Source organism: Neolamprologus brichardi, chromosome 3 (genome assembly GCF_056152115.1).
Source record: "Neolamprologus brichardi isolate AB-2024 chromosome 3, ASM5615211v1, whole genome shotgun sequence".
NCBI classification, from domain to species: domain Eukaryota; kingdom Metazoa; phylum Chordata; class Actinopteri; order Cichliformes; family Cichlidae; genus Neolamprologus; species Neolamprologus brichardi.
Genome location: NC_142106.1, coordinates 11,373,450 through 11,517,628, shown reverse-complemented (window position 1 = coordinate 11,517,628; position 144,179 = coordinate 11,373,450). Strand labels below are relative to the sequence as shown.

The window sequence follows — 144,179 nt, the reverse complement described above, 5'->3', positions numbered from 1 at the left end:
GGGTTTTCATTTGTTTGGTTGCTATGGTGATGTGTAATGGGAGTCACGTGGGTGCTAGCGGCGACATTAAGAGGGCGTTGTCAGTCTGTCATTCACTGGTTTTGATTTTGACAGAGAGGAGGGCTGGGTAGCCGTAGTTTTTGTTGACCGCTGCACAACATGTTTCGTCTTGTTACATTAGAGCCTGTGACGTTGTAAGAGTCCAAATCTTGAGATGACATTACTCTGTAAACACTTTAATAAACAAGCAAACAATTCCACCTCTCGCATTATTGCTAAAGTTGACAGCGCGTCAGGCAAATAGGCGGGCTCCATCCCCGGGCTCTAGCGACTGTGGAAGTCGCTACAATGAGTGAACCGTCAGCTCGTTCAAACACACGTTAAAGTCCGTTTGGCTCAACACCACCGAACAAAGGCAGCAATATAACATAATTAACATTAACAGTGCAGTGAATCTTGCTTGTGCCGTGATATTCAGGACTGCAAACCGAGCAGCATCACTGACTTTCAGCCTGTTGTGTTTGTGGATATATGACTGACTTTAATTATCCACAAAATCATCACATTCTCTGTAAGATTAAGGTCGACTATCTAACGGCGTATAAAGTAAAGACTTTAAAACAAAGTAAACGCTGAAAGTACAAACATCGCTAATGTCACATAACTTTGCCGGCATGTGGCCAACAGTAATGTTTTAATGTTCCTCGTTATTAAACATTTGCACATAAATAAGTGACATAATATTCAGAACTTACTTTTGGAAGTTTACTCTTTGGCCGCTCTGCTTCCACTTCGTTGAAGTGTCTCCCAGTCCCAGTGCACTTGTTAGCATGTTTTGGTCAACTGGTCCGTCCGGTTATTGTCTCCCCAGAAACATTTCCGTTGTGTTTTTTCCTATTTCCGTTGTGTTGTGTGTGCTTTTGCAGCGCTTTTCTTTTTGCAGCGCTTTTCTTTTTGCAAGTGTTTTTCTTTTTGCAGCGCTTTTTGTTTTTGCAAGTGTTTTTCTTTTTGCAAGTGTTTTTCTTTTTGCAGCGCTTTTTGTTTTTGCAAGTGTTTTTCTTTTTGCAGCGCTTTTTGTTTTTGCAAGTCTTTTTCTTTTTGCAGCGCTTTTTGTTTTTGCAAGTGTTTTTCTTTTTGCACGTGTTTTTTGTTTTTGCAAGTGTTTTTCTTTTTGCAGCGCTTTTGGCCTCTCAGGGCCGTTCATGTTAATCAATTTTAATCCATCTGAACCAGGATTAAAGCTTCACTTTACTGGTTATAGATGAATTTCATGTGGAGTTAGTGTGAACCATCATATTTACTGTTGGCTGGTTTAATCTGTGAAAACACATCATATTCAATGTGTTTTATCATCTGAAGAACCAAAAGATGTCAGACTTTATCTGTACAATAAAAAAGAAGGAAATCACCACAATCATGAAGAGCAAATGTACTCAGTTACTCTCCTCTACTCTGATTATAGTCATGTGATTTACCTGAATTGCTGCAGCAGCTGCAGGTGGTGGACAAAGTTCTCCAGATCAGCTGTGGTTTTATGGAGGCTACAGCTAAATGCTGCCTCCTCCAAATGTACAATATACATCTTTATACAGTGATGTCATTTTGAAGTCCTTTGGCTGATGATGGTGTTTAGTATGTAGCTGATGATTGATGATGAGAGAGGTTATGTTTGTGTTGTTCTGTGGAGATCATTCAAGAACTGAACCTGTTAAACACTCATGCTGTGTCCCATTTCAGGGTCTGCACGCTTGAAGTACGCATTTCAAGTGTGATTACGTCACCGCCACGCGACGACGGCTGTCCCAATTCGAAGTGTACTTCAAATGCATACTCCAAATGCGCCGTCGATTTCCCCAAATATCAAGCGTGGTCCGGTGCACGCTTCGTGGTCCCATATATCCCACAATTCATAGCGCGGCGGTGGGTGTGGATAATTTTGCCGCAAAATACGGCAGAAGGGAGCGGCCAAGAGTGAACTGTCAAAAGTAAGTACTGGATATGACGTCACTTATTCATGTGCGAATGTTTAATAATGAAGAACATTAAAACATTGCTGTTGGCCACATGTCGGCAAAGTTGTGTGACATTAGTGATGTTTGTACTTTTAGCGTTAACTTGGTTTTAAAGCATATATACGTATATATATATATATATATCATAATAATAATCTGACAATAATATAATATTGGCCATATTATATTTACATTACCACAGTGAGATGATTTTAGTCTAATGAACAACATGAGCTAATTGTTATTTACTAGCTAATCTTAAATGACTGTTCGGTACAGAAATGAAGCCCAACAATCATGTTTTACAGTCCTGTGGCCTCAGCCTCAGATACTCAACTAATCAAAGTGATGTCATGACAAAACATTTTTTCTCCTTCATTTCTGTCAAACAAAGCTGTATGTAACGTTTCTCGCGGTTAGTATCATGGTTGCTAGGCAACCTGAACAGCGCAACATGGATCATTTTAGTTCAGCTGGGTGTCTTTCTTTTTGTTATATTTCTTTAAGAGTTCAAAATATGTTAATTACATAAATAAAATGTAATTTTCTCTGTAGCACTTCATGGATTTCATTAGCAACACACCTTAGTTGCTCTGTGGATTCTTTTAAAAAGCAGTTAAAAACTTTTCTGTTCAAACAAGCCTTTTGTTGATCTACGTATTTTATATTCTTTACATTATTTACATTTGATCTTTTACATTGTGTATAATGTCTATTGATTGTATTGTTTATTTTAATATTTGTGTACAGCGCTTTGTGACTGCCTGTCTGTGAAAAGTGCTTAATAAATAAACTTTACTTACTTAATTTAGTTGTTCACACAAAGCATAAAGGTAAAAAAAAAACAAAAAACACTATATACAGTGTTATCTTCATTTTAGATTTCAAAAAGTATTTGCGGCTCCCAGTGTTTTCTTTTGCGTGGAAACCGGGTCCACGTGGCTCTTTGGGTGTTAAAGGTTGCAGACCCCTGGGCTAGACCGTCCCATTTCACAAGCCTCTCACTTCCGCACTTCTCGTACTTATAGTACGCGCCGTACGTAGTACGCGTACTTCAAGCGTGCAGACCCTGAATTGGGACTGTCGCTCGGTACGGATCGGGTAGTGACAGGGACACAGCATCAGACCTGCTTTAGATTTCACCGCTTTAGTTATGACGCACTTATTCATGGTCATCGTACAGCGCAGTGTAACATACGTCACTTTAATGCGACTTCCTTAAGAGACATCGAAAGTGTGGCGTTTGAACGAGTGGCTGAAAAACAAATGTTTCAGCTTTATTTAAACCTCAAAGTTAACCTCATGTAGGCAGTTTTAAAACTCTAGTTTTGTTATTAACTGAAAATATTCACAGTCACCGATAGTTAGAACAAACTAAGAGTCAGATCAGCAGAAACAAAAACACGGAAATGTTTCCTGTGACTGCGTCGCTCTGCTCGACTTTGCTGATTGTCGGTGTCGTCGTGTTTGTCTCTGCAGGTGAGGTTTATAAACCAAACAGTGTTTCCCTCTGAGATGAAGAGGAATAAACATCAGTCTGGTTTACAAGTTACTTCCCAAACAATCAGTTTCATATTGAATCTGTTTGTGTGACGGCATCACGAGGTCTGGTGGTGTCTGTGGATTTACCCGCTTGGTCAGCAGTGTTGTTTCCAGCACAGAGACAAAGAAGTGTAATGTGTGTGTCAGTGTGATGTGTTGTAGTTTCAGGAGTTAGTATGCAGCTACAAAGCTTTTTGTTCAGTGTATACAAACAGCTGTAGCTCCATAAAGGCAGCAGAGACTCACAGTGTCTTATAATGAGAGGCTGCTTTCTCTCACACATTATGGTCACTTATTATCAGCACATTTCACACTATAAGTGTTTATATAACACAGCTACTGCCCCTGATAATGAGCCCTTTATTTATTGTAGATGATGTTAAAATCAGCACTGCTTTAACCACCAAAGATGAGAAGTAACTCTAAACCTGTCAAAATATAAGATTTCTGGATTTTTTCCAACAGTTTTATCAAACTCTCAGTAGTAAGGAGACGATAAAGTTCTGAGACAATTAATTTTAAGTTTTCAACTGGAACAATCTTTGGTGTCAGCAGAAGTGGATTAATGTCAGATGTGTTGTGCAGTGGTACTTTATGCATTAGCTGCATTTCCCCCCTTTGTTTTCATCCTCTCAGAAATAGCGCCAAGAAATGGTACTGATTGTCAAACCTGTTTGTGTGAGCTGTCTGAGCTTCACTCTGATTGGCTGCTGTAGAAGTGAACAGTTGCACTTTAACCTTCAACCTCTTTGCTCTGTTTTTTTTTTTTTCTTCGCCTCTGTCAGTGCGCACCAGGGCAGCTGTGGCTACAATGTAGCCATCACCAGTTTGTGAATGTGAATGGGTGGATGACTGAATCTGGAATGCACTTTGGGGTCCTTAGGGACGAAGTAAAGCGAAATATACAATATACAAATAAAGGCCATTTACCATTTTCTTTCAGACCAGAAAACCATCAGAGCTGAGTCTGGGCAGGACGTCACTCTGACATGTCGAGCTCCAAACAACAAGATCATCATCGTTTTAGAGTGGAGCAGAGCTGACCTGGGAGATGAATATGTGCTTTTTTATCGGAATGAGCAGTTGGATCCAGCCAACCAGCATCCATCTTTTAAGAACCGGGTGGATCTGCAGGACAGACAGATGAAGGATGGAGATGTGTCTTTGATTCTGAAGAATGTGACGATTAATGACACTGGAAGATACGAGTGTCGTGTTGAGACAGTGACAAAACGCAGGAAGAGAGCCAGTTTAGATACTAAGCCCATCAGCATCATCAGTCTAAGTGTTGTTCCTCCAGGTGAGTGAGTAGAGTTGAGTGTGTGTGTGATCAGAGGTGAAGCTGCTTCCTGGTTGTTGATGTTTGTTTCTAAAGATGTTGTTGATGAGACTTTGTAGAAAGCAGCTGGTCTGAGTGATGTGATCAGAGTGCAGTAGATAATGTCTGACAGCAGTTTGAAGAGGAAATGGATTCTGTTCTGTTCTTCACTCATCACCTACCTGACAGCTGACACCTCACACCTGTTTCTCACCTGCAGGTCAGACAGGAGGAGACACAGAGGATGGAGGGAAGGAGGATGGATCTGTTGGACTGATTGTTGGTCTGTCCGTTTCTGCTGTGCTTCTTGTTGCTGCTGTTGTTGGTTTTTGGATCTACAGAAAACATAAACCGCAGAGTCAGGATCCATACTAGCCTCCTGAGTAATTGCAGCACACTTGAAATGTCTTTGAGTGTTTTTGATGATGATGATGTTTGGTAAGAGAAGCATCACTACGGTAAAATGCAAAATGGAGTTCAACTGCCCAATATGCAAATTAAAAAAAAATACAAGCATGTTGAGAACCAGGAGCTGCTGATCTGTCGGCCTGAGACTGGCAGAGATTTATTAAAACAGACATATTCTTTAATATCACTGAGACTGAACTTCTAGCTTTGTTTTTAATTCAGTAGGTCAATAACATAAGATGCTATATATCATATGTTTAAAGTGTTAAAGCCTACACCGTTTTAGTAAGTTTGTGAATATATTTGGCTTATAGCATTTTGTAAATTTGTAAATAATAATAATACTTAGCAGTAATAGTAGTAGAAAAGTGCCGCACAGCATCTCCACCACTGGTTTTATATTTTGGTAAGAAATTTGGAGTTCTGATCTACAGAAAACATAACAAAAACAACCGAGTCAGGTTTCATTCATATTAAATGGAGCATATATATATATATATATATATATATATATATATATAGATATAGATATAGATAGATAGATAGATAACAGTGAAGCAAATAATTAGGAGAAAGTAAAACTGACAACGATTAAAAAAATAACACAGATATTCTTGCAGGATGTCATCATGTAGAGTCTAAACCCACAGATTTGAAACATTCGTTTTATTCTCTAGGTTAATAAGATAAGATGCTGCCTATTAGATTAAGTTTAAGATTTTACGCCTACAACATTTTTACATGTAATTTATTTTCACCTTTGAGCAGGTTTTTGTAAAACTATAAATAATAATTTTTAGTTTTTAGCAGTAGTAAGATTACGCTGTGCAACATAGTAAACCAAGTTTTATTTCTTTATATTTTGCTATGAAAAGTGGAAGTAGGTGCAGCTATATACTGAAACAAGCATAATGTAAATACAGCAGATAAGATGAAACCAGAGTTTGTACAGTTCTAATAAGTTTGTATTTCGTATGACTGCCTTTATTCTTCAGCACAGCCTGAACTCGCTCAGGCAGCTTTCCTGTATTTGTTTGAGTAGTCTTCAGGAATAGTTCTCCAGGATATTCAAAGCTTTTCTTTGGATGTTTCTGCCTTTTGTTCCGTTCTCTGTCAAAATGATCCCACACTGCTTAACTAATGTTGAGCTCTGGGAGGCCGATCCATGACTGATTCAGTTACTGCATTTGCAGTGTGTTTGAGATCATTGTTATGCTGAGTAATGAATTTGTTTCCAGTCAGATTCATTCTAGATGTTGTATTGCATCGTGGATCAAATTATAATCTAATGTTTATTCAATCATTATTCCATCAGTTTTAACAACATAGCTACTACACTACTGGCTGAAATGCAGCTCCAAACCTTGACAGACTCTCCATCCTGTTTTACAATTGAAGAGATGAATATTTAAACCAAAACTTTCAAATGTGGATTGTGATGAGACTTCAACGCCCAGTAAATGAATCAGCTGAAGGTCCAGATGCATCTCTTGTCTTCTGTCAGGTATTTGCTGGGTTTGGGGCGATCGTGGCTCAAGAGTTGGGAGTTTGCCTTGTAATGGGAAGGTTGCCGGTTTGAGCCCCGGCTCGGACAGTCTCGGTCGTTGTGTCCTGTCAGGTCTTTGCTGGATTTGTTTCTGGTTCTTAAGTACGTGGCTTTCAGAAACAGGCTGCCTCTTCTTTTGTCCGCCTGTTGTCCAGTTTCCTCAATAATTTTAAGGACACACTTCACATCGTGCTGAGATCTGCCAAGTTTTTAGCTAACAGCTTTTTGGGAATCCGTTTGCTGGTGCAAATATATTACTTTATGCCTATAAAACTGTTTTTTTGGTAACAAACTGTGGGGTTTTTTTGACTGGCTACTAATAACAAAGTGCCTAAGTTGTCTGTTATGTTCAGACACAATACTGGTTCAGCTGTGAAGTTGCATGAACGATTGTCACCGTTAAATGTCTTGCCAAACAAGAAAAAAAAAATCTCTCTGAAATGGTTCAGGTAGAAGAACTGGACTGCAGGAAATAAGTGAAAGTTATTTGTAACAGCAAACTAATCCTTGTATAGAAATCAGCTGTTACAGAGTAATTACAGACACAGAACACAAACAATATGAAGCTCTGTGGATTATAGACGATAGATAATCTGTTAAATAATGTTCAGGATCAATTTTCTATCTATTAATTAGATTGCACTGTAATTAAGTGATTAGGAAACTGGGTTATAAAACCAAAGACAGAAATATTTTCCAAGCAGCTGCAGAGTCAGATGTTGCCTCTCTTATCTCTGAAGCGTTAACTTTTGAGTCTGTTTGTTACTTTAAATATTCCAAAACTTGTTTACATATTGTTTATTTATTTCACTTTTGCCTTTTTTGTTTCTTTATTCCTAATAAAGTTTATCAAACATTGGTACGAAATCTTTTAGTCTTCATTGATTGTTTGCGTTGTACTATTGGGCTGTTGAACTTGTGGATGCAGATTCTATTTGAGCTGAAAGCAGACCAGTAAAACAATAAAATCACTGTTTTCCCTGGAAGAACAAACATTACAAAGAATAACATTCAAATAATCCTGATTAACTGCAGGAGATTGGGAGATGACTAAGTTTTGAGTCTGTGCCTGCAGTTAGGTCCCAACCCTGGAGTTGATTTGGGGTGTGGTGTTTGCATTTGGAAGATGTTGCTGTGAACAGACAACATGCAGTCAAAGGAGCTTTCAGTGCACGTAAAACAAGCTGCAAAAAACAGAACCCCCCCCCCCCAACAATCCTGGTAACTGCTACAATATTAGGAGGGGCATAATCTACAGTTTGATACATCCTAAGAAAGAAAGAGAGCACTGGTGAGCACAGAAAATTAAAATTAAAATTAAATAAACAAGTGATGTTCCTGCTCCAATGCTTTACTCTAGGATATCCTCTGTGATTTCAACACAACATAAATGTTTTAACTGGGGAAACAAAAACAAATCAGAAAGTAAACATGGATTTTCAGTCTTAGGTTTGACCTTTGACCCTTTAAAAGTCAAACAGTGAAAATCCATCACATTACCATAGCTTCTTCTGACATTGCAGCCTCTGATACACTGTCCATACTGCTTCACCTCAACTAAATTTATAAGGCCTGGAGCTCATCAGATTCAGTTGCTCTGCCCGTTTATTACATATACCAACAGAAGCATTATAAGTGTTAGTTGGCCAGGAAGTTGACAGTTTTAGCTGCTTAAACAATTTAAAAGATTAAAAAGAACATCAAAAAGATATAAAAGCATCATTGATGATCTTCTTGTATCCATGTTAGTGTTTAAAGTCCAACATCTCCCTCTAGTGGCCATATATAAACATGTGTGAGGATGGTGTTAATGTAAAATGTGAATCATAGTGTTCCAGTCAGTCATCAGTGTGTCTCTGCACAGCTGTAATTAAAATGTGTTCAGAGGGCCTCAGTGTCTGAATGGTTCCAGTTCAGCTCCATAACAGCAGCGTCCCTGGTTTGATTCCTGTGTTTCAGCTCATATCTGCCTCTCTCACTGAGGGGGACGTAACTACATGGACATGGATTTGTTCATCAACCAAACTACAGATCACTGAGAGCAGAGGAGATTAGAATTTTCTTTGTTTTGTTTGTTTGTTTGTTTTTTTTACTTTGTTTTCATTTGGTTAACCAATGAATGTTTTATTTTAAAGTATTTTGGGAAAACAGACAAAAAGTTGCAACTCATATTTTATGAAAAAGCTTCGATGATGATGTCTCTTTAGTAATTAGAAAAAGTCAGTCCCCCACCTCTGTCTTTGAACCAATAGAAAGCTGGTGCTCAGAGGAAGAGGGCGGGCTTTACTTGGTGTCAGTGAGAGAAATGAAAAAAAGCTCAAATGAGTGAGAAGGACGATGAAGGAAACATCTGTGCTGTGTCTGCTCTGTAAGTAGAATCTCTGTGTTTGTTTGAATTCTTGTACTTTGACTGTCTGCTCTCCTGATAACTGATGATGGAGGAGAAGACATGAAAAACAAATCAGGCTGAATTCAAGTTCAAAACACCACGAGGACCAACTGCAGGTCTGAACTGACTCTTTATCTTTGCTCAGGAGTCGAGGAAACACGGCAGGCAGTGAAAAGCTGAACAGATTTCATCACAGTAGATGTCTTTGTGAGAGTTTTCATACAATTATGTTATTTTCTTCAATGCTTTGTAGCCACACAGAGAAGAGCAGCTACCTGAAGGCAACAATAGTCGTTTATCTTACATTTACTTCCTTACTATATATAACTCTGGATACTGTAGCTCCTGTGAAAAAGAAAGCCTCAAATTTAGGAGTACTTGACTCCCTCATATAAATCTCAAATGTGCAATTTAAAACAGATAATGTGTGCACTGGAGAGGAAGTGGTGTCTCACTAATTTGGAAGATCATCATTTAGCCTGCAAAAGTAGTTTGCTGCTTTATTTATAAACAAACAAACAAACAAGTCATCAATAAAGTTAAAACATCTTACTGCACATCTTGGTTATAGAAAGATTTGAAGAAAATAAGAACAACCCTAAGTTTTATGACTGTAGTCAGGCTGACAAAAAGTCAGCGCTCTCTTGAGCAACCATTTCTTTCATGGAGTTGTTCAGAAATAAAAGTACTATAGCTACTTTCAACACCACTGATATCTATTTAGACTATTTTTTTCTCCAAGTGATATTTTTGAGGTCAGTAATTTCAGTAACTACATCCTCCAAACCATCAATGCGTCTTTTGGAGCCCATTCCTACAAGACTGCTCAAGACTACATCTGACACCAAGAAGGTCTATAAGCTGACATTGATGGCCACAGTTGGTGTGTGGATTGTGTTATGTTTTAATTAAAATTTAGTGTTGTGTACCCAGTTTTTTACAAGGAGAATGAAGAGCTGTTATCATATGCCAGTAAAACTATTACTCCAGAAATCTTTGGATGAAATCTTTGTGAAATGTTGCTAAGAAAGAATGTAACCATTAACAAAAAAAAAAGTAATAATACAGAGGACTCATAAAGGCACAGTTGTTGGTGCTGTTTGTGTGGAGTTGTTTGTTATGTTCAGCTCAAATCAACCTGAGTGTCATTTCTCTTTAGTTCTGATCTCACTGCTGAGCTGCACAACAAACCAAGGTCAGTAACCTTCTTCTGTCACAGTTTAAACCTGAGAAATGCTCACTGATATGACCTGATTGGGTTCATAGTTCACAATGGATCTCACATATAAACTGATGAAATGAAGGATTCATTAGAGAATTATAACAGTTTTGACAAAAGTATAACAAATCCAATATCTTTTTTTTCTTTTTTCTTTTTCAACCCTCACAGCTCGTCTGACTGTGAGTCCCAGCAGCTCTCAGTTCTTTAAAGGAGACTTTGTGTCTCTGAGCTGTGAGGAGGACGACAGCTCTGCTGGATGGACTCTGAGGAGAAACACAAGCAAACAACAGAGGACTCAGTGTGGAACAGATGGGTTTGGACAACCAGCTGGTTCTTCCTGCAACATGAGCTACAGCACCACTTGGGACAGTGGAGTTTACTGGTGTGAGTCCAGAGAGGGTCCCATCAGTAACATGGTTAACCTGACAGTCACTGGTAAGCTGAGTGTGTGGAGTTAGTGTTGATGAAGCTGTGTGTAAATGGATGAAATGCTGTAGTTTGTCTCTGTGTTGAGGTGGATCAGTGATCCTGCAGAGTCCTGTCCTCCCTGTGATGGAGGGAGATGACGTCACTCTGCTCTGTAAAACAAAGACCACTCCCTCCAACCTCCCAGCTGCTTTCTATAAAGATGGCTCCCTCATCAGGAAGCAGCCTACAGGTCACATGACCATCCAGCATGTTTCCAGGTCTGATGAAGGCCTCTACAAGTGTGACATCAGCGGTCATGGAGAGTCTCCATCCAGCTGGATCACTGTCACAGGTGACACACTCACCTGTCTGTGTTTCTGCAGGCTTCAACATTCACAATGTGACGACAACTTAATGACTGTGTTTGCTTTATTTTAGTGAGAAACACCACCACACCTCCACCTACATCCACACCTCCACCTGGTTCCTATCTTCTTCCTGCATTGTCATGTGTTGGATCAGTCTTTGTGGTTCTACTGGTGTTACTGGTTCTGCTGGTGAGACGATGTGTTCACAGGAAACCTGAAGGTGAGAGTTAGAAAACTGCATTTCAGATGTGTGGTTATGATAATCTACATATGTTACCATTTATACATTTATATTTATATACACTCATATTTATTTTTATATATGTTTTTTCTCCATTACAATTTATCCGTACTCACATTTCTACAAATTACACATGTAGGGGAGGCCGGGGATAGTTGTAACTAGAGATGGACCGATCCGATATTACGTATCTGTATCGGTCCGATAATGATCTAAATTACTGGATCGGATATCGGAGAGAAATAAAAAATGTAATTCGATCCATTAAATATCCAAAATGACATCTGGATTTTACATGTGTGGTCTGGTTTTAGGGAAGGATCTAGGCAGTTATTAAATTTGTTTTGTATTTACACTTCAAGTCTCTGCAAGTAACTTTGTTTCACATTACAAATTTAGAATTTCTTTCACTGTTTATTTTGATTAAAGGTTCAAATAGAGAATTTGTATTTTGCTGTTAGATTTGGATCATTTGAAAGAGGTAAAGCTGCAGGAGATAACATCATAGAAGACATCATATACAGCAATGTTAAGATGTCACAACAACAACAGCAACAGATAAACAAAGCATAGGCAATATTGTGTTTGTTTGTTTGTTTGTTTAGATGAACTGATTAAACTGTGTCTTCATAAAATTAAATACTAGCATGCAAACAAAATTTTAAAAAGTAGAATCCACTTGAAGTCCTGAAATGGAGATTTTGTACATGCAGCAAAGTTATGTCTCCCTGTATTATAGAAAGCAACTTCAAAATAACTTAATGTAACACATTTCTGCTGAGTGGTTCAACCTGCTTGTGTTAGAGTGTGGTGAACAAGGACCGAAAATGCAAACACAGAAAGTCAAGGGGAGTTAAGCAAAAGGCGAGCCTTTTATTGAACTGATGAGCTGGCAAAACGGAAATGGGAAAGTCAAAAGAACAAAGTAATTAAAACTCAATGTGCCTAGGAGACACTGGGAGATGTAAAAGAATGACCATAACAGTGTGATATGGCAACAACAAGCAGGAAGAGAGCAAAATAAATAGAAGGCAGGGAAATCAGGACACAGAGGAAACACCTGGGAACAAATTGAGACACAGGTGGACACAGGTGAATCTAACGGCACACATGAGACAAAAGATTAGCAAATAAAACTGGAAACTGATACTAAAACCTATGAACTGGACACAAACCAATGGTAAACAAACATGGACTTGGAGAGAGTGGATAGAAAAGGGAACTACAGTCAACTACCTGTGAACAGCTGAAATCCATGAATACTTGAGACCCTAAATTATCTTATAACTGCCTATTTAAATACTTTAAAAACCTTCTTATCATGCTTAAGCTCTTTGGCAGAAGCCTTTAGGAGGCATCTGACAGCATGATAAAAAAGACACACAAAAATTAAGAATGAGACAGGTACAGGTGCAGTGAAACACTCAAACAGCAGGGGTCTATGTGATGAACTGCAGAGATGCAGGATCCCACAAAACATCTAGGGGTACAGCCAATCAAGGGCAATAAATAACATGAAAATAATTATTAAATTATTTAAGGGATGAGAAATTTATGACGCATGTGAGAGGTGGTCAGAGGTGTAAAAATGTGTGCTATTGTGAACAAGAAACATATATTTTATTTTATTTTTACTTTTTTATTTTTATCTAATTTTTTTATTGGGCAAAGAAAAGTTTGTGTATTGACTGTTGTTCTGTGTGGTGGATTGTGTACTTGTGGTCTGTGGTTAACTGAAGCTAACAGCTCTTCAGTCCAGCATCCTGTGTGAGATTTAAAAAAAAGTTGAACAAAAAGGTGTCACGTCACCTTAGATGGTGTGATATTTAGGTGTTGAATTTAAAAACAGAACAAGAAATTATTAATAATTGAATATAGTTAAATTACTTAAATTGTTAATATTTTTCGTTTTTATGGCCTCACATGATGACCACATACATCCATTCTATCGATGAGCAGTGAGGTTGTAAACGTAATTTTGACTTTTAATTTGTGTTGCTTGAAAGCTTTTTTCTGCCTGCACTGATATCCTGTGTGTGTTTTACTGTGTAGAGACTGATCCAACTAATTTGTCTACTCAGCAGTGAGAACTGAAGACGTCAGTTATGGACAAATCATCATCAACGACAAGAGAAACAGATCAAAGCCGAGAGGTAAGCTGCTCTTCTTTGTCTCCATCACGATTCTCTTCTTGGACAGAAGTTGAGGCTTTAAGTTAAGCTGTAGGCTAACACGAAAATGCTAATGCAGTAATGGCCAGTAGCTCTAATAAACAAACAAACAAACAAAAAAATCACAGAAGGTTAAAAATGTGTGAACTAGCATGGAAGCAATCCTGTTGGACTTGGAGGTCTATAGGTTTAAAAATGATAAATGATAGAACCCTAACCCCAACCCTAATGAATTAGCCATCCAGCTAAATCAATGAATTAACAGTTACTTCATAGAATTTAAAGCATCCTGTGATGACAAACTAAAATGTAAACAATGTATTTTCGGTATACACACCTTCCACACCCTGATGAATGGGGAATAAGAACACTTCATTCACATGGAAAAGTTCAATTTTCCATTGCCAGGATTCATTCATGGACAGGAAAGCCAGTTTTCACATGTAAACAAGTCATTCAAAAGGCCAAAAGTTATGCCATAAGTCAACATGTGAGCAAAATGCCCAGATGTGTCTGCTGTCTTTCTTAGGCACAAGCATAAGTTGTTAGCAGGGTGAACATTGTTAGAATTAAATTAATTAAATGTCTGAGGAAAGAGACTGAAGAGACCAAATGTCCTTTAACAAGTTCTGCATGTTTAACCACAGCAGTTACTTCCTGTTGTTGATTGTAACGTAATGCTGAAGGGACTTCTCACCATTGTGAGTTCTGGTTTGGCCATGGGAGTGTTCATGCTGTGAGAACTTGTTTGTTTGGTGCTCTGTGGTGAAGTGTGTCAGACTGCACTGAGATGAAGGTGCAATCTCTGTGGTTGTGCACCTTCGTCTTCACTCAAACAGCTACAAGTTAATTCTAGTTTCTCAGCAGAGGTGTAAAGAAGAAAAAACCTGTGAAAACCTGCTGCTAGTTGCAGAAGATCTAACTTAATCTCTTCTTAATTAAAATAAAAAATATTGTCAGAACTAAACTATAATTTGTGTGTGTTTTTCCTTCAGAGCGTGATCCAGCTGTAATCTACTCAGCAGTGAGAACTGAAGAAATAAGTTATGGGCAAATAGCTGTTACACCAAAGAGGAAAAGAGGTACAGCTGCTCTTCATGTTCAACTTTGGGCAGAGACAAGTGTTTCTGGTCCGCATGCTAAGCTAAGCTAACCACATCATTTCTCAAGCTTAGGACATCAAACACTTTTATCGTCATCAAAATGTTATTGTCATCTCTGCTATACACAGTACAGTATATAGAGAGAAGAGACAACGAGGTTCCAGTTACATTCAGTGCAAAAGATCAAACAACAACAACAAAAAAAAAAACAGCTAGAGCAAGAACAAGAATAAATATATAGACTGGGGTAAGGGGAGTATATACACTTAGAGGTAAAGGGTCAATAACATTCTTAATATTTATTTGATTCTCTGTTAAATTTGTAATTTTGCTGTAATTTTTGTTTTCATTTTAATGGAGAAAGACAGAATATTAACCAAATAAATAAATAAAAGACACATTAATTAAAGTTATAAATTGATATCATTGAGGGAATAAGTATTAGACCCCAATTAAAACTTGATTTAGTACTAAAGGGGTGGCCAAATCCAGGCCTCTAGGGCCGGTGTCCTGCAGGTTTTAGATATCATTACCAGGCCTCTGGAGAACTTCAAGAAATGTTGAGGAGGTAATTTAGCCAGGCAGCATGGTGGCACAGTGGTTAGCACTGTTGCCGCACAGCAAAAAGGTCCTGAGTTCAATTCCAGCTTCAAGTCAGGGTCTTTCTGTGTGGAGTTTGCATGTTCTCCCCGTGTTTGCGTGGGTTCTCCCCGGGTACTCCGGCTTCCTCCCACCGTCCAAAGACATGCAGCTTGTGGGGATAGGTTAATTGGAAAATCCAAATTGAATATGTGAGTGCGAATGGTTGTCTGTGTCTCTATGCAAGCCCTGCAACAGACTGGCAACCTGTCCAGTGTGTACCCCGCCTCTCGCCCTATGACAGCTATGACAGGGATAGGCTCCAGCACCCCCCACGACCGTGGAAAGGATAATCGGAAGCAGATGGATGGTTGGTAATTTAGCCAATTAAATCAGCTGTGTTGGATCAAGGACACCTCTAAAACCTGCAGGCACAGGCCCTGTAGGCCTGGAGCCACGACTGTAGTACTTGGTGGAGAAGTCCTTGTTGGCAAGGACAATACTAAGACATTTCTTTTAGTTGGTCACCACATTTCAAGAGGGATTTTGGCCCATTCATCTTTACTGAAACTCTCTAAATCCTTTAGGTTTCTTGGCTTCACCTCAAACCTCAACAGATATTTTGTAGGACTGAGGTCAGGAGACTGGCTTAGCTTTAATGTGCCTCTTTGTTTCCCTTGTTGAATGTTTTGGGTCATTGGCATACTACAAGACCCATCCATGACCCATTATCAATGTTCTGATGGAGAAAAAGAGGTTCTCTTCCAAGTTTTTTCTGTACATGGTACCATCCATCCTTAATGAGGTGAAGTTGTCCTGTACACTTAGCAGAAACACAGGCAAAAATCCCAATGCTACCACCTCCATATTTAACTGTCGGATGGTGTTCTTTGGACATACTCAACATTTTTCTTCCTCCAAACAGTGGATCGAGTTAACGCTGAGTTGAGCTTCCAAATTAATTTAGGTTTCATCTGACTGCAGCACTTTCTCCCAAGCCTTCTTTGAATCATGTCAGTGTTCGCTGGTAAACTTAAGACAGCCTGTACATAGGACTTTTTGAACAGGGGAACCTTGTGGGTGCTGAAAATGTCGACAAATTATGACATAGCATGTTATCAATGTTGTTCTTGGTGACTGTGGTACCAGCTGCCTTCAGATCATTAACAAGCTACTCCTGTGTGGGCTGATCCACCATCTTTTCTCATGATCATATTTACCCCATGAAGCAAGATTGTGCATGGACCTCCAAACAGAGGGCGATTGATGTTCCTTATATTTAACTTCTTCTTCTTCTTCTCTGGAAATAAGCAGAAGTGTTTTATGTTAAATGTGGAGATTGTGTATCTATTATCCTGTCCTGTTGAGTGGAAGCAGACGGTTTCCTATTCAGTTGTGACATAAATTATAGCCAAACAAACCAATAGCAATGGTTCTCAATCCATATACTTCCTTCAGAGCATTGGCTGTAGCAAGCCCCATGCACTATGCAATACTAACTACTGCATTTCCACATTATGACAATTTAACACACACTAACTGGCTGCAATAAATCTGCTGATGTTGCTGTGTCTGGATGTTCTTTTAAATCTGTCTGCAGCTTTTGTCTCAGTAGAAGCTTTTTTTGGTCACCATAGATACTGTCTCATCATATGAAGCTCACAGTACCTGTGGTGTACCACAAAGTTCAATTTTAAAACAGTTTTTTTTCTGTTTACAATTTACTGGGTCAAAATTTACACACCCACGCCTCATTTCACTGCACTACTGCTCACCTTTACTCTCTGAAACCTCACTGTTCTCTCACCCAGTGAACATGTCACATAGACACAGAGAGAGAGAGAGAAAGTGCTGCTTATTTGCCAGCAGAGGAAAACATTCTTACTAATTAGTAAAATGTTATGTTATTTAGTTTTGTCACGTGTAGATCTTCTCCCAGTGGTCAGTCGAAGAGGTGAGGTATACCTTTGAAAGATATCCAGTCTATCACAGGCTGTTTTTTCTGAGTATGAAATGTGGCTAAATCTTGCAGCAAAATCACACGACAGCAACTAAATATGTATCCAGCAAACAAATCCTAGTTTATGAAATCTCCACCCAGTAATGAACAGAATCAATATTATACAGTTCCTGGTTTTATGTTTTTTCTGTAAGAACCTAGAAAAATATTTGACTTTTAGTGTCACTGAATATAGTTGATGCAAATGTTTCAGCTCTGTGGGTTCCAGGTTTGACATTTTGCATATTTTAAGATGCAGCTACAGCGTGGGCGATACAGAAGCTGTGTAAGTTGTGTCTGAGCTGGTTCCCAGTAAAGTCTGAACTGTGTGACGCAGAGAGGTGGAGCTTAAAGCCCTGATTGAACTACAAAGCTTGTAATGATGTCTCCTGTTGTTTGAACTGTGTGTGTTTGTGTTCAGACTTTAAACCAGAGCCAGACGGCATCTACTCTTTACTGAAGTAGTCCACCAGTCCAACCACTGACGTCCAGCTGCTGGTCTCTAACTGGTCCCTCCAGCACCTCAGACCAGACGACATCCACATGTTCAAAATATTTTTTAACATATTTTTGTTCTCACTTATTTAGTCTCATATTATTTTAAAAAATGCTATGGCAAGTCTTCTGACTGACGCGCAAGCGAGAGCACATATCCCCTATACTCGCCTCACTACACTGGCTGCCAGTAAGTTTCTGAATTGATTTTAAGATCTTGACGCTGGTTTTTAAAACATTGCATGCACTAGCCCCTATATATCTTTCTGATCTTCTAAACTGAGATACTGAGATAAACTGAGATCTTTGAGGTTTGCGCACCAAATGCTTCTAGTTGTCCCTAGGTCTACTAGGTCTACTTTAAAACACAGAGGAGATCGGGCTTTTGCTGTGACTGCTCCGAAACTGTGGAATAAACTGCTTTTACATATCAGGACTTCTCCAACACTGGATACTTTTAAAACTCATCTAAAGACCCATTTTTACTCCTTGGCTTTTAAGTCGGTATGAGTCTGTCATTATTTTATTCTTATTATTTTCTTATTCTTGATTTTACTTTCCTTTTAAATTTTATCTGATTATTCTTTTGTACAGGTGTTTTTTTTTTAAAGTGCTATATAAATAAAATTGATTTGAAAAATAAATAAATCAAAAACACATATCTTACTGACTTTTTCTGCCATGGTTATGCCAGATTAATAAAGTTTTGTTTTCATTTCTTTTCCTCGTGTGGTTCTGTTGGTTTCACTTAGGTGCAGATGGAAAACCTGACTTCTTCTGGTTTGGTTAACCGAAGCATGCCTCATTTTACTGCAGAAAACAAAGGATAAGCATCAAACCACAACAGAAGCAAAATTCAGTGAATATAAATGGCACAGAAATGTTTTTGTGCTGAGTGTGTGAAGTTTAAGCTCACCTAGAATCAGACCAGTAACATTCATGTAAAGTTGTTATATTTTATTTATTATCCTTTCATTCAATGCGTCAAATCCAGTAGTTCGAAATGAAAACAGAGCTGAAGAGTTTCAGTCTCTGATAAACTACAAACGCATGAACATGACATATCTTGTGAACCAGTACAGATCCCACCTTTTGGGTTAAGCTGCTTTCAAGCTTGAAACGACAATGTTACACATGTTGAATCTGCTACTGGTAAAACTGGGTGTTGCAGCCCAGCAGCTGCTTTATAAATGACACCAGTTTACCTTCTAAAAAGACTCTAGTTAAACATCAAACCAACACGGGGTAGAATTTAGGGTGCATTTTACTCACATGTTGTCTTCAGAAACTAGAAGTTAGAAGACGTTCATTTGAGTGTCACAAATGGACATCATGGCTTGGAGGATTTTTCTTTTTCACTGTTCTTAGAAACAGCCAGTCTCCACCATTAGCCACACTAAACATGATCTATTTTTTTATAATAACTCTGGTTTTACGTGGCCTTTCAATGCAATTTACAATCTGAGCAATATATTCAGTTTTAGAAGTTATGTTGAATGTTAACTGTAGCTAGAATCAAAGTGTTAACTCATTTTAATAATCAACATTGTGATATGCAAAAGGTGCTCTTGGGGAGGTAAAAAGAGATTATTTAAGGTGGCCCATATTTAAAGTCAAACATCTGTTTTTCTTTCCACACCACACAGTTAAATTAATTAATTAATTAATTGATAAATGGAATGAATTTTTCCGAAATGTAACACTGATGAAGCGCCAATGAATTAATACAGGCTAGGTATTGAGTGAAATTTTATGGTTATTGTTAATCAGAAGATTTAGGAATGCTACTGGAGCTGATGGGCAGTAATTAATAAATACACACAACACAAAATGTTTTTGCAGGTACCAAGTATTTAACCAAACCCCAAAGAAAAATAACAAGAAAAGAAAGGGAAAACTTAAATAATCACTCCTGCTGCAGCTATTCAATTAACCAAAAACCCAGTGGGGGTGCACAAAACAACTAAGCAAATTCTTCTGGCTTATACCAAGCAATGTAGAAAACAGTTCCAATTCAATTCAATTCAATTCAATTTTATTTATATAGCGCCAAATCACAACAAATGTCGCCTCAAGGCGCTTCATAGATACAGAGAAAAGCCCAACAATCATATGACCCCCTATGAGCAAGCACTTTGGCGACAGTGGGAAGGAAAAACTCCCTTTTAACAGGAAGAAACCTCCAGCAGAACCAGGCTCAGGGAGGGGCGGCCATCTGCTGTGACCGGTTGGGGTGAGAGAAGGAAGACAGGATAAAGACATGCTGTGGAAGAGAGACAGAGATTAATAACAGATACGATTCAATACAGAGAGGTCTGTTAATACATAGTGAGTGAGAAAGGTGACTGGAAAGGAAAAACTCAATGCATCATGGGAATCCCCCGGCAGCCTACATCTATTGCAGCATAACTAAGGGAGGATTCAGGGTCACCTGGTCCAGCCCTAACTATATGCTTTAGCAAAAAGGAAAGTTTTAAGCCTAATCTTAAAAGTAGAGATAGTATCTGTCTCCCGAATCCAAACTGGAAGCTGGTTCCACAGAAGAGGGGCCTGAAAACTGAAGGCTCTCCCTCCCATTCTACTTTTAAATACTCTAGGAACAACAAGTAGGCCTGCAGGGCGAGAGCGAAGTGCTCTAATAGGGTGATATGGTACTACAAGGTCATTAAGATAAGATGGGGCCTGATTATTTAAGACCTTGTATGTGAGGAGCAGGATTTTGAATTCAATTCTGGATTTAACAGGAAGCCAATGAAGGGAAGCCAAAACAGGAGAAATATGCTCTCTCTTTCTAGTCCCTGTCAGTACTCTTGCTGCAGCATTTTGGATTAACTGAAGGCTTTTCAGTGAGTTTTTTGGACATCCTGATAATAATGAATTGCAGTAGTCCAGCCTGGAAGTAATAAATGCATGAACTAGTTTTTCAGCGTCACTCTGAGACAGGATATTTCTAATTTTAGAGATGTTGCGCAAATGGAAGAACGCAGTCTTACATATTTGTTTAATATGTGCGTTGAAGGACATATCCTGGTCAAAAATGACTCCAAGGTTCCTCACAGTGTTACTGGAGGCCAAGGTAATGCCATCCAGAGTAAGAATCTGGTTAGATACCAAATTTCTAAGCTTTTCAGCGCCGAGTACAATGACCTCAGTTTTATCTGAGTTGAGAAGCAGAAAGTTAGTGGCCATCCAAGTTTTTATGTCTTTAAGACATTCCTGCAGTTTAACTAATTGGTGTGTGTTATCTGGCTTCATGGACAGATAGAGCTGGGTGTCATCTGCATAGCAGTGAAAATGTATGCTATGTCTTCTAATGATGCTGCCTAGGGGAAGCATGTATAATGTAAACAGAATTGGTCCTAGCACTGAACCCTGTGGAACTCCATAATTAACCTCAGTGTGTGAAGAGGACTCTCCATTTACATGCACAAATTGGAGTCTATTAGATAGATATGATACAAACCACTGCAGTGCAATACCTGTAATACCTACAGCATGTTCTAATCGCTCTAATAGAATATTATGGTCAACAGTATCGAATGCTGCACTAAGGTCAAGAAGGACAAGCACAGAGATGAGTCCACTGTCAGAGGCCATAAGAAGATCATTTGTAACCTTCACTAAAGCTGTTTCTGTGCTGTGATGAGCTCTGAAACCTGACTGAAACTCTTCAAATAAACCATTCCTCTGCAGATGATCTGTTAGCTGTTTGACAACTACTCTTTCAAGGATTTTTGATATGAAAGGAAGGTTGGAGATTGGCCTATAATTAGCTAAGACTGCTGGGTCTAGAGATGGCTTTTTGAGTAAAGGTTTAACTGCAGCCACCTTGAAGGCCTGTGGTACATAGCCGATTATTAGAGATAGGTTGATCATATATAAGATCGAAGAATTAATCAATGGCAGAACTTCTTTGAGCAGTTTTGTAGGAATGGGGTCTAAAAGACACGTTGATGGTTTGGAGGAAGTAATTATTGACGTTAACTCAGAAAGATCGATTGGAAAAAAAGAGTCTAACTTAACATCAATGGAACTACAAGTAGCTGTAGATAATATTACATCTGTGGGATGATTATTGGTAATTTTTTCTCTAATGATAAAAATTTTATTTGTGAAGAAGTTCATGAAGTCATCACTAGTTAACGTTAAAGGGATGGTTGGCTCAAAAGAGCTCTGGCTTTTTGTCAGCCTGGCTACAGTGCTGAAGAGAAACCTGGGGTTGTTCTTATTTTCTTCAGTCAGTGACGAATAGTAAGCAGTTCTGGCTTTGCGGAGGGCTTTCTTATAAAGCAACAAACTATTTCTCCAGGCTAAATGATGATCCTCTAAATTTGTGACACGCCATTTCCTCTCCAGATTACGAGTCGTCTGCTTGAGGGTACGTGTTTGAGAATTATACCACGGGGTCATGTACTTCTGATTAGAGACCTTAGTTTTCACTGGAGCTACAGTATCCAGAGTCGTACGTAGTGAGGAGGTGAAATTATTAACAAGATAATCGACCTCTGTTGGGGTAGCGTTCAGATAGCTGCTCTGCTCTGTGTTGGTACAGGGCATTGACGATGATAACAGTGGCTGGATTATATTCTTAAACTTAGTTACAGCGCTTTCAGAAAGACATCTACTTTGATAAAGTCCACTCTCCACTGCTGCGTAATCAATTATTGTAAATGTAAATGTTATCAAGAAATGATCAGACAGGAGAGGGTTTTCAGGAAACACTGTTAAATGTTCAGTTTCTATGCCATATGTTAAAACCAGATCTAGAGTGTGATTAAAGTGGTGGGTGGGTTCTTTTACATTTTGAGAGAAACCAATTGAGTCTAACAACAGATTGAATGCCATGTTGAGGCTGTCATTTTTAGCATCTACATGGATGTTAAAATCACCCACAATAATTATTTTATCTGAGCTCAGAACTAAATCAGATATAAAGTCTGAGAAATCAGACAGAAACTCTGTGTAAGGCCCAGGTGGACGATAGATGATAACAAGTAAGACTGGTTTCTGAGTTACACAGCTGGGGTGGACAATGTTAAGCATCAGGCTTTCAAATGAATTAAAAGTCTGTCTTGGTCTTTCATTAATTAATAGTTCCCCATAAACAACACATGTTATCAAAAACACTGAAGTCCATGAGTTTTATCTGAATGTCCATGAGAGATGTCCAAGCGCTATTGTCCATAAACGGGGGAATGGTGTGTATGAGTGTGGAAATCAGTGTATTTGGAAAATGGGGACAGAGCGTCGTCTTTGATAGCTTCCTACCCAACCAGTGGAAGCTTCAATTGCAGAATGAGTCCTGCTCCTAGCCGCTCATTGAAGTTCAGTTCAGATTTTACTCTGGGTTACAAACATTTCACAGTTTTTAGCCAAAAAGTGTAATTCTGTGGAGCTGATACAAAACCAGTCTGCTGACTAATGGTTCACAAAGTATATCAGCTATGTATATGACAGAAAGCACGCGGCCCATTTTGGAGATGTGTGTGCTTTTCGCCAGCAGGTTTGAAAAGTCATGTAGAGATTCACACGGCAGTTAAGATGAGCTGTGCATGTTTTTAAAAGCTGCTGAACATCACTAAAACAAATTGATATTGAATAATTGGTCATAATATCAGGAATTTTTTTTTTCATTTTTCTCTCAGCTTTCAATTGTTATTTAAATTGTGTTTTGTGTTTCAATGTCAAGATTTTTCCCCACTTAGTTTACATGAGAATCCACTGAAATTCCCGAGTTTCACCTCATAGTGGCAGTAGCATTTCACTATGCCTGTGTCCTTTAATGATAGCATTTTAGAAACAACATGTGTTTGAGAAGTTTAAATCTCAACAACAATGTGAATAAAAGATCTGTGTGAATGATATTTGCAGTTAAATGTACTCTGGTTATTGATGTTTACATGTCTGATTACGAACAGTCATGCACAACCCCTACCATCCAGGAGGGGGTGCTGGAACATCCTCACTTCTTTCTGTCTTTCACTACAAGTGTGTGAAAATCCACTGAATCCCACAAGCATGATGTGTGGTCATCAAAGAGTCAGTTTGCTTTATTGTTTACTGACTGTTTGATGACCATAAACACGATATGATAGCTCACTTCCAACACAAAGAAGGGAAGTGAACATGTAATGGTTCCTCTTATTCAATCTAAGAGGAACATCTCTGTCTGCTGCTGATTCATCATGTGTGTCTTTCACATCAGGTTTATGTCTCTGATTGGATCTTAGTGGACAAACACAGGGAGAGAAGCAAACATTCACATTCAATGAAGCTGGAGGTATGAAATCTATTTCTTTGTTTTTCTAAAAAAAAATAATGAACTTAAAGATGAAGGTAGCTGCTAATGAATCTTCTGTAGGTTAGTTAATCATTTATTTTCCATATTTAGTTTGTACAGAACATGATATTTATACATTTTTAAAATATAAATTAATGAAAGCATAAAAGTACTTTTCAGTTTTACTTATAAACTTTACTTGAGTAAATGTACTTAGTCACCTGTGAGACTGACTTTTCATTGTTTTTCATTAAACACAAGCTGGTAAGCAGCGTATGGTGCATCTCAGTGGGACATTAAATAATGATAATACATAAACCATGTTTAGGAGCAAATAATTGAATAAAGTTTTATAATAAGATGTTTCAAACTGTTTGGATTGATGAGACAGGCTGAGCTGACCACAGCTATGTTAGCTCTAATAGGAAGCTTTGATATGAAATCACTTCACAGTCAAACATTTCATGAACACAAAACAAGGAGAAACATCAGGTTTGTTTTTAGTGTTAATAAATGTACTTTACTGTACACACAGGTCATATCATTGATTCACAGGGTCAATCTGTACCAATGACAAATACTGAACCAGTTTGACTAGGATGTTGACACACACACACACACACACACACACACACACACACACACACACACACACACACACACACACACACACACAAACACACACAAACACACACAACTCTTTCCACGAACACAGATCTGCTGAGGATCCAGTGATTAATTAAATCATTAAATTAATGATTTTAAAACCATTTCAAAGCACTTCATGACAGTCACGTCTCCACAACCACAAAAATGATTTTACATGACTTTTAAAACGTTTCTAAGCAAACTGATCATATTTTCAGAAACAGAAAATATGCTTCTGTGGTTTCCTTCTTTTACTTTTCAACAAATTTATAGCTTTATTAAAAATCAACTGATTCTGAAGAGATCAGGAGGGACTTTGTTCAGATGAAGTAAAGGTAAGTAAGTAAAACTTTATTTATATAGCACCTTTCAAGATAAAAATCACAAAGTGCTTCACAGAAGCTAAAACCTAAAAATAAAAATCAACCAAAAGCAAGTTTAAAAAGATGAGTTTTTAGCTGTTTTTTAAAAGCGACCACTGAGTCCACAGATCTCAGGCTCAAAGGGAGACAGTTCCACAATCTGGGGGCCATAGTTCCAAAAGCTTTGTCGCCTTTTGTTTTCCGCCTCGTGTGTTGGACAACCAGCAAGCCCTGGTCACATGACCTCAGGGACCTGCTGGGAATGTATGCATGTAAAAGTTCACTTATATATGTTGGTAAGGTAAAAACACAATCAGGTGTGATGGTTTTATTGCTGCTTTGAGTAGGTGATCAACTTTACTCATGATGTCAGCTTTTCAACTTTTAGCTAAAGGCAGGTTTTAAAATAATATCTCACATCAGGTTTATTTAAATATAGTTTGTGTAGTTTTAGCTGCAAATTCAAGTTCTTGTTTTATTCGTGACCAAACATGTTACAGAGGAAATCAAAACCTTTTACTTTTATTCATTAGACTGAGCTGATCTAAATCCATAAACACAGTGTTGCGAGTTTGTCTCTGCACATCTACCTGTTTAATTGAAACATGTTCTCTTCCTGTTACTTTGTATATGTGGCAACATTTCCTCACTTATGTTTACTTAGAGGTGGAGATGTTGGTGTCACACAGGTGATGGGTGTGTTGTGTAAAACAGGATGACACACACGGATGTACGGGTTAGTTTGATCTGTGGCTGTTTGCTAAGGAGGTCACTTTAACCACAGACTTTGAGCTTTCAACTTGCTGTATTTTATATTTTTATATTTTTATTTTTTGGTTTGTTTTTATTAACTTCCCCTTTTTTAAAAATCTCTCTATGGATAATTTTATTTTTTTCATCCTGATGATCAGAAGAGTGTTTGAGGGTTTCAGAGATCTCTCAGAACAACAGTAAGTGTTTAAAATGACGTCGCTCAGTCTTTCAAATATTCTGACAGGTTGAATAAACTCTGTGAGCTTCAGTGGATTTACAGATTGTTCATGTTAATCCATCTGAACCAGGATTAAAGCTTCACTTTACTTCTGCCTGACTCGGGAGCTGCAGCCAGTCTCCTCTGAGGCCTTCCCTAAACTCCAGCCTCAGTTCATGTTCAGTCCATCTGTCATTATCTACTAGAAATGCTGTCAAACCTTAAATGAGGACGTGGTCCAGCTAATAAATAAGTGATTATACAAACAAATCAGCTGATTTTGAAGGTTCAGGTGGGAGGAGCTCAGAGACTTTCTGTAGAGCAGATCTGTGTGAGTGTGTTTTAAGAAGCTTTTGTTTAGAGATTCATCTCTATTCATTACTATTTTAGTTTCTGTGTCTTGAGTACCAGATCAGCCTGATTTATCCTTAAATTTGAGGTATAGTTTGGAATAAAACCTTAGATCAGGTTTATTTATATAAAGTACTTGAAGTATTAACTGCAGATTGTTCTTGCTGTATTTGTGTCCAAACAATTTGTATAGGAAGTCATGACCTTTTACTTTTATTCGTTAGACTGAGCTTATCTAAATTCATAAACAGAGTGGAGTGGGAAGTTGTCTCTGCACATTTACCTGTGTAATTGAAAAAGCTTCCATTGTTTGTTACTTCCTTGCTACCATCCTTGCTCCTCTCGTGGGGAACACCCCACACCACATCAAGAACTCCACCGACTTTACTGACAAGGTCCAGAAACTTACCCTGGATCCAGATGAAACCATGGTGTCCTTTGATGTAGTCTCTCTCTTCACTTGCATACCCACCACGGAGGCAGTGGAGACTGTCAGAAAACGACTACAAGAAGACAACTCCTTGGAGGACAGGACCAACTTCACACCCGATCAGATCTGCACACTGTTAGACCTCTGCCTCACCACTACATATTTCAAATACAACAAAGGCTATTACAGACAAAAACATGGCTGTGCCATGGGCTCCCCCCTGTCACCTATTGTAGCCAACCTTTACATGGAGGAAGTGGAAAGCAAGGCTCTTGGCTCTTTCAAAGGAAGAGTACCCAGCCACTGGTACAGATATGTAGACGACACCTGGGTCAAAATCATGACACAAGAAGTGGAATCCTTCACTGCGCACATCAACGCTGTGGATAAAAACATCAAGTTCACCAGGGAAGACACAAAGGACGACTGTTTGCCTTTCCTGGACTGCGCTGTGCACATTGAAGAGAATGGCAACCTCAACATCGAAGTTTACCGAAAGCCCACACACACGGACCAGTACCTCCTGTTTGACTCCCATCACCCTCTGGAACACAAACTTGGAGTAATTAGGACCCTACACCACCGGGCAGAACATGTTCCCTCTAAGCCTGAAGGGAAAAAGAAGGAACACACACATGTAAAGGAAGCACTCAAAACGTGCGGCTATCCTAATTGGGCATTTATAAAGTCAGCAAAGAGGCACAGAAAAGAAGATCAGACACCAGCGAGGGAGGATAAGAAGGACAGGCGCAACAACATTGTCATCCCCTATGTAGCCGGTGTATCAGAGAAACTCAGAGTTTTCTCCAAGCACGACATCCCGGTGCATTTCAGACCCAGCAACACACTCAGACAAAAACTGGTTCACCCGAAAGACAAAACACCAAAACACAGACTTAACAATGTGGTGTATGCTGTACAGTGCAGCGAGGAATGCCCAGACCTCTACATTGGAGAGACCAAACAGCCACTTCACAAGCGCATGGCACAACATAGAAGAGCCACCTCCACAGGACAAGACTCAGCAGTTCATCTGCATCTTAAGGATAAAGGTCACTCTTTCGAGGATGCCAATGTTCACATTTTGGACAGAGAGGACAGATGGTTTGAAAGAGGAGTGAAAGAAGCCATCTATGTCCACTGTGAGCGACCATCTTTGAACAGAGGCGGTGGTTTACGACACCAACTGTCTGCCATCTATAATCCAGTTTTGAGATCCCTCCCCAGACGCCTTAACGCCCACTCACATCGTGGGCCATCTGACCTCAGGAAATCACATGATAAGGTGGGGCCAGGTTTCACAATGAACTCACCCGAAACTCTGGCTGATTGGGACCCACACCCAGTTTCACACTTTGGCTCAGGCGATTAGAGGATCATCAGGGGGTCCTTTTGTCCCTCTGTGGGGGGACACTCCCACCAGGTTTATATCTGGGACTCTCCACCATTTGACCTTAGAACTGAAGAAGCTTCTCGGATGAAGGTGAAACATCTTCAAGTAACTTAAAGAAGTCCAGACGCTTTTCTTTGCAAGCTCCTTTGACTACGATGACCTGGATGACTGAGAACCTTCACAGACTTTATCTGACACAATATAAAGAAGAAAAAAGAGGAAGTGTACTCAGTTACTCTCCTCTACTCTGATTACAGTCATGTGATTTACAGGAAGTGCTGCATCAGCTGCAGGTGGTGGACAAAGTTCTCTGTGGTTTTATGGAGGCTCCAGCTAAATGCTGCCTCCTCGTCATTTTGAAGTCCTTTAGCTGATGATGGTCTTTAGTATGTAGCTGATGATTGATGATGAGATGTTTGTGTTGTTCTGTGGAGATCATTCAAGAACTGAACCTGTTAAACACTCAGACCTGCTTTAGATTTCACCGCTTTGGTTATGACACACTTATTCATGGTCGTCCTACAGCGCAGCGTAATAGACGTCACTCAAATGCGACTTCCTTAAGAGAGATCGAAAGTGTCGCGTTTGAACGAGTGGCTGAAAAACAAATGTTTCAGCTTTATTTAAACCTCAAAGTTAACCTCATGTAGGCAGTTTTAAAACTCTAGTTTTGTTATTAACTGAAAATATCAACAGACTCAGACTTTTACAACAATCTAAGAGTCAGATCAGCAGAAACAAGAACACGGAAATGTCTGCTGTAACTGCGTCGCTCTTCTCGACTTTGCTGTTTGTCGGCGTCTTCGTGTTTGTCTCTGCAGGTGAGGTTTATAAACCAAACGGTGTTTCCCTCTGAGATAAAGAGGAAGAAACATCAGTCTGGTTTACAAGTTACTTCCCAAACAATTAGTTTTCATTTGTCTGCGTGTGTGACGGTTCACTCTTTACGCTTGGTCAGCGGTGTTGTTTCCAGCACAGAGACAAAGAAGTGTAATGTGTGTGTCAGTGTGATGTGTTGTAGTTTCAGGAGTCAGTATGCAGCTACAAAGCTTTTTGTTCAGTGTAAACAAACAGCTGTAGCTCCATAAAGGCAGCATGCAGAGACTCACAGTGTCTTATAATGAGAGGCTGCTTTCTCTCACACATTATGTTCACTTATTATCAGCACATTTCACTGTATAAATGTTTTAAGAAGACATATCATTCTATTCATAACAAGCTCATTATTTACTGTAGATAATGTTTCAGACAGCATTGCTTTAAACCTCTGAAGTCTTTTAAAATGTTTTCCACAAACTCCTATTTTCTCCTGTTTTCACTGAGCTCATGTGCTGAAGCCTCAGTGTCTCCTCTTTATCCTCCCAGTGGTAACAGGTCACACTCACTGATCCAGTTACTGCCATCAGATGTAGCGTATAAACACTTTAAATTAGTAACTTAGTTACATTACTAGTTACTTCTATCAAAAGTAACTCAGCTACTTCAAGTTACTCGTTACTTTCAAAGTAACTTTGGTTTTACTCAGAATTCTCTTGTTAATGTGTTGCTTCCATAACTTTGCCAGTCTTCTAGCTTGCTTACTTGCCACAAGTGCACTGTGCCACCTACCAATAGAAAGGAAAAGATAATCTGCATATTTCCACAAGAGAAATAGTACTGACTTTTGATTATACTCAGAACTCGGAAATTCTGCCTTCTGAATAGGAAGATGTAGGTAACACCAGACTGCAGATGAGCTGCATACAGGGCTGGACTGGGACAAAAAATCGGCCCGGTCGTTTTGACTAGAGACTGGCCCACCATTATAGGAAAAATCATAAAGCCTTTGAATGAAAACAAACGCTGTTGTGACAGTGATGTACACTGTTTTGATGGTATATATGCATCAATCTATCAATTGTTTGTTGTAAGATTCAGATAATTATTTTTTAAAAGCTAGACATTTTAAATGAGAATAAGAAAGAAAAGTATTTCTTTGTGCCCCCCTCTCCCTGTTAATGCCCTACCTGGCCCCCTGGCAACACTTTGCTAGACCCGCACCTGCACAGTTACCAGCTGTCAGCTATGTAAAAAAAAAAGGATCCTGGGGTTATCTGTCTCTCAGAAACAGTTCATAACTTCCCTTCAACTCATTCATGTCACCTAAAAGGTAAACCTGTTTCTCCATCACCTGTTCAGCTCTGATGATTCAGTAAGGACGTCTCCTGGTTTCATCTTCATGTTTCCCTCTCACCACATATCCAAACCGACATCATGACCAGCAGCTTTTACCGCTGTGGCTCCAGCAAACATCAGCTGATACTAGAAATTAATATTAAATAAATTCTAACAACAGCTGATCAAGCTTAAATGTGCTGCTGTTGTTTAATGCGACATCCGCACTCGGGTCTCTCTTCCTTCTGCCTCATCTTTCTCTCATCCACCTGCTGCCTCCACCACTTGCTATTGTTAATGAATCTGTGGAAGCTCCGCGATAGCCACCACACGAATAACGACTCTATCTAAATCCCAGTAACGACTAACGCGTTCCTGATTTTGGCATAATAACTAGTTACTGTGCTCGTTACCACAATAATAACGTAGTTACTGTAACGCGTTACTTAATAACGCGTTAGTCCCAACACTGCATATAAACAATGCAGTTTAGTAAAAAACAAGCATCATGAATATTGATTAACTAAAATAAGCCAGTAACCAAGAAGATAACAATATACAAATGTTGCTGCAGATAAAGTAATGACTTTCTTACTGGTTTCTTGGAGTAATTTCTGATCAGGATACATGCTACAATGTGCATATTAAAAAATTATGTAGGACTGTTTTCTTCTTTTTACACAACATCTCTAAAATTAGAAATATCCTGTCTCAGAGTGATGCTGAAAAACTAGTTCATGCATTTATTACTTCTAGGTTGGAAATGCTGTAATGCAGCAAGAGTACTGTCAGGGACTAGAACCCTGAGCCTGGTTCTACTGGAGGTTTCTTCCTGTTAAAAGGAAGTTTTCCCATTTTCCCACTGTCGCCAAAGTGTTTGCTCGTAGGGGCTCATATGATTGTTGGGTTTTTCTCTGTATGTATTATTGTAGGGTCTACGTTACAATATAAAGCGCCTTGAGGTGACTGTTGTTGTGATTTGGCTCTATATAAAAAAAATTGAATTGAATTGAATTTACAACAGGCCATGCACTAATCCAGGTACTGCCATCAGTTGTAGCATATAAACAATGCAGTTTAGAAACCACAAGTAAAGAAACGTTAATTAATTAAGTAAATGATTAGTGAGACAGCAAGAAATGCTGCTGCAACAGGTCACACTCACAACACAGCACCAAAATAAGGAATGGTAGGGGAGACCGGGGATAGTTGTAACATTTTTCACATTTCTGTCTGTAAATTAGAGCTCTTTTAAGGTAGTGGATTCAAAATGTAATGCAAAGTATTTACATGTCTCGGCTATTAAATAGTGCAGCTATTTTCTCTGCAGCACAATTAACCATTGCATGGTATGGTCTCAAACACAAAGAGTGAAATGTTACAATTAACCCCATAGTCTGGGTTAGTTGTAACATATCTTGGGGTGAAATGTAACACAATGAAATAAGGGTACTAACAAAACATTAACATGTAATCTTTGTTTATTCAACACATGAATGCACTTAGAGCCATTTATGTAGCTGTGTGTGTGTGTGACAGAATGCAGAAATCTAGCTTTTGAACATATTCCAACCCCCCAAAAAAGACAAATTATGGAATTTTCTGCAACTGAATATTTCATTAATTTTGGTTGGTCTTCCTTGAGTTTGGCCTCATTGGCTCAGTGGGCATTATAACCTACAGCTCTTACTTTTTATCATGGCTTACCTTGGTGTGGTTTGCAAAGTGCTTCAGAAAGATGAGGAAATCTGTTTCTTGCACCCATCCTGATTTATTTCCACTACCAGTACTTCCTACTGGTCCATCTCTGACACAGTGGTCTGCATAATGTATGTGTGGGAACACAAACAGTGGAGGAATTGTGTTGCCAATGGCATTAACCGCATATACCAAAGCGACCAGTGAACCTCTCTCTGCATATGTCGTTGCCCCAACTTGTTTAATATAAGTTAAAGTAATAGTGTGGTAAGTTGTAACATCTGCATTATTGTTACAACTAACCCAGACTGTTGCTGTTACAACTGACCCAGACTCCTATAGCCATGAACTAGCTAACATTACAGCCAACGGCTAAAACATTAGCACTAAAGACCTACACAGAATATATCCCCATAGACATACAAATAACATAATTTAAGTTTGATGAGTTTAACTGCAAAGCAGATAATGCTATTAGAAAATGAAATAAAGTAAAAAAAAAAAAAAAAACTAACTTTATACAAATTACTTTTTTTTATGTTAAATTGTCTGTGTTTGACAAAATGTGCTGATTTTTCACATGTGATAGCAGAAATGAATTGGGCATGCACAGGATGAATCACATCATTTGAAACTTAGCCCTGATTGGAGAAATTGGAAGTGTTACAACTGACCCCTACCTGAATAAATTCAGATTGTCAAACCTGTGTGTACGTGACAGCTTAGTGCTTTTAGTCTTGTTTACATCCTCACTCTGATTGGCTGCTGAAAAAGTGAACAGTTTTACTTTGACCTTTAACCTCTCTGCTCTGTGCTGTTTCCTCTTTCAGACCAGAAAATCATCACAGCTTATTCTCGACATGACGTCACTCTGACATGTCGAGCTCCAAACAACAACATCATAGTTGCAGAGTGGAGCAGAGCTGACCTGAAATCAGAATATGTCCTTTTGTACCGGGATGATCAGTTTGTTCCAGATGAGCAGCATCCATCTTTTAAGAACCGGGTGGATCTGCAGGACAGACAGATGAAGGATGGAGACGTGTCTTTGATTCTGAAGAATGTGACGATTAATGACACTGGAACATACGAGTGTCGTGTCGTCCAGAGAGGAAACAACCGTGGGAAAAGAGCTGTGTTGAAGAACAACCCTATCAGCATCATCACACTGAGAGTCGTTCCTCCAGGTGAGTGAGTAGAGTTGAGTGTGTGTGTGATCAGAGGTGAAGCTGCTTCCTGGTTGTTGATGTTTGTTTCTAAAGATGTTGTTGATGAGACTTTGTAGAAAGCAGCTGGTCTGAGTGATGTGATCAGAGTGCAGTAGATAATGTCTGACAGCAGTTTGAAGAGGAAATGGATTCTGTTCTGTTCTTCACTCATCACCTACCTGACAGCTGACACCTCACACCTGTTTCTCACCTGCAGGTCAGACAGGAGGAGACACAGAGGATAGAGGGAAGGAGGCAGGAGAGAAGGAGGATGGAGGGAAGGAGGATGAATCATTTGGACTGAAAGTTGGTCTGCCAGTTTCTGCTCTGCTTCTTGTCGCTGCTGTTGTTGGATTTCTGATCTACAATAAACATAAACAACAACAGATTCAGGTTTCTTACCAGCCTCCTGTTGAACTGCAGCATGTTTCAAATTAGTTTTTCCACATAAACTCTGAGTCTCCTGCTCCTGTTCAGACTCTCAGTGTTGTCAGTGAACATTCAGGTACAGACAGATGATCTGATCATCCAGCAGACAGACATCAAACACACCCAGCGTTGTTTTATTGTAAATTTCTCTGATTATTTCAAACCTGTTCAGACTGTGTTAGTGTGTCTCTGTGCTGTCTGTCAGAGACTCTGTGAACTACAGTGTTTTTTCATCTTCACAGTTTTTATGGGATTTGACAGGGAGAAAAACAGTCGCTGTTGCTTTTTTTTCAACTTGTGAATTCACTGTATTGAATGGATTAGGATTTCTGATTTCGGAGTATAATTTCAGTCTCAGGTTTTATTTTCTTTAAAAATGTTCTTTATATTTTTTTGCCTTTGACTTGAAAAACATCCACAGGGTTTTAAACAAGAGTAAGCCAATTTCGAAATGTTTAAAACAATGGTTTTTGTACGTCATCACAATTGTTTGTGACCTACGGGTCAGTGAGGAGGATCTGTTGGACCATTGGTATAATAGAAAAAAATGTTTGGCTGTCCAAATTGCAAAGACAAAAAACAGGAGAAGGGGCAGATGTTCTGTAACCCTGAGAATAGCAAATGTTTTTTTAATATGTTGGTGTGAAAAATAAATTGAGCATTGAAACCAAACTGATTTTCTGAGATTTACTGGACAAAAACTTTGCAAAATGATCTGTGCAGCATGAACAGTCTTCGTACCAACATTATATCCAATGTATGGATATAATCTTTGTAGTGGTTGGGAGTTCTCATCATTATGTAGGCGCCATAATAATGAAGACACATGAAGTGTGTCATGATCAACACTGAAGCTTGAAGCTTACAGCTTGTTTTTTCCATCTTACACAACAAAGTTTCAATCACATAGCAATAGTACAGAGAGGTTAGATGAGTTGAAACATAAATGTACTGCTGCACATGAAATTTAATATTCTACTTTTAGGGGGTTCAGGTCTATCAACCAATCACTCGATTAATCAATCAAATCTTTATTTTGAAAATATAAATAACAGATTTAATAAACAAACACAAAATCGTTGAAAGTCACCCAATTCACATGGAAAAAACTAAAATGTATGACCGTTTCCTGTTATGAAACAAGTGGAAGGAAGCAAAAGCTTATAATTCCTACTTCTATGTACTTCCACTTGTCTCTTCTATGTCATCTGAAAGATAAGTAATGAGGAAGAACTGCAGGCTGGAACTGATATGCTAGAGAAAATAATATATCCTCTGTATGTGATGTGAAAACAGCAACGTTACTGTCATGTTATCAGGGTTAGATTATAATATCTGACATGTTTTACCTTAAAAAGAATTAGGCCACCTTGGTTTATTTTAATACTGAACCAAAGACTAGAGAGAATAAAGATTACACACATGTTCACATGATATTTTTTTAAATAAACTGTGGTAGGATCAATAGTGACCTGCTTGTATCCGTTTAGTATTTAAAGTCACACATCTCCCTCTGTGGTCTTATATAAACATCCAGTCAGTCATCAATGTGTCTCCGGACAGCTATACGTTCAATGTTCCAGTTTGACCTCATGGTGGCAGTGTTTTCTGACTGAAATGTGGCCCACAGAAGAATATAGTATTTTTAAAACCAGAGAAGACAATAAAATGTGTTGGGATATTAAAAGGAATTTGTGTAAAGCAATACAGTATTAGTTTCTTCCCCATCTCCTGATTTTATTTTCTTTGTTAGAGGTATATGTGTGTGAATGTAGCACTTACAAACAGAAAAAAGATGGCGCCAGTATTTGCGGCAAGCCGTCTCCTCGAGTTTTGTCTACTGTCTGCTATCCTATTTTCTCTGTGTTATCCTGACGCCTTTGCGCTTCTTACCTATGATCGTCAAACTCTTCTGAATCTCCAGCCATTGACTCACCAAACGCCTGGTTTCAAGTGGCAATCAGGGAACTTTTTCTCAACTTCGACGGATATCTCTGATCATTTACGCCGCTTCCCAGCTACCCTTCCACCTAGGATACGTCATATGCGACGGGGTAAACGGAGCGGTATTCGTGTTCGCCTCAAGGCTTACTTAAACTCACTTGATGCGACCAGCTACCACGTATTTGTAAACACTCTATCTTCTTCTCATGCTCTCTGGGGCCGCTTCTGCTATAGATTGCCCTGCCATCGCTGGATAAGTCCTGTTGAACACTACGCTCACCTAGACTCCCCGACCGAGTGCCCACCGGTTTTGAGCTGGGTGCGGCTTTCCAGAGGTGGTGTGAACTACAGCAATCTTCGCCTGCTGAGATCTGTTCCAACTAACAACAACCCGACTACACTTCGGATGGCTTTGCTAAATGTTAGATCACTGGCAAACAAGACTTTTATTTTAAACGACCTTTTCGTCTCAACTGGGCTGGATTTTCTTTATCTGACGGAAACCTGGCTTCGTCCTGAGGAATCTTCTGCTTTTTCAGAACTTCTTCCCCCAGATTGTGCCTTTGCTAGCTCTCCTAGGATCTCTGGCAAAGGTGGAGGATTGGCTCCGATTTTTAAACACAAATTTCGATGCCGGGAACTACCACCCGTCTCTTTCACCAGCTTCGAGGTGCAGCTACTCGAACTGAACAGTGCTCCCCAAATTCTTTGTGCTGTGGTGTATCGACCCCCGAAATCTGTTAAGGATTTTATTTTTCAGTTTTCTGAACTACTAGGGAGCCTGTTTTTACGCTACGATCGTGTTTTAATTGTTGGTGATTTTAATATACATGTCTGTTGTGAGGCAAGCACACTAACAAAGGATTTCCTTGCCCTTGTTGACACTTTTAATCTTACGCAATGGGTAAGTGAACCAACGCATTTAAAAGGTCATTCGCTTGATCTAGTTTTGTCCTACGGTCTGGATATTTGTATAACGGATATCAAGGACTCTGGGATCTCTGATCATTCTGTGGTTATGTTTAATGTTATGCTACGACATATGGAGCTTAACTGCCAGGGTCCATTATGCCAGATGCGCTCGATTAATTCTGAAACCATTACCAACTTCTCTACTCTTTTCGCCAACTCTGCGCTCCCCGACTCCGTCTGTCTTGTGGATTTATCGACTGACGAGCTTACCAACCTTTTTAATTCCACATGTTCTTCTATTCTGGACACTGTGGCTCCACATAACTAAGCGTACTAAGTCGTCATGCCAACCCTGGCTGAATGAAACTACCCGTGCTCTCAGGCGCGAATGCCGTCGTGCTGAGAGGAAGTATAAAAAGGATAAGCTCGTAGTGTCAGCGGAAATCTTCCATAATTGTCTGTCAAAATATCAGAAGACCGTCAAAGCTGCTAAATCTGCCTACTTATCAGGTCTTGTTTCGACCAATTGTCACAAGCCCCACGCTCTTTTTAAGATTTTTAACTCTGTGATTAATCCTCGTGCTACAGCACACAAGGAAGTTTCTCCGGCTCTTTGTGAAAGTTTTTTAAGGTATTTTATTGAAAAAATCACTATTTTAAGAGCCCCGTTTTTATCGGTAGTTCCACATCAAGTTTCAGTTTCTAAATGCTCTGCTGTCTTTCAGCAGTTTGAGCCTGTGACTCTTTCTGATGTAAAGGAAATAATTGACCACTTAACAATCTCCAATTCCCCACATGATATTCTCCCTGCCCGTATTTTTAAGGAAGCGTTGAATACTATTGGGTCTTGTATTTTATTAATTTTGAATGCATCATTGTCTTCGGGCTGTGTACCGTCTGCCTTCAAGCATGCTGTTGTTCAACCCATTATTAAGAAGACTAATCTCAACCCCAGTGTTCTTTCAAATTATAGACCAATTTCTAAGCTTCCCTTTATGTCAAAGATCTTGGAAAAAGTGGTCTGTAAACAACTTCAGACCTTCCTAGATTCCAATGGTATTTCTGAAAAATTCCAGTCGGGCTTCAAGCCTCGACATAGTACTGAGACAGCTTTGCTAAGAGTTTTTAATAATCTCCTTTTAACCACCGACTCAGGTTGCTCTGTGGTTCTAGTCTTACTGGATCTGACTTCTGCGTTTGACACAGTAGATCATAACATTTTATTATCAAGGTTAGAGCAAGTAGTTGGCCTTAAGGGCACAGCCTTATCATGGTTTAAATCTTATCTTTCAGAGAGGTCGCTCTCTATCACTATGGGGCAATATTCCTCCTCCTCGGCTCCTTTTCTCTGTGGTGTGCCCCAGGGGTCTGTTTTGGGCCCTATGCTATTCTCTCTGTACATGTTGCCCTTGGGATCTATTTTCCAAAGATATAATATTTCTTTCCATTGTTATGCCGATGACATTCAAATTTATTTCCCTTTGAGTTTGAATGTCACAGATCCATTGCATACATTGTTTAATTGTCTTCATGATGTGAGAACCTGGCTATCTCAAAACTCTCTAATATTGAATGACAGTAAAACTGAAGTTATTGTCTTTGACAGCCATATTCCATTGAACCAACTAACTGTTACCCTTGGCCCACTTGCTAGCTACCTTTCCAACGTTGTAAGAGACCTTGGGGTACTCCTGGATAGCTCTTTCAAATTAGAGAAACAAGTATCTACTGTGGTTAAATCCGGTTTCTATCAGCTACGTCAAATTTCTAAAGTTAAGCCTTTCCTCTCCCCCAAGGACCTTGAAAAGCTTATTCATGCATTCATTACCTCTAGACTGGACTATTGTAACTCCCTCTATTTAGGCCTCCCCCACTCCTCTCTTCACCGGTTGCAATTAGTACAGAACGCTGCTGCACGTGTTTTATCGGGTGCCGGGTGACTCCAGTTTTAACCAAGTTACACTGGCTCCCTGTGAAATTTCGCATTGATTTTAAAATTATTTTATTCACTTATAAAATCTTAAATAACACAGCCCCTAGCTATTTAACAGATCTTCTTCATTTGTATAACCCTGTAAAAGCACTAAGATCTTCTAACCAGATGCTCTTAATGCAACCTAAGTCTAGGTTGAAAACCAGAGGCAACCGTGCCTTTGCTATTGCAGCTCCTAGATTGTGGAACAACTTCCCTATTGTCATTCGCTCTTCTGAAACTGTTCAGTCTTTTAAATCTCGTTTAAAGACCCATCTTTTTACTGTGGCTTTGATGTAAGATAGTTTGATTATCATTTGGTTGGTTTCTATGTTTGTCTCATCTTGCGTTGTATTTGTCTTATTTTATTTTATTTTATTTTTTATTTATTTATTCTTTTTTTTTTTAATTTGTGAAGCACTTTGATCAAAACTGTTGTTTTTAAATGTGCTATATAAATAAATTTTGATTGATTGATTGACAGAAAGAAAACGCCTCATTTTGGTGGTTTGTGTTTTCTGCCTGCAGGTTGAAAGAAAGTCATGTAAAGAATTTGACAGCATTTAAGATGAGCAGCAGCGTGTTTCAAAAAACTGCTCAACGTCACTAAAACAAGCTGTCTGAGGTTGATTAACTTGTCTTAACAAAGTCACATTTGTGCTGCTACAGAAAATTGTTTTGTGTTTCTTTTTTTTCCCCTCAGCTTTCAATGTTTATTTTAATCTGCTCTGTTTGTTTGTTTTTCAATGTCAGGATTTCTTTCCACTTAGTTTGCTTAGTTTGCACTTTCCCAGTTTTCACTTTACAGTGGCAGTAGCATTTTACTACGCCTGTGTCCTTTAATGATAGCAACTTAGAAGCAACACATATTTGAGTATTAAAGTAGATTTAGAGGTTAAAAACTCAACACCAACATCAATAAAAATATTTGCTGTCAAATGTACATATTATAGGTGTGTTCGTGTATGATTACGAACAGTCATGCACAACCTCTACCATCCAGGAGGGGGTGCTGGAACACCCCCATAGTCACTTCTTTCTACAGTCTTCACTACAAGTGTGAGAAAATCCACTGAATCCCACAAGCATGACGTGTGGTCATCAGTTTGATGACCATAAACATGATATGATAGCTCATGTCCAACACAAAGAAGGGAAGTGAACATGTAATGGTTCCTCTTATTCAATCTAAGAGGAACATCTCTGTCTGCTGCTGATTCATCATGTGTGTCTTTCACATCAGGTTTATGTCTCTGATTGGATCTTAGTGGACAAACACAGGGAGAGAAGCAAACATTCACATTCAATGAAGCTGGAGGTATGAAATCTATTTCTTTGTTTTTCTATAAAAGTAATGGACTTAAAGATGAAGGTAGCTGCTAATGAATTTTCTGTAGGTTAGTTAATCATTTATTTTCCATATTTAGTTTGTACAGAACATGATATTTATACATTTTTAAAAATATAAATTAATGAAAGCATAAAAGTACTTTTCAGTTTTACTTATAACCTTTACTCCTACTTAGTTACCTGTGAGACTGACTTTTCATTGCTTTTCATTAAACACAAGCTGGTAAGCAGCGTATGGTGCATCTCAGTGGTACATTAAATAATGATAATACATAAACCATGTTTAGGAGCAAGTAATTGAATAAAGTTTTATAATAAGATGTTTCAAACTGTTTTGATTGATGAGACAGGCTGAGCTGACCACAGCTATGTTATTGATTGATTGATTGGTAATTTATTTCAACATGTGAACAATATACAAGTACATTTAGAAAAGAAAATAAGAAAGAAAAAATACATACAAATACAAATATATAAAATATATATATATATATATATATATATAAAATACATACAAAAAAAACGTTCTGATTAATTTACATGTTGAAAGGGAGTGGGAAGAATGTTAGCTCTAATAAGAAGCTTTGATATGAAATCACTTCACAGTCAAACATGAACACCAAACAAGGAGACAAACGTCAGGTTTGTTTTTAGTGTTAATAAATGTACTTTACTGTACACACAGGTCATATCATTGATTCACAGGGTCAGTCTGTACCAATGACAAATACACACTACTGAACCAGTTTGACCAGGATGCTGACACTGACACAAACACACACAACCCTTTCCACTGCTGAGGATCCAGTGATTAATTAAATCATTAAATGAATGATTTTAAAACCATTTCAAAGCACTTCATGACAGTCACGTCTCCACAACCACAAAAACAATTTTACATGACTTTTAAAACGTTTCTGAGCAAACTGATCATATTTTCAGTATTTGGTAACAGAAAAATGTGTTTCTGTGGTTTCCTTCTTTTACTTTTCAACAAATTTGTAGCTTTATTAAGATTTTTACACAAAAATAAACTCATTCTGAAGAGATCAGGAGGGACTTTGTTCAGATGAAGGTAAAAACACAATCAAGTGTGATGGTTTTATTGCTGCTTTGAGTAGGTGATCAACTTTATTCATAATGTCTGCTTTTCAACTTTTAGTTAAAGGCAGGTTTTAAAATAATATCTTACATCAGGTTTAAATATATATAGTTTGTGTAGTTTTACCTGTAAATTCAAGTTCTTGTTTTATTCGTGACCAAACATGTTACAGAGGAAATCAAAACCTTTTACTTTTATTCATTAGACTGAGCTGATCTAAATCCATAAACACAGTGTTGCGAGTTTGTCTCTGCACATCTACCTGTTTAATTGAAACATGTTCTCTTCCTGTTACTTTGTATATGTGGCAACATTTCCTCACATATGTTTACTTAGAGGTGGAGATGTTGGTGTCACACAGGTGATGTGTGTGTTGTGTAAAACAGGATGACACACACGGATGTACAGGTTAGTTTGATCTGTGGCTGTTTGCTAAGGAGGTCACTTTAACCACAGACTTTGAGCTTTCAACTTGCTGTATTTCATGTTTTTATATTTTTATTTTTTTGTTTGTTTTTATTAACTTCCCCTTTTTTAAAAATCTCTCTATGGATAATTTTATTTTTTTCATCCTGATGATCAGAAGAGTGTTCGAGGGTTTCAGGTATCCTTCAGAACAACAGTAAGTGATTAAAATGACGTCCCTCAGTCTTTCAAATATTCTGACAGGTTGAATAAACTCTGTGAGCTTCAGTGGATTTACAGATTGTTCATGTTAATCCATCTGAACCAGGATTAAAGCTTCACTTTACTTCTGCCTGACTCGGGAGCTGCAGCCAGTCTCCTCTGAGGCCTTCCCTAAACTCCAGCCTCAGTTCATGTTCAGTCCATCTGTCATTATCTACTAGAAATGCTGTCAAACCTTAAATGAGGATGTGGTCCAGCTAGCAAATAAATGATTATACAGAAAAATCAGCTGATTTTGAAGAGTTCAGGTGGGAGGAGCTCAGAGATTTTCTGTAGAGCAGCTCTGTGTGAGTGTGTTTTAAGAAGCTTTTGTTTAGAGATTAATTTCTATTCATTACTATTTTAGTTTCTGTGTCATGAGTACCAGATCAGCCTGATTTATCCTTTAGTTTGAGGTATAATTTGGAATAATACCTTACATCAGGTTTATAATAATGGATTGCATTTATATAGCGCTTCACAATTCCACTATTCATTAACTCTCACATTCACACACTGGTGGAGACAAGCTACAGTTGTACCCACAGCTGGGTTTATTTATATAAAGTATTTGAAGTATTAACTGCAAATTGTTCTTGCTGTATTTGTGTCCAAACAATTTGTATAGGAAGTCATGACCTTTTACTTTTATTCGTTAGACTGAGCTGATCTAAATTCATAAACAGAGTGGAGTGGGAAGTTGTCTCTGCACATCTACCTGTGTAATTGAAAAAGCTTCCATTGTTTGTTACTTCTCTGTTTCTTTCTTTCTCTAACTGCTGCTGAAGATCAGAGGATTAATTAAATGATTAAATTAATCACCACGACCACAAAATTGTCTCTTTTCTTTTCTTTTTTTAAAGAAATGCATGGATTGATTACATTTTTGTACAAAAAGTTAGATGATTAGGAATGATGATGAGGAAGTCAGGTGGGAGAATGTCAGTGATTAATGACTCTGACAGAAACGTTGTACAGATGAAGGTAAAACAGTATCAAATATAAACACTGTGTGTTTTAAGAAGCTTTTGTTGGAGATTAATTTATAAAGCATTTCTTGTTTTGTAGCTGAGTATACAATCAGCTTGATTTTTGACTTCTGCTTTCTATCTTTTCATTTAAGGAATCATCTGAAATTATATGTCGTAACATTTGTTTATATTTAGTTTGAGTAATATTAACAATAATTTGTCCTCATTTGTTTTGCACCTAATCACCTTTTAGAGGAAATCACAACCTTTTACTTTTATTGATTAGACTGAGCTGATCTAATATCATAAACTGAGTGGAGTGGGAAGTTGTCTCTGCACATTGATTTATTGCAACACTTCACTTCTTTATTACTTCTCTGTTTCTTTGTATATGTAGCTGTTTGTCACATGTGTGTACTTAGATTTGGAGAAGATAGGAATGTGGTTGCTAAGGTGTTGCTATGTGCACTGATGTCACACAGGTGAAGGGTGTGTTGTACCAAACAGGATGACACACGGATGTGTGGGTTAGTTTGATCTGTGGCTCTGTGGTACAGAGGTCACTTTATACACAGACTTTAAACTGGCTACATTTTATTGTTTGATTTCTTAACTTTTTATTTAAGCTTTTTTTTATTAAGTGGAATAATTCTTCAATATGTCCATTTTTACATACTGAAAAAGATGACACTGAACTCAGATGTCATGGCTGTGGCAGCAGTTGTGTGGTGTAGTGAAAATGAGGACCCAAAAGGCTGGCACTGGCTGTGATACGAGTGAGCTTTATTACAGACGGTGTACGCAACAAAAGCCAGGGCAAAACCTAAACTGGAAGCAACTAATGATGAGAGAGGTTATGTTTGTGTTGTTCTGCGGAGATCATTCAAGAACTGAACCTGTTAAACACTCAGATCTGCTTTAGATTTCGCCGCTTTAGTTATGACGCACTTATTCATGGTCGTCCTACAGCGCAGCGTAACATACGTCACTTTAATGCGACTTCCTTAAGATATCGAAAGTGTGGCGTTTGAACCTGTGGCTGAAAAACAAATGTTTCAGCTTTATTTAAACCTCAAAGTTAACCTTATGTAGGCAGTTTTAAAACTTTAGTTGTGTTATTCACTGAAAATATCAACAAACTCAGACTTTTAGAACAAACTAAGAGTCAGATCAGCAGAAACAAAAACACGGAAATGTCTGCTCTATCTGCGTCGCTCTGCTCGACTTTGCTGTTTGTCGGTGTCTTCGTGTTTGTCTCTGCAGGTGAGGTTTATAAACCAAACGGTGTTTCCCTCTGAGATGAAGAGGAATAAACATCAGTCTGGTTTACAAGTTACTTCCCAAACAATTAGTTTCATATTGAATCTGTTTGCGTGAAGGCATCACGAGGTCTGGTGGTGTCTGTGGATTTACCCGCTTGGTCAGCGGTGTTGTTTCCAGCACAGAGACAAAGAAGTGTAATGTGTTGTAGTTTCAGGAGTTAGTATAGAGCCAGGGGCATGCCACCTCTGTAGATCAGCCCCTGAGTTTTAAATAGTTGTATAAAAAATCAGAATCCTTGTCTACATTTTAAGGCATATTAAACATTGTAAAAGCTGCATGTGTAAAGAAATGGTTTAGATTTTGCCACCCTAAGAACATTTCGTTACATCCAGCCCTGTATGCAGCTACCAAGCTTTTTGTTCAGTGTATACAAACAGCTGTAGCTCCATAAAGGCAGCATGCAGAGACTCACAGTGTCTTATAATGAGAGGCTGCTTTCTCTCACACTTTATGGTCACTTATTATCAGCACATTTCACACTATAAGTGTTTATATAACACAGCTACTGCCCCTGATAATGAGCTCTTTATTTATTGTAAATGATGTTAAAACCAGCACTGCTTTAACCATCAAAGATGAGAAGTAACTCTAAACCTGTCAAAATATAAGATTTCTGGATTTTTTCCGACAGTTTTATCAAACTCTCAGTAGTAAGGAGACGATAAAGTTCTGAGACATTTAATTTTATGTTTTCAACTGGAACAATCTTTGGTGTCATCAGAAGTGGATTAATGTCAGATGTGTTGTGCAGTTGTACTTTATGCATTAGCTGCATTTCCCCCCTTTGTCTTCATCCTCTCAGAAATAGCGCAGCGCTATGAAATGGTACTGATTGTCAAACCTGTTTGTGTGAGCTGTCTGAGCTTCACTCTGATTGGCTGCTGTAGAAGTGAACAGTTGCACTTTAACCTTCAACCTCTTTGCTCTGTTTTTTTTTTTCTTCGCCTCTGTCAGTACGCACCAGGGCAGCTGTGGCTACAATGTAACCAGTTTGTGAATGTGAATGGGTGGATGACTGAATCTGGAACGCACTTTGGGGTCCTTAGGGACGAAGTAAAGCACTATGCAATGTTCTTATGTTTCAGGTACATGGGCCAGACGTGGCCGTCAAAAAGGCCAGGTGGGTCTGGTACCAGGTAGTTTCTTGAGCACTTTACCACACATTTACCATTTTCTTTCAGACCAGAAAACCATCAGAGCTGAGTCTGGGCAGGACGTCACTCTGACATGTCGAGCTCCAAACAACAACATCATCATTGTTTTAGAGTGGAGCAGAGCTGACCTGGGAGATGAATATGTGCTTTTTTATCGGAATGAGCAGTTGGATCCAGCCAACCAGCATCCATCTTTTAAGAACCGGGTGGATCTGCAGGACAGACAGATGAAGGATGGAGACGTGTCTTTGATTCTGAAGAATGTGACGATAAATGACACTGGAACATACGAGTGTCGTGTTGAGACAGTGACAAAACGCAGGAAGAGAGCCAGTTTAGATACTAATCCCATCAGTATCATCAGCCTGAGAGTTGTTGATCCTCCAGGTGAGTGAGTAGAGTTGAGTGTGTGTGTGATCAGAGGTGAAGCTGCTTCCTGGTTGTTGATGTTTGTTTCTAAAGATGTTGTTGATGAGACTTTGTAGAAAGCAGCTGGTCTGAGTGATGTGATCAGAGTGCAGTAGATAATGTCTGACAGCAGTTTGAAGAGGAAATGGATTCTGTTCTGTTCTTCACTCATCACCTACCTGACAGCTGACACCTCACACCTGTTTCTCACCTGCAGGTCAGACAGGAGGACACACAGAGGATGGAGGGAAGGAGGCAGGATCTGTTGGACTGATAGTCGGTCTGATAGTTTCTGCTGTGCTTCTTGTTGCTGCTGTTGTTGGATTTTTTATCTACAGAAAACAAAAAACAGCAGAATCAGGATTCATACTAGCCTCCTGAGTAATTGCAGCACACTTGAAATGTCTTTGAGTGTTTTCAGTGATGATGATGTTTGGTAAGAGAAGCATCACTACGGTAAAATGCAAAATGGAGTTCAACTGCCCAATATCCAAATTAAAAAAAGAAATACAAGCAGGTTGAGAACCAGGAGCTGCTGATCTGTCGGCCTGAGACTGGCAGAGATTTATTAAAACAGACATAATCTTTAATATCACTGAGACTGAACTTCTAGCTTTGTTTTTAACTCAGTAGGTCAATAACATAAGATGCTATATATCATATGTTTAAAGTGTTAAAGCCTACACCGTTTTAGTAAGTGTAAAAATATATTTGGCTTATGGAATTTTGTAAATTTGTAAATAATAATAATACTTAGCAGTAATAGTAGTAGAAAAGTGCCGCACAGCATCTCCACCACTGGTTTTATATTTTGCTAAGAAATTTGGAGTTCTGATCAACAGAAAACATAACAAAAACAACCGAGTCAGGTTTCATTCATATTAAATGGAGCATATATATATATATATATATAAATATAAAACAGTGAAGCAAATAATTAGGAGAAAGTAAAACCGCCCAAAGACAAAAGGGATTGAGCAGCTGATCTTTCAGCCTGAGACTGGCAACGATTAAAACAATAACACACATATTCTTTAAAATCTGTAGGTTTAGACTCTACATGATGACGTCCTGCAAGGATAAACATTCATTTTATTCTCTAGGTTAATAAGATAAGATGCTGCCTATTAGATTAAGTTTAAGATTTTACACCTACAACATTTTTACATGTAATTTATTTTCACCTTTTGAGCAGGTTTTTGTAAAACTATAAATAATAATAATAATTGTTAGTTTTTTAGCAGTACTAAGATTACGCTGTGCAACATCTTAAACCAAGTTTTATTTCTTTATATTTTGCTATGAAAAGTGGAAGTAGGTGCAGTGATATACTGAAACAAGCACACATGTAAATACAGCAGATAAGGTGAAACCAGAGTTTGTACAGTTCTAATAAGCTGAAAGTTTGTATTTCGTATGACTGCCTTTATTCTTCAGCACAGCCTGAACTCGCTCAGGCAGCTTTCCTGTATTTGTTTGAGTAGTCTTCAGGAATAGTTCTCCAGGATATTCAAAGCTTTTCTTTGGATGTTTCTGCCTTTTGTTCCGTTCTCTGTCAAAATGATCCCACACTGCTTAAATAATGTTGAGCTCTGGGAGGCCGATCCATGGCTGATTCAGTTACTGCATTTGCAGTGTGTTTGAGATCATTGTTATGCTGAGTAATGAATTTGTTTCCAGTCAGATTCATTCTAGATGCTGTATTGCATCGTGGATCAAATAATCTAATGTTTATTTAATCATTATTCCATCAGTTTTAACAACACCGCTACTACTCCAACACTACCAACACTACTGGCTGAAATGCAGCTTCAAACCTTGACAGACTCCATCCTGTTTTACAATTGAAGAGATGAATATTTAAACCAAAACTTTCAAATGTGGATTGTGATGAGACTTCAGCGCCCAGTAAATGAATCAGCTGAAGGTCCAGATGCATCTCAGGTCTTCTGTCAGGTCTTTGCTGGGTTTGGGGCGATGGGGCGATCATGGCTCAAGAGTTGGGAGTTCGCCTTGTAATGGGAAGGTTGCCGGTTTGAGCCCCGGCTCGGACAGTCTCGGTCATTGTGTCCTGTCAGGTCTTTGCTGGAATTGTTTCTGGTTCTTAAGTACGTGGCTTTCAGAAACAGGCTGCCTCTTCTTTTGTCCTCCTGTTGTCCAGTTTCCTCAATAATTTTAAGGACACACTTCACATCATGCTGAGATCTGCCAAGTTTTTAGCTAACAGCTTTTTGGGAATCCGTTTGCTGGTGCAAATATATTACTTTATGCCTATAAAACTGTTATTTTTGGTAACAAACTGTGGGTTTTTTTTGACTGGCTACTAATAACAAAGTGCCTAAGTTGTCTGTTATGTTCAGTACTGGTTCAGCTGTGAAGTTGCATGAACGATTGTCACCGTTAAATGTCTTGCCAAACAAGAAAAAAAAATCTCTCTGAAATGGTTCAGGTAGAAGAACTGGACTGCAGGAAATAAGTGAAAGCTGGACTGCAGGAAATAAGTGAAAGTTATTTGTGACAAGCAAACTAATCCTCGTATAGAAATCAGCTGTTACAGAGTAATTACAGACACAGAACACAAACAATATGAAGCTCTGTGGATTATAGACGATAGATAATCTGTTAAATAATGTTCAGGATCAATTTGCTAATTAAGTGATTAGGAAACTGGGTTATAAAACCAAAGACAGAAATATTTTCCAAGTAGCTGCAGAGTCGAGTGCCTCTCTTATCTCTGAAGCGTTAACTTTTGAGTCTGTTTGTTACTTTAAATATTCCAAAACTTGTTTACATATTGTTTATTTATTTTACTTTTGCCTTTTTTGTTTGTTTTTATCTAATAAAGTTTATCAAACATTGGTACGAAATCTTTTAGTCTTCATTGATTGTTCGTGTTGTTCTATTGGCCTGTTAAACTTGTGGATGCAGATTCTATTTGAGCTGAAAGCAGACCAGTAAAACAATAAAATCACTGTTTTCCCTGGAAGAACAAACATTACAAAGAATAACATTCAAAGAATCCTGGTTAACTGCAGGAGATTGATAGATGACTAAGTTTTGAGTATGTGCCTGCAGTTAGGTCCCAACCCTGGAGTTGATTTGGGATTTGCATTTGGAAGATGTTGCTGTGAACAGACAACATGCAGTCAAAGGAGCTCACTGTGCAGGTGAAACAAGCTAAAAAATACAGAAAAAAAAAAACCAACAATCCTGGTAACTGCTACAATATTAGGGGGGGCATAATCTACAGTTTGATACATCCTAAGAAAGAAAGAGAGCACTGGTGAGCTTAGCAACACAAAAAGAGCTGGATATCTGGAAAATCTGGAAATCTGCTTTGAAGTTTCTGTGAATAAATTCACAGAAAATTAAAATTAAATAAACAAGTGATGTTCCTGCTCCAATGCTTTACTCTAGGATATCCTCTGTGATTTCAACACAACATGAATGTTTTAACTGGGGAAACAAAAACAAATCAGAAAGTGAACATGGATTTTCAGTCTTAGGTTTGACCTTTGACCTTTTAAAAGTCAAACAGTGAAAATCCATCACATTACCTTAGCTTCTTCTGACATTGCAGCCTCTGATACACTGTCCATACTGCTTCACCTCAACTAAATTTCTAAGGCCTGGAACTCATCAGATTCAGTTGCTCTGCCCGTTTATTACATATTCACAGGAAGTGTCGCATTTTGTATACATACCGTTATAAAATTATTGTTATTAATAGGATTATTGCATTCAAAAAATACCAACAAAAGCATTGTAAGTGTTAGTTGGCCAGGAAGTTGACAGTTTTAGCTGCTTAAACAATTTAAAAGATTAAAAAGAACATCAAAAAGATATAAAAGTATCATTGATGATCTGCTTGTATCCATGTTAGTGTTTAAAGTCCAACATCTCCCTCTAGTGGCCATATATAAACATGTGTGAGGATGGTGTTAATGTAAAATGTGAATCATAGTGTTCCAGTCAGTCATCAGTGTGTCTCTACACAGCTGTAATTAAAATGTGTTCAGAGGGCCTCAGTGTCTGAATGGTTCCAGTTCAGCTCCATAACAGCAGCGTCCCTGGTTTGATTCCTGTTTCAGCTCATATCTGCCTCTCTCACTGAGGGGGACGTAACTACATGGAAATGGATTTGTTCATCAACCAAACTACAGATCACTGAGAGCAGAGGACATTTGAACTTTCTTTGTTTTGTTTTGTTTGTTTGTTTTTTTTTACTTTGTTTTCATGTGGTTAACCAATCAATGTTTTATTTAAAAGTATTTTGGGAAAACAGACAAAAAGTTGCAACTCATATTTTATGAAAAAGCTTAGATGATGATGTCTCTTTAGTAATTAGAAAAAGTGAGTCCCCCACCTCTGTGTTTGAACCAATAGAAAGCTGGTGCTCAGAGGAAGAGGGCGGGCTTTACTTGGTGTCAGTGAGAGAAATGAAAAAAGCTCAAATGAGTGAGAAGGACGATGAAGGAAACATCTGTGCTGTGTCTGCTCTGTAAGTAGAATCTCTGTGTTTGTTTGAATTCTTGTACTTTGACTGTCTGCTCTCCTGATAACTGATGATGGAGGAGAAGACATGAAAAACAAATCAGGCTGAATTCAAGTTCAAAACACCACGAGGACCAACTGCAGGTCTGAACTGACTCTTTATCTTTGCTCAGGAGTCGAGGAAACACAACAGGCAGTGAAAAGCTGAACAGGTTTCATCACAGTAGATGTCTTTGTGAGAGTTTTCATACAATTATGTTATTTTCTTCAATGCTTTGTAGCCACACAGAGAAGAGCAGCTACCTGAAGGCAACAATAGTCGTTTATCTTACATTTACTTCCTTACTATATATAACTCTGGATACTGTAGCTCCTGTGAAAAAGAAAGCCTCAAATTTAGAAGTACTTGACTCCCTCATATAAATCTCAAATGTGCAATTTAAAACAGATAATGTGTGCACTGGAGAGGAAGTGGTGTCTCACTAATTTGGAAGATCATCATTTAGCCTGCAAAAGTAGTTTGCTGCGTTATTTACAAACAAACAAACAAGTCATCAATAAAGTTAAAACATCTTACTGCACATCTTGGTTATAGAAAGATTTGAAGAAAATAAGAACAACCCTAAGTTTTATGACTGTAGTCAGGCTGACAAAAAGTCAGCGCTCTCTTGAGCAACCATTTCTTTCATGGAGTTGTTCAGAAATAAAAGTACTATAGCTACTTTCAACACCACTGATATCTATTTAGACTATTTTTCTCCAAGTGATATTTTTGAGGTCAGTAATTTCAGCAATTACATCCTCCAAACCATCAATGCGTCTTTTGGAGCCCATTCCTACAAGACTGCTCAAGACTACATCTGACACCAAGAAGGTCTATAAGCTGACATTGATTGCCACAGTTGGTGTGTGGATTGTGTTATGTTTTAATTAAAATTTTGTCTTGTGTACCCAGTTTTTTTATGAGGAGAATAAAGAGTTGTTATCTTATGCCAGTAAAACTATTACTCCAGAAATCTTTGGATGTGGTGTGAAATGTTGCTAAGAAAGAATGTAACCATTAACAAAAAAAAAGTAATAATACAGAGGACTCATAAAGGCACAGTTGTTGGTGCTGTTTGTGTGGAGTTGTTCTTTATGTTCACCTCAAATCAACCTGAGTGTCATTTCTCTTTAGTTCTGATCTCACTGCTGAGCTGCACAACAAACCAAGGTCAGTAACCTTCTTCTGTCACAGTTTAAACTGAGAAATGCTCACTGATATGACCTGATTGGGTTCATGTTTCAAAATGGATCTCACATATAAACTGATGAAATGAAGGATTCATTAGAGAATTATAACAGTTTTGACAAAAGTATAACAAATCCAATATCTTTTTTTTCTTTTTTCTTTTTTAACCCTCACAGCTCGTCTGACTGTGAGTCCCAGCAGCTCTCAGTTCTTTAAAGAAGACTTTGTGTCTCTGAGCTGTGAGGAGGACGACAGCTCTGCTGGATGGACTCTGAGGAGAAACACAAGCAAACAACAGAGGACTCAGTGTGGAACAGATGGGTTTGGACAACCAGCTGGTTCTTCCTGCAACATGAGCTACAGCACCACTTGGGACAGTGGAGTTTACTGGTGTGAGTCCAGAGAGGGTCCCATCAGTAACATGGTTAACCTGACAGTCACTGGTAAGCTGAGTGTGTGGAGTTAGTGTTGATGAAGCTGTGTGTAAATGGATGAAATGCTGTAGTTTGTCTCTGTGTTGAGGTGGATCAGTGATCCTGCAGAGTCCTGTCCTCCCTGTGATGGAGGGAGATGACGTCACTCTGCTCTGTAAAACAAAGACCACTCCCTCCAACCTCCCAGCTGCTTTCTATAAAGATGGCTCCCTCATCAGGAAGCAGCCTACAGGTCACATGACCATCCAGCATGTTTCCAGGTCTGATGAAGGCCTCTACAAGTGTGACATCAGCGGTCATGGAGAGTCTCCATCCAGCTGGATCACTGTCACAGGTGACACACTCACCTGTCTGTGTTTCTGCAGCTTTCAACATTCACAATGTGACGACAACTTCATGACTGTGTTTGCTTTATTTTAGGGGAACACACCACCACATCTCCACCTACATCCACACCTCCTCATACATCCACACCTCCACCTACATCTACCTCCGCTCCTGTTCTCTCTGTGTTGTCATCTGTTGGATCAGTCTGTGTTGTGGTTCTACTGGTGTTACTGGTTCTGCTGGTGAGACGATGTGTTCACAGGAAACCTGAAGGTGAGACTCAGACTTCCTGATCTTTCGAATCATGTTTGATTTTTATTTAGTTGACTCAAGTTCAAATTCATTATAATCACAGTAACACATTTCTTAAATATAATCTCTGTTTTAGTCACTAAATTTATATTTCCGTTCAGCAGATCAAGAAGAAGCTGGAGACGATGACATCACAGTACGCAATGTCATCAAAATATCAAATCACTCACAACAGCCAGTCACACGAAGAACAGGTAGATTTTTTTTCTTTATGGTGGGATCATCACTGCTGAATATGTGGTTTGTTTAATCTTCTGATGAACATGTGACATATTTCACCTCTATGTTGCAGAAGTATCACTTACATATGCAACAGTTATGATTGCTTCATATATGAAATGTATATTTGGTTCAAATGTGACACAACTGCAGTTTTCCTTTAGGCCCAATTTGACTTTACCTGATGGTGTCGGCTCAGACTCGTGTGTGTTGTGACTTTCTGGCCCACAAAACATTATCAGTGTTGTAAGTGAGCTGTAGGTGTTCAAAGCAGCTCTGACTGGACACACATGTGTTTGCCGTCTGAGTTTTAATAAACATTAGTTTATAGTTTATTGTCAATATGAAATGTACAAAGAGATCAATGTAGAAACAGACTGAAGGGACAAGATATCCTTTATTACAACAAATTGCATTTCAGATGCGTGTGGTTTTCCTTCAGGACATAATCTTGGCAGTTATTAAATTTGTTTTGTATTTATACTGAAAGTAACTCCTGTTTGTTACAGGGGTTACTTTACTAATGTAGAATTTCTTTGATTAACGGTTCAATTACGGAATTTGTCCGGACTTATTTTGCCGTTAAATTTTGATCATTTCAGCTCAACAAGAAAAAGCTCGAGAAGAATGCATCGCAGATGACATCACGTACAGTTATGTTAAAATATCCAAACAGACAACCAAACATAACAGAGGTATTTTTTTTCCTCTTTTTGATGAATTGTTTGAAATATATTTTTATTAAATGAGAACACTAACATGGAGATAAAATCCTAGAATTTTACCCATGAAAACTGGAACATAAACTACTCGGATCAACAGCAGCAATATTGCTGGTCAGGTGATTGCATTACAAAATATTAAAAAGCTCCAACTGTACAATTACGGTTCAGATTTCTAGTTCAATGACTCCAATTAGTTGAGGTGAAGCACAACAGACAGCTAAGAGCTATAGCTCTAATGATGCAGACTTTCAGCTTTAATAAAATTTTAACAGCCGTAGTTTTAAACCTCCATACCCTGTTCAGTTGTTATGAAAAAGTAAATCTAAAAAAACATAAACCAAAACAGTTTTTGTCACAATCCGTGAACATTTTTATTTCAATTTTATTTTATTTACCGAAATTACAACAATAGTCGCCTAAATTTGCTTTATATTGTAAGGTAGACCCCACAATGATACATACAGAGAAAAACCCAACAATCATATGAGCGTGGGAAGGAAAAACTCCCTTTTAACAGGAAGAAACCAAAAGACATGCCGTGGAAGAGAGCCAGAGATTAATAACACGTATGATTCAGTGTAGAGAGGTCTAACTTCTGTTTCTTACAACTATTTCTGTTGTAAAGTTGGACATTTTAACACATCTATGGAGACATTCTCACTGTTACCGCCATCCTCAACTGGACATTTGTTGAACTGCAGTTTTGGCATTTCGTCTTTATTCTACTGGAATTGAGGGCGTGATATGATGTAATTTGACTCTGCTGTAGTATAGTATATAGTATAGTCCTATTTTAAAGCAAATTCCCCAACTGAAGATTTTAGACATGCCGTTTTTATGTCTTATTGAAAATAAAGGTTTGTCTCTGTATTTGTATAGACAGGAGCTTCAAAACACACCCTATATTAAACTGATGAGGTAGCAAAACACAAAGCCAAATGGGAAAGTCCAAAAAGAAAATAACTAAAGCTCACTGGCATTAGGGCACGTAGAACAGGAGCTTAAACATGGACAGAAACAGTACAGCAGTAACAGAATGATCGTAACAGTGTGATATGGCAACGACAAGAGGGAAGAGAGCACTATAAATACACAAAAAAGAGAAGCGAAACTGAAGACAACACATACAAGATAAAGGTTTGCAAATAAAACAGGAAACTGAGCCTAAGATGCAAAAAAATGACTCAAACCTACACACTAGACACAGAACAACAGTAAACAAACACGGACACAAGATTAACTAACACCATTTAATTAGCTAAGAACTAGAAACACAGATAACAAAAAACTCAGAGACACTAGGAAATATTAAATTATACTCCAAAGATTAAATACTAAAATAGTTAAAGAACATAATTTCCTTCACAAAGCCAAAAATAAATATTGAACCCACAAAAATTCTAAACCCAAGGTTAATGACCCGTGGACCCCAAGAGCTTGTAAGAAGACTTTGGTCAAACTTCACAATGCAGCAACATTTTTGGAATGTGTTTAAGGATACGATGTTCTCTGATCTGAACCTCTCCAAGAGTTTCACTTGGTGTTTGTTTGCTGCTGATTGTTTCTGACTGTGATTAACAATGATTCATATAAGGGATGAGAACTTTATGAAGCATGTGAGAGATGGTCAGAGGTAGAATAATGTGTATAGTTGCAATAAGAAAACAAACATCTTACTGATTTGAAATTTGGAATTACTTTTTTACAATTATATTAAAATTAACATTCAATTTTTTAAATTTTATTTATTTTCTTTGTCTAAATCTAAACGGTTGTTGTGTGTGCTAGATTGTGTACTTGTGGTCTGTGGTTGACTGAAGCTAACAGCTCTGCAATCATCCAGCATCCTGTATAAGATGAAAAAGAAGGTTTAACAAAAAGGGTGCAGGTGTTGCATCGCTTTAGATGGTGTTAGATTTAGTTGTTGAATTTAAAAACAGAATAAGAAATGATTAACAATTGGATTAATTTAAATTACTCAAATTGTTGTAAAAGTAATTTGGACTTTTAACTTTTGTTGTTTGAATAGAAAAAGTAAATTTTTTGTAGTGAAGATTTCTACAGTATTTGTATTTGTATTTAAATGATCAGCTCTCAGCTGTTCTGCACTGATGTCCTCTGTGTTTTTTATTGTGCAGAGTCTGATCCAGCTGCAGTTTATTCAACTGTGAAAATTGAAGATGTCAGTTATGGACAAATGATCATCAAAGAGAAGAAAAACAGATCAAAGACAAGAGGTACAGCTGCTCTTCTTTGTCTCCATCATGGTTGTCTTCTGTGGACAGGAACTGAAGCTTTGAGTTAATCTATATGCTAACATAAGAACGCTAATGCACTGATGGTCAGTAGGTCTGTTAATTATATCCAAGATGTTAAGTAGCAAGCTAATATTTACTAATTGGCAAACAGCAGATGGAAATATTGAGTCCTATAATGGTTTTTTTGGTTTGGTTAGTCACCAGGAGTTTAGAAATTACAATTAGCCAGCTAATCATTTTACGCACCCAAGATAATAAATTGTTCCCACAAGGTAACAAATCACCCTGGCAGTCTGTCCAGGATGTATCCTCTTGCTTTATGACAGTTGTTATAAGTTCAAAAAATACCTTTGAGAAAACAACAAAGTCCATTGTTGTTACCATCAGTGTGAGAGGCAGCTTAAAATAAATCAGCGATATTTAGAAAATATGTGTCTGGGCAGCTGACGTGATTCATCGTTGTGCAAAATAAAATTTCCAATTCCATCTTTAACCATGGAAGGTTAACAATTTGTGAACTAACTTCAAAGCAATCCTGCTGAACTTGGAGGTCTATAAGTTAAAACGCAACAAAATGCATTAGACATCCAACTGAAAGAATGAACCAGTGGGAAGGAAAAACTCCCTTTTAACAGGAAGAAACCTCCAGCAGAACCAGGCTCAGGGAGGGGCGGCCATCTGCTGCGACCGGTTGGGGTCAGAAAAGGAAGACAGGATAAAAGACATGCTGTGGAAGAGAGACAGAGATTAATAACAGATATGATTCAATGGAGAGAGGTCTATTAATACATAGTGAGCGAGAAAGGTGACTGGAAAGGAAAAACACAATGCATCATGGGAATCCCCCGGCAGCCTACGTCTATTGCAGCATAACTAAGGGAGGATTCAGGGTCACCTGGTCCAGCCCTAACTATATGCTTTAGCAAAAAGGAAAGTTTTAAGCCTAATCTTAAAAGTAGAGATAGTGTCTGTCTCCCGAATCCAAACTGGATTGTGAATTGTGGGTTTATATATGAAACAGTTTTCTTAGTGCCACAATTGGCCTTAACTTAATAGCCTATGCTCAGGTCCACCTTAAATAGATCAGATTTGAGGTAGGTTGTAATGATTGGCAGTGCTGTAACTGAACATTTTTTTGATGCATGCTCAATCATCCAGGTAAGTAAATCCCAAAAAGGTTGATTCTGTTCATCTGGACATAACGTTTTGTGGGAGAAACGTTTTGTCACTCATCCAAGTGAATTCTTTAGTCATGATCAAGGAACTGACCTCCCAGCCCAATGTTCATTCAGTGGGCTAGGTTACATTATTGTACAAATGTACTGTTTATGAGTCACTTGGATAAGTGACAAAACGTTTCTCCAATCGAAAACGCTATGTCCAGATGAACAGAATCAACCTTTTAGGCATAACTGAACATGTGAGTAAAATGCCCAGATGTGCTTGCTGTCTTGTTTAGGCACAAACATAACTTGTTAGCATCGTGAACGTGTTGTTAGAATAAAATGTCTGAAGAAACAGACTGAAGAGACCAAATGTCCTTTAAAGCAATGAAGCAAGTTCTGCATGTTTAACCACAGCACCTACTTCCTGTTGATGATTCTAGCCTGAAGCTGAAGGGACTTTTCACCACAGTGAGTTCTGGTTTGTCCAATGGCAGTGTTGATGCTGTGAGAACTTGTTTGTTTGGTGCTCTGTGGTGAAGTGTGTCAGACTGCACTGAGATGAAGGTGCAATCTCTGTGGTTGTGCATCTTGTTTTTCACACAAACACCTACAAGTTCAATGCAATTAATTCTTGTTTCTCAGCATAGGTGTAAAGAAGAAAAAAACTGTGAAAACCTGAAGCTAGTTGCAGAAGATCTAACTTAATCCCTGCATGATCAAACTATATAAAAATACTATTGTACCTTAAATATAATTTTTGTTTATTTGTGTGGGGTTTTTTTCCTGCAGAGACTGACACAGCTGTAGTCTATTCGGCAGTGAGAACTGAAGACATCAATTATGGACAAATAGCTGTTACACAAAAAAGGAAAAGAGGTACTCTTTATATTCTGGTGTACATGCCAAGCTAAGCTAAGCTAACCAAATCATTTCTCAAGCTCAGGATATCAAACAGTTTTATCATCATTTGAGAAATAAAAATGTTTTTACTATTCATTTAAAGTATAAAACAGAATGTACAGTGGGGAAAATATTTATTTGATTCTCTGTTAAATTTGTAAGTTTGCGCACTTACAACTAAATAAAGTCTATGTTTTTTATGTTTTCATTGTAACGGAGAGAGACATAATATTGTCCCGAATTCTAAATATTGAGGATAAGAACAAACCAACACTGGCCCAGAAGAGTTCAGTCAAACAATGATTTTATTGAAGATGTACACTGCAACACATCAGCGTAGATCTTCGCCCAAAAGTACACTTCAGAATGCTTTTAATATATCAGGGTTCCCCTTCATGCGTCAGACAAGAATATGACATCAGTTACAGTAAATGATCAACTTAAAAGCTAAAAACACACAGAGAAGTTCCTCTTTCTATCACATTCTTCCATACATGGCAACCAAAAATAATAAAAGAATAGACAAATTAATATTATTAAAGTTATAAATGGATTTGCATGTCATTGAAGGAAATAAGTATTAGATCCCAATCAAAACGTGATTCAGCACTTGGTGGAGAAATCCTTGTTGGGAAGGGCAATTACTTGTTATAAGTCACCAGGTTTGCACACATCTCAGGAGGGACTTTGACCCACTCATCTTTACTGAAACCCTCTAAATCCTTTAGTTTTCTTGGCTTCACCTCAAAACATCAGCTCCCTCCTCAGATTTTTAATAGAACTGAGCTAGGCCACTCCATGAGCTTAACGTGCTTCTTCTTTAGCAATGCCTTTTTTGCCTTTCTTGTTTGTTTTGGGTAACTGAAACGCTGGAAAACCGATGCTGACCGATCTTCAGTGTTCTGGCTGAAGATCGGTCAGGCATAGAGATTCTCTTCCTAGGTTCTCTTCGCTTCCAAGATGTTGCTCTAGAGGGTAGCATCCATTGACGTTGTTCTGTATCCTTAGCAGGAACACAGGCCCAAATCGTAATGCTACCACCTCCATGGTGTTCTTTGGATCATACTCTCTTCCTACAAACACAGCAACTTGAGTTAATGCCAGAAAGTTGATTTTGGTTTCTTCTTCTTTGAAAAATTTCAGTGTTCACTGGTAAACTTAAGAGAGCCTAAACATTGGCCTTTTTGAGCAGGGGAACCATGTGAATAGTGAAAGAGTTAAATACATCCTGGTGTAATGTGTTACCAGTGTTGTTCTGAATGGGGTGAATGGGGTGGCTGTAGCTCAGGTGGCAGGTCAGCCACTAATCAGAAGGTCGTGGTTCAATCCCAGGCTGCCTCCTGGCTGCATGCCAAATATCCTTGGGCAAGATACTAACCCCATGTTTGCCTACTGGTGTTGGTCAGAGGGCCCGGTGGCGCCAATGTCCGGCAGCCTCGCCTCTGTCAGTGCGCCCCAGGGCAGCTGTGGCTACAATGTAGCTTGTCATCACCAGTGTGTGAATGGGTGGATGACTGAATGTAGTGTGAAGCGCTTTGGGGTCCTTAGGGACGAGAAAAGCGCTATACAAATGCAGGCCATTTACCAGTTTACCATTCTTGGTGACTGTGGTCCTAACTGCCTTCAGATCATTAACAAGCTACTCCTGTGTGGTTTTGGGCTGATCCACTGTCTTTCTCATGACCATCTTTACCCTGGGAAGCAAGAAAAACATGGGACTCCAAACAGAACGTGATTGATGGTCATTACGTTTAACTTTGAGTCTTGCAAAGCTGCTCTGGAAATAAGCATAATAAGAAGAGTTTGGAGATTGTGTATCTATTATCCTGTCCTGTAGAGTGAAAGACAGACAGTTTCCCATTCAATCATACCATAAATTACAGCCAAACTTAAAGCCAATAGCAGTGTATCTCAATCCATATATTTCCTTTGGAGCATTAGCTGTAGCAAGCCACATACACTATGTACTTACTAACTACTGCATTTCCATATTATGACAGTTTAACACACACTGCCTACAATAAATGCATGTGCATGTTCTTTTAAATCTATCTGCAGCTTTTGATCCAGTAGATTTTTTTTTTTTTCTCATCTGTAGCTCACAGTAGCTGAGGTTAAATTTTAGGTCCTAGTTTTTTTTCAGTTTGAAATTTACTGGGTCAGAATTTACACACCCACGCCTCACTTCCCTGCTACACAACCACTGTGCACTACTGCTCACCTTTACTCTCTGAAACCTCACTGCTCTCTCACCCAGTGAACATCCCACGTAGACAGAGAGTGAATGCTGTTTCTGTGCCGGCAGAGCAAAACAACTAATCGGTCCAATGTTTTCCTGAAATATTTTGCTAGACCCATCAATCTACCCATTTTCTTAGCTGCTTATCTAAATTAGTCACGTGGGGAGCTGGAGCTTACCCAAAATGGGTTGTATCCTCATGAGGTATACCCTGGAGAGGTATCCAGTCTATCACACACTGTCTTTGTATGAAATGTGGCTAAATCTTGCAGCAAAGCCACAATTCACAGATAAGGCAACAACTAAATATGTACCCAAGTTTATCAAAACAACATCCAGTAGTGAACAGAAACAATATTTCATGCTTCCTGTTTTTATGGATTGCTGTTTGTCTGAAAAATATTCTGTGAGAAGCTGGAAGCAGCAAAAGATTTGACTTTTAACGTCACTGAATGTATTGTGAGAGTGTGAATTTCAGAAAGTAGCTACAGCGTGGGCGGTACAGAAGCTCTGTGATTTGTGTCTGAGGTGGTTCTCAGTAAAATTTGAACTGTGTGACGCAGAGAGGTGGAGATTAAAGTTTTGGTTGAACTACAAAGCTTGTAATCATATTTCATGATGTTTGAACTGTGTGTGTTTGTGTTCAGACTTTAAACGTGAGCCAGACGTCGTCTACTCTTTACTGAAGTAGTCCACCAGTCCAACCACTGACGTCCAGCTGCTGGTCTCTAACTGGTCCCCCCAGCACCTCAGACCAGACGACATCCACATGTTCAAAATATTTTTATATGTTTGACATCTTTTTCTTGTTAATTTAGACACATATGATTTAAAAATCCATTCTTAAATTTCAACTTGAGTTTAAGTGTATTTTCATGCAAATCATGTTTTATGTTCTCAGTAACTTTTCTGTTGTATATATTATTTATGTTTTTCTGCCCTTTGCTGACATGGTTATGTCAGATTAATAAACTTTTGTTCACATTTGTTTTCCTCGTGTGGTTCTGTGGGTTTCACCAAGTTGCAGATGGAAAATTTGACTTCTTCCGGTTTGGTTGTGGCTAACCAATCCTCGCCCCATTTCACTGCAGAAAACAAAGAATAAGCATCAAACCACAACAGAAGCAACATTCAGTGTATATAAAGTGCACGGAAACGTTCAAGTGAAGTGCTGAGTGTCTATAGCGTGAACTAACCCAGAAACCAAACAGTAGCTGTGATGAAATAAAAAATGGATTCACATCAACTAATTATTTAATTGTAAGAGAAATAAGAAAATTAACCACTATAATCTTTTTTACATTTTTAAATTATTATAACCTCAAAATTTGGTATTTGTGTGTTAACCTGGTCTATGACAGATGTTTTACAGCTGTTTGTTTGAGGATTGTAAAGCTGTTTATGTCAGCAGTGTTATATTTTATTTATTCATAATTGAATACTAATACTACTATTCAATTCAATAATAGTATACTATACGAATACTACTATTGAACGCATTTTAAATGTGCTGCCACCTACTGGTAAAACTGAGTGTTACAGCAGACCAGCTGCTTTAGAAATTACACCAGTTTAAACTCTAAATAAAAAACAAAACACCTGGTTCACCATCAAACCAACAGGGATTAGAATTTGGTGCAGTTTACTCACATTTTGTCTTTAGAAACTAGAAGTTATAAGATGTCCATTTGGGTGTGACACATGGACATCTTAGCAGGGAGCGTCTCATAGGAAGAACTTGGAACTTTGCAGGAACCAGAGTGTCTGAAATGAAAGAAAAAAAAAAAAAAAGTAAAGGTAATTAAAGTTTAGACAGGAGGGATAAGGAGAGAATAATAGCTCAACTTTTTTTTAAATAGGAGTAGAGTCAGTGAGGTCAGACATTCCTGTGGATTCCAGCATAAAGTAAAAGTATAAAAAAGGGGACCTATTTTTACTTTTGATTTTTAATCTCCGGGCCTCCTCCCCGTGTGACATGCCTGAAACACCTCACCCAGGAGGCGCCCAGAGGCATCCTTGTCAGATGCATGAACCACCTCAGCTGGCTCCTTTCGATGTGGAGGAGCAACGGCTATACTCTGAGCCCCTCCCGAATGGCCAAACTTCTCACCCTATCTCTAAGGGAGAGGCCAGCCACCCTTCGGAGGAAACCCATTTCTGTCGCTTGTATCCGCGATCTCGTTCTTTCGGTCATTACCCACAGCTCGTGACCATAGGTGAGGGTAGGGACGTAGATCGACCGGTAAATTGGCTAAAAGCAAAGCCAGAAAAAGATTCAAAAAATATTAGAAAAATACCTCACAAAGTTCTGCATAATTTCACATTCATTTTTTCATTTGTCTCTGTAATCATGCACAGCCTCTATGATGCAGCAGGGGGCGTTGCAGCACCTTCAGTGTCACTGCTTCGCTACAAGCGCGCTAAAATCCCCCAAATCCAACACTCCCCCTGTTTTCTGTCCTGTTACTAATTTCAGATTGTTTACCAACTGTTTGATGACATCAGCTTTTCGGCTGTCTTAAAAGTCATGTTCCTGTTTTTGTCTCTGTTTATTGCCTATTTCTCTGAATGAAACAAGTGGCAACACAAACATAGCACTGGTATGATGTGAGTATAGATAATCACTGATTTGGCTATTAGTGTTCAGTATCCATTGATGAGCTTTAATTGGTTGACACATTGTTTTACATTCACGAGTACACAATGTTTTCTTAATTCAGTCATTTATTTTTCAGTGTTGTTGTGTTTGTTTGTTTTTTTTTTGTTTTACTTTGTTTTGTTTTTTCCAATATCTGCTTTGTTTTCTGATATGTAGAACCGATCGTGGTGTTAGGGGTTTAACCACACATGATTGTTTCACTCTCAGGCCTAACCTTCATGTGTGTATGTTCAGAGTATTTCCTGGTGGGTATTAAATTTGGTCATCTCAGAATTAAATCTTTGCTCTTTGCTGTTAATGTTGTGCTGGTATCTTCACTGAGTGATGGCCTCAAATATTTGGTTAACGGAGTGCTTTGAACACTGGGATCACAACTGAAACTTGGAGGCCATGTTGTTTTCTTTTTTTCTTCAGATTTTTTGACAGCCAGAATTTACTGTATTTGGATGAGAGGGACATTCCAAGGTATCAGCTAACACTAGCTAGTTAACCTCAACCAGGAAGTAGCGCTGAATACATCACAGTCATCTTTAAATGAGGATAATCTTTATCTACAATTAAATAAAACAGTCACTTTGTTAGGAACTCCTCTTGCTCACTGTATTATTCCATTCATCCATCCGTCAATTTTCTTCTTCTTACCAGGACTGGGCTGCAGGGACAGCAGCCAAAGCAGAAATGCCCAGACCTCCCTCTTACCGAACACAAAGGCGTTCCCAGACTAGCTGAGAGATATTACCTCTCTAGTGTGTCCTGTGTCTGCCCCGGGGCCTCCTCCCGGTGGGCCATGACCAAATACCCAGGAGGCAACTCGTCAGACACTCAAACAACCTCAACTGGCACACTTCAATGTGGAGGACTAGCGGCCCTACTGGGATACTTACATTCCTCCACTTGGGGCAGGAACTCGTCCCTGACCCTGTCTGGGCACGCCACTCTTTTCCGTATGAGGACCATGGCCTTATCCCCCCCAGTCCCACGTTCTTTTCATGTATTGCTGCTTTTGCTGCAATTTTGACTTTTGCGAATTAACCTTTTTGTGATATGTTGTTAATATAAGGAGAAAATGATCACCTCTTCACTGGGGTGAAGAATTCGGCCACTGTGGCATGAAGGTACAAGAATAAATCAATTTACACATCATATTCCCTCATGCTGTAGAGAACCTGTGATGTCGGGACGATATTCCTCTTGTGTTCTGCTGGGAATACAAGCTACCACTGCCTTCTGCGTGGTCAGCTTCCCAAACTGTTTAGCTATGGACTGTTGTGCTGTCGCCCTCACAGTGGTTCAAAACACCACGAGGACCAACTGCAGCTCTGAACTGACTCTTTATCTTTGCTCAGGAGTCGAGGAAACACAGCAGGCAGTGAAAAGATCAAATCATTCACTCATTATATCAACACAGCTGGACAAATGAATTTACTGTGGTATTTGAATGCAGTAGATATTTTCCATATAATCACAGTGTAGTCAGTGCAAATTAAAAAATATATATATATATATAACACTAGAATGTGAGCTATGACAAACACAAAACTCAAAATACCGTGTCAACGACACAGGAACCACAGTACTGTGTAGATTTCCTCGACATTCAAAAGACATGTTTGTTTAACTGGTAATTCTAAAATGGGTGTGAATGATATTCTTCACTGGACTGATGACCTGCACACCCTGTGACAGCTGTAATCGATCAATGTCAGCTTTTTAGGTTTACACATTTTTCAAGCTTTTATACAAAATTTATTGAAACATGTTGCTGGCATCTAACTGAAAATATGCAAAGTATGAAAGAGTGATGATAAATGGTTAACATATCTTCCACAAGCTATATTTATGATTACACACTGAGCAGATACATCAGAAAGAGACGAGTTTGTGTGTTTGTCAGTTGTTTGTGTGGAGTTGTTCTTTATGTTCACCTCAAATCAACCTGAGTGTCATTTCTCTTTAGTTCTGATCTCACTGCTGAGCTGCACAACAAACCAAGGTCAGTAACCTTCTTCTGTCACAGTTTAAACTGATAAATGCTCACTGATATGACCTGATTGGGTTCATGTTGCACAATGTAAAGTCTAACAGATCATCAGTTTTTCATTTTAACCCTCACAGCTCGTCTGACTGTGAGTCCCAGCAGCTCTCAGTTCTTTGAATGAGAGTTTGTGTCTCTGAGCTGTGAGGAGGACGACAGCTCTGCTGGATGGACTCTGAGGAGAAACACAAGCAAACAACAGAGGACTCAGTGTGGAGATGGGTGGGGAAACCAGCTGGTTCTTCCTGTACCATCACTTTGATGATACCTCATGACACTGGAGTTTACTGGTGTGAGTCCAGAGAGGGTCCCATCAGTAACATGGTTAACCTGACAGTCACTGGTAAGCTGAGTGTGTGGAGTTAGTGTTGATGAAGCTGTGTGTAAATGGATGAAATGCTGTAGTTTGTCTCTGTGTTGAGGTGGATCAGTGATCCTGCAGAGTCCTGTCCTCCCTGTGATGGAGGGAGATGACGTCACTCTGCTCTGTAAAACAAAGACCACTCCCTCCAACCTCCCAGCTGCTTTCTATAAAGATGGTGTCTTCATTAGCTGTGAGTCTACAGGTCACATGACCATCCAGCATGTTTCCAGGTCTGATGAAGGCCTCTACAAGTGTGACATCAGCGGTCATGGAGAGTCTCCATCCAGCTGGATCACTGTCACAGGTGACACACTCACCTGTCTGTGTTTCTGCAGCTTTCAACATTCACAATGTGACGACAACTTAATGACTGTGTTTGCTTTATTTTAGTGAGAAACACCACCACACCTCCACCTACATCACCACCTCCACCTATATCCACACCTCCACCTGGTTCCTATCTTCTTCCTGCATTGTCATGTGTTGGATCAGTCTGTGTTGTGGTTCTACTGGTGTTACTGGTTCTGCTGGTGAGACGATGTGTTCACAGGAAACCTGAAGGTGAGAGTTAGAGAACTGCATTTCAGATGTGTGGTTATGATAATCTACATATGTTACCATTTATACATTTATATTTATATACACTCATATTTATTTTTATATATGTTTTTTCTCCATTACAATTTATCCATACTCACATTTCTACAAATTACACATGTAGGGGAGGCCGGGGATAGTTGTAACTAGAGATGGACCGATCCGATATTACGTATCTGTATCGGTCCGATAATGATCTAAATTACTGGATCGGATATCGGAGAGAAATAAAAAATGTAATTCGATCCATTAAATATCCAAAATGACATCTGGATTTTACATGTGTGGTTTGGTTTTAGGGAAGGATCTAGGCAGTTATTAAATTTGTTTTGTATTTACACTTCAAGACTCTGCAAGTAACTTTGTTTCACATTACAAATTTAGAATTTCTTTCACTGTTTATTTTGATTAAAGGTTCAAATAGAGAATTTGTATTTTGCTGTTAGATTTGGATCATTTGAAAGAGGTAAAGCTGCAGGAGATAACCATCATATACAGCAATGTTAAGATGTCACAACAACAACAACAGATAAACAAAGCTAGGCAATATTGTGTTTATGTTTTTTTTTTGTTTAGATGAACTGATTAAACTGTGTCTTTATAAAATTAAATACTAGCATGCAAACAAAATTTAAAAAAGTAGAATCCACTTGAAGTCCTGAAATGGAGATTTTGTACATGCAGCAAAGTTATGTCTCCCTGTATTATAGAAAGCAACTTCAAAATAACTTAATGTAACACATTTCTGCTGAGTGGTTCAACCTGCTTGTGTTAGAGTGTGGTGAACAAGGACCGAAAATGCAAACACAGAAAGTCAAGGGGAGTTGAGCAAAAGGCGAGCCTTTTATTGAACTGATGAGTTGGCAAAACGGAAATGGGAAAGTCAAAAGAACAAAGTAATTAAAACTCAATGTGCCTAGGAGACACTGGGAGATGTAAAAGAATGACCATAACAGTGTGATATGGCAACAACAAGCAGGAAGAGAGCAAAATAAATAGAAGGCAGGGAAATCAGGACACAGAGGAAACACCTGGGAACAAATTGAGACACAGGTGAATCTAACGGCACACATGAGACAAAAGATTAGCAAATAAAACTGGAAACTGATACTAAAACCTATGAACTGGACACAAACCAATGGTAAACAAACATGGACTTGGAGAGAGTGGACAGAAAAGGGAACTACAGTCAACTACCTGTGAACAGCTGAAATCCATGAATACTTGAGACCCTAAATTATCTTATAACTGCCTATTTAAATACTTTAAAAACCTTCTTATCATGCTTAAGCTCTTTGGCAGAAGCATTTAGGAGGCATCTGACAGCATGATAAAAAAGACACAAAAATTAAGAATGAGACAGGTACACGTGCAGTGAAACACTCAAACAGCAGGGGTCTATGTGATGAACTGCAGAGATGCAGGATCCCACAAAACATCTAGGGGGTACAGCCAATCAAGGGCAATAAATAACATGAAAATAATTATTAAATTATGTAAGGCATGAGAAATTTATGACGCATGTGAGAGGTGGTCAGAGGTGGAAAAATGTGTGCTATTGTGAACAAGAAACATATATTTTATTTTATTTTTACTTTTTTATTTTTATCTAATTTTTTTATTGGGCAAAGAAAAGTTTGTGTATTGACTGTTGTTCTGTGTGGTGGATTGTGTACTTGTGGTCTGTGGTTAACTGAAGCTAACAGCTCTTCAGTCCAGCATCCTGTGTGAGATTTAAAAAAAAGTTGAACAAAAAGGTGTCACGTCACCTTAGATGGTGTGATATTTAGGTGTTGAATTTAAAAACAGAACAAGAAATTATTAATAATTGAATATAGTTAAATTACTTAAATTGTTAATATTTTTCGTTTTTATGGCCTCACATGATGACCACATACATCCATTCTATCGATGAGCAGTGAGGTTGTAAACAGAATTTTGACTTTTAATTTGTGTTGCTTGGAAGCATTTTTCTGCCTGCACTGATGTCCTGTGTGTGTTTTACTGTGTAGAGACTGATCCAACTAATTTGTCTACTCAGCAGTGAGAACTGAAGACGTCAGTTATGGACAAATCATCATCAACGACAAGAGAAACAGATCAAAGCCGAGAGGTAAGCTGCTCTTCTTTGTCTCCATCACGATTCTCTTCTTGGACAGAAGTTGAGGCTTTAAGTTAAGCTGTAGGCTAACACGAAAATGCTAATGCAGTAATGGCCAGTAGCTCTAATAAACAAACAAACAAACAAAAAAATCACAGAAGGTTAAAAATGTATGAACTAGCATGGAAGCAATCCTGTTGGACTTGGAGGTCTATAGGTTTAAAAATGATAAATGATAAAACCCCAACCCTAATGAATTAGCCATCCAGCTAAATGAATGAATTAACAGTTACTTCATAGAATTTAAAGCATCCTGTGATGACAAACTAAAATGTAAACAATGTATTTTCGGTATACACACCTTCCACACCCTGATGAATGGGGAATAAGAACACTTCGTTCACATGGAAAAGTTAAATTTTCCATTGCCAGGATTCATTCATGGACAGGAAAGCCAGTTTTCACATGTAAACAAGTCATTCAGTATTTGTGTCTTGTGCACCTCTTATGTTATTCTTGTCAGAAACACTTTAAAATGTTTTGTTTTTATTGCTGTGCTGGTCTGACAAAAGTAAAGAAACAAGTTGATACAATGCAGCTAATAAAAAAACTTAAGAGACTTAGACTAAAGCACCCAACCTATCTCTATCCAAAGTCAAGACCAGGAAGAAGCACTGACATGGCTCTCTGCAGCTTTCACTTCATATATGCCATGCCATATGATGATATAAGACTGTTTTCTTAGTGCCACATTTGGTTTTAACTTAATGGCGTTCACGCAGGTCCGCCTTAAATGGATCAGAAGTGAGGTTGGTTGTAACTTTTGGCCATGCCATAACTCAACATGTGAGCAAAATGCCCAGATGTGTCTGCTGTCTTGCTTAGGCACAAGCATAAGTTGTTAGCAGGGTGAACATTGTTAGAATTAAATTAATTAAATGTCTGAGGAAAGAGACTGAAGAGACCAAATGTCCTTTAACAAGTTCTGCATGTTTAACCACAGCAGTTATTTCCTGTTGTTGATTGTAGCTGAATGCTGAAGGGACTTCTCACCATTGTGAGTTCTGGTTTGGCCATGGCAGTGTTCATGCTGTGAGAACTTGTTTGTTTGGTGCTCTGTGGTGAAGTGTGTCAGACTACACTGAGATGAAGGTGCAATCTCTGTGGTTGTGCACCTTCGTCTTCACTCAAACAGCTACAAGTTAATTCTTGTTTCTCAGCAGAGGTGTAAAGAAGAAAAAACCTGTGAAAACCTGCTGCTAGTTGCAGAAGATCTAACTTAATCTCTTCTTAATTAAAATATAAAATATTGTCAGAACTAAACTATAATTTGTGTGTGTTTTTCCTTCAGAGCGTGTTCCAGCTGTAATCTACTCAGCAGTGAGAACTGAAGAAATAAGTTATGGGCAAATAGCTGTTACACCAAAGAGGAAAAGAGGTACAGCTGCTCTTCATGTTCAACTTTGGGCAGAGACAAGTGTTTCTGGTCCACATGCAAAGCTAAGCTAACCACATCCTTTCTCAAGCTTAGGACATCAAACACTTTTATTGTCATCAAAATGTAAATAAAGTCAAACTTTATTGTCATCTCTGCTATACACAGTACAGTATACAGAGAGACGAGACAACGAGGTTCCAGTTACATTCAGTGCAAAAGATCAAACAACAACAACAAAAAAACCCAGCTAGAGCAAGAACAAGAATAAATATATAGACTGGGGTAAGGGGAGTATATACACTTACAGGTAAAGGGTCAATAACATTCTAAATAAATCTAATAAATAAATAAAAGACAAATTAATTAAAGTTATAAATTGATATCATTGAGGGAATAAGTATTAGACCCCAATTAAAACTTGATTTAGTACTAAAGGGGTGGCCAAATCCAGGCCTCTAGGGCCGGTGTCCTGCAGGTTTTAGATATCATTACCAGTCCACTTCAACAAATGTTGAGGAGGTAATTTAGCCAGGCAGCACGGTGGCACAGTGGTTAGCACTGTTGCCGCACAGCAAGAAGGTCCTGAGGTCAATTCCAGCTTCAAGTCAGGGTCTTTCTGTGTGGAGTTTGCATGTTCTCCCCGTGTTTGCGTGGGTTCTCCCCAGGCTTCCTCCCACAGTCCAAAGACATGCAGTAGTGGGGATAGACCAATTAACCTATCTAAATTGAATATGTGAGTGTGAATGGTTGTCTGTGTCTCTATGCAAGCCCTGCAACAGACTGGCAACCTGTTCAGGGTTTACCCCGCCTCTCGCCCTATGACAGCTATGACAGGGATAGGCTCCAGCACCCCCCACGACCGTGGAAAGGATAAGCGGAAGCAGATGGATGGATGGTAATTTAGCCAATTAAATCAGCTGTGTTGGATCAAGGACACCTCTAAAACCTGCAGGCACAGGCCCTGTAGGCCTGGAGCCACGACTGTAGTACTTGGTGGAGAAGTCCTTGTTGGCAAGGACAATACTAAGACATTTCTTTTAGTTGGTCACCACATTTCAAGAGGGATTTTGGCCCATTTATCTTTACTGAAACTCTCTAAATCCTTTAGGTTTCTTGGCTTCACCTCAAACCTCAACAGATATTTTGTAGGACTGAGGTCAGGAGACTGGCTTAGCTTTAATGTGCCTCTTTGTTTCCCTTGTTGAATGTTTTGGGTCATTGGCATACTACAAGACCCATCCATGACCCATTATCAATGTTCTGATGGAGAAAAAGAGGTTCTCTTCCAAGTTTTTTCTGTACATGGTACCATCCATCCTTAATGAGGTGAAGTTGTCCTGTACACTTAGCAGAAACACAGGCAAAAATCCCAATGCTACCACCTCCATATTTAACTGTCGGATGGTGTTCTTTGGACATACTCAACATTTTTCTTCCTCCAAACAGTGGATCGAGTTAACGCTGAGTTGAGCTTCCAAATTAATTTAGGTTTCATCTGACTGCAGCCCTTTCTCCCAAGCCTTCTTTGAATCATGTCAGTGTTCGCTGGTAAACTTAAGACAGCCTGTACATAGGACTTTTTGAACAGGGGAACCTTGTGGGTGCTGAAAATGTCGACAAATTATGACATAGCATGTTATCAATGTTGTCCTTGGTGACTGTGGTACCAGCTGCCTTCAGATCATTAACAAGCTACTCCTGTGTGGGCTGATCCACCATCTTTTCTCATGATCATATTTACCCCATGAAGCAAGATTGTGCATGGACCTCCAAACAGAGGGCGATTGATGTTCCTTATATTTAACTTTGAGTCTTGCAAAGCGTCTCTGGAAATAAGCAGAAGTGTTTTATGTTAAATATGGAGATTGTGTATCTATTATCCTGTCCTGTTGAGTGGAAGCAGACAGTTTCCTATTCAGTTGTGACATAAATTTATAGCCAAACAAACCAATAGAAATGGTTCTCAATCCATATACTTCCTTCAGAGCATTGGCTGTAGCAAGCCCCATGCACTATGCAATACTAACTACTGCATTTCCACATTATGACAATTTAACACACAACTGCCTGCAATAAATCTGCTGATGTTGCTGTGTGTGGATGTTCTTTTAAATCTATCTGCAGCTTTTGTCTCAGTAGAAGCTTTTTTTGGTCACCATAGATACTGTCTCATCATATGAAGCTCACAGTACCTGTGGTGTACCACAAAGTTCAATTTTAAAACAGTTTTTTTTCTGTTTACAATTTACTGGGTCAAAATTTACACACCCACGCCTCACTTCACTGCACTACTGCTCACCTTTACTCTCTGAAACCTTACTGTTCTCTCACCCAGTGAACATGTCACATAGACACACACAGAGAGAGAGAAAGTGCTGCTTATTTGCCAGCAGAGGAAAACATTCTTACTAATTAGTAAAATGTTATGTTATTTAGTTTTGTCACGTGTAGATCTTCTCCCAGTGGTCAGTCGAAGAGGTGAGGTATACCTTTGAAAGATATCCAGTCTATCACAGGCTGTTTTTTCTGAGTATGAAATGTGGCTAAATCTTGCAGCAAAATCACACGACAGCAACTAAATATGTATCCAGCAAACAAATCCTAGTTTATGAAATCTCCACCCAGTAATGAACAGAATCAATATTATACAGTTCCTGGTTTTATGTTTTTTCTGTAAGAACCTAGAAAAATATTTGACTTTTAGTGTCACTGAATATAGTTGATGCAAATGTTTCAGCTCTGTGGGTTCCAGGTTTGACATTTTGCATATTTTAAGATGCAGCTACAGCGTGGGTGATACAGAAGCTGTGTAAGTTGTGTCTGAGCTGGTTCCCAGTAAAGTCTGAACTGTGTGACGCAGAGAGGTGGAGCTTAAAGCCCTGATTGAACTACAAAGCTTGTAATGATGTCTCCTGTTGTTTGAACTGTGTGTGTTTGTGTTCAGACTTTAAACCAGAGCCAGACGGCATCTACTCTTTACTGAAGTAGTCCACCAGTCCAACCACTGACGTCCAGCTGCTGGTCTCTAACTGGTCCCTCCAGCACCTCAGACCAGACGACATCCACATGTTCAAAATATTTTTTAACATATTTTTGTTCTCACTTATTTAGTCTCATATTATTTTAAAAAATGCTATGGCAAGTCTTCTGACTGACGCGCAAGCGAGAGCACATATCCCCTATACTCGCCTCACTAAGTTTCTGAATTGATTTTAAGATCTTGACGCTGGTTTTTAAAACATTGCATGCACTAGCCCCTATATATCTTTCTGATCTTCTAAACTGAGATACTGAGATAAACTGAGATCTTTGAGGTTTGCGCACCAAATGCTTCTAGTTGTCCCTAGGTCTACTAGGTCTACTTTAAAACACAGAGGAGATCGGGCTTTTGCTGTGACTGCTCCGAAACTGTGGAATAAACTGCTTTTACATATCAGGACCTCTCCAACACTGGATACTTTTAAAACTCATCTAAAGACCCATTTTTACTCCTTGGCTTTTAAGTCGGTATGAGTCTGTCATTATTTTATTCTTATTATTTTCTTATTCTTGATTTTACTTTCCTTTTAAATTTTATCTGATTATTCTTTTGTACAGGTGTTTTTTTTTTAAAGTGCTATATAAATAAAATTGATTTGAAAAATAAATAAATCAAAAACACATATCTTACTGACTTTTTCTGCCATGGTTATGCCAGATTAATAAAGTTTTGTTTTCATTTCTTTTCCTCGTGTGGTTCTGTTGGTTTCACTTAGGTGCAGATGGAAAACCTGACTTCTTCTGGTTTGGTTAACCGAAGCATGCCTCATTTTACTGCAGAAAACAAAGGATAAGCATCAAACCACAACAGAAGCAAAATTCAGTGAATATAAATGGCACAGAAATGTTTTTGTGCTGAGTGTGTGAAGTTTGAGCTCACCTAGAATCAGACCAGTAACATTCATGTAAAGTTGTTATATTTTATTTATTATCCTTTCATTCAATGCGTCAAATCCAGTAGTTCGAAATGAAAACAGAGCTGAAGAGTTTCAGTCTCTGATAAACTACAAACGCATGAACATGACAGATTCATATCTTGTGAACCAGTACAGATCCCACCTTTTGAGTTAAGCTGCTTTCAAGCTTGAAACGACAATGTTACACATGTTGAATCTGCTTCCACCTACTGGTAAAACTGGGTGTTGCAGCCCAGCAGCTGCTTTATAAATGACACCAGTTTACCTTCTAAAAAGACTCTAGTTAAACATCAAACCAACACGGGGTAGAATTTAGGGTGCATTTTACTCACATGTTGTCTTCAGAAACTAGAAGTTAGAAGACGTTCATTTGAGTGTCACAAATGGACATCATGGCTTGGAGGTTTTTTTTTTTTTCACTGTTCTTAGAAACAGCCAGTTTCCACCATTAGCTTCCACACTAAACATGATCTATTTTTTTATAATAACTCTGGTTTTACGTGGCCTGTCAATGCAATTTACAATCTGAGCAATATATTCAGTTTTAGAAGTTATATTGAATGTTAACTGTAGACTCAAAGTGTTAACTCATTTTAATAATCAACATTGTGATATGCAAAAGGTGCTATTGGGGAGGTAAAAAGAGATTATTTAAGGTGGCCCATATTTAAAGTCAAACATCTGTTTTTCTCTCCACACCACACAGTTAAATAAATAAATTAATTAATAAATGGAATGAATTTTTCCAACATTTCACAGTTTTTAGCCAAAAAGTGTAATTCTGTGGAGCTGATACAAAACCAGTCTGCTGACTAATGGTTCACAAAGTATATCAGCTATGTATATAACAGAAAGCACGCGGCCCATTTTGGAGATGTGTGTGCTTTTCGCCAGCAGGTTTGAAAAGTCATGTAGAGATTCACACGGCAGTTAAGATGAGCTGTGCATGTTTTTAAAAGCTGCTGAACATCACTAAAACAAATTGATATTGAATAATTGGTCATAATATCAGGAAATATTTTTTTTCATTTTTCTCTCAGCTTTCAATTGTTATTTAAATTGTGTTTTGTGTTTCAATGTCAAGATTTTTCCCCACTTAGTTTACATGAGAATCCACTGAAATTCCCGAGTTTCACCTCATAGTGGCAGTAGCATTTAACTATGCCTGTGTCCTTTAATGATAGCATCTTAGAAACAACATGTGTTTGAGAAGTTTAAATCTCAACACCAACGTGAATAAAAGATCTGTGTGAATGATATTTGCTGTTAAATGTACTCTGGTTACCGATGTTTGCATGTATGATTACTAACAGTCATGCACAACCAAGCATCCAGGAGAGGGCTGGAACATCCTCATAGTCACTTCTTTCTACAGTCTTCACTACAAGTGTGTGAAAATCCACTGAATCCCACAAACATTCTGCTTCATTGTTTACTGACTGACGACTGACTGACGACCGCAAACATGATATGATAGCTCACTTCCAGCACAGAGAAGGGAAGTGAACATGTAATGGTTCCTCTCATTCAATCCAAGAGGAACATCTCTGTCTGCTGCTTATTCATCATGTGTGTCTTTCACGTCATGTCTCTGTCTCTGATTGGATCTTAGTAAATACAAATACACAGGGAGAGAAGCAAACATTCACATTCAATGAAGCTGGAGGTATGAAATCTATTTCTTTGTTTTTCTAAAAAGATAATGAACTTAAAGATGAAGGTAGCTGCTAATGAATTTTCTGTAGGTTAGTTAATCATTTATTTTCCATATTTAGTTTGTACAGAACATGATATTTATACATTTTTAAAAATATAAATTAATGAAAGCATAAAAGTACTTTTCAGTTTTACTTATAAACTTTACTTGAGTAAATGTACTTAGTTACCTGTGAGACTGACTTTTCATTGTTTTTCATTAAACACAAGCTGGTAAGCAGTGCATGGTGCATCTCAGTGGTACATTAAATAATGATAATGCATAAACCATGTTTAGGAGCAAATAATTGAATAAAGTTTTATAATAAGATGTTTCAAACTGTTTGGATTGATGAGACAGGCTGAGCTGACCACAGCTATGTTAGCTCTAATAAGAAGCTTTGATATGAAATCACTTCACAGTCAAACATTTCATGAATACCAAGCAAGGAGACAAACGTCAGGTTTGTTTTTAGTGTTAATAAATGTACTTTACTGTACACACAGGTCATGTCATTGACTCACAGGGTCAATCTGTACCAATGACAAATACACACTACTGAACCAGTTTGACTAGGATGTTGACACACACACACACACACACACACACACACACACACACACACAACTCTTTCCACAAACACAGATCTGCTGAGGATCCAGTGATTAATTAAATCATTAAATGAATGATTTTAAAACCATTTCAAAGCACTTCATCACGTCTCCACAACCACAAAGACGATTTTACATGACTTTTAAAACGTTTCTGAGCAAACTGATCATATTTTCAGTATTTGGAAACAGAAAAATATGCTTCAGTGGTTTCCTCCTTTTACTTTTCAACAAATTTATAGCTTTATTAAGATTTGTACACATAAATCAACTGATTCTGAAGAGATCAGGAGGGACTTTGTTCAGTTGAAGGTAAAAACACAATCAGGTGTGATGGTTTTATTGCTGCTTTGAGTAGGTGATCAACTTTATTTATAATGTCTGCTTTTCAACTTTTAGTTAAAGGCAGGTTTTCAAATAATATCTCACATCAGGTTTATTTATATATAGTTTGTGTAGTTTCACCTGTTAACATGTTACAGAGGAAATCAAAACCTTTTACTTTTATTCATTAGACTGAGCTGATCTAAATCCATAAACAGAGTGTTGCGAGTTTGTCTCTGCACATCTACCTGTTTAGTTGAAACTAGTTCTCTTCCTGTTACTTTGTATATGTGGCAACATTTCCTCACATATGTTTACTTAGAGGTGGAGATGTTGGTGTCACACAGGTGATGGGTGTGTTGTGTAAAACAGGATGACACACACGGATGTACGGGTTAGTTTGATCTGTGGCTGTTTGCTAAGGAGGTCACTTTAACCACAGACTTTGAGCTTTCAACTTGCTGTATTTTATGTTTTGATGTTTAATTTCTTTTAATTTTTGAATAATAATTTTTCATGTTTCTTTTAACTTTCCATTTTTTAATCTTTCTGTGGAAATTTTTTATCTTTCCATCCTGATGATCAGAAGAGTGTTTGAGGGTTTCAGAGATCCTTCAGAACAACAGTAAGTGTTTAAAATGACGTCTTTCAGTCTTTTAGGTAATCTGACAGGTTGACTGAAGTCTGTATACTTCAGTGGATTATCAAATTGTTAATGTTAATTGATCTGAACCAGGATTAAAGCTTCACTTTAATTCTGCCTGACTTGGGGGCTGCCACAGTCCCCTCTGAGGCCTTCCCTAAACTCCAGCCTCAGTTCATGTTCAGTCCATCTGTCATTATCTACTAGAAATGCTGTCAAACCTTAAATGAGGATGTGGTCCAGCTAGCAAATAAATGATTATACAGAAAAATCCGCTGATTTTGAAGGTTCAGGTGGGAGGAGCTCAGAGATTTTCTGTAGAGCAGCTCTGTGTGAGTGTGTTTTAAGAAGCTTTATATAGAGATTCATTTCTATTCATTACTATTTTTGTTTCTGTCTTGAGTGCAAGATCAGCCTGATTTATCCTTTAGTTTGAGGTATAATTTGGAATACTACCTTAGATCAGGTTTATAATAATGGATTGCATTTATATAGCGCTTCACAATTCCACTATTCATTAACTCTCACATTCACACATTGGTGGAGACAAGCTACAGTTGTACCCACAGCTGGGTTTATTTATATAAAGTATTTGAAGTATTAACTGCAAATTGTTCTTGCTGTATTTGTGTCCAAACAATTTGTATAGGAAGTCATGACCTTTTACTTTTATTCGTTAGACTGAGCTGATCTAAATTCATAAACAGAGTGGAGTGGGAAGTTGTCTCTGCACATTTACCTGTGTAATTGAAAAAGCTTCCATTGTTTGTTACTTCTCTGTTTCTCTCTTTCTCTAACACAGAGCTGCTGAAGATCAGAGGATTAATTAAATGATTAAATTAATCACCAAGACCACAAAATCGTCTCTTTTCTTTTCTTATTTTAAAGAAATGCTGATTGATTACATTTTTGTACAAAAAGTTAGATGATTCTGAGGAAGTCAGGTGTGAGAATGTCAGTGATTAATGACTCTGACAGAAACGTTGTACAGATGAAGGTAAAACAGTTTCGGATATAAACACTGTGTGTTTTAAGAAGCTTTTGTTGGAGATTCATTTATAAAGTATTTCTTGTTTTGTAGTTTGAGTAAACAATCAGCTTGATGTTTTACTTCTGCTTTCTATCTTTTCATTTAAGGAATCATCTGAAATTATATGTCGTAACATTTGTTTATATTTAGTTTGAGTAATATTAACAATAATTTGTCCTCATTTGTTTTGCACCTAATCACCTTTTAGAGGAAATCACAACCTTTTACTTTTATTCATTAGACTGAGCTGATCTAATATCATAAACTGAGTGGAGTGGGAAGTTGTCTCTGCACATTGATTTATTGCAACACTTCACTTCTTTGTTACTTCTGTGTTTCTTTGTATATGTAGCTGTTTGTCACATGTGTGTACTTAGATTTCGAGAAGATAGGAATGTGGTTGCTAAGGGGTTGCTATGTGCACTGATGTCACACAGGTGAAGGGTGTGTTGTACCAAACAGGATGACACACGGATGTGTGGGTTAGTTTGATCTGTGGCTCTGTGGTACAGAGGCCACTTTATACACAGACTTTAAACTGGCTACATTTTATTGTTTGATTTCTTAACTTTTTATTTAAACTTTTTTTTATTTTATTAAGTGGAATAATTCTTCAGTGTGTCCCTTTTTACATACTGAAAAAGCTGATACTGAACTCAGACTTTTTGTTTTTTTTTATCTTTCAGTGGATAATTTTATTTTTTCTATCCTGATGATCAGAAGAATGTTTGAGGGTTTCAGAGATCCTTCAGAACAACAGTAAGAGTTTAAAATGACGTCTTTCAGTCTTTCAAATATTCTGACAGGTTGATGAAGTCTGTGAGCTTCAGTGGATTAACAGATTGTTCATGTTAATCAATTTTAATCCATCTGAACCTGGATTAAAGCTTCACTTTACTGGTTATAGATTAATTTCATGTGGAGTTACTGTGAACCATCATATTTACTGTTGGCTGGTTTAATCTGTGAAAACACATCATATTCAATGTGTTTTATCATCTGAAGAACCAAAAGATGTCAGACTTTATCTGTACAATAAAAAAGAAGGAAATCACCACAATCATGAAAAGCAAATGTACTCAGTTACTCTCCTCTACTCTGATTACAGTCATGTGATTTACCTGAATTGCTGCAGCAGCTGCAGGTGGTGGACAAAGTTCTCCAGATCAGCTGTGGTTTTATGAAGGCTACAGCTAAATGCTGCCTCCTCCATAGTACAATATACATTTTATACAGTGACGTCATTTTGAAGTCCTTTGGCTGATGATTGATGATGAGGTTATGTTTGTGTTGTTCTGTGGAGATCATTCAAGAACTGAACCTGTTAAACACTCAGACCTGCTTTAGATTTCACCGCTTTGGTTATGACGCACTTATTCATGGTCGTCCTACAGCGCAGCGTAATAGACGTCACTGTAATGCGACTTCCTTAAGACATCGAAAGTGTCGCGTTTGAACGAGTGGCTGAAAAACAAATGTTTCAGCTTTATTTAAACCTCAAAGTTAACCTCATGTAGGCAGTTTTACAACTTTAGTTTTGTTATTAACTGAAAATACCAACAGACTCGGACTTTTAGAACAAACTAAGAGTCAGATCAGCAGAAACAAAAACACGGAAATGTTTCCTGTAACTGCGTCGCTCTGCTCGACTTTGCTGTTTGTTGGTGTCTTCGTGTTTGTCTCTGCAGGTGAGGTTTATAAACCAAACAGTGTTTCCCTCTGAGATAAAGAGGAATAAACATCAGTCTGGTTTACAAGTTACTTCCCAAAAAATTAGTTTCTGAGCGTCTGCTTGTGTGACGGCATCACGAGGTTTGGTGGTGTCAGTGGATTTAACCGCTTGGTCAGCAGTGTTGTTTCCAGCACAGAGACAAAGAAGTGTAATGTGTGTGTCAGTGTGTGTTGTAGTGTCAGGAGTCAGTATACAGCTACAAAGCTTTTTGTTCAGTGTATACAAACAGCTGTAGCTCCATAAAGGCAGCATGCAGAGACTCAGTGTCTTATAATGAGAGGCTGCTTTCTCTCACACATTATGTTCACTTATTATCAGCACGTTTCACTGTATAAATGTTTTAACAAGACAGATCATTCTATTCATAACAAGCTCATTATTTACTGTAGATAATGTTTCAGACAGCATTGCTTTAACCGTCTGAAGTCTTTTAAAATGTTTTCCACAAACTCCTATTTTCTCCTGTTTTCACTGAGCTCATGTGCTGCAGCCTCAGTGTCTCCTCTTTATCCTCCCAGTGGTAACAGGTCACACTCACTGATCCAGTTACTGCCATCAGATGTAGCGTATAAACAATGCAGTTTAGTAAAAACAAGCATCATGAACATTAATTTATTACATTAAGTTAATTGTTAATAAGACAGCAAGAGTAAATAAAACTGCACATTTGCTGCTGCAACAAGCAACACTCACGTCACAGCACCAAAATAAGGAATGGTACCTGAATCAATTCAGATTGTCAAACCTGTGTGAATGCTTAGTACTTTCAGTCTTGTTTACATACATTTACTCTGATTGGCTGCTGTAAAAGTGAACAGTTGTACTTTGACCTTTAACCTCTCTGCTCTGTGTTGTTTCCACTTTCAGATCAGAAAAACCTCACAGCTGCATCTGGACAGAACGTCACTCTGACATGTCGAGCTCCAAACAGCAACAACATCATAGTTGTAGAGTGGAGCAGAGCTGACCTGGAGACAGAATATGTGCTTTTGTACAGAAATGAGCAGTTGGATCCAGAAAACCAGCATGCATCTTTTAAGAACCGGGTGGATCTGCAGGACAGACAGATGAAGGCTGGAGACGTGTCTTTGATTCTGAAGAATGTGACAAGTAATGACACTGGAACATACGAGTGTCGCGTCTTTCAGAGAGAAAGAATCCGCAGGAAGAGAGCTCATCTGAAGACCGACCCCATCACCGTCGTCAACCTTCATGTTGATCCTCCAGGTGAGTGATTAGAGTTGAGTGTGTGTGTGATCAGAGGTGAAGCTGCTTCCTGGTTGTTGATGTTTGTTTCTAAAGATGTTGTTGATGAGACTTTGTAGAAAGCAGCTGGTCTGAGTGATGTGATCAGAGTGCAGTAGATAATGTCTGACAGCAGTTTGAAGAGGAAATGGATTCTGTTCTGTTCTTCACTCATCACCTACCTGACAGCTGACACCTCACACCTGTTTCTCACCTGCAGGTCAGACAGGAGGAGGCACAGAGGATGGAGGGAAGGAGGCAGGAGAGAAGGAGGCTGGAGGGAAGGAGGAGGGTGGATCTGTTGGACTGATCGTCGGTCTGACTGTTTTTGCTGTGGCTGTTGTTATTGCTGTTGCTGCTCTTGTTCGTTTTGTGATCTACAAAAAACGTAAAAAACAACAGAGTCAGGATTCGTACATATGAACTGCAGCATGTGTGAAATGTCTCAGAGCTTTTTAAATGACAGTGAAGGCAAAATATTAGGAAGAAAGTCCAAAATCCAAAGAAATAAACAACCCAAGAAGAAGACATAGCTGAACTGTCAGCCTGAGACTATCAAAGATTTTCAAAACTCCTATATTCTTAAAGATCTCTGAGATTAGACTCCAAGTGATGACACCTAGCAAGGATAAAAATCATTTGTATTCAGTAAGTTAATAAGATCAGATGCTGCCTATTAGAATATGTTTACATATTGTAAAGCCTACAGCATTTGTTACATGTTGTGGGCATTTTTACACTTTAATGTGTTGTCACATTACACATGTCACATGTTTTGTAAAATTGTAACTAATTATCATTTTTAGCAGTAGTAGCAGAACAGTACTGCACAACATCCTAAACCAACTCTCATTTCTTTAATGCAGTAGCAGTAGTACTCGCAACTGTTTATTACAACAAGCATATATACAATAGATAAGGTAAAACCAGAGTTTGTACAGATCTAATAAGCTGAAAGTCAATATTTAGCATAACTGCCTTTTTTCTTCAGTACACACTGAACTCGCTTAGTCAGCTAATTTCTTTAAGCAGTCTTCAGGAATAGTTCTCCAGGATATCCAAAGCTCTTCTTTGGATGTTTCTGCCTTTTTTTCCGTTCTCTGTCAAGATGACCCCACACTACGTCAATAATGTTGATGTCTGGGTACTGGGGAGGCCGATCCATGACTCATAGTTTCCACAGTGTGTTTTTCTCTCCAGTTATGCTTCTACTACACGGTCAGTGAGTTTGGAATCACTGTCCTGCTGAAAAAAGAAACGGTTGCCAATCAGATTCTTCCCGGTGGACCAAAATCTTTTCAACATTCATAATTCCATCATTTTTGAAAAGATCACCACTGGCTGAAGTGCAGCCTGAACCATGACAGAGCCTTCTTCATGTGTTACAGATGGCTGTAGAGTCACTGTTGTACCTCTCCACTGACGACCTCTGAATGTATTGATGATGATTTAAAAGAAAAATTTTATATATGGATTCATCACTCCATCAAACCCGTTTCACTGATTTGTAGTGCAGTCCTTATGTAATTTGACATACTCATATTCTGCCTGTTTCCTTTAAATTGGTCTCTTAAAAGCCTCCAGCCTTCCCCTGAGACCATTTCTGATGAAGCTTCAGTGAACAGTAGATGAATCAACTGAAGGACCAGATGTATCGCTGACATTCTGTGTCAGGTCTTTGCTGGATTTCTTCCTATTTCTTAAGGACGTGACTCTTCTTTTGTCCAGTTTCCTCCGTTTTTTAAGCACACACTTCACACCAGCTTATAGCTTTTGGGAGTCGCCTTGTTAGTGCAAAAATACGAGTTTATTCCTGTGAGATTGGCATAAATATGTTATCAATAGATAGTGTTATGAAACCAAAGAGAGAAATATTTTCCAAGTAGCTGCAGAATTAGACATTTCCTGTCTGATCTACTTTACTTTTCCTTCCATGAAGGACACACTTCAGCCCGTCACTGCAGTTTAAACATGTAACGTGTTGGTCCCATATTGTTATTTATTTTACTTTTTATGTTTTTTTTTGTTTGTATCTTGTTAATAAAGCTTTGCATACATTAATACTGAGTGTTTTAGTCTTTATTGTTCAGGTTGCTGTGAAATATTTTTCTGACCTGTTGAACTGCACGTTTTATCTGAGCTGGAATCAAACCACATAAAATAAATAAATAAATACTGATCTGACAGGAAGAAGGGACGTTACCAAGAATAACACTAATAGTCCTGAGTCTGATTAAGTGAAGCAGACTTGGAGATGAGTCTATTGTTATAAAACAGGACTGGGAAAACTCGAGGCCCGGTGTCCTGCAGGTTTTAGATGTGTCCGTGATCCATTACAGCTGATTCAAATGGCTAAATGACCTCCTCAGCATTTCTTGAAGTTCTCCAGAGGCCTGGTAATGAACTACTCATTTGATTCAGGTGTGTTGACCCAGGATGAGATCTAAAACTTGCAGGAAACAGGCCCTTGAGGCCTGGAGTTCCCCACCACTGTTATAAAAGAAACAACATAGAGGAGCGTGCACAGAGTGAAAATCTGCTTGGAAGCTACCGTGGATAAATTTAAGTGATGTCACCATTCATGTAACACTTTAATGTAAACTAGATGTTTACCACAACATACATTTTTTTAGGTTTGACCTTTGACCTTATAAAAGTAGTACAGTACAGAAAGTAGTGAGTTTCATATGTTCCTAAGTTTTCCTGCACTGCCTTTTGACACAATTGTTACTAATGAGATTATCGTGATTGAAAAAAAAAAGCAACAATAGTAGTTAGTTAGTTATAATATTTAATTAGTTAGCTCACAGCAACTGGTCTCTCAAGTTTAATTATTACATTTTTAATATATTAAAAATGTAATGACTTGACACTGAAAGACAACAAACACCAGAAACTGTTGAGGCGAAACGTTGAGTTAATATTAACGTTACTGGTGTTGTGTTGATCATAAGAGGACGGACTGCAAACAGAAAGTACATTTTACTCCTGAATGTGGGTAAATATGTTCACTGTACTCTGGAAATGTGCCTTCTTTATTTTATATTAAAAGTAAAACAGGAAACATCCAGAAGGCCAGTCAATCTCAAAAGTTGTCAGAGAACATTGTTTCTTTGATTTTTGTTTTTTAAATAAAAACTGTTGAATCACTGATGATCAGCTTGTATCCATGTTAGTGTTTAAAGTCCAACATCTCCCTCTAGTGTCCATATATGAACATGTGTGAGGATGGTGTTAATGTAAATGTGAATCATAGTGTTCCAGTCAGTCATCAGTGTGTCTCTGCACAGCTGTAATTAAAATGTGTTCAGAGGGCCTCAGTGTCTGAATGGTTCCAGTTCAGCTCCATAACAGCAGCGTCCCTGGTTTGATTCCTGTGTTTCAGCTCATATCTGCCTCTCTCACTGAGGGGGACGTAACTACATGGATGTAATTTAGACATATGATTATTTTTTTCGGATTTTTCTTTTCATGTGGGTGAACTGATGAATTCTTTATTTTAAAGTTTTTTAGGGGGAAAAAAGCCTCGAATGTGTTATGAATGTGTCTACATATGAAGTTTATGTGTAACTTCATTAAGGATGAATGTGTTCAATAAGGATAGTTTGTAGTCACTCATCAGCCTCTTTTCATGAGTGTTCGGCTGCATTTCTGTTCTTTACATAACTGCTACTTTCCCACACTGTCAATCTCAATACTGATATTATTACTGTTGTCCAATCAGCTTCTTGCCCGCCTTCTTTAAGCCAATCAGTCTCAGCTTTGTGTAGTTTAAATCTGTGCCCTCTGTCATTCTCCGTGTCAGACTCTCTTTCGCGCAACCCACCTTCTCTCCACCTCAGACACCTCAGCACAAGATCGATTCAAGCCTCAGTCTTCATCTTCACCACCATGAGCGTTTAGACTCCAGGGGCGTCCTGTCCTAAATCGTGACACTGATTCTCGTCTGCCATGATGGAGTCTAATCACACAATACTTTAATTTCTCTATCTCAATTAGTCATGTTCAGATCCAAGTGACCTCTCCTTATTGAAAATATTTTTAAATCATTTGACTTGTATATTTAGACAATGAAGAATTTTAGTCTGTGTTTGAACCAATAAAAAGCTGGTGCTCAGAGGAAGAGGGCGGGCTTTACTTGGTGTCAGTGACAGAAATGAAAAAAAGCTCAAATGAGTGAGAAGGACGATGAAGGAAACATCTGTGCTGTGTCTGCTCTGTAAGTAGAATCTCTGTGTTTGTTTGAATTCTTGTACTTTGACTGTCTGCTCTCCTGATAACTGATGATGGAGGAGAAGACATGAAAAACAAATCAGGCTGAATTCAAGTTCAAAACACCACGAGGACCAACTGCAGGTCTGAACTGACTCTTTATCTTTGCTCAGGAGTCGAGGAAACACAGCAGGCAGTGAAAAGATCAAATCATTCACTCATTATATCAACACAGCTGCACAGTGGACACATGACTTTACTGTGTTATTTAAATGTAATGGATATTTTGTAAATACTCACAATGTGCTCATTGCTCATAATTATAAGAGTTGTTTTTTTATATTAAAAAACAACATGATGGGTTTGAAATGTCTGAACTCCACTCAGTCAGACAGTAACAAACATAAAATAAGTCTTCTAGAAATGTGTGGATGTGAAATGATAATAAAAATAAAAGGTCAGTAAATTATGTCTAACAGGTGTCACAGAGGTGAGGTGGTCAGTGTCTGTAAGTTTCTTCCACAGTCCAGAGACATGTTTGGTTAACTGGTGATTCTAAACTGGTGTGAATGTTAGTCTGTGATGGACTGATGATCTGTACTCACCTTATAAGAGCTGGGATAGACTCCAGCTCTCCCTCAACACTAAATTAGATACATTATTAGGAAACATGGATCTTCAACCAAATTATTTTAAACATGTTGCTGTGATCATGTATAAAATGAGCAGATATAGCAGAGAGAGATGAGTCTTTGTGGGGCGACCGTGGCTCAGGGGGTTGGGAAGCGCATCGGTTCGATCCCCGGGCTCTCTGTCCTGGTCGTTGTGTCCTTGGGCAAGACACTTCACCTACCACCTACTGGTGTTGGCCAGAGGGGCCAATGGCACTTCTGTCAGTCTGCCCCAGCCTCCACCAGTGTGTGAATGTGAGAGTGAATGAATAGTGGCATTGTAAAGTGCTTTGGGTGCCTTGAAAAGCGCTATATAAATTCAATCCATTATTAATATTTTTGTGGAGTTGTTCTTTATGTTCACCTCAAATCAACCTGAGTGTCATTTCTCTTTAGTTCTGATCTCACTGCTGAGCTGCACAACAAACCAAGGTCAGTAACCTTCTTCTGTCACAGTTTAAACCTGATTAATGCTCACCAGTGTTGGGCCAGGTTTGAAAAGGTAATTAGTTATAGTTAGTAGTTACTTCTTCAAAAAAGTAACTGAGTTATAAGATTCTAAAAGTAATTAATTACTTGAAAAGTAACTATTGCGTTACTTTCAAAAAAATTTAACCCTAAGGTTATAATTGGCCATTTTTAACTACTTTTGGTCCACATTTTACCTTTAAAAACTATTTACTTTTACTTTACCTTGTTTGGTTTCATCCTTTTCAGCACAACCTTCATTCACGTGTCTGAATTTACAGTTATGTTTTCATTTTGACATACTGTATTAACACAATTGATATAATTACAAATTACAAAAAACATAAAATCAGAGTAGAAAAAGTATTTAAGTATGTAAGTATGTAAGTATTTTTACTGTAACAACCACAAACATGTTTAATGAATCATATTTCATAACTTTAAATGCAAATATAAATTGTCAATTTTAAAATCCTATGCACAAGTTTTGCAAACAACAAAGTTATTTGCATCCATTTACCCTTTACCTTGATTTTTTAAATAACCATTTCCAACTATTTACAGAACAATTAGCTGTTCTGCATTCAATAAGATGCCACACAAATTATTTGTACCACTCCAAAAAACAAATTTCTGTCCACTATAAAGGAGAACATCACAGCCTGATACCTGCAGGTCTGACAGCAGCACCTGTTTCTACCCGGAGACAGGAGTCGCCTTATTGTTCTGACACACAACACAAAACTTTTTTTTTTTTTTGCTCATAAGCAGAGAGTGCTCGCTGCGCTGTCCTTAGACAGTAAACGTGACAAAAACCGCCACGTATATATTGTTTATCATGACTCTGGTTTTACGTGGCCTATCAACACAATTTATAAACGTATTTATCTTTGTCTTTAAATGGTCATGTGACTGGCTTACCACGACTACTTTACTCTGCATCAGTCAAACAGCAGCTCTAAAGCTGTAGCGCCGAGATTACTTACAGCTACTTACGTGCAACTAACTGAGGAAAAACTGAGGAAATGAAGGGTTAAACCATTTTTAGGTCACTGTGTTGGTTTTGAAAAAAGTAAACAGATCATCAGTTTTTCATTTTAACCCTCACAGCTCGTCTGACTGTGAGTCCCAGCAGCTCTCAATTCTTTGAAGGAGACTTTGTGTCTCTGAGCTGTGAGGAGGACGACAGCTCTGCTGGATGGACTCTGAGGAGAAACACAAGCACACGGCAGAGGACTCAGTGCAAAGATGGGTGGGGGAAACCAGCTGGTTCTTCGTGTAACATGAGCTACATTTTCCATTCTGACAGTGGAGTTTACTGGTGTGAGTCCAGAGAGGGTCCCATCAGTAACATGGTTAACCTGACAGTCACTGGTAAGCTGAGTGTGTGGAGTTAGTGTTGATGAAGCTGTGTGTAAATGGATGAAATGCTGTAGTTTGTCTCTGTGTTGAGGTGGATCAGTGATCCTGCAGAGTCCTGTCCTCCCTGTGATGGAGGGAGATGACGTCACTCTGCTCTGTAAAACAAAGACCACTCCCTCCAACCTCCCAGCTGCTTTCTATAAAGATGGCTCCCTCATCAGGAAGCAGCCTACAGGTCACATGACCATCCAGCATGTTTCCAGGTCTGATGAAGGCCTCTACAAGTGTGACATCAGCGATCATGGAGAGTCTCCATCCAGCTGGATCACTGTCACAGGTGACACACTCACCTGTCTGTGTTTCTGCAGCTTTCAACATTCACAATGTGACGACAACTTAATGACTGTGTTTGCTTTATTTTAGAGAGAAACACCACCACACCTCCACCAGGTTCCACCGCCATCACTCTTCCTCCATCACTCTCCCTCTCTGTGTTGTCATGTGTTGGATCAGTGTGTGTTGTGGTTCTACTGGTGTTACTGGTTCTGCTGGTGAGACGATGTGTTCACAGGAAACCTGAAGGTGAGACTTGGACGTCTGGATTTTACATGTGTGATTTCGTTTTAGGGAAGGTTGTTAAATTTGTTTTGTATTTAGACTAATTTGACAATTTGTTACAAATTTCGAAATCCATTTATTTTTTCTTACATTTAAAATTCAATTACAGAATTACAGAATTCATACTAATTATTTTGCTGATAAATATGGATCATTTCAGTTGAACAAAACGAAGATGCAGAAGATGCTATCGCATACAGTGATGTTAAAATATCACATTGTAAACAGCCAACCAAGCAAAACAGAGGTAATTTCTTTTTGATTAATTGCTTAAAACGTGTTTTTATTAGATCCGAATACTAGCATGCAAATAAAATCCTAGAACTTTCATCAAAACTGTAAAACAACTTTTTGGATCAACAGCAGCCTGATTCCTGATCAGATAACTCCATTAATAATGCTCCAAAAGGCTCTAACTCTATAAATATGATTCAGATTTCTAGTTGAATGACTAATTAGCTGAGGTGATGCACAGCAGCCCTCTAACAGCTATAGGTCTAATAATGCAGACTTTAGTGCATAATAACATTTTAATAGCTGTAATTAAAATAAAAAGAATCAAATAAGTAAAAATCACAAATAATTTCAGAGGTTCAAATACACACACATACGCATACTCTTTTCAATTGTTATGAAAAGATAAATCAAAAGAAACAAAAACCAAAACAGTATTTTGCTGTGGACATTAGAGGAACTGCAGTCCTGGCATTTCTCCTTTATTCTTCTCGAATTGAGGGTGTGATATCATCTAATTTGACTTCGCTGTAGTATTCTGTAGAGTATAGACCTTAAACAACAGAAACAACTGAAACAGTATGACAGTAATAGAATGATGGTAACAGTGTGATATGGCAATGACTAGAGGGAAGACAGTATATAAATACACAGAAGAGAGATCAGGACACACCTGGGAGCAAAATGAGACACAGGTGAACTGAATCTAAGTAATCTGACAGGGAGAAACAAACTGAACACAACACACACAAGACAAAAGGTTTGCAAATAAAACAGGAAACTGACACTAAAACCACCAAACTAGATTCACACTAGACACAGATCAACAGTAAACAAACACAGATACGCTAAGAGACAGTGGACATGAAATGGAACTAACACTATTTAATTAACAAAGAACTAGAAACATAGATATCAAAAAATTCAGATTAACTTGAAAATAATATTATACTCAAAAGTATACTAAAAGACTTAAAGAACATAGTTTACTTTACAAAGCTACAATAAATATCTAACTCACAAAATTCAAAACCCCATGACATGTTCTCTGACCTTTACCTCTCCAAGAGTTTCACTTGGTGTTAGTTTGCTGATTGTTTCTGACTGTGATTAACTGATTTATATATATATATGACTGAAAGCTTTATGAAGCATCTGAGAGATGGTCAGAAAAATGTGTATAGCTGTGACAAGAAAACAAACATTTTACTGATTCGAAATTTGAAATTACTTTATTACAATTTCACTGAAATTATTGACAGTAATAAACATTCACATTTATTTGTCTAAATCTAATCATCTCATACAGCATCCTGTATGAGATGAAAAAGAAGTGTCACCTTAGATGGTGTTAGATTTAGGTGTTGAATTTAAAAACAGAACAAGAATTTTTTTTATATTTTGTTGTTTTTGTGGCAACCTCACCAGATACAGTCCTTCTGTCAATGTGCAGTCAAGTTGTTAAAGTAAAGGTGACTTTTAACTTCTGTTGTTTGAATTGAAAATGAACCAGTTTTTTTAGTGAAGATTTCTACAGTAGTATTTGTATTTAAATGCTCTGCTTTCAGCTGTTCTGCCTACACTGATTTCCTCTGTGCGTATTTTATTATGTAGAGACTGATCCAGCTGCCGTTTACTCAGCAGTGAAAACTACAGACGTCAGTTATGGACAAATCATCATCAAAGAGAAGAAAAACAGAACAAAGCCGAGAGGTACAGCTGCTCTTCCTTGTCTCCATCATGGTTCTCTTTTGTGGACAGAAGTTAAGCTATAGGCTAAAATGAGAATGCTAATGCAGTAACGGTTAGCAGGTCTGTTAATTATACTCACAATGTAAAGTAGCAAGCTAACAGTTACTAATTAGCAAACAGCCAATGGGAATATTGAGTCCTATAATCATTTTTGTGATTTGGCTAGTTACCTGGAGTTTAGAAATTATAATTAGCCAGCTAATTATTTTTGCGCACAGAAGATAAATTGTTCCCACAAGGTAACAAGTTGCCCTGGAACTCTGTCCAGGCTGTATCCTGTGTAGTCACCTTTGAAAACTGTCATTGCTGCCCTGAAAAGAGCTCATCTGTGGATAAACATTTGACATAAGAAAGTCAAAAGAATCTGTAGGAAAACAAAACACCTGTGGAAATCAACTAAACTTGAAGTTCACAGGCTCCACCTTAGGGAACGTTAGGTTTCTGTGCACAAAACCATAAATTTAGCCGAATCAGGATATGTTTCTTGGTTGATCTCATCAAATAAGAGAAATTCCAAAGTACTGTTCGAAACCATAAACTCTATTGTTTTACCCCTGGTCCACCCAGTACCCATGTCCTCTATATCTGAGAGTGATTACTTTCTAAACTTCTTTGTGGATAAAGTTAATGATATCCGTATGAGCATTGGTTCTTCAATACCGTCTGTTTGTGTCTCTGGTCCACCTCCCCCTCATTTACTGTCAGTGTTTAACCCAATGACCATACATGACCTTTCACTCTTGCTCGATGAAATGAGAATTACCACTTGTCCAAATGACATTCTACCTACTGGGCTGTTTAAAAATGTTCTCTCTGTCATTGGCCCCTCTATTGTAGAGATATGCAATGTCTCTCTTTTAACATGGGTGGTTCCTAGGATCTGTAAGCATGCTGTTGTTGAGCCGATATTAATAAAGAGCAGTTTGGATCTAATACAGTTTAAGAATAATAGGCCTATCTCTAAGCTCCCATTACTGTCAAAAATTCTAAAAAAAACAAAAAAACAGTTGCAGATCAACTTACTGCTTTTTTAGAAATGCATGAAATGTATGACAAATTTCAGTCTGGTTTCTGTAAATGTCACTCAACAGAAACCGCATTAATTACGGTCACTAGTGACATTATGCTGTCAGCTGACTCTGGAGCATCCACGGTTATGGTTTTGCTGGACTTAACATCTGCCTTTGACACCATTGACCATCCTGATTAACAGGCTCCAGGACATAGTCGATGTGTCCGGTCTGGCTTTGAAGTGGTTTCAGTCATACCTTTCCAACAGATCTTTCAGTGTTTTTGCAAATGAGTTCATGTCACACTCTGAGAACCTGACATGTGGGGGTCCCACAGGGTTCAGACTGTTACCCTTAGGACTAATAATTAGGCAGTTCCCTGATGTGTCTTACCAGTTCTATGCTGATGATATTCAGCTCTACTGCTCTTTTAAGCCAATGGAAGTCCATAAACTGTCGTCTACATAAACGCATCCAACTTCTTCAGTCATGATCAAGGAACTGACCTCACAGACCATTGTTCATTCAGTGGGCTAGATTAAGTCATTATGTAAATGTACCGTTTATAAGGTTGGGGAAACCTGCAGTCAGCTGAGACTGAAGAAGCCACTTGGATGAGTGGCAAAATGCTTCTCCCACTGAAAATGCTACGCCCTGATGAACAGAATCAACTTTTTGGGGCATAACTGAATATGTGAGCAAAATGCCCAGATGTGCTTGCTGGCTTGTTTAGGCACAAACAAGTTGTTAACAGGGTGAATGTGTTGTTAGCATAACATGTCTGAAGAAACAGACTGAAGAGACCAAATGTCCTTTAATGCAATGAAGCAAGTTCTGCATGTTTAACCACAGCACCTACTTCCTGTTGATGATTCTAGCCTGAAGCTGAAGGGACTTTTTACCACAGTGAGTTCTGGTTTGTCCAATAGCAGTGTTGATGCTGTGAGAACTTGTTTGTTTGGTGCTCTGTGGTGAAGTGTGTCAGACTGCACTGAGATGAAGGTGCAATCTCTGTGGTTGTGCATCTTGTTTTTCACACAAACACCTACAAGTTCAATGCAATCAATTCTTGTTTCTCAGCATAGGTGTAAAGAAGAAAAAAAACTGTGAAAACCTGAAGCTAGTTGCAGAAGATATAATTTAATCTCTGCATGATCGAACTATATAAAAATACTACTGTACCTGAAATATAATTTTTGTTTATTTGTGTGGGGTTTTTTTCCTGCAGAGACTGACACAGCTGTAGTCTATTCGGCAGTGAGAACTGAAGACATCAATTATGGACAAATAGCTGTTACACCAAAAAGGAAAACAGGTACTCTTTATGTTCTTGTCTTCAAGCTAAGCTAAGCTAAGCTAAGCTAAGCAAATCATTTCTCAAGCTCAGGATATCAAACAGTTTTATCATCATTTGAGAAATAAAAATGTTTTTACTATTCATTTAAAGTATAAAACAGAATGTACAGTGGGGAAAATATTTATTTGATTCTCTGTTAAATTTGTAAGTTTGCGCACTTACAACTAAATAAAGTCTATGTTTTTTATGTTTTCATTGTAACGGAGAGAGACATAATATTGTCCCGAATTCTAAATATTGAGGATAAGAACAAACCAACACTGGCCCAGATGAGTTCAGTCAAACAATGATTTTATTGAACATACGCGTGGGAAGATGTACACTGCAACACATCAGCGTAGATCTTCGCCCAAAAGTACACTTCAGAATGCTTTTAATATATTAGGGTTCTGCCCCTTCATGCGTCAGACAAGAATATGACATCAGTTACAGTAAATGATCAACTTAAAAGCTAAAAACACACAGAGAAGTTCCTCTTTCTATCACATTCTTCCATACATGGCAACCAAAAATAATAAAAGAATAGACAAATTAATATTATTAAAGTTATAAATGGATTGGCATGTCATTGAAGGAAATAAGTATTAGATCCCAATCAAAACGTGATTCAGCATTTGGTGGAGAAATCCTTGTTGGCATGGGCAATTACTTGTTATAAGTCACCAGGTTTGCACACATCTCAGGAGGGACTTTGACCCACTCATCTTTACTGAAACCCTCTAAATCCTTTAATTTTCTTGGCTTCACCTCAAAACATCAGCTCCCTCCTCAGATTTTTAATAGAACTGAGCTAGGCCACTCCATGACCTTAACATGCTTCTTCTTAAGCAATGCCTTTTTTGCCTTTCTTGTTTGTTTTGGGTAACTGAAACGCTGGAAAGCCGATGCCTGACCGATCTTCAGTGTTCTGGTTGAAGATCGGTCAGGCATAGAGATTCTCTTCCTAGGTTCTCTTCGCTTCCTAGATGTTGCTCTAGAGGGTAGCATCCATTGACGTTGTTCTGTATCCTTAGCAGAAACAGGCCCAAATTGTAATGCTACCACCTCCATGGTGTTCTTTGGATCATACTCTCTTCCTCCAAACACAGCAACTTGAGTTAATGCCAGAAAGTTGATTTTGGTTATTTCTTCTTTGAAAAATGTCGGTGTTTACTGGTAAACTTAAGACAGCCTGACCATTGGCCTTTTTGAGCAGGGGAACCATGTGGATTGTGAAAGAGTTAAATACATCCTGGTGTAATGTGTTACCAGTGTTGTTCTGAATGGGGTGAATGGGGTGTCTGTAGCTCAGGTGGCAGGTCAGCCACTAATCAGAAGGTCGGTGGTTCGATCCCAGGCTGCCTCCTGGCTGCATGCCAAATATTCTTGGGCAAGATACTAACCCCATGTTTGCCTACTGGTGGTGGTCAGAGGGCCCGGTGGCGCCAATGTCCGGCAGCCTCGCCTCTGTCAGTGCACCCCAGGGCAGCTGTGGCTACAATGTAGCTTGTCATCACCAGTGTGTGAATGGGTGGATGACTGAATGTAGTGTGAAGCGCTTTGGGGTCCTTAGGGACGAGAAAAGCGCTATACAAATGCAGGCCATTTACCATTTTACCATTCTTGGTGAATGTGGTCCTAACTGCCTTCAGATCATTAACAAGCTACTCCTGTGTGGTTTTGGGCTGATCCACTGTCTTTCTCATGATCATCTTTACCCTGGGAAGCAAGAAAAACATGGAACTCCAAACAGAACATGATTGATGGTCCTTAAGTTTAACTTTGAGTCTTGCAAAGCTGCTCTGGAAATAAGCATAATAAGCAATAAGAAGAGTTTGGAGATTGTGTATCTATTATCCTGTCCTGTAGAGTGAAAGACAGACAGTTTTCCATTCAATCATACCATAAATTACAGCCAAACTTAAAGCCAATATCAGTGTGTCTCTATCAATATACTTCCTTTGGAGCATTAGCTGTAGCAAGCCACATACACTATGTAGTTACTAACTATTGCATTTCCATATTATGAAAGTTTAGCACTAACTGGCTACAATAAATGCATGTTCTTTTAAATCTATCTGCAGCTTTTGATCCAGTAGAAGCGTTTTTTTCTCAACATCTGTAGCTCACAGTAGCTGAGGTTAAATTTTAGGTGCTAGTTTTTTTTCAGTTTGAAATTTACTGGGTCAGAATTTACACACCCACGCCTCACTTCCCTGCTACACAACCACTGTGCACTACTGCTCACCTTTACTCTCTGAAACCTCACTGCTCTCTCACCCAGTGAACATCCCACGTAGACAGAGAGTCAATGCTGTTTCTGTGCCGGCAGAACAAAACAACTAATCTGTCCAATGTTTTCTTGAAATATTTTGCTAGACCCATCAATCTGCCCATTTTCTTAGCTGCTTATCTAAATTAGTCACGTGGGGAGCTGGAGCTTACCCAAAATGGGTTGTATCCTCATGAGGTATACTCTGGAGAGGTATCCAGTCTATCACACGCTGTCTTTGTATGAAATGTGGCTAAATCTTGCAGCAAAGCCACAATTCACAGATAAGACAACAACTAAATATGTACCCAAGTCTATCAAAACAACATCCAGTAGTGAACAGAAACAATATTTCATGGTTCCTGGTTTTATGGATTGCTGTTTGTCTGAAAAATATTCTGTGAGAAGCTGGAAGCAGCAAAAGATTTGACTTTTAACGTCACTGAATGTATTGTGAGAGTGTGAATTTCAGAAAGTAGCTACAGCGTGGGCGGTACAGAAGCTCTGTGATTTGTGTCTGAGGTGGTTCTCAGTAAAATCTGAACTGTGTGATGCAGAGAGGCGGAAATTAAAGTTTTGGTTGAACTGCAAAGCTTGTAATCATATTTCATGATGTTTGAACTGTGTGTGTTTGTGTTCAGACTTTAAACGTGAGCCAGACGTCGTCTACTCTTTACTGAAGTAGTCCACCAGTCCAACCACTGACGTCCAGCTGCTGGTCTCTAACTGGTCCCCCCAGCACCTCAGACCAGACGACATCCACATGTTCAAAATATTTTTATATGTTTGACATCTTTTTCTTGTTAATTTAGACAAATGTGATTTAAAAATCAATTCTTAAATTTCAACTTGAGTTTAAGTGTATTTTCATGCAAAATCAACAGCAAAATCATAAATATATTCATATGTTTTATGTTCTCAGTAACTTTTCTGCTGTATATATTATTTATGTTTTTCTGGCCTTTGCTGACATTGTTATGTCAGATTAATAAACTTTTGTTCACATTTGTTTTCCTCGTGTGGTTCTGTGGGTTTCACCAAGTTGCAGATGGAAAATTTGACTTCTTCCGGTTTGGTTGTGGCTAACCAATCCTCGCCCCATTTCACTGCAGAAAACAAAGAATAAGCATCAAACCACAACAGAAGCAACATTCAGTGTATATAAAGTGCACGGAAACGTTCAAGTGAAGTGCTGAGCGTCTATAGCGTGAACTAAAACAGAAACCGAACAGTAGCTGTGATGAAATAAAAAATGGATTCACATTAACTAATTATTTAATTGTAAGAGAAATAAGAAAATTAACCACTATAATCTTTTTTACATTTTTAAATTATTATAACCTCAAAATTTGGTATTTGTGTGTTTGTCAGACACAGCCGTGGGTTAACCTGGTCTATGACAGATGTTTTACAGCTGTTTGTTTGAGGATTGTAAAGCTGTTTATTCCAGCAGTGTTATATTTTATTTATTCATAATTGAATACTAATACTACTGTTGAACGCATTTTAAATGTGCTGCCACCGACTGGTAAAACTGAGTGTTACAGCAGACCAGCTGCTTTAGAAATTACACCAGTTTAAACTCTAAATAAAAAACAAAACACCTGGTTCACCATCAAACCAACAGGGATTAGAATTTGGTGCAGTTTACTCACATGTTGTCTTTAGAAACTAGAAGTTATAAGATGCCCATTTGGGTGTGACACATGGACATCTTAGCAGGGAACATCTCATAGGAAGAACTTGGAACTTTGCAGGAACCAGAGTGTCTGAAATGGAAAAAAAAAGTAAAGGTAATTAAAGTTTAGACAGGAGGGATAAGGAGAGAATAATAGCTCAACTTTTTTTTAAATAGGAGTAGAGTCAGTGAGGTCAGACATTCCAGTGGATTCCAGCATAAAGTAAAAGTATAAAAAAGGGGACCTATTTTTACTTTTGATTTTTAATCTCCGGGCCTCCTCCCCGTGTGACATGCCTGAAACACCTCACCCAGGAGGCGCCCAGAGGCATCCTTGTCAGATGCCCAAACCACCTCAGCTGGCTCCTTTCGATGTGGAGCAGCAGCGGCTCTACTCTGAGCCCCTCCCGAATGGCCAAACTTCTCACCTTATCTCTAAGTGATAGGCCAGCCACCCTTCGGAGGAAACCCATTTCTGTCGCTTGTATCCGCGATCTCGTTCTTTCGGTCATTACCCACAGCTCGTGACCATAGGTGAGGGTAGGGATGTAGATCGACCAGTAAATTGGCTAAAAGCGAAGCCAGAAAAAGATTCAAAAAATATTAGAAAAATACCTCACAAAGTTCTGCATAATTTCACATTCATTTTTTCATTTGTCTCTGTAATCATGCACAGCCTCTATGATGCAGCAGGGGGCGTTGCAGCACCCTCAGTGTCACTGCTTCACTACAAGCGCGCTAAAATCCCCCAAATCCGACACTCCCCCTGTTTTCTGTCCTGTTACTAATTTCAATTTGTTTACCAACTGTTTGAGGACATCAGCTTTTCTGCTGTCTTAAAAGTCATGTTTCTGTTTTTGTCTCTGTTTATTGCCTGTTTCTGTTATTGTTTCTGTTATCTGTTTCTGGTATTCATTAATTCAGTGTCCTCTGTGTTTTTACAGATCAGCTGTTACCTTATACTTACAGATACTGAATGAAACAAGTGGCAACACAAACATAGCACTGGTATGATGTGAGTATAGATAATCACTGATTTGGCTATTAGCGTTCAGTATCCATTGATGAGCTTTAATTGGTTGACACATTGTTTTACATTCACGAATACACAATGTTTTCTTAATTCAGTCATTTATTTTTCAGTGTTGTTGTGTTTGTTTGTTTGTTTGTTTGTTTTTGTTTTTTCTAATATGTGAGTCTTTCCTGGTGGGTATTAAATTTGGTCATCTCAGAATTAAATCTTTGCTCTTTGCTGTTGATGTTGTGCTGGTATCTTCACTGAGTGATGGCCTCAAATATTTGGTTAACGGCAACACGTTCTCACTCCCAAAGCGTAACATTTTACGCTAGGTGACAAATCGTCAACATATTACGTTTTCGGCTACCCACCACGTTCCTAAATGATGACCTCGGAAAAATGAGGAATTATCAGAACCGTATGGACTCAATCTACACATGTTCGCTCTTTTTCTTCAAATGCTTACAAACAGCTATTTAACATCATTAAAGTCCTGGTTAAGATCAGGGAAAAGGTTATGGTTAGGGCTAGGGATAAGGTTAGGTTTAGGGCTGGAATACAGGGCTGGAACGTCTATTACCGCGGGAGCATCATTGCACTGGATTTCGGCCATAACCCTCCGCGTACCATAAGAATGCCGAAGGTCTCCTTTCGCGTTCCTCAGGAACGCCGCAGGACGTGACAAAACGTCGGCATGTTACGCCTCGGGAGTGAGAACGGGCTGTTAACGGAGTGCTTTGAACACTGGGATGAGAACTGAAACTTGGAGGCCATGTTGTTTTCTTTTTTTCTTCAGTTTTTTTGACAGCCAGAATTTACTGTATTTGGATGAGAGGGACATTCTAAGGTATCAGCTAACACTAGCTAGTTAACCTCAACCAGGAAGTACCACTAACTAACTAACTGTGAATACATCACAGTCATCTTTAAATGACGATAATCTTTATCTACAATTAAATAAAACAGTCACTTTGTTAGGAACTCCTCTTGCTCACTGTATTATTCCATTCATCCATCCGTCAATTTTCTTCTTCTTACCAGGACTGGGCTGCAGGGACAGCAGCCTAAGCAGAAATGCCCAGACCTCCCTCTTACCGAACACAAAGGCTGTCCCAGACTAGCTGAGAGATATTACCTCTCTAGTGTGTCCTGTGTCTGCCCCGGGGCGTCCTCCCAGTGGGCCTTGACCAAATACCCAGGAGGCAACTCGTCAGACACTCAAACAACCTCAACTGGCAGACTTCAATGTGGAGGACTAGCGGCCCTACTGGGATACTTACACTCCTCCACTTGGGGCAGGAACTCGTCCCTGACCCTGACTGGGCACGCCACTCTTTTCCGTCTGAGGACCATGGCCTTATCCCCCCCAGTCCCACGTTCTTTTCATGTATTGCTGCTTTTGCTGCAATTTTGACTTTTGCGAATTAACCTTTTTGTGATATGTTGTTAAAATGAGGAGAAAATGATCACCTCTTCACTGGGGTGAAGAATTCGGAACCACAATACTGTGTAGATTTCCTCGACATTCAAAAGACATGTTTGTTTAACTGGTGATTCTAAAATGGGTGTGAATGATAGTCTTCACTGGACTGATGACCTGTACACCCTGTGACAGCTGGAATCGATCAATGTCAACTTTTTAGGTTTACACATTTTTCAAGCTTTTATACAAAATTTATTGAAACATGTTGCTGGCATCTAACTGAAAATATGCAGAAGTATGAAAGAGTGATGATAAATGGTTAACATATCTTCCACAAGCTATATTTATGATTACACACTGAGCAGATACATCAGAAAGAGACGAGTTTGTGTGTTTGTCAGCTGTTTGTGTGGAGTTGTTCTTTATGTTCACCTCAAATCAACCTGAGTGTCGTTTCTCTTTAGTTCTGATCTCACTGCTGAGCTGCACAACAAACCAAGGTCAGTAACCTTCTTCTGTCACAGTTTAAACTGATAAATGCTCACTGATATGACCTGATTGGGTTCATGTTGCACAATGTAAAGTCTAACAGATCATCAGTTTTTCATTTTAACCCTCACAGCTCGTCTGACTGTGAGTCCCAGCAGCTCTCAGTTCTTTGAAGGAGAGTTTGTGTCTCTGAGCTGTGAGGAGGACGACAGCTCTGCTGGATGGACTCTGAGGAGAAACACAAGCAAACAACAGAGGACTCAGTGTGGAGATGGGTGGGGAAACCAGCTGGTTCTTCCTGTACCATCACTTTGATGATACCTCATGACAGTGGAGTTTACTGGTGTGAGTCCAGAGAGGGTCCCATCAGTAACATGGTTAACCTGACAGTCACTGGTAAGCTGAGTGTGTGGAGTTAGTGTTGATGAAGCTGTGTGTAAATGGATGAAATGCTGTAGTTTGTCTCTGTGTTGAGGTGGATCAGTGATCCTGCAGAGTCCTGTCCTCCCTGTGATGGAGGGAGATGACGTCACTCTGCTCTGTAAAACAAAGACCACTCCCTCCAACCTCCCAGCTGCTTTCTATAAAGATGGCTCCCTCATCAGGAAGCAGCCTACAGGTCACATGACCATCCAGCATGTTTCCAGGTCTGATGAAGGCCTCTACAAGTGTGACATCAGCGGTCATGGAGAGTCTCCATCCAGCTGGATCACTGTCACAGGTGACACACTCACCTGTCTGTGTTTCTGCAGCTTTCAACATTCACAATGTGACGACAACTTAATGACTGTGTTTGCTTTATTTTAGTGAGAAACACCACCACACCTCCACCTACATCACCACCTCCACCTATATCCACACCTCCACCTGGTTCCTATCTTCTTCCTGCATTGTCATGTGTTGGATCAGTCTGTCTTGTGGTTCTACTGGTGTTACTGGTTCTGCTGGTGAGACGATGTGTTCACAGGAAACCTGAAGGTGAGAGTTAGAAAACTGCATTTCAGATGTGTGGTTATGATAATCTACATATGTTACCATTTATACATTTATATTTATATACACTCATATTTATTTTTATATATGTTTTTTCTCCATTACAATTTATCCATACTCACATTTCTACAAATTACACATGTAGGGGAGGCCGGGGATAGTTGTAACTAGAGATGGACCGATCCGATATTACGTATCTGTATCGGTCCGATAATGATCTAAATTACTGGATCGGATATCGGAGAGAAATAAAAAATGTAATTCGATCCATTAAATATCCAAAATGACATCTGGATTTTACATGTGTGGTTTGGTTTTAGGGAAGGATCTAGGCAGTTATTAAATTTGTTTTGTATTTACACTTCAAGACTCTGCAAGTAACTTTGTTTCACATTACAAATTTAGAATTTCTTTCACTGTTTATTTTGATTAAAGGTTCAAATAGAGAATTTGTATTTTGCTGTTAGATTTGGATCATTTGAAAGAGGTAAAGCTGCAGGAGATAACATCATAGAAGACATCATATACAGCAATGTTAAGATGTCACAACAACAACAGCAACAGATAAACAAAGCTAGGCAATATTGTGTTCATGTTTTTTTTTTGTTTAGATGAACTGATTAAACTGTGTCTTTATAAAATTAAATACTAGCATGCAAACAAAATTTAAAAGAGTAGAATCCACTTGAAGTCCTGAAATGGAGATTTTGTACATGCAGCAAAGTTATGTCTCCCTGTATTATAGAAAGCAACTTCAAAATAACTTAATGTAACACATTTCTGCTGAGTGGTTCAACCTGCTTGTGTTAGAGTGTGGTGAACAAGGACCGAAAATGCAAACACAGAAAGTCAAGGGGAGTTGAGCAAAAGGCGAGCCTTTTATTGAACTGATGAGTTGGCAAAACGGAAATGGGAAAGTCAAAAGAACAAAGTAATTAAAACTCAATGTGCCTAGGAGACACTGGGAGATGTAAAAGAATGACCATAACAGTGTGATATGGCAACAACAAGCAGGAAGAGAGCAAAATAAATAGAAGGCAGGGAAATCAGGACACAGAGGAAACACCTGGGAACAAATTGAGACACAGGTGAATCTAACGGCACACATGAGACAAAAGATTAGCAAATAAAACTGGAAACTGATACTAAAACCTATGAACTGGACACAAACCAATGGTAAACAAACATGGACTTGGAGAGAGTGGATAGAAAAGGGAACTACAGTCAACTACCTGTGAACAGCTGAAATCCATGAATACTTGAGACCCTAAATTATCTTATAACTGCCTATTTAAATACTTTAAAAACCTTCTTATCATGCTTAAGCTCTTTGGCAGAAGCCTTTAGGAGGCATCTGACAGCATGATAAAAAAGACACACAAAAATTAAGAATGAGACAGGTACAGGTGCAGTGAAACACTCAAACAGCAGGGGTCTATGTGATGAACTGCAGAGATGCAGGATCCCACAAAACATCTAGGGGTACAGCCAATCAAGGGCAATAAATAACATGAAAATAATTATTAAATTATTTAAGGGATGAGAAATTTATGACGCATGTGAGAGGTGGTCAGAGGTGTAAAAATGTGTGCTATTGTGAACAAGAAACATATATTTTATTTTATTTTTACTTTTTTATTTTTATCTAATTTTTTTATTGGGCAAAGAAAAGTTTGTGTATTGACTGTTGTTCTGTGTGGTGGATTGTGTACTTGTGGTCTGTGGTTAACTGAAGCTAACAGCTCTTCAGTCCAGCATCCTGTGTGAGATTTAAAAAAAAGTTGAACAAAAAGGTGTCACGTCACCTTAGATGGTGTGATATTTAGGTGTTGAATTTAAAAACAGAACAAGAAATTATTAATAATTGAATATAGTTAAATTACTTAAATTGTTAATATTTTTCGTTTTTATGGCCTCACATGATGACCACATACATCCATTCTATCGATGAGCAGTGAGGTTGTAAACGTAATTTTGACTTTTAATTTGTGTTGCTTGAAAGCTTTTTTCTGCCTGCACTGATATCCTGTGTGTGTTTTACTGTGTAGAGACTGATCCAACTAATTTGTCTACTCAGCAGTGAGAACTGAAGACGTCAGTTATGGACAAATCATCATCAACGACAAGAGAAACAGATCAAAGCCGAGAGGTAAGCTGCTCTTCTTTGTCTCCATCACGATTCTCTTCTTGGACAGAAGTTGAGGCTTTAAGTTAAGCTGTAGGCTAACACGAAAATGCTAATGCAGTAATGGCCAGTAGCTCTAATAAACAAACAAACAAACAAAAAAATCACAGAAGGTTAAAAATGTGTGAACTAGCATGGAAGCAATCCTGTTGGACTTGGAGGTCTATAGGTTTAAAAATGATAAATGATAGAACCCTAACCCCAACCCTAATGAATTAGCCATCCAGCTAAATCAATGAATTAACAGTTACTTCATAGAATTTAAAGCATCCTGTGATGACAAACTAAAATGTAAACAATGTATTTTCGGTATACACACCTTCCACACCCTGATGAATGGGGAATAAGAACACTTCATTCACATGGAAAAGTTCAATTTTCCATTGCCAGGATTCATTCATGGACAGGAAAGCCAGTTTTCACATGTAAACAAGTCATTCAAAAGGCCAAAAGTTATGCCATAAGTCAACATGTGAGCAAAATGCCCAGATGTGTCTGCTGTCTTTCTTAGGCACAAGCATAAGTTGTTAGCAGGGTGAACATTGTTAGAATTAAATTAATTAAATGTCTGAGGAAAGAGACTGAAGAGACCAAATGTCCTTTAACAAGTTCTGCATGTTTAACCACAGCAGTTACTTCCTGTTGTTGATTGTAACGTAATGCTGAAGGGACTTCTCACCATTGTGAGTTCTGGTTTGGCCATGGGAGTGTTCATGCTGTGAGAACTTGTTTGTTTGGTGCTCTGTGGTGAAGTGTGTCAGACTGCACTGAGATGAAGGTGCAATCTCTGTGGTTGTGCACCTTCGTCTTCACTCAAACAGCTACAAGTTAATTCTAGTTTCTCAGCAGAGGTGTAAAGAAGAAAAAACCTGTGAAAACCTGCTGCTAGTTGCAGAAGATCTAACTTAATCTCTTCTTAATTAAAATAAAAAATATTGTCAGAACTAAACTATAATTTGTGTGTGTTTTTCCTTCAGAGCGTGATCCAGCTGTAATCTACTCAGCAGTGAGAACTGAAGAAATAAGTTATGGGCAAATAGCTGTTACACCAAAGAGGAAAAGAGGTACAGCTGCTCTTCATGTTCAACTTTGGGCAGAGACAAGTGTTTCTGGTCCGCATGCTAAGCTAAGCTAACCACATCATTTCTCAAGCTTAGGACATCAAACACTTTTATCGTCATCAAAATGTTATTGTCATCTCTGCTATACACAGTACAGTATATAGAGAGAAGAGACAACGAGGTTCCAGTTACATTCAGTGCAAAAGATCAAACAACAACAACAAAAAAAAAAACAGCTAGAGCAAGAACAAGAATAAATATATAGACTGGGGTAAGGGGAGTATATACACTTAGAGGTAAAGGGTCAATAACATTCTTAATATTTATTTGATTCTCTGTTAAATTTGTAATTTTGCTGTAATTTTTGTTTTCATTTTAATGGAGAAAGACAGAATATTAACCAAATAAATAAATAAAAGACACATTAATTAAAGTTATAAATTGATATCATTGAGGGAATAAGTATTAGACCCCAATTAAAACTTGATTTAGTACTAAAGGGGTGGCCAAATCCAGGCCTCTAGGGCCGGTGTCCTGCAGGTTTTAGATATCATTACCAGGCCTCTGGAGAACTTCAAGAAATGTTGAGGAGGTGATTTAGCCAGGCAGCACGGTGGCACAGTGGTTAGTACTGTTGCCGCACAGCAAGAAGGTCCTGAGTTCAATTCCAGCTTTCTGTGTGGAGTTTGCATGTTCTCCCCGTGTTTGCGCGGGTTCTCCCCGGGTACTCAGGCTTCCTCCCACAGTCCAAAGACATGCAGTAGTGGGGATAGGTTAATTGGTCTATCTAAATTGAATATCTGAGTGTGAATGGTTGTCTGTGTCTCTATGCAAGCCCTGCAACAGACTGGCAACCTGTCCAGGGTGTACCCCGCCTCTCGCCCTATGACAGCTATGACAGGGATAGGCTCCAGCACCCCCCACGACCGTGGAAAGGATAATCGGAAGCAGATGGATGGATGGTAATTTAGCCAATTAAATCAGCTGTGTTGGATCAAGGACACCTCTAAAACCTGCAGGCACAGGCCCTGTAGGCCTGGAGCCACGACTGTAGTACTTGGTGGAGAAGTCCTTGTTGGCAAGGACAATACTAAGACATTTCTTTTAGTTGGTCACCACATTTCAAGAGGGATTTTGGCCCATTCATCTTTACTGAAACTCTCTAAATCCTTTAGGTTTCTTGGCTTCACCTCAAACCTCAACAGATATTTTGTAGGACTGAGGTCAGGAGACTGGCTTAGCTTTAATGTGCCTCTTTGTTTCCCTTGTTGAATGTTTTGGGTCATTGGCATACTACAAGACCCATCCATGACCCATTATCAATGTTCTGATGGAGAAAAAGAGGTTCTCTTCCAAGTTTTTTCTGTACATGGTACCATCCATCCTTAATGAGGTGAAGTTGTCCTGTACACTTAGCAGAAACACAGGCAAAAATCCCAATGCTACCACCTCCATATTTAACTGTCGGATGGTGTTCTTTGGACATACTCAACATTTTTCTTCCTCCAAACAGTGGATCGAGTTAACGCTGAGTTGAGCTTCCAAATTAATTTAGGTTTCATCTGACTGCAGCACTTTCTCCCAAGCCTTCTTTGAATCATGTCAGTGTTCGCTGGTAAACTTAAGACAGCCTGTACATAGGACTTTTTGAACAGGGGAACCTTGTGGGTGCTGAAAATGTCGACAAATTATGACATAGCATGTTATCAATGTTGTTCTTGGTGACTGTGGTACCAGCTGCCTTCAGATCATTAACAAGCTACTCCTGTGTGGGCTGATCCACCATCTTTTCTCATGATCATATTTACCCCATGAAGCAAGATTGTGCATGGACCTCCAAACAGAGGGCGATTGATGTTCCTTATATTTAACTTCTTCTTCTTCTTCTCTGGAAATAAGCAGAAGTGTTTTATGTTAAATGTGGAGATTGTGTATCTATTATCCTGTCCTGTTGAGTGGAAGCAGACGGTTTCCTATTCAGTTGTGACATAAATTATAGCCAAACAAACCAATAGCAATGGTTCTCAATCCATATACTTCCTTCAGAGCATTGGCTGTAGCAAGCCCCATGCACTATGCAATACTAACTACTGCATTTCCACATTATGACAATTTAACACACACTAACTGGCTGCAATAAATCTGCTGATGTTGCTGTGTCTGGATGTTCTTTTAAATCTGTCTGCAGCTTTTGTCTCAGTAGAAGCTTTTTTTGGTCACCATAGATACTGTCTCATCATATGAAGCTCACAGTACCTGTGGTGTACCACAAAGTTCAATTTTAAAACAGTTTTTTTTCTGTTTACAATTTACTGGGTCAAAATTTACACACCCACGCCTCATTTCACTGCACTACTGCTCACCTTTACTCTCTGAAACCTCACTGTTCTCTCACCCAGTGAACATGTCACATAGACACAGAGAGAGAGAGAGAAAGTGCTGCTTATTTGCCAGCAGAGGAAAACATTCTTACTAATTAGTAAAATGTTATGTTATTTAGTTTTGTCACGTGTAGATCTTCTCCCAGTGGTCAGTCGAAGAGGTGAGGTATACCTTTGAAAGATATCCAGTCTATCACAGGCTGTTTTTTCTGAGTATGAAATGTGGCTAAATCTTGCAGCAAAATCACACGACAGCAACTAAATATGTATCCAGCAAACAAATCCTAGTTTATGAAATCTCCACCCAGTAATGAACAGAATCAATATTATACAGTTCCTGGTTTTATGTTTTTTCTGTAAGAACCTAGAAAAATATTTGACTTTTAGTGTCACTGAATATAGTTGATGCAAATGTTTCAGCTCTGTGGGTTCCAGGTTTGACATTTTGCATATTTTAAGATGCAGCTACAGCGTGGGCGGTACAGAAGCTGTGTAAGTTGTGTCTGAGCTGGTTCCCAGTAAAGTCTGAACTGTGTGACGCAGAGAGGTGGAGCTTAAAGCCCTGATTGAACTACAAAGCTTGTAATGATGTCTCCTGTTGTTTGAACTGTGTTTGTGTTCAGACTTTAAACCAGAGCCAGACGGCATCTACTCTTTACTGAAGTAGTCCACCAGTCCAACCACTGACGTCCAGCTGCTGGTCTCTAACTGGTCCCTCCAGCACCTCAGACCAGACGACATCCACATGTTCAAAATATTTTTTAACATATTTTTGTTCTCACTTATTTAGTCTCATATTATTTTAAAAAATGCTATGGCAAGTCTTCTGACTGACGCGCAAGCGAGAGCACATATCCCCTATACTCGCCTCACTACACTGCCAGTAAGTTTCTGAATTGATTTTAAGATCTTGACGCTGGTTTTTAAAACATTGCATGCACTAGCCCCTATATATCTTTCTGATCTTCTAAACTGAGATACTGAGATAAACTGAGATCTTTGAGGTTTGCGCACCAAATGCTTCTAGTTGTCCCTAGGTCTACTAGGTCTACTTTAAAACACAGAGGAGATCGGGCTTTTGCTGTGACTGCTCCGAAACTGTGGAATAAACTGCTTTTACATATCAGGACTTCTCCAACACTGGATACTTTTAAAACTCATCTAAAGACCCATTTTTACTCCTTGGCTTTTAAGTCGGTATGAGTCTGTCATTATTTTATTCTTATTATTTTCTTATTCTTGATTTTACTTTCCTTTTAAATTTTATCTGATTATTCTTTTGTACAGGTGTTTTTTTTTTAAAGTGCTATATAAATAAAATTGATTTGAAAAATAAATAAATCAAAAACACATATCTTACTGACTTTTTCTGCCATGGTTATGCCAGATTAATAAAGTTTTGTTTTCATTTCTTTTCCTCGTGTGGTTCTGTTGGTTTCACTTAGGTGCAGATGGAAAACCTGACTTCTTCTGGTTTGGTGGTGGAACAACTGAAACATGCCTCATTTTACTGCAGAAAACAAAGGATAAGCATCAAACCACAACAGAAGCAAAATTCAGTGAATATAAATGGCACAGAAATGTTTTTGTGCTGAGTGTGTGAAGTTTGAGCTCACCTAGAATCAGACCAGTAACATTCATGTAAAGTTGTTATATTTTATTTATTATCCTTTCATTCAATGCGTCAAATCCAGTAGTTCGAAATGAAAACAGAGCTGAAGAGTTTCAGTCTCTGATAAACTACAAACGCATGAACATGACAGATTCATATCTTGTGAACCAGTACAGATCCCACCTTTTGAGTTAAGCTGCTTTCAAGCTTGAAACGACAATGTTACATGTTACACATGTTGAATCTGCTTCCACCTACTGGTAAAACTGGGTGTTGCAGCCCAGCAGCTGCTTTATAAATGACACCAGTTTACCTTCTAAAAAGACTCTAGTTAAACATCAAACCAACACGGGGTAGAATTTAGGGTGCATTTTACTCACATGTTGTCTTCAGAAACTAGAAGTTAGAAGACGTTCATTTGAGTGTCACAAATGGACATCATGGCTTGGAGGGTTTTTTTTTTTTTTCACTGTTCTTAGAAACAGCCAGTTTCCACCATTAGCTTCCACACTAAACATGATCTATTTTTTTTATAATAACTCTGGTTTTACGTGACCTGTCAATGCAATTTACAATCTGAGCAATATATTCAGTTTTAGAAGTTATATTGAATGTTAACTGTAGACTCAAAGTGTTAACTCATTTTAATAATCAACATTGTGATATGCAAAAGGTGCTATTGGGGAGGTAAAAAGAGATTATTTAAGGTGGCCCATATTTAAAGTCAAACATCTGTTTTTCTCTCCACACCACACAGTTAAATAAATAAATTAATTAATAAATGGAATGAATTTTTCCAACATTTCACAGTTTTTAGCCAAAAAGTGTAATTCTGTGGAGCTGATACAAAACCAGTCTGCTGACTAATGGTTCACAAAGTATATCAGCTATGTATATAACAGAAAGCACGCGGCCCATTTTGGAGATGTGTGTGCTTCTCGCCAGCAGGTTTGAAAAGTCATGTAGAGATTCACACGGCAGTTAAGATGAGCTGTGCATGTTTTTAAAAGTTGCTGAACATCACTAAAACAAATTGACATTGAATAATTGGTCATAATATCAGGAAATATTTTTTTTTCATTTTTCTCTCAGCTTTCAATTGTTATTTAAATTGTGTTTTGTGTTTCAATGTCAAGATTTTTCCCCACTTAGTTTACATGAGAATCCACTGAAATTCCCGAGTTTCACCTCATAAACAACATGTGTTTGAGAAGTTTAAATCTCAACAACAATGTGAATAAAAGATCTGTGTGAATGATATTTGCAGTTAAATGTACTCTGGTTATTGATGTTTACATGTCTGATTACGAACAGTCATGCACAACCTCTACCATCCAGGAGGGGGTGCTGGAACATCCTCATTTCTTTCTGTCTTTCACTACAAGTGTGAGAAAATCCACTGAATCCCAAAAGCATAATGTCTGGTCATCAAAGAATCAGTTTGCTTTATTGTTTACTGACTGTTTGATGACCATAAACATGATATGATAGCTCACTTCCAACACAAAGAAGGGAAGTAAACATGTAATGGTTCCTCTTATTCAAACCAAGAGGAACATCTCTGTCTGCTGCTGATTCATCATGTGTGTCTTTCACATCAGGATCTTAGTAAATACAAATACACAGGGAGAGAAGCAAACATTCACATTCAATGAAGCTGGAGGTATGAAATCTATTTCTTTGTTTTTCTAAAAAGATAATGAACTTAAAGATGAAGGTAGCTGCTAATGAATTTTCTGTAGGTTAGTTAATCATTTATTTTCCATATTTAGTTTGTACAGAACATGATATTTATACATTTTTAAAAATATAAATTAATGAAAGCATAAAAGTACTTTTCAGTTTTACTTATAAACTTTACTTGAGTAAATGTACTTAGTTACCTGTGAGACTGACTTTTCATTGTTTTTCATTAAACACAAGCTGGTAAGCAGTGCATGGTGCATCTCAGTGGTACATTAAATAATGATAATACATAAACCATGTTTAGGAGCAAATAATTGAATAAAGTTTTATAATAAGATGTTTCAAACTGTTTTGATTGATGAGACAGGCTGAGCTGACCACAGCTATGTTATTGATTGATTGGTAATTTATTTCAACATGTGAACAATATACAAGTACATTTAGAAAAGAAAATAAGAAAGAAAAAATACTATATAAATTACATACAAAAAAACCCGTTCTGATTAATTTACATGTTGAAAGGGAAGAATGTTAGCTCTAATAAGAAGCTTTGATATGAAATCACTTCACAGTCAAACATTTCATGAACACAAAACAAGGAGAGAAACGTCAGGTTTGTTTTTAGTGTTAATAAATGTACTTTACTGTACACACAGGTCATGTCATTGATTCACAGGGTCAATCTGTACCAATGACAAACACACACTACTGAACCAGTTTGACCAGGATGCTGACACTGACACAAACACACACAACCCTTTCCACTGCTGAGGATCCAGTGATCAATTAAATCATTAAATGAATGATTTTAAAACCATTTCAAAGCACTTCATGACAGTCACGTCTCCACAACCACAAAAATGATTTTACATGACTTTTAAAACGTTTCTGAGCACACTGATCATATTTTCAGTATTTGGAAACAGAAAAATGTGCTTCAGTGGTTTCCTTCTTTTACTTTTCAACAAATTTATAGCTTTATTAAGATTTTTACACAAACATAAACTGATTCTGAAGAGATCAGGAGGGACTTTGTTCAGATGAAGGTAAAAACACAATCAGGTGTGATGGTTTTATTGCTGCTTTCAGTGTGTGATCAACTTTATTTATAATGTCTGCTTTTCACCTTTTAGTTAAAGGCAGGTTTTAAAATAATATCTCACATCAGGTTTATTTATATATAGTTTGTGTAGTTTCACCTGTTAACATGTTACAGAGGAAATCAAAACCTTTTACTTTTATTCATTAGACTGAGCTGATCTAAATCCATAAACAGAGTGTTGCGAGTTTGTCCCTGCACATCTACCTGTTTAATTGAAACATGTTCTCTTCCTGTTACTTTGTATATGTGGCAACATTTCCTCACATATGTTTACTTAGAGGTGGAGATGTTGGTGTCACACAGGTGATGGGTGTGTTGTGTAAAACAGGATGACACACACGGATGTACGGGTTAGTTTGATCTGTGGCTGTTTGCTAAGGAGGTCACTTTAACCACAGACTTTGAGCTTTCAACTTGCTGTATTTTATGTTTTTATATTTTAATTTTTTTGTTTGTTTTTATTAACTTCCCCTTTTTTAAAAATCTCTTTATGGATAATTTTATTTTTTTCATCCTGATGATCAGAAGAGTGTTCGAGGGTTTCAGAGATCCTTCAGAACAACAGTAAGTGTTTAAAATGACGTCCCTCAGTCTTTCAAATATTCTGACAGGTTGAATAAACTCTGTGAGCTTCAGTGGATTCACAGATTGTTCATGTTAATCCATCTGAACCAGGATTAAAGCTTCTCTTTCCTTCTGCCTGACTCGGGAGCTGCAGCCAGTCTCCTCTGAGTCCTTCCCTAAACTCCAGCCTCAGTTCATGTTCAGTCCATCTGTCATTATCTACTAGAAATGCTGTCAAACCTTAAATGAGGATGTGGTCCAGCTAGCAAATAAATGATTATACAGAAAAATCCGCTGATTTTGAAGAGTTCAGGTGGGAGGAGCTCAGAGATTTTCTGTAGAGCAGCTCTGTGTGAGTGTGTTTTAAGAAGCTTTTGTTTAGAGATTCATTTCTATTCATTACTATTTTTGTTTCTGTCTTGAGTGCAAGATCAGCTTGATTTATCCTTTAGTTTGAGGTATAATTTGGAATAATACCTTAGATCAGGTTTATAATAATGGATTGAATTTATATAGCGCTTCACAATTCCACTATTCATTAACTCTCACATTCACACACTGGTGGAGACAAGCTACAGTTGTACCCACAGCTGGGTTTATTTATATAAAGTATTTGAAGTATTAACTGCAAATTGTTCTTGCTGTATTTGTGTCCAAACAATTTCTATAGGAAGTCATAACCTTTTACTTTTGTTCGTTAGACTGAGCTGATCTAAATTCATAAACAGAGTGGAGTGGGAAGTTGTCTCTGCACATTGATTTATTGCAACACTTCACTTCTTTGTTACTTCTCTGTTTCTTTGTATATGTAGCTGTTTGTCACATGTGTGTACTTAGATTTGGAGAAGATAGGAATGTGGTTGCTAAGGTGTTGCTATGTGCACTGATGTCACACAGGTGAAGGGTGTGTTGTACCAAACAGGATGACACACGGATGTGTGGGTTAGTTTGATCTGTGGCTCTGTGGTGCACAGGTCACTTTATACACAGACTTTAAACTGGCTACATTTTATTGTTTGATTTCTTAACTATTTTTTTGCTTTTTCAAATTGTATTAAGTGGAATAAATCTTCAGTGTGTCCCTTTTTACATACTGAAAAAGCTGATACTGAACTCAGACTTTTTGGGGTTTTTTTTTATCTTTCACTGGATAATTTTCATTTTTCCATCCTGATGATCAGAAGAATGTTTGAGGGTTTCAGAGATCCTTCAGAACAACAGTAAGTGTTTAAAATGACGTCTTTCAATTTTTTAGGTAATCTGGCAGGATAACTGAAGTCTGTGAGCTTTAGAGGATTAACAGATCATTAATATTGATCAAGCTGAACGAGGATTAAAGCTTCACTTTACTGGTTACAGATGAATGTCATGTGGAGTTAGTGTGAAGCATCTGATTTACTGTCATCTGGTTTCATCTGTGGAAACACATCATATTAAATGAATTCAATGTGTTTTATTATCTGAAGAACCAAAGGTTGTCAGACTATATCTGACGCAATATAAAGAAGAAAAAAAGAGGAAGTGTACTCAGTTACTCCACTGTACTCTGATTACAGTCATGTGATTTATATGAAGTGCTGAATCAGCTGCAGGTGGTGGACAAGATTCTCTGTGGTTTTATGGAGGCTACAGCTAAATGCGGCCTCCTCCATAGTACAATATACATGTTTATACAGTGACGTCATTTTGAAGTCCTTTGGCTGATGATTGATGATGAGGTTATGTTTGTGTTGTTCTGTGGAGATCATTCAAGAACTGAACCTGCTAAACACTCAGACCTGCTTTAGATTTCACCGCTTTAGTTATGACGCACTTATTCATGGTCGTTCTACAGCGCAGCGTAACTTACGTCACTCTAACGCGACTTCCTCAAGAGATATCGAAAGTGTGGCGTTTGAACGAGTGGCTGAAAAACAAATGTTTCAGCTTTATTTAAACCTCAAAGTTAATCTAATGTAGGCAGTTTTAAAAATCAGGTTCTTTATTATCTGAAAATATCAACAGTCACCGATAGTTAGAACAATCTAAGAGTCAGATCAGCAGAAACAAAAACACGGAAATGTTTCCTGTAACTGCGTCGCTCTGCTCGACTTTGCTGTTTGTCGGTGTCTTCGTGTTTGTCTCTGCAGGTGAGGTTTATAAACCAAACGGAATAAACATCAGTCTGGTTTACATGTTACTTCCCAAACAATTAGTTTCTGAGCGTCTGCGTGTGTGACGGCATCACGAGGCCAGTTCGTGTCTGTGGATTTAACCGCTTGGTCAGCAGTGTTGTTTCCAGCACTGAGACAAAGAAGTGTAATGTGTGTGTCAGTGTGATGTGTTGTAGTTTCAGGAGTCAGTATGCAGCTACAAAGCTTTTTGTTCAGTGTGTACAAACAGCTGTAGCTCCATAAAGGCAGCAGAGACTCACAGTGTCTTATAATGAGAGGCTGCTTTCTCTCACACATTATGTTCACTTATTATCAGCACATGTTTCACTGTATAAATGTTTTAAGAAGACAGATCATTCTATTCATAACAAGCTCATTATTTACTGTAGATAATGTTTCAGACAGCATTGCTTTAAGCCTCTGAAGTCTTTTAAAATGTTTTCCACAAACTCATATTTTCTCCTGTTTTCACTGAGCTCATGTTCTGCAGCCTCAGTGTCTCCTCTTTATCCTCCCAGTGGTAACAGGTCACACTCACTGATCCAGTTACTGCCATCAGATGTAGCGTATAAACAATGCAGTTGAGTAAAAACAAGCATCATGAACATTAATTTATTAAATTAAGTTAATTGTTAATAAGACAGCAAGAGTAAATAAAACTGCACATTTGCTGCTGCAACAAGCAACACTCACGTCACAGCACCAATATAAGGAATGGTACCTGAATCAATTCTGATTGTCAAACCTGTGTGAATGCTTAGTACTTTCAGTCTTGTTTACATACATTTACTCTGATTGGCTGCTGTAAAAGTGAGCAGTTGTACTTTGACCTTTAACCTCTCTGCTCTGTGTTGTTTCCACTTTCAGATCAGAAAAACCTCACAGCTGCATCTGGACAGAACGTCACTCTGACATGCCGAGCTCCAAACAGCAACAACATCATAGTTGTAGAGTGGAGCAGAGCTGACCTGAAGACAGAATATGTGCTTTTGTACAGAAATGAGCAGCTGGATCCAGAAAACCAGCATGCATCTTTTAAGAACCGGGTGGATCTGCAGGACAGACATATGAAGAATGGAGACGTGTCTTTGATTCTGAAGAATGTGACAAGTAATGACACTGGAACATACGAGTGTCGCGTCTTTCAGAGAGAAAGAATCCGCAGGAAGAGAGCTCATCTGAAGACCGACCCCATCACCGTCGTCAACCTTCATGTTGTTCCTCCAGGTGAGTGAGTAGAGTTGAGTGTGTGTGTGATCAGAGGTGAAGCTGCTTCCTGGTTGTTGATGTTTGTTTCTAAAGATGTTGTTGATGAGACTTTGTAGAAAGCAGCTGGTCTGAGTGATGTGATCAGAGTGCAGTAGATAATGTCTGACAGCAGTTTGAAGAGGAAATGGATTCTGTTCTGTTCTTCACTCATCACCTACCTGACAGCTGACACCTCACACCTGTTTCTCACCTGCAGGTCAGACAGGAGGAGACACAGAGGATGGAGGGAAGGAGGCAGGAGGGAAGGAGGAGGGTGGATCTGTTGGACTGATCGTCGGTCTGAGTGTTTCTGCTGTGGTGGCTGTTGTTATTGCTGTTGCTGCTCTTGTTGTTGGTTTTGTGATCTACAAAAAACGTAAAAAACAACAGAGTCAGGATTCGTACATATGAACTGCAGCATGTGTGAAATGTCTCAGAGCTTTTTAAATGACAGTGAAGGTAAAATATTAGGAAGAAAGTCCAAAATCCAAAGAAATAAACAACTCAAGAAGAAGACATAGCTGAACTGTCAGCCTGAGACTATCAAAGATTTTCAAAACTCCTATATTCTTAAAGATCTCTGAGATTAGACTCCAAGTGATGACACCTAGCAAGGATAAAAATCATTTGTATTCAGTAAGTTAATAAGATCAGATGCTGCCTATTAGAATATGTTTACATATTGTAAAGCCTACAGCATTTGTTACATGTTGTGGGCATTTTTACACTTTAATGTGTTGTCACATTACACATGTCACATGTTTTGTAAAATTGTAGCTAATTATCATTTTTAGCAGTAGTAGCAGAACAGTACTGCACAACATCCTAAACCAACTCTCTTTAAGTGCAGTAGCAGTAGTACTCGCAACTGTTTATTACAACAAGCATATATACAATAGATAAGGTAAAACCAGAGTTTGTACAGTTCTAATAAGCTGAAAGTCAATATTTAGCATAGCTGCCTTTTTTCTTCAGTACACACTGAACTCGCTTAGTCAGCTAATTTCTTTAAGCAGTCTTCAGGAATAGTTCTCCAGGATATCCAAAGCTCTTCTTTGGATGTTTCTGCCTTTTGTTCCGTTCTCTGTCAAGATGACCCCACACTACGTCAATAATGTTGATGTCTGGGTATTGGGGAGGCCGATCCAGGACTCATAGTTTTGCACTGTGTGTTTTTCTCTCCAGTTATGCTTCTACTACACGGTCAGTGAGTTTGGAATCACTGTCCTGCTGAAAAAAGAAACGGTTGCCAATCAGATTCTTCCTGGTGGACCAAAATCTTTTCAACATTCATAATTCCATCATTTTTGAAAAGATCTCCAACACCACTGGCTGAAGTGCAGCCCGAACCATGACAGAGCCTCCTTCATGTGTTACAGATGGCTGTAGAGAGTCACTGTTGTACCTCTCCACTGATGACCTCTGAATGTATTGATGGTGATTTAAAAGAAACATTTAATATATGGATTCATCACTCCATCAAACCCGTTTCACTGATTTGTAGTGCAGTCCTTATGTAATTTGACATACTCAGTCTATTCTGCCTGTTTCCTTTAAAATGGTCTCTTAAAAGCCTTCAGCCTTCCCCTGAGACCATTTCTGATGAAGCTTCAGTGAACAGTAGATGAATCAACTGAAGGACCAGATGTGTCAGGTCTTTGCTGGATTTCTTCCTATTTCTTAAGGACGTGACTCTTCTTTTGTCCAGTTTCCTCCGTTTTTTAAGCACACACTTCACACCAGCTTATAGCTTTTGGGAGTCGCCTTGTTAGTGCAAAAATACGAGTTTATTCCTGTGAGATTGGCATAAATATGGCATCAATAGATAGTGTTATGAAACCAAAGAGAGAAATGTTTTCCAAGTAGCTGCAGAATTAGACATTTCCTGTCTGATCTACTTTACTTTTTCTTCCATGAAGGAGACACTGCAGTTTAAACATGTAACGTGTTGGTCCCATATTGTTATTTATTTTACTTTTTATGTTTTTTTTGTTTCTTGTTAATAAAGCTTTGCATACATTAATACTGAGTGTTTTAGTCTTTATTGTTCAGGTTGCTGTGAAATATTTTTCTGACCTGTTGAACTGCACGTTTTATCTGAGCTGGAATCAAACCACATAAAATAAATAAATAAATACTGATCTGACAGGAAGAAGGGACGTTACCAAGAATAACAATAATAGTCCTGAGTCTGATTAAGTGAAGCAGACTTAGAGATGAGTCTATTGTTATAAAACAGGACTGGGAAAACTCGAGGCCCGGTGTCCTGCAGGTTTTAGATGTGTCCGTGATCCATTACAGCTGATTCAAATGGCTAAATGACCTCCTCAGCATTTCTTGAAGTTCTCCAGAGGCCTGATAATGAACTACTCATTTGATTCAGGTGTGTTGACCCAGGATGAGATCTAAAACCTGCAGAAACAGGCCCTTGAGGCCTGGAGTTCCCCACCCCTGTTGTAAAAGAAACAACATAGAGGAGCGTGCACAGAGTGAAAATCTGCTTGGAAGCTACCGTGGATAAATTTAAGTGATGTCACCATTCATGTAACACTTTAATGTAAACTAGATGGGATTTTACCACAACATACATTTTTTTAGGTTTGACCTTTGACCTTATAAAAGTATATCAGTAAAAGATTATCACATTTTACTGTACTTTTACAGAAAGTGGTGAGTTTCATATGTTCCTAAGTTTTCCTGCACTGCCTTATGACACAATTGTTACTGAGATTATTGTGATTGAAAAAAAAGCAACAATAGTAGTTAGTTATAATATTTAATTAGTTAGCTCACAGCAACTGGTCTCTCAAGTTTAATTATTACAGTTTTAATATATTAAAAATGTAATGACTTGACACTGAAAGACAACAAACACCAGAAACTGTTGAGGCGAAACGTTGAGTTAATATTAACGTTACTGGTGTTGTGTTGATCGTAAGACGACGGACTGCAAACAGAAAGTACATTTTACTCCTGAATGTGATTAAATATGTTCACTTTACTCTTGAAATGTGCCCTCTTGATTTCATATTAAAAGTAAAACAGGAAACATCCAGAAGGCCAGTCAATCTCAAAAGTTGTCAGAGAACATTGTTTCTTTGATTTTTGTTTTTTTAATAAAAACTGTTGAATCACTGATGATCTGCTTGTATCCATGTTAGTGTTTAAAGTCCAACATCTCCCTCTAGTGGCCATATATAAACATGTGTGAGGATGGTGTTAATGTAAAATGTGAATCATAGTGTTCCAGTCAGTCATCAGTGTGTCTCTGCACAGCTGTAATTAAAATGTGTTCAGAGGGCCTCAGTGTCTGAATGGTTCCAGTTCAGCTCCATAACAGCAGCGTCCCTGGTTTGATTCCTGTGTTTCAGCTCATATCTGCCTCTCTCACTGAGGGGGACGTAACTACATGGATGTAATTTAGACATATGATTATTTTTTTCGGATTTTTCTTTTCATGTGGTTTAACTGATGAATTCTTTATTTTAAAGTTTTTTAGGGGGAAAAAAGCCTGGAATGTGTCTACATATGAAGTTTATGTGTAACTTCAATAAGGATAATTTGTAGTCACTCATCTGCCTCTTTTCATGAGTGTTCGGCTGCATTTCTGTTCTTTACATAGCTGCCACTTTCCCACGCTGTCAATCTCAATACTGATATTATTACTGTTGTCCAATCAGCTTCTTGCCCGCCTTCTTTAAGCCAATCAGCCTCAGCTTTGTGTAGTTTAAATCTGTGCCCTCTGTCATTCTCCGTGTCAGACTCTCTTTCATGCAACCCGCCTTCTCTCCACCTCAGACACCTCAGCACAAGATCGATTCAAGCCTCAGTCTTTATCTTCACCACCATGAGCGTTTAGACTCCAGGGGCATCCTGTCCTAAATCGTGACACTGATTCTCGTCTGCCATGATGGAGTCTAATCACACAATACTTTAATTTCTCTATCTCAATTAGTCATGTTCAGATCCAAGTGACCTCTCCTTATTGAAAATCTTTTTAAATCATCTGACTTGTATATTTAGACAATGAAGAATTTTAGTCTGTGTTTGAACCAATAGAAAGCTGGTGCTCAGAGGAAGAGGGCGGGCTTTACTTGGTGTCAGTGACAGAAATGAAAAAAAGCTCAAATGAGTGAGAAGGACGATGAAGGAAACATCTGTGCTGTGTCTGCTCTGTAAGTAGAATCTCTGTGTTTGTTTGAATTCTTGTACTTTGACTGTCTGCTCTCCTGATAACTGATGATGGAGGAGAAGACATGAAAAACAAATCAGGCTGAATTCAAGTTCAAAACACCACGAGGACCAACTGCAGGTCTGAACTGACTCTTTATCTTTGCTCAGGAGTCGAGGAAACACAGCAGGCAGAGAAAAGATCAAATCATTCACTCATTATATCAACACAGCTGCACAGTGGACACATGACTTTACTGGGTTATCTAAATGTAGTGGATATTTTGTATATACTCACAATGTGCTCATTGCTCATAATTATAAGAGTTGTTTTTTATATTAAAAAACAACATGATGGGTTTGAAATGTCTGAACTCCACTCAGTCAGACAGTAACAAACATAAAATAAGTCTTCTAGAAATGTGTGGATGTGAAATGATAATAAAAATAAAAGGTCAGTAAATTATGTCTAACAGGTGTCACAGAGGTGAGGTGGTCAGTGTCTGTAAGTTTCTTCCACAGTCCAAAGACATGTTTGGTTAACTGGTGATTCTAAACTGGTGTGAATGTTAGTCTGTGATGGACTGATGATCTGGACTCACCTTATAAGAGCTGGGATAGACTCCAGCTCTCCCTCAACACTAAATTAGATACATTATTAGGAAACATGGATCTTCAACCAAATTATTTTAAACATGTTGCTGTGATCATGTATAAAATGAGCAGATATATCAGAGAGAGATGAGTCTTTGTGGGGCGACCGTGGCTCAGGGGGTTGGGAAGCGCATCGGTTCGATCCCCGGGCTCTCTGTCCTGGTCGTTGTGTCCTTGGGCAAGACACTTCACCTACCACCTACTGGTGTTGGCCAGAGGGGCCGATGGCACTTCTGTCAGTCTGCCCCAGCCTCCACCAGTGTGTGAATGTGAGAGTGAATGAATAGTGGCATTGTAAAGTGCTTTGGGTGTCTTGAAAAGCGCTATATAAATTCAATCCATTATTATTATTTGTGTGGAGTTGTTCTTTATGTTCACCTCAAATCAACCTGAGTGTCATTTCTCTTTAGTTCTGATCTCACTGCTGAGCTGCACAACAAACCAAGGTCAGTAACCTTCTTCTGTCACAGTTTAAACCTGAGAAATGGTCACCAGTGTTGGGAAAGTTACTTTGAAAAGGTAATTAGTTATAGTTAGTAGTTACTTCTTCAAAAAAGTAATTGAGTTAGTAACTGAGTTATAAGATTCTAAAAGTAATTAATTACTTGAAAAGTAACTATTGCGTTACTTTAAAAAAAATTAACCCTGAGGGTATAATTGGCCATTTTTAACTACTTTTGATTTTACCTACATTTTACCTTTAAAAACTTTTTACTTTGCCTTGTTTGGTATCATCCTTTTCAGCACAACCTCACGTGTCTGAATTTACAGTTATATTTTCATTTTGACATACTGTATTAACACAATTAATATAATTACAAATTTAAAAAAACATAAAATCCGAGTAGAAAAAGTTTTGCATTCAATAAGATGCCACACAAATTATTTGTGCCACTCCAAATATTTCTGTCCACTATAAAGGAGAACATCACAGCCTGATACCTGCAGGTGTATCACTTCTGTTTCTATCCGGAGACAGCAGTCGCCTTATTGTTCTTACACACAACACAAAACTAGGTGTCTTTTGCTCATAAGCAGAGCTGCGCTGTCCTTAGACAGTAAACGTGACAAAACTATTCAGGAAAAAACACCGCGTATATATTGTTTATCATGACTCTGGTTTTACGTGGCCTATCAACACAATTTATAAACTTATTTATCTTTGTCTTTAAGTAGTCATGTGACTGGCTTACCACGACTACTTTACTCTTCCTCAGTCAAACAGCAGCACTAAAGTTGTAGCGTCCAGATTACTTACATAGTTACAGCTACTTCCGTGCAACTAAGATGCGGTAAGCTGAACACAGCTTCAACCGTCTGTTTGTTGAATAAAAGTAACGGACATTTTCTTGTTAGTAACGGTAACAGAGTTGTAACGATAGAAATAGTAATTAGTTAGATTACTCGTTACTGAAAAAAAGTAACGCCGTTATTCCCATCACTGATATGACCTGCTTGGGTTCATGTTTCAAAATGGAGCTCACATAGAAAACTGAGGAAATCAAGGATTAAACCATTTTTAGGTCACTGTGTTGGTTTTGAAAAAAGTAAACAGATCATCAGTTTTTCATTTTAACCCTCACAGCTCGTCTGACTGTGAGTCCCAGCAGCTCTCAGTTCTTTGAAGGAGACTTTGTGTCTCTGAGCTGTGAGGAGGACGACAGCTCTGCTGGATGGACTCTGAGGAGAAACACAAGCACACGACAGAGGACTCAGTGCAAAGATGCATGGGGAATACCAGCTGGTTCTTCCTGTAACATGAGCTACATTTTCCATTCTGACAGTGGAGTTTACTGGTGTGAGTCCAGAGAGGGTCCCATCAGTAACATGGTTAACCTGACAGTCACTGGTAAGCTGAGTGTGTGGAGTTAGTGTTGATGAAGCTGTGTGTAAATGGATGAAATGCTGTAGTTTGTCTCTGTGTTGAGGTGGATCAGTGATCCTGCAGAGTCCTGTCCTCCCTGTGATGGAGGGAGATGACGTCACTCTGCTCTGTAAAACAAAGACCACTCCCTCCAACCTCCCAGCTGCTTTCTATAAAGATGGCTCCCTCATCAGGAAGCAGCCTACAGGTCACATGACCATCCAGCATGTTTCCAGGTCTGATGAAGGCCTCTACAAGTGTGACATCAGCGGTCATGGAGAGTCTCCATCCAGCTGGATCACTGTCACAGGTGACACACTCACCTGTCTGTGTTTCTGCAGCTTTCAACATTCACAATGTGACGACAACTTAATGACTGTGTTTGCTTTATTTTAGAGAGAAACACCACCACACCTCCACCTGGTTCCACCACCATCACTCTTCCTCCATCACTCTCTCTCTCTGTGTTGTCATCTGTTGGATCAGTCTGTATTGTGGTTCTACTGGTGTTACTGGTTCTGCTGGTGAGACAATGTGTTCACAGGAAACCTGAAGGTGAGACTTGGACGTCTGGATTTTACATGTGTGATTTAGTTTTAGGGAAGGTTATTAAATTTGTTTTGTATTTAGACTAATTTGACAATTTGTTACAAATTTCGAAATCCATTTATTTTTTCTTACATTTAAAATTCAATTACAGAATTCATACTAATTATTTTGCTGATAAATATGGATCATTTCAGCTGAACAAAACGAAGATGCAGAAGATGCTATCGCATACAGTGATGTTAAAATATCACATTGTAAACAGCCAACCAAGCAAAACAGAGGTAATTTCTTTTTGATTAATTGCTTAAAACGTGTTTTTATTAGATCCGAATACTAGCATGCAAATAAAATCCTAGAACTTTCATCAAAACTGTAACACAACTTTGTTGGATCAACAGCAGCCTGATTACTGATCAGATAACTCCATTAATAATGCTCCAAAAGGCTCTAACTCTATAAATATCATTCAGATTTCTAGTTGAATGACTAATTAGCTGAGGTGATGCACAGCAGCCCTCTAACAGCTATAGGTCTAATAATGCAGACTTTAGTGCATAATAACATTTTAATAGCTGTAATTAGAATAAAAAAATCAAATAAGTAAAAATCACAAATAATTTCAGAGGTTCAAATACACACACATACGCATACTCTTTTCAATTGTTATGAAAAGATAAATCAAAAGAAACAAAAACCAAAACAGTATTTTGCTGTGGACATTAGAGGAACTGCAGTCCTGGTGTGATATCATCTAATTTGACTTCGCTGTAGTATTCTGTAGAGTATAGAGATTGACAGACCACGTGACTTTCGCGCATTGCATGCCGGTAACTCGTGGCAAAACAATCCAAGTACCGCATCAAATGCAAGCATTTGCAGCACCGCAAAACGTTCATTCTCCGGTTCCAATACCTTCTTGCTTTTTCTTTGCCCCCCAAAAAGTTATGTACAAAACGAAGGAGAACAATGCCGGTCCGTACAAAGACAGACTTGATGAAAAGGCAAAGAAAAGAAAACGAGGCAAAAATCAAACGAGTGAAAGGTTTAGACCCTTACGAGCACACAGAGTGGACAAAATACGTTAGCGTGCTGCCTAACTTTTACCACGCTCATATTTATTATTATATGGTTCTTGGAGTGACTGCATACACTCATGAAGTTTAGTAACTTCAGGTCACTGCAACAAGCCTCTTTGTTACTTTGGAAACATGGCTCGAACAATTTCTCTTCAATGACGTAATCCGATAACAACCGATCTCTTTACCCGTCGGCTTCCCGTGGCTGTCATGCGACCGGCTATTGCGGTTAATAATACAACAGCTTCTTGACAGTTTTTGTGTTTCTTTTTATCGCTGTGTAACAGATTTAAATTGAACGCCTGCGTGCGCTAGTACCTCTTGCCATGAGTTCCCAGAATCCTTTGCGGTTTTACCCCTGAATGACGTCACATTTTCAATCTCTATAGACCTTTTTTGTAGCAAATTCCACAACTGGGGATTTTGGACATGCAGTTTATGTGTCTTATTGAAAATAAAGTTCTGTCTGTATTCTCTTTGTATTTGCATAGACGGGAGCTTCAAAATAACTTCCCCAGAGATGTAATCCACAAAGCTGCTGAGTGGTTACACACCCTTTATTAAATTTATGAAACATAAATAGAAAACTGCTTAAAAAAACTCACTAGGACATGGAGAAAGGGAAACAGTATGACAGTAATAGAATGATGGTAACAGTGTGATATGGCAATGACTAGAGGGAAGACAGTATATAAATACACAGAAGAGAGATCAGGACACACCTGGGAGCAAAATGAGACACAGGTGAACTGAATCTAAGTAATCTGACAGGGAGAAACAAACTGAACACAACACACACAAGACAAAAGGTTTGCAAATAAAACAGGAAACTGACACTAAAACCACCAAACTAGATTCACACTAGACACAGATCAACAGTAAACAAACACAGATACGCTAAGAGACAGTGGACATGGAATGGAACTAACACTATTTAATTAACAAAGAACTAGAAACATGGATATCAAAAAATTCAGATTAACTAGAAAATAATATTATACTCAAAAGTATAAATACTAAAAGACTTAAAGAACATAGTTTACTTTACAAAGCTACAATAAATATCTAACTCACAAAATTCAAAACCCCATGACATGTTCTCTGACCTTTACTTCTCCAAGAGTTTTACTTGGTGTTAGTTTGCTGATTGTTTCTGACTGTGATTAACTGATTTATATATATATATATGACTGAAATCTTTATGAAGCATGTGAGAGATGGTCAGAAAAATGTGTATAGCTGTGACAAGAAAACAAACATTTTACTGATTCAAAATTTGAAATTACTTTATTACAATTTCACTGAAATTATTGACAGTAATAAACATTCACATTTATTTGTCTAAATCTAAAAGACTCAGAGTCTGTTGTTGTGTGTGCTGGAGTGTGTACTTGTGGTCTGTGGTTAACTGAAGCTAACAGCTCTGCAGTCATCCAGCATCCTGTATGAGATGAAAAAGAAGTGTCACCTTAGATGGTGTTAGATTTAGGTGTTGAATTTAAAAACAGAACAAGAATTTTTTTATATTTTGTTGTTTTTGTGGCAACCTCACCAGATACAGTCCTTCTGTCAATGTGCAGTCAAGTTGTTAAAGTAAAGGTGATTTTTAACGTCTGTTGTTTGAATTAAAAATGAACAAGTTTTTTAGTGAAGATTTCTACAGTAGTATTTGTTTAGTATTTATGGTAAATGGCCTGTATTTATATAGCGCTTTACTAGTCCCTAAGGACCCCAAAGCGCTTTACATATCCAGTCATCCACCCATTCACACACACATTCACACACTGTATTTATAGTAGTATTTGTATTTAAATGCTCTGCTTTCAGCTGTTCTGCCTGCACTGATGTCCTCTGTGCGTATTTTATTATGTAGAGACTGATCCAGCTGCCGTTTACTCAGCAGTGAAAACTACAGACGTCAGTTATGGACAAATCATCATCAAAGAGAAGAAAAACAGAACAGAGCCGAGAGGTACAGCTGCTCTTCCTTGTCTCCATCATGGATCTCTTTTGTGGACAGAAGTTAAGCTATAGGCTAACGTGAGAATGCTAATGCAGTAACGGTTAGCAGGTCTGCTAATTATACTCACAATGTAAAGTAGCAAGCTAACAGTTACTAATTAGCAAACAGCCAATGGGAATATTGAGTCCTATAATCATTTTTGTGATTTGGCTAGTTAGCTGGAGTTTAGAAATTATAATTAGCCAGCTAATTATTTTTGCACACAGAAGATAAATTGTTCCCACAAGGTAACAAGTTGCCCTGGCACTCTGTCCAGGCTGTATCCTGTGTGGTCACCTTTGAAAACTGTCATTGCTGCCCTGAAAAGAGCTCATCTGTGGATAAACAAATGACATAAGAAAGTCAAAAGAATCTGTAGGTAAACAGAACGCCTGTGGAAATCAACTAAACTTGAAGTTCACATGCTCCACCTTAGGGAACGTTAGGTTTCTGTGCACGAAACCATAAATTCAGTCGAATGAGGATATGTTTCTTGGTTGATCTCATCAAACAAGAGAAATTCCAAAGTACTGTTCGAAACCATAAACTCTATTGTTTTACCCCTGGTCCACCCAGTACCCATGTCCTCTATATCTGAGAGTGATTACTTTCTAAACTTCTTTGTGGATAAAGTTAATGATATCCGTATGAGAATTGGTTCTTCAATACCGTCTGTTTGTGTCTCTGGGTCACCTCCCCCTCATTTACTGTCAGTGTTTAACCCAATGACCATACATGACCTTTCACTCTTGCTGGATAAAATGTCCAAACCACTTGTCCAAATGACATTCTACCTACTGGGCTGTTTAAAAATGCTGTCATTGGCCCCTCTATTGTAGAGATATGCAATGTCTCTCTTTTAACATGGGTGGTTCCTAGGATCTGTAAGCATGCTGTTGTTGAGGCGATATTAATAAAGAGCAGTTTGGCTCTAATACAGTTTAAGAATTATAGCCTATCTCTAAGCTCCCATTACTGTCAAAAAGTCTAAAAAAAACAAAAAAAAAACAGTTGCAGATCAACTTTCTGCTTTTTTAGAAAAGCATGAAATATATGACAAATTTCAGTCTGATTTCTGTAAATGTCACTCAACAGAAACCGCATTAATTACGGTCACTAGTGACATTATGCTGTCAGCTGACTCCGAAGCATCCATGGTTATGGTTTTGCTGGACTTAACATCTGCCTTTGACACCATTGACCATCCTGATTAACAGGCTCCAGGACATAGTCGGTGTATCCGGTCTGGCTTTGAAGTGGTTTCAGTCATACCTTTCCAACAGATCTTTCAGTGTTTTTGCAAATGAGTTCATGTCACACTCTGAGAACCTGACATGTGGGGGTCCCACAGGGTTCAGATCTGGGACTGTTACCCTTAGGACTTATAATTAGGCAGTTCCCTGATGTGTCTTACCAGTTCTATGCTGATGATATTCAGCTCTACTGCTCTTTTAAGCCAATGGAAGTCCATAAACTGTCGTCTACATAAACGCATCCAACTTCTTCAGTCATGATCAAGGAACTGACCTCACAGACCATTGTTCATTCAGTGGGCTAGATTAAGTCATTATGTAAATGTACCGTTTATAAGGTTGGGGAAACCTGCAGTCAGCTGAGACTGAAGAAGCCACTTGGATGAGTGGCAAAATGCTTCTCCCACTGAAAATGCTACGCCCTGATGAACAGAATCAACTTTTTGGGGCATAACTGAACATGTGAGCAAAATGCCCAGATGTGCTTGCTGGCTTGTTTAGGCACAAACAAGTTGTTAGCAGGGTGAATGTGTTGTTAGCATAACATGTCTGAAGAAACAAAATGAAGAGACCAAATGTCCTTTAATGCAATGAAGCAAGTTCTGCATGTTTAACCACAGCACCTACTTCCTGTTGATGATTCTAGCCTGAAGCTGAAGGGACTTTTTACCACAGTGAGTTCTGGTTTGTCCAATGGCAGTGTTCATGCTGTGAGAACTTGTTTGTTTGGTGCTCTGTGGTGAAGTGTGTCAGACTGCACTGAGATGAAGGTGTAATCTCTGTGGTTGTGCATCTTGTTTTTCACACAAACACCTACAAGTTCAATGCAATCAATTCTTGTTTCTCAGCATAGGTGTAAAGAAGAAAAAAACTGTGAAAACCTGAAGCTAGTTGCAGAAGATCTAACTTAATCTCTGCATGATCAAACTATGTAAAAATACTATTGTACCTGAAATATAATTTTTGTTTATCTGTGTGGGTTTTTTTCCTGCAGAGACTGACACAGCTGTAGTCTATTCGGCAGTGAGAACTGAAGACATCAATTATGGACAAATAGCTGTTACACCAAAAAGGAAAACAGGTACTCTTTATGTTCTTGTCTTCAAGCTAAGCTAAGCTAAGCTAAGCTAAGCAAATCATTTCTCAAGCTCAGGATATCAAACAGTTTTATCATCATTTGAGAAATAAAAATGTTTTTTACTATACATTTAAAGTATAAAACAGAATGTACAGTGGGAGAAATATTTATTTGATTCTCTGTTAAATTTGTAAGTTTGCACACTTACAACTAAATAAAGTCTATGTTTTTTATGTTTTCATTGTAACGGAGAGAGACATAATATTGTCCCGAATTCTAAATATTGAGGATAAGAACAAACCAACACTGGCCCAGATGAGTTCAGTCAAACAATGATGTTATTGAAGATGTACACTGCAACACATCAGCGTAGATCTTCGCCCAAAAGTACACTTCAGAATGCTTTTAATATATCAGGGTTCTGCCCCTTCATGCGTCAGACAAGAATATGACATCAGTTACAGTAAATGATCAACTTAAAAGCTAAAAACACACAGAGAAGTTCTTCTTTCTATCACATTCTTCCATACATGGCAACCAAAAATAATAAAAGAATAGACAAATTAATATTATTAAAGTTATAAATGGATTTGCATGTCATTGAAGGAAATAAGTATTAGATCCCAATCAAAACGTGATTTAGCATTTGGTGGAGAAATCCTTGTTGGGAAGGGCAATTAGTTGTTATAAGTCACCAGGTTTGCACACATCTCGGGAGGGACTTTGACCAACTCATCTTTGCTGAAACCCTCTAAATCCTTTAATTTTCTTGGCTTCACCTTAAAACATCAGCTCCCTCCTCAGATTTTTAATAGGACTGAGCTAGGCCTTTCCATGACCTTAACGTGCTTCTTCTTAAGCCTTTCTTGTTTGTTTTGGGTAACTGAAACGCTGGAAAACTGATGCCTGACCGATCATCAGTGTTCTGGCTGAAGATTGGTCAGGCATAGAGATTCTCTTCCTAGGTTCTCTTTGCTTCCAAGATGTTGCTCTAGAGGGTAGCATCCATTGAAGTTGTTCTGTATCCTTAACAGAAACACAGGCCCAAATCGTAATGCTACCACCTCCATGGTGTTCTTTGGATCATACTCTCTTCCTCCAAACACAGAAACTTGAGTTAATGCCAGAAAGTTGATTTTGGTTATTTCTTCTTTCGGTGTTCACTGGTAAACTTAAGACAGCCTAAACATTGGCCTTTTTGAGCAGGGGAACCATGTGGATTGTGAAAGAGTTAAATACATCCTGGTGTAGTGTGTTACCAGTGTTGTTCTTGGTGACTGTGGTCCTAACTGCCTTCAGGTCATTAACAAGCTACTCCTGTGTGGTTTTGGGCTGATCCACTGTCTTTCCCATGATCATCTTTACCCTGGGAAGCAAGAAAAACATGGGACTCCAAACAGAATGTGATTGATGGTCATTACGTTTAACTTTGAGTCTTGCAAAGCTGCTCTGGAAATAAGCATATTAAGCAATAAGAAGAGTTTGGAGATTGTGTATCGATTATCCTGTCCTGTAGAGTGAAAGACAGACAGTTTCCCATTCAATCATACCATAAATTACAGCCAAACTTAAAGCCAATAACAGTGTGTCTCTATCAATATACTTCCTTTGGAGCATTAGCTGTAGTAAGCCATATACACTATGTACTTACTAACTACTGCATTTCCATATTATGACAGTTTAACACTAACTGCCTACAATAAATGCATGTGCATGTTCTTTTAAATCTATCTGCAGCTTTTGATCCAGTAGAAGCGTTTTTTTCTCAACATCTGTAGCTCACAGTAGCTGAGGTTAAATTTTAGGTCCTAGTTTTTTTTCAGTTTAAAATTTACTGGGTCAGAATTTACACACCCACGCCTCACTTCCCTGCTACACAACCACTGTGCACTACTGCTCACCTTTACTCTCTGAAACCTCACTGCTCTCTCACCCAGTGAACATCCCACGTAGACAGAGAGTGAATGCTGTTTCTGTGCCGGCAGAACAAAACAACTAATCTGTCCAATGTTTTCTTGAAATATTTTGCTAGACCCATCAATCTACCCATTTTCTTAGCTGCTTATCTAAATTAGTCACGTGGGGAGCTGGAGCTTACCCAAAATGGGTTGTATCCTCATGAGGTATACCCTGGAGAGGTATCCAGTCTATCACACGCTGTCTTTGTATGAAATGTGGCTAAATCTTGCAGCAAAGCCACAATTCACAGATAAGACAACAACTAAATATGTACCCAAGTCTATCAAAACAACATCCAGTAGTGAACAGAAACAATATTTCATGGTTCCTGTTTTTATGGATTGCTGTTTGTCTGAAAAATATTCTGTGAGAAGCTGGAAGCAGCAAAAGATTTGACTTTTAACGTCACTGAATGTTTTTGATGCAAACGTTTCAGCTTTGTGGGTTGCAGATTTGACTGGTGTGAATTTCAGAAAGTAGCTACAGCGTGGGCGGTACAGAAGCTCTGTGATTTGTGTCTGAGGTGGTTCTCAGTAAAATTTGAACTGTGTGACGCAGAGAGATGGAAATTAAAGTTTTGGTTGAACTGCAAAGCTTGTAATCATATTTCATGATGTTTGAACTGTGTGTGTTTGTGTTCAGACTTTAAACCAGAGCCAGACGTCGTCTACTCCTTACTGAAGTAGTCCACCAGTCCAACCACTGACGTCCAGCTGCTGGTCTCCAACTGGTCCCTCCAGCACCTCAGACCAGACGACATCCACATGTTCAAAATATTTTTATATGTTTGACATCTTTTTCTTGTTAATTTAGACAAATGTGATTTAAAAATCAATTCTTAAATTTCAACTTGAGTTTAAGTGTATTTTCATGCAAAATCAACAGCAAAATTATAAATATATTCATATGTTTTATGTTCTCAGTAACTTTTCTGTTGTATATATTATTTATGTTTTTCTGGCCTTTGCTGACATGGTTATGTCAGATTAATAAACTTTTGTTCACATTTGTTTTCCTCGTGTGGTTCTGTGGGTTTCACCAAGTTGCAGATGGAAAATTTGACTTCTTCCGGTTTGGTTGTGGCTAACCAATCCTCGCCCCATTTCACTGCAGAAAACAAAGAATAAGCATCAAACCACAACAGAAGCAACATTCAGTGTATATAAAGTGCACGGAAACGTTCAAGTGAAGTGCTGAGTGTCTATAGCGTGAACTAACACAGAAACCGAACAGTAGCTGTGATGAAATAAAAAATGGATTCACATTAACTAATTATTTAATTGTAAAAGAATTAAGAAAATTAACCGCTATAATCTTTTTTTCTTTGCTTAGGCTGCTGCCCCCGCGACCCGGCCCCGGATAAAGCGGATGAAGATGGATGGATAATCTTTTTTACATTTTTAAATTATTATAACCTCAAAATTTGGTATTTGTGTGTTTGTCAGACACAGCCGTGGGTTAACCTGGTCTATGACAGATGTTTTACAGCTGTTTGTTTGAGGATTGTAAAGCTGTTTATGTCAGCAGTGTTATATTTTATTTATTCATAATTGAATACTAATACTACTATTCAATTCAATAGTAGTATACTATACGAATACTACTATTGAACGCATTTTAAATGTGCTGCCACCTGCTGGTAAAACTGAGTATTACAGCAGACCAGCTGCTTTAGAAATTACACCAGTTTAAACTCTAAATAAAAAACAAAATACCTGGTTCACCATCAAACCAACAGGGATTAGAATTTGGTGTACTCACATTTTGTCTTTACAAACTAGAAGTTATAAGATACCCATTTGGGTGTGACACATGGACATCTTAGCAGGGAGCATCTCATAGGAAGAACTTGGAACTTTGCAGGAACCAGAGTGTCTGAAATGAAAAAAAAAAAAAAAAAAGTAAAGGTAATTAAAGTTTAGACAGGAGGGATAAGGAGAGAATAATAGCTCAACTTTTTTTTAAATAGGAGTAGAGTCAGTGAGGTCAGACATTCCAGTGGATTCCAGCATAAAGTAAAAGTATAAAAAAGGGGACCTATTTTTACTTTTGATTTTTAATCTCCGGGCCTCCTCCCCGTGTGACATGCCTGAAACACCTCACCCAGGAGGCGCCCAGAGGCATCCTTGTCAGATGCCTGAACCACCTCAACTGGCTCCTTTCGATGTGGAGGAGCAGCGGCTCTACTCTGAGCCCTTCCCGAATGGCCAAACTTCCTTATCTCCTTCCTTATCTTAACACCTTATCTCTAAGTGAGAGGCCAGCCACCCTTCGGAGGAAACCCATTTCTGTCGCTTGTATCCGCGATCTCGTTCTTTCGGTCATTACCCACAGCTCGTGACCATAGGTGAGGGTAGGGATGTAGATCGACCGGTAAATTGGCTAAAAGCGAAGCCAGAAAAAGATTCAAAAAATATTAGAAAAATACCTCACAAAGTTCTGCATAATTTCACATTCATTTTTTCATCTGTCTCTGTAATCATGCACAGCCTCTATGATGCAGCAGGGGGCGTTGCAGCACCTTCAGTGTCACTGCTTCACTACAAGTGCGCTAAAATCCCCCAAATCCGACACTCCCCCTGTTTTCTGTCCTGTTACTAATTTCAGATTGTTTACCAACTGTTTGATGACATCAGCTTTTCTGCTGTCTTAAAAGTCATGTTTCTGTTTTTGTCTCTGTTTATTGCCTGTTTCTGTTAAGTATTCATTAATTCAGTGTCCTTTGTGTTTTTACAGATCAGCTGTTACCTTATACTTACAGATACTGAATGAAACAAGTGGCAACACAAACATAGCACTGGTATGATGTGAGTACAGATAATCACTGATTTGGCTATTAGCGTTCAGTATCCATTGATGAGCTTTAATTGGTTGACACATTGTTTTACATTCACGAGTACACAATGTTTTCTTAATTCAGTCATTTATTTTTCAGTGTTGTTGTGTTTGTTTGTTTGTTTTTGTTTTTTCTAATGTGTGAGTCTTTCCTGGTGGGTATTAAATTTGGTCATCTCAGAATTAAATCTTTGCTCTTTGCTGTTGATGTTGTGCTGGTATCTTCACTGAGTGATGGCCTCAAATATTTGGTTAACGGCAACACGTTCTCACTCCCAAAGCGTAACATTTTACGCTAGGTGACAAATCGTCAACATATTACGTTTTCGGCTACCCACCACGTTCCTAAATGACGACCTCGGAAAAATGAGGAATTATCAGAACCGTATGGACTCAATCTACACATGTTCGCTCTTTTTCTTCAAATGCTTACAAACAGCTATTTAACATCATTAAAGTCCTGGTTAAGATCAGGAAAAAGGTTATGGTTAGGGCTAGGGATAAGGTTAGGTTTAGGGCTGGAATACAGGGCTGGAACGTCTATTACCGCGGGATCGTCATTGCACTGGATTTCGGCCATAACCCGCCACGTACCATAAGAACGCCGAAGGTCTCCTTTCGCGTTCCTCAGGAACGCCGCAGGACGTGACAAAACGTCGGCATGTTACGCCTCGGGAGTGAGAACGGGCTGTTAACGGAGTGCTTTGAACACTGGGATGAGAACTGAAACTTGGAGGCCATGTTGTTTTCTTTTTTTCTTCAGTTTTTTTGACAGCCAGAATTTACTGTATTTGGATGAGAGGGACATTCTGAGGTATCAGCTAACACTAGCTAGTTAACCTCAACCAGGAAGTAGCACTAACTAACTAACTGTGAATACATCACAGTCATCTTTAAATGAGGATAATCTTTATCTACAATTAAATAAAACAGTCACTTTGTTAGGAACTCCTCTTGCTCACTGTATTATTCCATTCATCCGTCAATTTTCTTCTTCTTACCAGGACTGGGCTGCAGGGACAGCAGCCTAAGCAGAAATGCCCAGACCTCCCTCTTATGGAACACAAAGGCGTTCCCAGACTAGCTGAGAGATATTACCTCTCTAGTGTGTCCTGTGTCTGCCCCGGGGCGTCCTCCCGGTGGGCCTTGACCAAATACCCAGGAGGCAACTCGTCAGACACTCAAACAACCTCAACTGGCACACTTCAATGTGGAGGACTAGCGGCCCTACTGGGATACTTACACTCCTCCACTTGGGGCAGGAACTCGTCCCTGACCCTGACTGGGCACGCCACTCTTTTCCGTATGAGGACCATGGCCTTATCCCCCCCAGTCCCACGTTTTTTTCATGTATTGCTGCTTTTGCTGCAATTTTGACTTTTGCGAATTAACCTTTTTGTGATATGTTGTTAAAATAAGGAGAAAATGATCACCTCTTCACTGGGGTGAAGAATTCGGCCACTGTGGCATGAAGGTACAAGAATAAATCAATACACATCATGTTCCTTCATGCTGTACAGAACCTGTGATGTCCAGACGATATTCCTCTTGTGTTCTGCTGGGAATACAAGCTACCACTGCCTTCTGCGTGGTCAGCTTCCCAAACTGTTTAGCTATGGACTGTTGTGCTGTCGCCCTCACAGTGGTTCAAAACACCACGAGGACCAACTGCAGGTCTGAACTGACTCTTTATCTTTGCTCAGGAGTCGAGGAAACACAGCAGGCAGTGAAAAGATCAAATCACTCACTCATTATATCAACACAGCTGCACAGTGGACACATGACTTTACTGTGTTATTTAAATGCAGTAGATATTTTCCATATAATCCCAGTGTAGTCAGTGCAAATTAAAATATATATATATATATATATATATATAACACTAGAATGTGAGCTATGACAAACACAAAACTCAAAATACCTTGTCAACAACACAGGAACCACAATACTGTGTAGATTTCCTCGACATTCAAAAGACATGTTTGTTTAACTGCTGATTCTAAAATGGAATAAAATTCTAAAGTGTGAATGATATTCTTCACTGGACTGATGACCTGTACATCCTGTGACAGCTGGAATCGATCAATGTCAACTTTTTAGGTTTACACATTTTTCAAGCTTTTATACAAAATTTATTGAAACATGTTGCTGGCATCTAACTGAAAATATGCAGAAGTATGAAAGAGTGATGATAAATGGTTAACATATCTTCCACAAGCTATATTTATGATTACACACTGAGCAGATACATCAGAAAGAGACGAGTTTGTGTGTTTGTCAGCTGTTTGTGTGGAGTTGTTCTTTGTGTTCACCTCAAATCAACCTGAGTGTCATTTCTCTTTAGTTCTGATCTCACTGCTGAGCTGCACAACAAACCAAGGTCAGTAACCTTCTTCTGTCACAGTTTAAACCTGAGAAATGCTCACTGATATGACCTGATTGGGTTCATGTTTCACAATGTAGAGTCTAATAGTTCATTTTAACCCTCACAGCTCGTCTGACTGTGAGTCCCAGCAGCTCTCAGTTCTTTGAAGGAGAGTTTGTGTGTCTGAGCTGTGAGGAGGACGACAGCTCTGCTGGATGGACTCTGAGGAGAAACACAAGCAAACAACAGATGACTCAATTGCATATTTTGATATTATATAAGGTGTTGACTTAAATACTTAGTGACGAAAGCCATGATGTTTAATTTTACATTACTTTTATTTTTTTTTTCTGTATTTTAATATTATCACACCTGCTTCTGGACAATGGATGTTTAAGGTACTGGTAGTGTATTGTACCATTTAAAATAAATATATATTTATAAAAATGCAAAATCATGGTTTTGTTGTATAAACATTGCCTTGGTTTGTCTTTTAGGCAGTTGGGTTAACACTTGTATGCATATTTTTAACCACAAAATTGGGTTTTATCTGCCGGACATGTTTTGTCCCTTATCTCAAGAATCACTGGAACACAAACACTTTCTCTGCTTGTGTTTATCATTGCCAGCGCAGAGAAATGAAGTAAACTGAAGTAAACTTAATGTCATTCTGTGGAACTGTGCACAGGAAAGGAAAAAAAAATAGTTTTCTAGCTGTCAGTTTATTTTTGTCATACTTATCACTGTGGTTCCTGATGAGCGTTCACTTTTTTTTAGTTTTAGTTTTTTTTTAGTTTTCTTAGTTTGCATCCATTGATCTCTTCATATGTTAACTGTGAATGTTAAGCAGAATTAAAGTATATTTAAGTTGAACTTCAGTGAATTTTACTTGAGTAAATGTTACTGATAATCTTCACTCTTCTGAAAGGATGCTTTACATTGTTGCACAGTACTGCATTTAATAACTTTTTATATTCCTATAAATGGCTTGAATTTCTCACTGGATCACTACAACTAAAGCATCAAGTTCCCTTTACCTCGGAAATGAGACGTTCACCAAGTTCAAGCAGAAGTAAGTGAGAAGGCCAGAAAAAAATGAAACAATAAAACAGGCTTTGTTTGCTCCGTAGAATGGGAAACTCATTCGGATGTCATTAACAGTACAGCGCTGTGCCTGCATTTTGTAGGCACATTATGCACACCGCGGCGACGCGTTCACGGAAGGAGGCGGCGCACGGCTCAGACACAAACGCAAACAGTAGTAGTACAAGCAAAATGGTAGTCCCACAGGTTTACTACTGCGCATTGCACTAGTGCAGGCTGATGGATGGAAGTTTGATTGGAGGTAGATATCAGTCACGAGAGGCTGTTCTAGTGTTGTGATTCGATAGTTCAGATTTCGTACTTCCTTTTCAAAGACAATGCATCTGAAAGCGCCAATCGCATAAGCGAAAGAAGTGTTTGTTTTCACGCGAAATAACTTTCAGTACCTAATTAATTAGTCAGGCTTTACACTGAGGTTCAGTCATTTACAGTAAATACCAGCACCTTGGGATATTTACAATCATCCAAGTGTCGGATCATCAGCACTAACGAGGAAATGTCTACATCTCTCTGCTGTTTCCTGTCTGTGGGGCTCCTCGTGTTTGTCTCTGCAGGTGAGATTCAAAAATTTAGAACCAAGCTATTTCCCGCTGAGGTAGAAAAAAAGTAAAGGAGATCACTGTGGGTTTTCTATTGATTCGTGGAGTTCACGTCCGTTAATGTAATGCAGGTGGGACAGAAATAAAGAAGTGTGTTGTGCAGGGCTGCCGGCTGCACTGCAACATGTGACACTTATGCTGCACTTTAATGTTGATAACATGTCGTTAATTTGATTTTGATTATTTAGTTTCTTTTATTTTTTTCTTTTTGACACTTCTTCCATGTTAAAAGCCCCGCGAGCGCACAGGCACAGCAAGGGGAGGGGCTGGTGGCGTTGTCAGTAGTGAAAATGAACGAATGGGCAGGTTTCACTCCTTGTACGGCCATTGGTCAACGGCTGTACCTGCAGGGGCGGTCCTAGCAATCTTTCGCTCTGTGTTTTTTATATATATATATATATATATATATATATATATATATATATTTATTAATTAAGGATCGCTGGCCCTAATCTTAACCTCAGAGGCTGGTGAACCCTGACTATGACATAATCAGGGTTGACAGGTTTTGTTTTATCCTAAACTACATGTATATGGAGGACCACAAGAGCCACGCGCATCGAAATAAAAAATCCTGTGCTTAATTAATGAATTGTAGAATAAAATCTGCATTTGTAAATTCATTTTTGAATTCCAATTTAATAAACTGATTTTTAAAATGCTTTTTAAGTCTTCATTTCAAAAAACATTTTCGAATTGCACTTTAATAAACTTCATTTCAAAAATCTTTTTCGAATTGCACTTTAATAAACCGCATTTCAAAAACCTTTTTCGAATTGCACTTTAATAAACTTCATTTCAAAAAACATTTTCGAATTGCACTTTAATAAACTTCATTTCAAAAACCTTTTTTGAATTGCACTTTAATAAACTGCATTTCAAAAACCTTTTTCGAATTACACTTTAATAAACTGCATTTCAAAAACCTTTTTCGAATTGCACTTTAATAAACTGCATTTCAAAAACCTTTTTCGAATTGCACTTTAATAAACTGCATTTCAAAAACCTTTTTCGAATTGCACTTTAATAAACTGCATTTCAAAATCCATTTCCCTTTCCTGTTCGCTCAGGGATTAACATGTGGATTAGCATTTGGATTAGCAGTTGGATTAACAACTTCATTTTAAAAATCCTGCTGCTATTCAAATGAGCCACACCGTGGGATGTAAGGAGCTCTCTGATTGGTTGGTCAGACACAGGCTGTCTGCCAGCCTGGATGTTTCTAGCTCATAGCTTCGCCCTGCTAAGAAGCCTGTGTGCTTGTACAAAGGCCGTTCCACCTCGGGATTTACACTCGGCTCGACACGGATATGTGAAGAATGAAGGGACCCTGCAGCGAAACGGAGAGCCCAACCTCTGGCTGAGTGCCTGTTTACAAAGTCTGACCACCTGTGAAGGTAACGTGCTAACGTGGCTAACGCTAGCATCACCGCACGTAGCCCCGTTATTTTAAGGTCACCTTAGCTTATGAAAGTTTTACGTCGCAGCAGTACAAGCTAGCTACGTGTTTTGTAAGCTGCTGTGCTCTTCACAAATAAAGCTGGAAGCAGCTCAAACTATTAGAACCAGCACTGAGGCCTGTTACATTTATACAGTGTTAGAGCAACGGCTGCAGCCTACAGCCTTTAAACTAGCGATTAAAATGCTGACAGTAAACTCGTCAGTCCAGATGTTACCACATTACTTTGTGATACTTGTGAGTTAAAACAACTGAGACAGGCTGATTAAAATAACAGCTTTCAGTTCTCTCATTCAGCATATAAAGACTGGAGATCACACTACTGATTTCAGCTCATTTAATATGTGAGTGCACAGATTCATTCAACTGGACATAAACGATGATCAAAGGTTGTATATATGATGAATTCATCAAATCCCAGCCTGTAACACAGTGCGCTGAATCTTAGCTTTGAATGTCCAGTATATTCTAATCAGTGCAATCTAAGCATTCACTGAACCTACAGTATCTACACCTGTGTGGTAAATGTGTGGTAAAGATACAGATAATGAAATTTAATTATTAATACAATATACGTCATGAGAAACGAAAGCTGAAATTGATTCAGGTGCTGGTTTTCCAGTGTGTGCGTCTGATGGCCCAAAGCTGACTCAGAGCCGTAACACCATCATTGGCTGCAGTATGGAACAGGTGTGGGTGTGTCCTCATCTCCCAGAGGAGTCCAAATTGTCATCAAACAGCCCTACAGACACAAAAATGTGAAAATATAAACAACCAGACTATCAGCAGTGATTTAAGTACTTTAAGACCTCTGTGAAAATCATTTACAGTATATATCACAGAATTTAAGGCCTTTATGATCACAGAGCATACAGAGAAAAGTACTAAACTGAATCAATTTCAGCTTTCGTTTCTCATGACGTATATTGTATTAATAATTACATTTCATTATCTGTATCTTTACCACACATTTACCACACAGGTGTAGATACTGTAGGTTCAGTGAATGCTTAGATTGCACTGATTAGAATATACTGGACATTCAAAGCTAAGATTCAGCGCACTGTGTTAGAGGCTGGGATTTGATGAATTCATCATATATACAACCTTTGATCATCGTTTATGTCCAGTTGAATGAATCTGTGCACTCACATATTAAATGAGCTGAAATCAGTAGTGTGATCTCCAGTCTTTATATGCTGAATGAGAGAACTGACAGCTGTTATTTTAATCAGCCTGTCTCAGTTGTTTTAACTCACAAGTATCACAAAGTAATGTGGTAACATCTGGACTGACGAGTTTACTGTCAGCATTTTAATCGCTAGTTTAAAGGCTGTAGGCTGCAGCCGTTGCTCTAACACTGTATAAATGTAACAGGCCTCAGTGCTGGTTCTAACAGTTTGAGCTGCTTCCAGCTTTATTTTTGAAGAGCACAGCAGCTTACAAAACACGTAGCTAGCTTGTACTGCTGCGACGTAAAACTTTCATAAGCTAAGGTGACCTTAAAATAACGGGGCTACGTGCGGTGATGCTAGCGTTAGCCACGTTAGCACGTTACCTTCACAGGTGGTCAGACTTTGTAAACAGGCACTCAGCCAGAGGTTGGGCTCTCCGTTTCGCTGCAGGGTCCCTTCATTCTTCACATATCCTTGTCGAACCGAGTGTAAATCCCGAGGTGGAACGGCCTTTGTACAAGCACACAGGCTTCTTAGCAGGGCGAAGCTATGAGCTAGAAACATCCAGGCTGGCAGACAGCCTGTGTCTGACCAACCAATCAGAGAGCTCCTTACATCCCACGGTGTGGCTCATTTGAATAGCAGCAGGATTTTTAAAATGAAGTTGTTAATCCAACTGCTAATCCAAATGCTAATCCACATGTTAATCCCTGAGCGAACAGGAAAGGGAAATGGATTTTGAAATGCAGTTTATTAAAGTGCAATTCGAAAAAGGTTTTTGAAATGCAGTTTATTAAAGTGCAATTCAAAAAAGGTTTTTGAAATGAAGTTTATTAAAGTGCAATTCGAAAAAGGTTTTTGAAATGCAGTTTATTAAAGTGCAATTCAAAAAAGGTTTTTGAAATGCAGTTTATTAAAGTGCAATTCGAAAAAGATTTTTGAAATGAACTTTATTAAAGTGCAATTCGAAAAAGGTTTTTGAAATGAAGTTTATTAAAGTGCAATTCGAAAAAGGTTTTTGAAATGCAGTTTATTAAAGTGCAATTCGAAAAAGATTTTTGAAATGAAGTTTATTAAAGTGCAATTCGAAAATGTTTTTTGAAATGAAGACTTAAAAAGCATTTTAAAAATCAGTTTATTAAATTGGAATTCAAAAATGAATTTACAAATGCAGATTTTATTCTACAATTCATTAATTAAGCACAGGATTTTTTATTTCGATGCGCGTGGCTCTTGTGGTCCTCCATACATGTATGCGTACATCCACGCACACACTATGATAGTAAACAGTAGACCGACAGTAGACACTGATGTGAGTTATTCAATCTTTTGCACAATATTAATTGGAAGAGATATATTGTTACGAGATATCTAGATAGATATAGATATCTATGTGGTACAGTTTGCCCGTGGGCCACTCATGCTTGTGCTGTTGTTGGTCCTTCACTGAGCTGCAGATAAAGGTAAACTTATAACATACAAATAGCTGAAGTGAAACCGGTGTTTAAAACAATGAAATGTTTGTCCCATTCTCTGTAAAATCTGCTGTTTCACCCTCCCTGTTTGGACCCATTTGTCAAACAATCAGCATTCATCCACTGCACAGTGTCATCCACGTCAATCATTGTGCACTTGGGATTTGGTAGCATTGTATAGGAACATATTTGCAGAGACTGGGAACCCTTTTCTGTAGGCTCATCGTAGGTAAATCCCAAACAGTAACAAACATGGTTAAATTAAGCACAAAGAGGTCAGGCGTCTCACTGATGTCATTTGCCAAAGCTGCAGTTGAAAGTTAATTAGGCTTTGGGTCTCCTGCAGTCAGAAAGCTCTGCTGTGATCTGTGGGTCTTTGAAAAAAGGACGTGTATATTTTAGTGGCTTTGAAACTGGTTATGCAGAACTGAGTCGGGGTCACTTCCTTTCCTGTGTGGAGATTTGTAGGTGTAGACAAACACAAGAACACACTGATGCTGCACAAGAAATCAGAAAAGTCTGCTATCAAAGCTTAGAGATCTACTATTTTTGTTGTTGTTTGTTTTATTACAGCATTTTGTGTATTTTGGGATTTTTTTCATGCTAAATATTAAAGTCACAGTGCTAAGAGAAAGGAATGTTAAAATAGTTAACTAAGTAATTTTTCTATAAACATTATATTGATAGAATAAATCAGAAACACTAAGAGGCTTCAGAAGAGATTTGGTTCCTGAATTTTTCATTCTCCGACTGTTGTATTTATTTTGTTTCACAAATTACACTGTGAGCAGGTGTTTATGTTTGTACTCATCACACTCAGCGCACAGGGAACAGTTGTACTTTGACCTATAACTTCTCTGCTTTGTATTGTTTCCTCTTTCAGACCAGAAAACCATCACAGCTGAGTCTGGACAGAATGTCACTCTGCCATGTCAAGCTCTAAACAACAACAACATAGTTGTGGAGTGGAGCAGAGCTGTGCAGGATAAACAATATGTCTTTGTTTATCGGGATGATCAGTTTGATCCAGACAACCAGCATCCATCTTTTAAGAACCGGGTGGATCTGCAGGACAGACAGATGAAGGATGGAGACGTGTCTTTGATTCTGAAGAATGTGACGATTAATGATAGTGGAAACTATGAGTGTCGTGTTTTAATGAGAGAAACACGATCATGGAAATCAATCAACAACATCACCCTGAGAGTTGTTCCTCCAGGTGAGTGAGTAGAGTTGAGTGTGTGTGTGATCAGAGGTGAAGCTGCTTCCTGGTTGTTGATGTTTGTTTCTAAAGATGTTGTTGATGAGACTTTGTAGAAAGCAGCTGGTCTGAGTGATGTGATCAGAGTGCAGTAGATAATGTCTGACAGCAGTTTGAAGAGGAAATGGATTCTGTTCTGTTCTTCACTCATCACCTACCTCAGTGTTTCCAACCACTGTGCTGCTGCACACAGGTTTGTCGTGGAAGATGATCTGGTTCCACCTGGTTGGTACTCTAAGCAAATGGCATGACTGGCAGAACAATTACATTCTCTTCCACTAGAGGGCAGTGCAACCTGTTCTGATTAAATGTGTTGCCAACTGCCAGTAAAACAGAAGACAGAGGAAATTACATAATTGTCATGCTGTGAGTGTGACAATGCAGCGCATAAAAGGATCCTGGAGAAAATCCCAACACAGATGAAGGCCCTAGCATGAGTTGTGGTCAGAAGAAAGCAATTTAAACAAAAGAAAAGGTGTCCTGGGGACAAATCAAGCCACTTCTGCTGTGCCTGGTGTGCAGGGAAAGAATTATCAACATGCTTTTCGTGACATTTTTGTTTGGTGATGTGCTGTGTGATTTTTCTAATGTGAAATATGCGCCGTGGCTCCAAAAGGTTGGGAAACACTGATCTACCTGACAGCTAACACCTGTTTCTCACCTGCAGGTCAGCGAGGAAGATCTGTTGGACTGAAAGGCGGTGTGCTAGTTTTAGGTCTGCTTTTTGTTGTTGCTGTTGCATTTTAGAGAATAACAGAGACAGGATCCGTACCAGCCTCCTGCTGAACTACAACAGCTTTGAAACCCCTCAGAACTTTTTCCATCTGACCCATGAATTGATGACGAACATCGAACACGTCCAGAGTTGCTTTGATGTCAAATTTCTCTGACTATCATCAAACCTGTTCAGACTGTGTTAGTCTCTGTGCTGTCTGTCAGAGACTCTGTGAACTACAGTGTTTGTTCATCTTCAGTTTCCATAGGATTTGTTTACAATAAGAAGGAACTTTGTAAATCAATTAATGAATTCACTGTACAATACAAAATCATTATCCTAATAGTATATTAGCTTGTAGGTTTTCCGTTCCTCTCAGCCTCCAATTTGTTCTTCTTTATACAACCTGAATTCCAGAAAAGTTGTGACGTTTCAGAAATTTGAACAACACGAAAGCTAAGACTTTCACTTGATATGAGCCAATAACTTAGTCACAACAGGATGTAATTAACATAAGAAATGTTTAAAATGAGAAGTTTTATAATTTAATGCACAAAATGAGCATCTTTGACGATATGGAGGAGCATAAGTAAATAAATTATGGGCAGCTCGTATGTTTGGAAAGAACTATGAATGCTAAAAGTGCTATAAAGGTTTTAGAGCAACATATGCTACCCTTCAGATGACGTCTAGTTCAGGGAAGGCCGTTTGCATTTGCCAATCTTTCACCTATAGAGAACATTACAGACGCATAATTAATTAAATGCTCAAACTCTTCGGCAGATGAAAACCTATATCAGGCAAGAATTTCCAAACCAAAACTCCAGAAAGTCGTAACTTCAATGCTCAGACATCTTCACACTGGTTTGAAAAGAAGAGGAGATGCTACACCTTGGTAAACAGGCCCCTGTTTCAACTACTCTGAGACCTGGAGCAAGCATCTGATTTGAAATGAGCTCATTTAGTGCTTGAAAGTATAAAATCTCAGTTTAAACATTCAGTAAAACATGAAAACTTTAGACCAATATCTAAGCTGCCCTTTTTATCTAAAGTATTGGAAAAAATTGTATATGACCAATTGATCTCATACTCGAATGCATAAAATGTTCAGGAGATTTTTCAATCTGGTTTTAAAGCAATGCATAGCACTGAATCAGCACTTTTAAGAATTTTTAATGATATATTTTTATCATGCGATTCTGGTGAAAATGTCATTCTTATTTTACTCGATTTAACTGCTGCATTTGACACTGTAGACCATGAAATTTTAATCTCACGTTTGGAGCAGTGTGTCGGTGTAACGGGTGTGGCTCTGAAATGGTTCAGGTCTTACTTAACAAATCGAACCTTTTCAGTTCGCTTAGGAAACTGTGAGTCCTCCCGTGCTCCGTTGTCTCATGGAGTACCACAGGGTTCCATTCTGGGCCCTATCCTGTTTTCACTTTATTTACTTCCATTGGGCTCAATTCTTAGAAAGCACAGACTCTCGTTTCACTGTTATGCAGATGACTGCCAGATTTATGTTCCTCTTAAAAAGAAAGATGGGTCGTCTGTAAATCGTTTGCAAACATGTCTGAAGGACGTCAAGTCGTGGTTGGCGCTAAACTTTCTTTGTTTTAACGATTCTAAAACTGAAGTAATGGTGTTCAGACCTGCCTCCACTGCTGTTCCGTGTGTTGATTTGCAATCCCTGAAATCATTTTGTAAACCAGAGATTGTTAATCTGCGTTTTAAAATGGATCCTGAGCTTAAGCTTGAAAGTCAGATCGGGTTGGTTGTAAGGTCTAGTTTCTTTCATCTGAGACAGCTGGCCAAAATTAAGCACTTTCTTGTGTGACAGCAATTTGAAACAGTAATCTATGCCTTTGCTGCTGTGGCAGCACCAAAATTGTGGAATGAGTTGCCTTTACATGTTAGACAGGCATCTTCCTTAACTGTTGTTAAATCACGTCTTAAAACATATTTATTTACCTTGGCTTTTAGCACAGCAGGACTTGTTGATGTCTCTTAATGTTTTTCTTATTAATTATATTATTTTTAATTTTAAGATATTTTATATGTAATTTAAACTGGTTCCTCTCTGTTTTATATTTGTAGCACTTTGGTCAACATTGTTGGATGTAAAGTGCATTATAAATAAAGATGCTATGCTATGCTATTATGTTATCAAAGTCAGCTTTATTGTCAAAAACCATATGCACAGAGCACACATAGGAATTTCAAATTGCAATGCTCCCATAGCCCCCAGCCCTCAAGATAAAAAGATAGAAATACAACAATCGTATGTACAACACAATGCAATATAATACAATACAATCTTACATAAACAAAAGTGTCCAACACAATCAGAGTGTTATTCGTGTTCTGTTGTGAATAAAATATTGGCTCATGCTTTTTGAAAGTCTTAGTTTTCATTTTGTTCAAATTAACAGACTGTCCTGGAATCCAAGTTGTATTTTTGCTTTTTACATTCAAATATGAATAAACTTTTTTTTTTTAAATCTGTAATTGTATGTTTTTATAAGAAGTCACATTTTGCTAATAAAGAACTGTTATTCGTCCAAACCTTGCTGTGAGCACATGGATGATCTTGAAAAGAAAACATTTGCAGTTGGATTAGAAAATGAGGAGTACTGGATAATTATCAAGGGTCAAAGAATCTGAAAATGGGATTCACAGCTTTCTTCTTTTTTTTGTTTTCTCCGTTTCTGGTGATTATTGGACAGGGCAGGGTTGGTATCCATTTAGAGTTTTAGCTCAGAGGTCGGCAACCTGCCCTCTTCTAGCTGTGGCTGC

General features: G+C 38.4%; 5 protein-coding genes, 1 long non-coding RNA gene and 2 pseudogenes across 8 annotated transcripts; all 8 read left to right on the top strand.

Moving 5' to 3' along the window:
* The first annotated feature begins 3,240 nt into the window (after window positions 1–3,240).
* LOC148103492 (junctional adhesion molecule B-like) lies at window positions 3,241–5,801 on the top strand. The gene is made up of 3 exons (XM_087838899.1): window positions 3,241–3,491; window positions 4,498–4,854; window positions 5,093–5,801. The coding sequence occupies exons 1-3, from the start codon at window positions 3,422–3,424 to the stop codon at window positions 5,245–5,247; spliced, it is 582 nt and encodes a 193-aa protein (XP_087695025.1). The 5' UTR covers window positions 3,241–3,421; the 3' UTR covers window positions 5,248–5,801.
* A 23,004-nt stretch (window positions 5,802–28,805) lies between these two features.
* On the top strand, window positions 28,806–34,039 carry LOC148103491 (V-set and immunoglobulin domain-containing protein 1-like). The gene is made up of 3 exons (XM_087838827.1): window positions 28,806–29,056; window positions 32,918–33,274; window positions 33,513–34,039. Exons 1-3 carry the CDS (start codon window positions 28,987–28,989, stop codon window positions 33,731–33,733), a joined length of 648 nt encoding a protein of 215 aa, XP_087694953.1. The 5' UTR covers window positions 28,806–28,986; the 3' UTR covers window positions 33,734–34,039.
* A 9,612-nt stretch (window positions 34,040–43,651) lies between these two features.
* LOC148103490 (coxsackievirus and adenovirus receptor homolog) lies at window positions 43,652–45,772 on the top strand. The gene is made up of 2 exons (XM_087838874.1): window positions 43,652–43,904; window positions 45,146–45,772. The coding sequence occupies exons 1-2, from the start codon at window positions 43,835–43,837 to the stop codon at window positions 45,511–45,513; spliced, it is 438 nt and encodes a 145-aa protein (XP_087695000.1). The 5' UTR covers window positions 43,652–43,834; the 3' UTR covers window positions 45,514–45,772.
* Window positions 45,773–78,704: 32,932 nt separating this feature from the next.
* LOC148103489 (coxsackievirus and adenovirus receptor-like) lies at window positions 78,705–82,209 on the top strand (annotated as a pseudogene). The gene is made up of 3 exons (XR_015718574.1): window positions 78,705–78,973; window positions 79,885–80,244; window positions 80,483–82,209. The product of XR_015718574.1 is annotated as a coxsackievirus and adenovirus receptor-like (transcript).
* A 2,168-nt stretch (window positions 82,210–84,377) lies between these two features.
* On the top strand, window positions 84,378–87,602 carry LOC118455915 (Fc receptor-like protein 5). The gene is made up of 5 exons (XM_087838121.1): window positions 84,378–84,481; window positions 85,542–85,577; window positions 86,724–86,987; window positions 87,067–87,312; window positions 87,547–87,602. Exons 1-5 carry the CDS (start codon window positions 84,451–84,453, stop codon window positions 87,600–87,602), a joined length of 633 nt encoding a protein of 210 aa, XP_087694247.1. The 5' UTR covers window positions 84,378–84,450.
* A 1,870-nt stretch (window positions 87,603–89,472) lies between these two features.
* LOC148103488 (uncharacterized) lies at window positions 89,473–95,005 on the top strand. Its single transcript, XR_015718603.1, has 3 exons — window positions 89,473–89,540; window positions 91,818–91,904; window positions 94,839–95,005. It is a non-coding gene; the product is annotated as an uncharacterized LOC148103488 (long non-coding RNA).
* Window positions 95,006–112,419: 17,414 nt separating this feature from the next.
* Window positions 112,420–115,036, top strand: LOC102791865 (coxsackievirus and adenovirus receptor-like; annotated as a pseudogene). Its single transcript, XR_015718575.1, has 3 exons — window positions 112,420–112,518; window positions 113,410–113,769; window positions 114,008–115,036. The product of XR_015718575.1 is annotated as a coxsackievirus and adenovirus receptor-like (transcript).
* Window positions 115,037–134,880: 19,844 nt separating this feature from the next.
* Window positions 134,881–143,807, top strand: LOC118455728 (coxsackievirus and adenovirus receptor-like). The gene is made up of 3 exons (XM_087838870.1): window positions 134,881–135,253; window positions 140,291–140,626; window positions 141,336–143,807. Exons 1-3 carry the CDS (start codon window positions 135,196–135,198, stop codon window positions 141,413–141,415), a joined length of 474 nt encoding a protein of 157 aa, XP_087694996.1. The 5' UTR covers window positions 134,881–135,195; the 3' UTR covers window positions 141,416–143,807.
* The last annotated feature ends 372 nt before the right edge of the window (window positions 143,808–144,179 follow it).

Coding starts and splice junctions, on each gene's coding strand:
- LOC148103492 (XM_087838899.1), top strand. CDS start 3,422: ATGTTTCCTGTGACTGCGTCGCTCTGCTCGACTTTGCTGATTGTCGGT. Junction 3,492..4,497: donor CGTCGTGTTTGTCTCTGCAG/GTGAGGTTTATA, acceptor ATTTTCTTTCAG/ACCAGAAAACCATCAGAGCT. Junction 4,855..5,092: donor TCTAAGTGTTGTTCCTCCAG/GTGAGTGAGTAG, acceptor TCTCACCTGCAG/GTCAGACAGGAGGAGACACA.
- LOC148103491 (XM_087838827.1), top strand. CDS start 28,987: ATGTCTGCTGTAACTGCGTCGCTCTTCTCGACTTTGCTGTTTGTCGGC. Junction 29,057..32,917: donor CTTCGTGTTTGTCTCTGCAG/GTGAGGTTTATA, acceptor TTCCTCTTTCAG/ACCAGAAAATCATCACAGCT. Junction 33,275..33,512: donor ACTGAGAGTCGTTCCTCCAG/GTGAGTGAGTAG, acceptor TCTCACCTGCAG/GTCAGACAGGAGGAGACACA.
- LOC148103490 (XM_087838874.1), top strand. CDS start 43,835: ATGTCTGCTCTATCTGCGTCGCTCTGCTCGACTTTGCTGTTTGTCGGT. Junction 43,905..45,145: donor CTTCGTGTTTGTCTCTGCAG/GTGAGGTTTATA, acceptor ATTTTCTTTCAG/ACCAGAAAACCATCAGAGCT.
- LOC118455915 (XM_087838121.1), top strand. CDS start 84,451: ATGAAGGAAACATCTGTGCTGTGTCTGCTCT. Junction 86,988..87,066: donor GGTTAACCTGACAGTCACTG/GTAAGCTGAGTG, acceptor CTCTGTGTTGAG/GTGGATCAGTGATCCTGCAG. Junction 87,313..87,546: donor CAGCTGGATCACTGTCACAG/GTGACACACTCA, acceptor ATGTGTTCACAG/GAAACCTGAAGGTGAGACTT.
- LOC118455728 (XM_087838870.1), top strand. CDS start 135,196: ATGTCTACATCTCTCTGCTGTTTCCTGTCTGTGGGGCTCCTCGTGTTT. Junction 135,254..140,290: donor CCTCGTGTTTGTCTCTGCAG/GTGAGATTCAAA, acceptor TTCCTCTTTCAG/ACCAGAAAACCATCACAGCT. Junction 140,627..141,335: donor CCTGAGAGTTGTTCCTCCAG/GTGAGTGAGTAG, acceptor TCTCACCTGCAG/GTCAGCGAGGAAGATCTGTT.